Source organism: Helicoverpa armigera, chromosome 3, assembly GCF_030705265.1.
Source record: "Helicoverpa armigera isolate CAAS_96S chromosome 3, ASM3070526v1, whole genome shotgun sequence".
Taxonomy (NCBI): Eukaryota; Metazoa; Arthropoda; class Insecta; order Lepidoptera; family Noctuidae; genus Helicoverpa; species Helicoverpa armigera.
The window spans coordinates 4,359,656-4,483,709 of NC_087122.1; the positions used below are offsets into that span (position 1 = coordinate 4,359,656).

The 124,054-nt window shown below is 35.5% G+C and overlaps 3 protein-coding genes and 7 long non-coding RNA genes across 17 annotated transcripts; 8 read left to right on the forward strand and 2 right to left on the reverse strand.

Moving 5' to 3' along the window:
• The first annotated feature begins 530 nt into the window (after nucleotides 1-530).
• On the forward strand, nucleotides 531-5,253 carry LOC135119295 (uncharacterized). Of its 2 annotated transcripts, none has more exons than XR_010278135.1 (2): nucleotides 531-869; nucleotides 4,955-5,253. It is a non-coding gene; the product is annotated as an uncharacterized LOC135119295 (long non-coding RNA). The 2 variants fall into 2 exon arrangements; XR_010278134.1 differs by having other exon boundaries at nucleotides 531-856.
• Nucleotides 5,254-5,606: 353 nt separating this feature from the next.
• Nucleotides 5,607-10,740, forward strand: LOC110383787 (leucine-rich repeat-containing G-protein coupled receptor 5). Its single transcript, XM_021344685.3, is given in 4 exon segments — nucleotides 5,607-5,828; nucleotides 8,298-8,488; nucleotides 9,090-9,432; nucleotides 9,435-10,740. Coding segments are annotated over 4 exon segments (1,506 nt in total). The 5' UTR covers nucleotides 5,607-5,818; the 3' UTR covers nucleotides 10,397-10,740.
• Nucleotides 10,741-11,310: 570 nt separating this feature from the next.
• Nucleotides 11,311-15,363, forward strand: LOC110383786 (insulin-like growth factor-binding protein complex acid labile subunit). Of its 3 annotated transcripts, none has more exons than XM_021344683.3 (3): nucleotides 11,311-11,455; nucleotides 12,803-13,004; nucleotides 13,162-15,363. In XM_021344683.3, exons 2-3 carry the CDS (start codon nucleotides 12,825-12,827, stop codon nucleotides 15,241-15,243), a joined length of 2,262 nt encoding a protein of 753 aa, XP_021200358.2. In that variant the 5' UTR covers nucleotides 11,311-11,455; nucleotides 12,803-12,824; the 3' UTR covers nucleotides 15,244-15,363. The 3 variants fall into 3 exon arrangements, with proteins under 3 accessions (XP_021200358.2, XP_021200357.2, XP_021200359.2); XM_021344682.3 differs by having other exon boundaries at nucleotides 11,322-11,498; XM_021344684.3 differs by lacking the exon at nucleotides 11,311-11,455 and adding an exon at nucleotides 12,082-12,177.
• A 697-nt stretch (nucleotides 15,364-16,060) lies between these two features.
• LOC110383857 (protein windpipe) lies at nucleotides 16,061-63,130 on the reverse strand. 3 transcript variants are annotated; one of them, XM_021344797.3, is made up of 3 exons: nucleotides 62,519-63,130; nucleotides 38,007-38,056; nucleotides 16,061-19,207 (listed from the first exon to the last, which is right to left on the reverse strand). In XM_021344797.3, the coding sequence occupies exon 3, from the start codon at nucleotides 19,186-19,188 to the stop codon at nucleotides 17,077-17,079; it is 2,112 nt and encodes a 703-aa protein (XP_021200472.1). In that variant the 5' UTR covers nucleotides 19,189-19,207; nucleotides 38,007-38,056; nucleotides 62,519-63,130; the 3' UTR covers nucleotides 16,061-17,076. The 3 variants fall into 3 exon arrangements, with proteins under 3 accessions (XP_021200472.1, XP_049691918.1, XP_049691919.1); XM_049835961.2 differs by lacking the exons at nucleotides 38,007-38,056; nucleotides 62,519-63,130 and adding an exon at nucleotides 35,842-35,863; XM_049835962.2 differs by lacking the exons at nucleotides 38,007-38,056; nucleotides 62,519-63,130 and adding an exon at nucleotides 27,040-27,060.
• A 3,011-nt stretch (nucleotides 63,131-66,141) lies between these two features.
• Nucleotides 66,142-71,910, forward strand: LOC110383859 (uncharacterized). Of its 2 annotated transcripts, XR_010278137.1 has the most exons (4): nucleotides 66,142-66,158; nucleotides 66,991-67,070; nucleotides 68,667-68,792; nucleotides 71,522-71,910. It is a non-coding gene; the product is annotated as an uncharacterized LOC110383859 (long non-coding RNA). The 2 variants fall into 2 exon arrangements; XR_010278136.1 differs by lacking the exon at nucleotides 66,142-66,158 and having other exon boundaries at nucleotides 66,975-67,070.
• Nucleotides 71,911-73,523: 1,613 nt separating this feature from the next.
• On the forward strand, nucleotides 73,524-74,471 carry LOC110383807 (uncharacterized). Its single transcript, XR_010278138.1, has 3 exons — nucleotides 73,524-73,669; nucleotides 73,854-73,979; nucleotides 74,082-74,471. It is a non-coding gene; the product is annotated as an uncharacterized LOC110383807 (long non-coding RNA).
• Nucleotides 74,472-75,767: 1,296 nt separating this feature from the next.
• Nucleotides 75,768-76,932, forward strand: LOC126053567 (uncharacterized). The gene is made up of 2 exons (XR_010278140.1): nucleotides 75,768-76,109; nucleotides 76,715-76,932. It is a non-coding gene; the product is annotated as an uncharacterized LOC126053567 (long non-coding RNA).
• A 1,030-nt stretch (nucleotides 76,933-77,962) lies between these two features.
• LOC126053566 (uncharacterized) lies at nucleotides 77,963-78,891 on the forward strand. The gene is made up of 3 exons (XR_010278139.1): nucleotides 77,963-78,109; nucleotides 78,293-78,418; nucleotides 78,522-78,891. It is a non-coding gene; the product is annotated as an uncharacterized LOC126053566 (long non-coding RNA).
• Nucleotides 78,892-81,224: 2,333 nt separating this feature from the next.
• Nucleotides 81,225-83,218, forward strand: LOC110383825 (uncharacterized). Of its 2 annotated transcripts, XR_010278150.1 has the most exons (4): nucleotides 81,225-81,241; nucleotides 81,826-81,908; nucleotides 82,412-82,531; nucleotides 82,857-83,218. It is a non-coding gene; the product is annotated as an uncharacterized LOC110383825 (long non-coding RNA). The 2 variants fall into 2 exon arrangements; XR_010278149.1 differs by lacking the exon at nucleotides 81,225-81,241 and having other exon boundaries at nucleotides 81,810-81,908.
• A 10,703-nt stretch (nucleotides 83,219-93,921) lies between these two features.
• LOC126053568 (uncharacterized) lies at nucleotides 93,922-95,415 on the reverse strand. The gene is made up of 3 exons (XR_010278058.1): nucleotides 95,261-95,415; nucleotides 94,631-94,750; nucleotides 93,922-94,281 (listed from the first exon to the last, which is right to left on the reverse strand). It is a non-coding gene; the product is annotated as an uncharacterized LOC126053568 (long non-coding RNA).
• Nucleotides 95,416-124,054: the final 28,639 nt, after the last annotated feature.

Genomic DNA, 124,054 nt, shown 5'->3' on the forward strand with positions numbered 1-124,054 from the left:
TAAATCGCCCTAAAAAGTTGATAATTTAATAGTAATAGTCGTAAATATAGTGTACAAATGTTTGTGACGTTATTGCAAAAGGAAAACTCGTAAAAATCTACACAACACGGAGCCGGTCAGCTGTCAACCGCTCGGTTCAAATAAATCGGATTTTAACGGGAAGTATCTCTCTATTATAACTGTAACACGCTTTATTATACTAATTCTCGTGCAGTAGATTATGTTATTTACTATAAAAGTGAGAATAACGGAAAAAAAATAAAAAATAATATCAATTTTGTAACCTACCTTATCTTAGAAAATTAAAAATTAAAATCAAATAAAACTAAAGAAGTCCCAATACATTCTTGATTCTCATATAAGTTACATGTTCCTTTAACAGTAACTTCTGTTACATTACACATTGAAGGCAAATTATAGATATATATGTTAACAAAATCTATAGCTACACTTCAATTTTGTACTTAATTTTCTATCAATTAAATCAAACTCATTCTTTTCCATGCTATATAATCTTGAAACTACTAAATTCATATTTTAAATATTCGAACACCTAAGCCTATTACCTAAAACTATTCTTTTCTGTCTTTCTCATCTTGTTTACTCCACGCTTTCAGTAAATACCTGACACCATGTTCGTTATGACAAGGAAGGCCACTGCCAAGGACATGGAGGTGAAACTGAAGTTAGCCCTGGAAAAGCTCAAAACATCCGAAGAGCTCTGTCAACAACTGTTAAGGGAACGTGATGACAGCGAGGAAGAAATTCAGAAAATAATTAGTAAAAACTCTGAATTAAAGTCTCAACTTGCAGAATTACACATCCAATATATGGATGTGCTGGATCAGCGGGATAGGTTACAGGATTTTGTAGGTTCTTTTAGTGAATGTAGTGATGCTCATGAGAGTCGCATTAAGGTACTGGAGACAAGCTTAAATGATGCTCACAAGTCAATAATATGCTTCAAGCAAACCCAACAACAACAGGAAAGTGATGCCACTCACCGCCTTTTCAGTGAGCTTGTTACTTCAAATCCACTTCATATTAATAATTTGAGTCACAAAAGATTAAAAATACATAAGATTAAACAAATTGATACAAAAAATTAAGAAAGTGTGTCATAAACATAAATCCACACATAAATTAAATAATTTACTTAAAACTAAAGTTGACTTGAAAAATCAGTTAAATTTGTGCACTAACCAACTTTTACAAAGTAGGCTAATGTATGACCAAGACACACTAGTTCTGCAACAGGAAATGCTTGAACTGCAACGCGAATTAACAAAATTACACACAAATATGAGACAGCCCAATATCAAGTAAAGGCACATATTTTGGCTACCGATGAGCTGCTCCAGTTAGGTAGTGAAAATATGGACCGTCTTGATTCTCTTAAAAATAAATATACCAACTGTACTTGTTCACAACCAGCAGTACAAGCTGACCCAGAGTTAACTTCGCCTAGTACTATGCAGTCAGTGAACAGTGACATAATACCACCTGTTGTCAATGTTCAGTGCAATATTCCACCATCAAGCATTTCATATAATAATAATTCGGAAAATCAAAACAATATATCACAAATATTTTCTGATAGATTTGGTCTTGGTTTTGGTAAATTAATCTCTCAATATTGTAAAAGTAAAATAATAAACAATTGTTCACCCGGTGCCAGCTACAATGAGATAATAGAAACAATTAAATTGACAAACCTTAATACCACTTCAACTGCCATTATGCTATTTGGAGATAGTCTAGCAGTCAAAAAACAAAATATAATAGAAAGTGTTGAATCAATGATAAAATTAAATAATACAACAAATTGCAAGTTTATAATCTGTGCCTTACCATATTCTAAAAATTATACTATAGACCAAAATCAGTACATATTTAATTTAAACCTATTAATGTACAATATAACTAGGCAATACAATAATAGAATAATGTACTTTGATACAAATAAATTTATAAATAATTTTGTAGTGACAAATGATACAATGTATCTAAGTTTTATTATAAACAACAAATTGCTATATTGATAGCAAATAATATACAAATTGACCCGGGTTCTACTACGGTAACCTCTTCTTTTAATAATATAGTAGTTCTACTAATACAACTATTGATACACCTGATAGTTTAAACTACATGGTGCGACAAAGGGTGGGTACATCAACTGAATGTTGTACATCAAAACATTCAGGGCCTTTCCGGCAAGGATTTAGAATTAAGTTTATTCATTGAACATTATATGGTACAAGTTATGTGCATAACTGAGCACTGGCACAGAAATAGTGAAATAATATTCCTTAATAACAGTAATTATACAGTACAAAGTTCATTCGTTAGAAAGGAAGCCATCCATGGTGGCTCTCTTATAATTGTAACTAATAATTTAAAGTGTAAGGAACGTTCAGATATAGTAAAATTATCAGTCGAGCGCAATGTAGAATTATCATGTGTTGAACTGGAGCAGTTTGTTATAATTTGTGTATACAGGCCTCCTTCAGGTGATTTTAACACTTTTGAATCAGTAATGGAAAATTCTCTCTCTAAACTTAATTCCACTAGTAAATCACTTTTAGTTTGCGGTGACTTCAATGTTAATATTTTAGAATCATCTTCTTTAACTACAAGGTTGCTAAACTTATTTAAATCATTTAACTTAGTAAATTTATTTCTAGAACCAACTCGAATTACGGCAACCTCGTCAACCTGTTTAGATAATATATTTACTAATTGTAGCGCCACAGAGACTCTGATTACCAGTGGCCTTCCTTCCCGTGGTCAACTGGCACGGTTTCCTGATAAAAGAATAAAATCAAGCGGGAAATAACATGTCGGCCCTAACAACCAGTCGTTTTAATAGTTTTAAAAATAATATTAACGCGAAACTAGACAATGAAATATTAAATAAAACAATCCCCATTTAATGTACGGAGCACTATTTGATATAATAAAATACGAATTTAATTCTAGTTTTAAAACCAAAACGCTCGTACTAAAAGAAACTAACTTCAATGAGTGGGCTTCCCCGGCATTTACAAGAGTAGAGCTAAGCTGTATGAGTTATATGAAATGAAAATTATAATTTTGATGAAAATTTTATTAGATATGTTAGGAATTATTCTAAATTGTTTAAAAAAGTTTGTCATGCGGCAAAATCAATGTATTTCAGTAATAAAATTAAGAATAGTAAGAGTATAATAAAAGCGACGTGGAATATTATAAATAGCGAGACCGGGAAAATCAAACAGCGTGATAATCAGTATAAAATCATTAATGAGAATCAAGTTTACGAGAAAGATTCTGATGTAGCTCGCGAATTTAACACATTCTTCTCTAATATTCCAATCAAGACCACTAGCGGCTTAGACTCCTCTGCCACCAACGCCGAAAAACTTTTACGTAGTAGTGTTAGTCAATGTGAAGCCACATTTACCTTTAGTTATATTTCACCTTATGACATAGTAAGAACCTTCAAGTCATTAAATTCAAAAAAGACAGGTGATTTATGGGGTATCTCTGTTAAAGTCTTAAACTGTATTATTGACGATATTGCGCCCTATTTAGCTCGTATATTTAATGAGATGCATTGACTCAGGTACCTTTCCTGAACTTATGAAATACAGTAAAGTTATACCTCTCTTTAAATCCGGGAGCAAGAACGATCTAGGCAACTTTAGACCGATTTCAATTCTGCCCGAGTTGAGCAAAATTTTTGAAAAGCTAATTTTAAATCAACTCCTCCGGCATTTTAATTCATACAATATTTTACATGCGGATCAATACGGTTTTACAAAGGGTCGCTCCACAACGGATGCCGGAGTTGCTCTACTGAAACATATATTCAGTGCAGAAGTCACAGAATGCTATCGGGGTGTTCTGTGATCTTTCTAAAGCGTTCGACTGCGTCCAACATGAAACGCTTACCCAGAAGCTAAAGTACTATGGTATTAGAGACAGCGCACTTAGTGTTATTAGCTCAAGCGGTAGAATGCAATGTGTTGACGTTAATGGTGTCAAATCTTCCAATCTACCCGTTCGTTTGGGCGTGCCGCAAGGGTCGATTTTAGGTCCATTTTGTTTCTTGTATACATTAATGACTTGCCATATTATTTAAAATCATTGTGTGATGTAGTATTGTTTGCCGATGACACGTCTCTAATTTTTAAAGTTGATAGGAATAGAGTAGATTTTGATGACGTGAATTCTTGTCTTTCACTAGTAACGCAATGGTTTACAGCCAATAATTTAGTTTTGAATACGAAGAAAACAAAATGTATTAAATTTGCTTTGCCTAATGTAAAAATCTCGGTCCCGGTGTAATTTTGAACAATGAGGAACTTGAAACGGTACATGCTACGACTTTTCTAGGGATAACAGTAGACTAAAATTCAATGGGGTGAGCATATAACTGGCATCACGGGTAAATTAAGCTCTGCTGCGCTGTCAGGAAAGTAAGAGCTCTCACCGATGTAGCCACGGCGCGTCTGGTGTACTTTTTTATTTTCACTGCATCATGTCCTACGGAATTCTTATGTGGGGCAATGCTGCCGATATCGAGAATGTTTTCGTACTACAGAAGCGCTGTCCGTGCTATATACAAACTTGGTGCTAGAGTCTCCCCTTAGGGAAAGGTTTAAGGATATTGGTATTCTGACTGTGGCGTCTCAATACATTTATGCCAATATAATATACGTAAGGCAAAACCTAGATTCATATAGTAAAAACAGCGACGTACATCATTTTAATACTAGAAATAAACATAAGTTAACCGCACCTAATTATCGTCTACATAAGGTGCACGGTTCATTTTTGGGGCTTTGTGTACGCATTTATAACAGGATTCCGGTTCATCTCTTGGAATTAACGGACAGTTCTTTTAAAAACAAAATCAAAGAAATTCTTGTTAAAAAGGCATATTATAATGTTAATGATTATTTCACAGATAAACGCAGATGGCAGCTCTGAAGTGGAACAAAAGTGCTTTATTTTTTGTATTTTTCGGTGTTTTAAATTAATAATTGATAAAATAGAATTGTATAATTGTAAAATAAATTAATAATAATTAAATTGTAATAGACAGCTGTGTTGCTGGGAAGTTTGTTCTTCACCACTTCTTCTTTCCAGCCATAACACTAGGAAGTGGTGAAAGGGGGGCGTTTTGGGGGTGCTGTCATTGTAAAATTTTGACGTTAAAAAGTGCTAATCGTATTAGCCTATTTTAATAAATGATTTTGACTTTGACTTTGTTCAATGGCTTCACTCGCCGAAGCATTTTTCTCTACAATGATGCATTTAATCCCATGTTGATTGCGTCAGCTGAAAAAAATGTTATTTGTTACCTAAAAGAATAATTTAATAAATATTAAAAGATTATAAAAATATATGAAATACTTATTATATGCCTCGAGCTTTTAAAAGAAAAGGAAAGCTCTGTGTTGATAAATCGGTCAAAAATGTAGCCTTCAACGCATTACTTAACAGCTCCCTCCGATACTCTAATCACACTCTATGTAAAAATACACTTCATACAATAATTAAAAAACATCAACCTGTACATGATGGACAATCCTATGAATTCTGAAACCCACCTTGTATCGCTAACTGTACTATCTTTACCATTACAAAAGCAATACTCACGAACGTCAGTGAAGTGATACATTTTCGTGGACTGTTATTTCCATTGGACTACTTTCAGCTTCAGGATTCACGGACATGCTGTACGTTCGACGATAATATTCGTAATAATATCGAGTGCTTTAAATATGTGAAAATGTGCCGATAAACTGTGTATAAGTTCGAATATTCAATGGCATCCGGTGAGTACTACGACAATACCGGCTTATAGAAAATTCTGTTCGATTCATTCGAATTTTTTGCACTGAAATTATGTATGAATAAAATCGTGTTTCCTCAAACAATTTTCAACTCTATATTCTTACACATAGAGGTTATATTTATTTAGTGAATACGGTTTAAATTAATCTGTTGCTTATTGTACTGGGACATACGCAGCGGTGTTTTAAGATAATGTTTGACAATGCGTCCTTGTACGACATGTGTAAGCAATTTCCAAAGCGAGTTTTACTCTTTTCTTTGCCGTTTCATATTTAAATTAATAGAATTAATTTAAAACTATTGGAAAACGTAGTATTATGCGCTCTTTAGTCGTTATATTTATGAGGCTGGGGGCTGAAAAGGGTGAAAGACAGCTGACGATCTCCTTTGGCGTACCATATTCTATTCTTTAGTGGTCCACAATTAGTCAGGCTACGAGTATTAGGGAACTGGGCTAGGGAACTGGACTAGGCAAATGATATGATGCCCTATTGTTGTTATTTAATTTAGTCTTCGATCTCACTAATGTTCTTAATATCATCTATGTATATTAAGCTAATCTACATACCCTACAGTTAGTCAGTAATCTTAGGTATATGTTTTATCTACTACGGATTAACACGTGCTACCGATGATAGACAACATTAATACTTCCCTTTGCTTGTATCTACATGAAGATTTTTGAGTCAAATGCATCAACTAAATGTGGTAGCATCCAGATTTTGCATGTTTTTCACGAGAGAAATTTTCTAGCAAAGCAGAACACGAGTGTATTCATTCATATCAATATAATGAATGTCAAGTTTAAGGAAGTAGGTCGATTTCGATTATCATACGATATGTACAGAGGTATTTTGCATATTAGCAATTTGTACTCTGAGAGTACCCGCATACTGCAGACTAAACAGTTGGCCGATAGTTGACCCGATGATTGGCATTTTTTAAAGAGGTTCTTCATACATCATACATACATCATCAGCCTATAGCAGTCCACTGCTGGACATAGGCCTCTCCAGGTTAGGTTCTTGATTCCAGTAAAATTTTTCATTTGGTCTGATACCAGCTGAATACTAAATCTTTGCCATTTGCATACTACCATTGATCTTCATACTGATTTCTGAGCCCAAACATTTGACCTACTAAAAGTTTGCAGAGCACCGGTAGTCTAAAGGGATACTTTTTGGCAAATAAACCTGAAAAACGTAGGTCTGTTAGTGCATCATGGGTTCAGTCAGTAGCATTGTCTAATTCTGCTGTCAACTTAATTCGTTTATCTGCAATTTTGTTTCTTCATCGGTCAATTGAGTCACATTTTGAGCGGGAAGATAAAGTATAAACATAAAGTATATCTCTTGAGAAATAATCTACTCTTATACGAGGAAAACAGATGTACCTAGATGGCAATCCTCCAGATAAATAATTTCGAAATTCATGATCTTATCAGTTTTAGTGTTATTGTGCTAATTTACTTTAGACCATAACTCGGTCAAGAGCAATGATATCTTAGTTTGGGGAAATGACGGTAGTTTTTCTGTGTTGTCATTTCACTAGCATTGTGGAGTCCAAGGAGTTGCCTTTTTCGAATTTGATTGACGAGTCATCATTAGCTTTGGTTGGTTCAAGTAGTGGTATTGTTCAATTTTTATTTTTGTTGCCAAGTAGCGTTGCTTCTGCCTTGAAGCTATGTGCTGATCTTGTTATTACTTTCAATAGTGGTTATAGCTTGCCAGGATGTGGTTCAGCCATATTACTGTAGATAATCTTCCATTCTACGGATGTAGGTATTATTGAAACATCAGCAAGCGTTTTCAACTTAGTTATCTTGCCGGAAAGTGACCTTTTTTGGAAACTTGCTCCTTGACCTCCTTAAAACTGTTGTCTAACAGTTTCTTTCCTTATCTGCAAAAAAACAGATAAGTTTGTCCGTCCATAATGCCATTTTGGTTTCTTATTAGGTGGTCTGAAATGCTACACAATAAATACTAAATACCAAAATTAGGTAAAAATAGTATAGACGTCATAGATAATAAAACATTATTTTATCAAATATCTGATAATAATCACAGGAAAATATACATATATCTCTCAATTTAGTGATGCATGGAGGTCTTTATCCGATAGATTAGGATAATGTTAGAGTGATATTACTTTAAAAGACAAGCCTCTTATATGTTCATTAAAAAATTCAGCTTGCCCTTCTTTATAATCAAAGAAACAGTTAGTAGGTATAAATATTTTTTGTTTATCCTTCAAATTACCGTACCAACTTAACCAATTTGGGTCACTGTTTGGTCAATTTGTCCCACAAGATCTAAAATACTCTTCATCTCATAATCATAAGTACAATGACAAAAGTGATCACAGACACGTCTTTAAAAAAATATCCTAATAAATAACAGCTACTTTCTACCTTGAACCAATAACTGATACAAATACCTGTTCCGTTCCAGATGTGATACTAACAGCACTCTTGTTATGGCTGATGCCAACCCTGCTGTCTGCAGGAGTAGTGAAGCGACAGGCAGAAGATGAGCAGGACCTAGAAGACCAGCCGTGTCGAACGTATACCTTGAACGGTCTACTGCATCTAGACTGTGCTAATAGAGGACTTAAGGATTTACCTGATGACTTGGACTACAGTGTAAGTATTACTATCTCTGTGTGTTCACCTAACTAAATCACCGCGATGAAAAATATGTGACCTTCCTCAAGATTAGACTACCTGATTATCAAAATTTTTAAAAAGTTCAGTAGTTTTGACATTGAAACCAGACAGGCCGATAAGGTAGCAAAATAAGGATAACCGATAGTCTTATGTAGGCAGGAAATGCTAGGATACAAGTAATAGGATAAAATCAGAATTTTGTGTTATTGCTTCATTTCATCATAATCATAACGTTTCAAACAAATTAATTGATCTGGTTATCAAGACATCCATAAAATTTAAAATACCTGACATGCAGCGTTTGCACAGTATCTAAATTTTATCTGAATGATATGACATAATTTCAAGGACATTCATTTCTAATTATATCAATTAATATCTTTAAATAAATCAACATACTTACATAATATTGTGAAAGTAATATGTCAGTTGATTACATAAATATCAGCAAAATTAAAGTATGTGTCTGAATGAAGTCCTGCCAAAAATTCTCCTTTCTATAACATAAGTAACTCCACTCTAGCAACATGAGCTGTATCACACGATGTGATCTAAACCTATTTATTTCTTTTTTCAGGCCCAAGTGTTGCTGTTATCGAACAACAACTTCAGGACATTTCCGCCACAACTACAAAATTTTTCTCGAGTGGAAACGCTCGACTTATCAAGAAACTATCTAAGTCATACCATTCCCAACTATTTACAAGACTGGGACACTTTACAAACCCTGAATTTATCCAACAATTTATACGATACTTGGATAAGCAATGGACGAAAATATTCAATTAAAAATCTAGATTTATCGAAGAACAAAATAAACGCCATAGATGACAGATCATTTACCACAATGCCAAACTTACATTTCCTCGACTTATCGGAGAACAGAATTAACGATTTGCCGCCTGGATTCTCTGAAAGCACAACTTAGACAGTCTCATTTTATCCAGAAATTACTTTTCCGATGTGCCCGCTTTCCAATCTCCTTCTTTGCGAAGTCTACACTTGAGCAGCTGTCAAATCGCAAATTTAAACGTCGATTCTCTTATTGGAATGGGTTCGCTCGTGGAAATCGACTTGTCTATAAATCAGCTCGAAGAGATCCCTGACAACCTCGCTTCGTACACATTGCAAGAGCTAAATTTAAGTTACAATTCAATAAATTCGTTGACGGATAGCAGCTTCTCGTCGCTACCGCATCTGGCGGTACTAGATTTGAGAGGAAATGAGTTTAGAGATGTATGGTCAACCTCACACTTTTCTTCAAATCCATTTTTGAGGGAAGTCTACGTGAAGGGGAACCGTTGGAGTTGTGAGGGTTTCAGCGTCAATCTTTTGCTGACGTATGAATTTCTGACGAAGGAACCGTCTAAAATCGTTGACAGAGAGTCTTTGATTTGTTATACTCCATCGAATGTAACGCAGTTGAGTTGGCAGCAGGCGTACATTCGCACGTGGCACCCGGTGGAGGTGAGCACTCCTTCGTTCACGACCATAGCATTGATGGTAGGTGTTATTATCGGCATAGTAATAACATCTTGCGTCTGTCGCGGTCTGGTGGCTGTCACTTCGGAACCGTCGAGGCCACCCCCAGAGACTACACAATTGAATCTCAACGGTTCGGCTGGCCAGCCTAGAGTCGAGTCAGTAATATTGCGGGTACCTCTACGTGAGGATCTTCCACCGACGTACGATGAAGCGCTACTGATGCCACGCTTGAATTCATCTTTCCATTCTCTGCCAGACTTTGTAGACGAGGAAGAACCAAGAAACTACCGCAGATCTAGATCCATTGGTGATCTAACAGAACACAGACCACGATTGGGTGATAGACGATCTATGAGGCGTCCTATTGAAATACACACCAGGATAGCCATTGATGAGTAGAAGCATGTCGCAGTTTGAATACACAATCAAATCAACGCATGATGTTTCAAGAGACAATATTATCTTGGACCATCTCGCTCTGGGCCCATATAGTTGTGGCTTAGCTTGGATAGACCATTGCCTGAGTTTTTTGGACTTTCTCGTACGTCACGAAGTTAGTGGATTTTGGGGTTTGACGGTCAATTTAAAAAAAAATGATTTTGTAAGAAACTAACTATGATTTTATTTTCTAACAAAAGACTTGCCAATAGTTTTAAGTAAGTATTGATAAACGCAAAGTAGGTTTATTTTTTAAGACACCTGTACATATGTTTTATAATGTTATTAAACTAGGTTTAATTGAATTAAGCTGTTTTATTGTAATCTACGCCTGTCTCAGCTTTTTTTTCCGAAAATGATATTTGGATACCCATAGCGACATCTATCAACGGGCTGGACCTGCATCGAGTTACCTGTTTGACGTCAGCAGGTAGTAAAATTGGTGACTGCATAGTTCAGACTTGACAATACAGATAGCGCTGTGCTCAGTAAAAAAGGGCGGCAAAAATAAAGTAATAATAAATTATTTTGTGTGATGGAAATGATGAGGGAGGTTTTTTATTTGGTATAGAATATTTTAATAGCGTATCACATTCACATTGACATTCAGTAAAAACTCAAAGCAACAATAATACTCATCGGACTGTGAATAACTTTAGCAAAGATCTTAGTTAGAGGCCTGTTGCGAATTATATATTTTTTTCCTGTCATGGTTATTTTAATATACTCGTATATCTTTTATTTCTATTCTTATAATGATTTTGTACCTGTGCTAAATCGCACAATTACCCAACATTCACAGAAATCCTTAGGAGGCAGCTAAGTACAGATTACCGCGCCCCTTAGCACATACGCTTTCGCCATTCTTATCATCAATGATAACGTCATGAATTTGAGTCACACAATGTAATCGCACCGTAGGGACAACACGTCTAAAATAAAAAGAACTGTTCCATAAACCACAGATTAAGGTGTTTACATACGAACATAAAGTGAAGATAAGTGAAAAGTACAGATAATGTGAGTTATATAAATGTGTGTTCAATTAAATCGTGTGGAAAAGGTGTGTATTGTTTCTAAATTTTTGAATAGATTTGTCGGCCATAGTTGACCGCTAGTGAAGATAATCCATAAGATTCATCAGATCCATTTCTTGAATGAAAACGAGTAAATCTAATTCTAGGGCATGGTCAGACCGCCAATATTTATCTGACAAGTATAGGATAAGGCGAAATAGGTCGATGCTTGACTAGCAAGTAATTAAACACCTGCGAAATAAGGTCAACAAACACTTGAAAGTGCCCGTGGACAGGTGAAAACTATTTCATTTACTCTTGCACAATTTATTATAGGTGTACCTACAATTAATTGATTTAGTATAAAAATGTATTGCAATTAAGGGGTATACCTTAGTTCACATTCGTTTTAAATGAGCCATTTAGACCATTCAACTACGCCCGAATTCATTACAGTATTTACTTGCAATAAAATAGGTACCCTTTCCCAAAGCAAAATAGGTCTTTACCATTTATTGTCCTGAATTTGCTTCACGTTTTCGATACAGATACGCAAAGTCGACCCAAATTTAAGTATCCTACTGTTTTATCAATAGCTGATAACAAAGATAAAATTGTTGTATGTACTAATGCAGCGGTTATTCATGGTACAGTGTTTTTGATTCTTTGATTTTGTGTTCGTAAGGGTTTGGAAGTTGAGGCGTGACAAGAAATTCAATCGAGCAGGTGTTCAATGTGATTCAGTTTTCCTTCCTTGTGATGTTAAGATTCACTTAAATAAGAGTGTGGTGTTTTACTTTGAGTTTGTTCTTATTTGTCATCCTTGTGTCAAAGTTTTACAATGTGATAGATTTTTTTAAGAAGGGTAACTAGCTTTATCGACCACTGTCGATGGATTAATTTAATATAAGTCTACATACTCAATCTTCTTGTATAATCTGCGAGTTTCTTTGAACATGTTACCTGTTTGGTAAGGCATACACTTTTAGGACAAGAACACGATCATAAGGTTCTGATGTTCTGTGATGTGCTTTTGACGTAGGTACACTAAATTAATTCAACACTTTTTATCCATGACTGCTGTCGAGATCAAAATTAAGCTAGTTAGATATGAGACTCCTGACAATTTCCCTGACGACTCAAATCAGAAAAAACATTTGTATCGATTGATGACTAACGTTTAAAATATGATAGTACTTGAATCACTTCATCTTAATCAATTGTGCAGGAAACAAAGTGTTGATAAATATCAAGTGACGGGAAAAAAATACTATTTCCTTCTAAAATATGCGTCACGATAAACGTTCTCTCGGAATCGATTAAAATTAAATAAGTTGTTTATCTTTTCCAGGCAGTAATGATATCGAGACGTAATGATTCGATTACTTTGGCCACTATGTGTTCTAATGCTGATCAGCTTAGCGACTGCAGAAGTTGATTTTGATGGAGGGCTTAGTGACCTCTGCTTCTCATGTGTCTGCAGCTCAGATAGAACGATCGTTGATTGCTCCCGCAGAGGACTGACTGAGTTGCCTGATGGATTCGGCAGTCAGGTATTTTATTTTGATGGTTAATTATCCTTAAACAAATTTTAAATTTGAGTAAGCCATTCTAAGATGTTGATCTAGCGCGTCTGTGTATTTATTTGTCTCTGAGATTCCTCAAGTATTTTAAAGTACGTTGTTACATTCAGACCTTTATTTTTTTCAGGTGACGAAGCTGAACATTTCAAACAATGAAATATCCACATTTCCCAAGAACTTACACAAATTCTATAATCTGGTCACTTTAGACATAAGTGGCAATCGTCTGAACGAAGTACCTAAAGATGCGCTACAAAACTTAACTGTCCTTGAAGACCTGAATTTATCGCACAACTACTTCACATCATGGCTTAGTCTCAATCCTAATGAAGCCTTCCTACCAGCACCAAATTTGAAGAAATTGGACTTGTCCTTCAACAAATTTGGAACAATGGGTAACCTGGCAAATCAGGAGCTGATAATTAGTAATTCTCTTGAAACTTTAATACTGGAGCAGTGTGAAATAGATGCTGTATACGGAAGATCTGCATTGAGTGGTCTTGCAAACATCAAATATCTAAAATTAAACTTCAATCCCATTACGCGAATACAAGGACTCATATCGTCTACGTTAAAGAGTCTCGACGTCAGCAACTGTGCTCTCAGCATAATAAACCATAACGAATTAATGTACTTACCATCTCTGGTACATTTGAAAATGTCTCACAATTATCGCTTGGAACTATCATCTTCCGCATATAATTTATTCTCAGACTCTTTACGGTATTTAGATATATCATACTGCAATGTACTGCAACCAAACCTGCAAGGATTTCCTAATCTACGAAGAGCGGTCCTCAACCACAATATGATTAGATTTCTAAGGAGTAATGAGTTTGTAAATAACACTCTATTAGAATATTTAGATTTATCTTACAATAACATCGGCTCGCTAAAAAGTGATACATTTCGAGGACTGACTTTGATAAAACATTTAGATTTATCTTGGAATGAAATAGCGACTATACCTGAAGATACCTTACTTGCAATGCCTGTATTGACACAAATGAGACTATCTCGAAACTATCTCACGAAAGTTGGTCATCTGAAATCGAACTCAGTGACTGTTCTTGATTTGAGCTCCTGTGAAATAAGCGTTATTGGACCAGATTCTTTGGAAGGACTACAGAGTCTTGTAGACTTGGATTTGTCTAGAAATCTTCTAACACATATACCTGACAGTATATCGTCTAACACATTAAAGTACTTAAATCTGAACTATAATCGTTTGACATTCGTGAATAATTACACCTTCTTCATGTTGCCTCGACTAATAGGCTTAAGCGTCATTGGAAATAGATTTACGACAATCTGGAGACGGTCATACTTTGAATCAAATCCATATCTAGAACGACTAGATTTAAGCGATAACATGTGGAGATGTGACTGTGGTGATGGAAATATGTATGATTTTTATGAATTCATAACTCTCGAACCTAACAAAAAGGAAGAATCGTACAATCTTGTCTGTAATAGCCCATTAACGTTAATAGGGCAAACATGGTTAGAAGCCTGTTATTTTGTTTGGAATCCCACCGAAAAAGTACCAAGTCCAGATGGATTAATATGGTTTATAACCGTAATGATTGTAGGATTAACATTGTGCCTGCTGTTAGTAAATTGTATAAGGAGATCTATGCAGCGCCGTTTAGCAGTTATTCAAGCTGAGAGAGAAAGACAAGTTGAAGAAGCAAGAGATAGGTTGAGACAGTTGAGAATTCGTGCAGAACAAGAAGCTTTATGCAACACCCCAGATCCTCGCGATCTGATTGCGCCTCCATCCTACGATGAAGCTCTCTCGATGCCAAAATTGAATGCATCTTGTCATTCTCTTAACGAAACAGGTACGGGTAAGACACGAAGGAAACGTGGTCGAAGGAAAACTAAGTCAAGTGGAGATTTACTTGAAGAAACTGAGAGGAACGGAGATGTCCGTGTGTTAGATGATGTTGAACTATCTGAAACGTCAAATGATCGGCGACGTAGACCAAGGAGACAAATAAGTAGGTATGGCAGTCATGAAGTGGCTGAATTAGACCAATCGCCCGGTGCTCGTCGTCGCCGCATGTCCGAATATAATGCCGACTATGATTCGCAGACTGACGATAATGTGACCGTTGAAGTTCAGGCAGAATTAGAAAGACCCCTGCGACCTCGACCACGCAGATATTCCAATGGTGACAATAACCTGAGGGAAAGTGACTTTTGAAAGAGATTATGAGAATACCTAAGTAGCATTTAGTTGAACCCTATTATAAGTTTTGTTATTACCAACATTATAAATTAAGTTATTAGGAATTTTATTATGAAAATAAATAATGTTACATGATTTATTGTGTTGTATTTTTCATAACATTTCTTACTTATAGCCTCCACAAAACGAAGGCTAAGTAATTGACGCAAACGCCATCTATGTCTGATAACTTGAACTAACTGTAGACAAAGTTTAACACATTCCTCAAATTGTCGACAGACTCAGTGTCGTGCTTTTTCCGAATAATTCTATTTTAGGAAGAATTTATAAATTAATAATATCTTTAGTATAGAATAGACTTTCTATAAAATATGATGAGATAACTACGTTACATTAGTGGTTGCGTTAGTTTACGATAGATGTCGCTACTGACAGCCAACATTGCATTCAGATTACATTCTTAGCAAATAGTTTTTTTTTTGTATTTAACACTATTATTATTTTCATTAAAGTTCTATAAATACGTCACATATGCGTGGATAGCATACTATAATATTTTTAGTATATATGTACCTACGTACCTGCGTAGATACATGTATTAGATTATTTGTAGGGTGTAGTTACCTTTGTGACCATTATCCCAAAAGAATGATAGTACTATTCAATTCATATTGATTTATTTGATTCGCCATGAAATACATACACCGTAAAGCCATCACAGAACAGCAAGCACAACTTTTGCTCTTTTACCTTCAGACTTTACCATCGTTATACGTTCATGGAGTTTTAAGAAATTGAAGGATCAGGGCAGAGACATTAAAACAAAGAAAAACTTGATTCAACCATTTATATCGTAAAATAGTTTCGAAATAAAAATACATTAAATTTATATTTGCTTACTGAACTATTTATTGTTCGGTTTTGTTCATAAATTCCTAAAAATCTGATTTTTAATTTCTATTAAAATGTTGATACGTTTAACAGTTTACTATTCATTATCATAATTTAAATTAGGTCAGTAAAAGCATAAAGATATAGAGTAATTAATTTAAAAGCAGTTGCTTAGTTACAAAATAAAATAATTCATAAAAAAGATCTACGAAATATACACGAATTTGAATTGTTATATACATACATGGAAAATAGTTCAGATTACTTATAATAAATGGTATCACATTCTTAAAATCTAAACTCAATAAAATTACTAAGGAACTTATGCTTAGCCAGACCATGAAAGAATGAATCTCTCCATAGAAAATGAGAAAACAATAACTAAACATAGCCAGTTGGAGCTTACGTTGTTATACATTACTGTTTAGATAAATATTCTCAGGGTAGAAGTAAGTACACAACCATTGAAATTTAACAATTCAAGAATTGTACCCCATTATACTATACATATAGATAACGCAGGATAGGCGTACCGAACAGAAACACAGAACACAATGTTTGTACAACAACATGGATCGGTCGATACTCGTATCATCGTAGAAGACCTACAATATGAATTTCATGTATTACTAACAAGACAATTACAACTATCATGAACATGGCAACACTTTTTACACGTATAAAAATATTTTTATTACTTATTGCGCAATATATTTTTATAAATATATTATACCACTAACAATGTTAAAATAAAGGCACTGTCGACTACAAACACACTTTGGCAGCAAAGGTTCTAGACTTACACACGCTCCAATGAATCGATTTCAATCCTTCACACTCGAGATTTGACCTAACTACACGCACAATATAATCACAGTATTTCGCCAATAGTGAAGTGTTTGCTGTTTGACACAGATATACACAAAGTGTTATTGTCCTTGCAACTGTGGCCGGATTTCAAGTGGTAGACTTGACCGCATCTGATGGAGTTATGATGATGTCTCCAGCATTCGACCTACTTCTGGTGACTAGTACAGGTGTTTTAGGTTTAGGCATCTCCGTCATCTTTATACGTACTCGTCCCATGTCGGGCGAGTACACAGGCACGTATTCGCGAGACGGTGATAAGAAGTCAGAATCAGTGTTTTGGTCCCCATTTATGAGAGGCTGAGATATATCAGAGTCGCGAGTGCCGTTTAGTTTGGGAGTATCATCATCATTGATAGGTACAAAAATATCTTCACTTGATAACGAATTAGTATCCTTCCTAGAGTCAGGTGACGCAGGTTCAGAATCAAAAGATGTTTCATGTTGTTGTAGCTTATCATCTGCTAAATTATTGTCCCTAGAACTACTCTTATTTTGATTTGTGTCTCTTGGACTATCAGTTCTCACGCCATTGTTATTGCCATGGCTTACACCATTACCTAGATCTCCATTTTCACCTTTCTTCTGGGGTGTTTCATGTGTTGGGACTAGTTCGTATTTTCCATTAACTTTCTTATCAACAGGGGTTTCTAAACCAGCTGGCTTGCCTAGCAGAGATTTATTCATATCGACCATTTCTTTTGATGCCTTTTCTACGTCTCTCTTTTGTTGCCTTAGAAGCCTTCTGTCTCTTCGTTTTCTCATTTGCCCTTTGATTATTGCAAATCCAATTAATCCAACTAGCAATATTACAATAATGGCTATACAAACATACGTTCCTGTTTTGTGAGGAGCCTGGTTTTCGTTATCTGCAGGGAGTTGTCCATGCACCTCTGATGCATGAGTTACTCGGATTTGTTCTGATATAGTAGTATCACGCGCTGTAGACGATGTCACCATTTTTTCCGTCGTAGGCTTTGGAGTGGTTTCTTCATTCCATTTAGGATCACCTTGGTAAAGGTTTGTGATACGTGGGTACATAGGATATTCAGTACTCGATTTGTTTTCATCTTCGTTATCAATAAGGCGATGAACTGGTTCTGGGCTTAAATCTTCATAAGTGGCCGTGGTGGTTTCATCAATTATATTATGATCCGATATGATACCAAATGGCAGAAAACCTGAACCCTCTCCAGATCCTTCAATTGGATCTTCAGTAGTTGGGTCAGTTTCGGCGGCTATAACCTCATCAGTGGCTAAAAGTTCTTTATCGAGTTTTCGTTCCATTTTTGGTTCCAGGAATAGAATCTCTGTAGTATGCTCAGCATCTCCACCATCGCCCGAACCTTCAATGTGGCTATACGGAGACGGTGACGAATTATGACCCACTTTTAAAAACTGAAGTTGATCATCATCTTCTACAGCATCACTTCCTTGTATCACATTTCCGTCATCTAAATCACTTTTGGCTACTAGTGGCATAGATTTTAAAGCCGTGGTCTCTTGGCCTATTTGAACAGCATCTAAAGGCTGGTCTCCCATCATCATATCCATGAAATTGTTATCTGTTTTAGGAACTTTGCAGATATCCTTCGATTTCAGTTCTAACCAGGATTTACCTTTAAACCTCGAAGGCGAGGCACATTTGACATTATCTATATAAACGTTTGCAACGAGCAAACGGTCGCGTGCCAATAAGTTTTCACATGAACAATCAAGAGGGTTACCCTCCATTTCGAGATGTTCTAATGCTGCTAAATGTCCTAGATCAGAAGGCACATCTTTCAATAGGTTGTTAGTTAAATCTAATGAACTAACGCTTGAAGGAAGATGTACGAAGGAAAGCTTTTGTATCCTGTTATTAGCTAGATTAAGATGCACTAATTTTTTTGCATTATGGAAGAATTTGTTCAGCGTCTGGATGCCGTTCGTTGAGAGATCTAGTGTGACAACTTCTGTAAGCCGGTCGAGCTCGTGGTTAAGTTTTGTAATGTTGTTGTGCGACAGATCGAGAATGTTGATGTTGTGATGTTTCTGGCGGAGGGTGAACTTGTGCAATTCGGGGAGGCTGCTGCAGGTGGCGCGGTGGAGGCCATCTCTAGTGGTGTTGCAAACACACCCATCGGGGCACACCGCTGCTAAGATCGGTGCGAACAGCACAGACAGAGCCAAGAAGCACGCAGACACACGAAGCCACGTCATCTTGACTTGAACTCAGCACCTGGAATTAAAGAAAAAACCTCATTAAGTTTCAATCTAACAAATTCTCATTTAATAATCATTGATAATACAATAATGGGCGTTGTCTGTTGATCTTGTTAACAATTGTGACGCTTACATGACGTGCGGTGAAAAACGTCCATATGTTTTAGCGTTAATCTGTCAGCGGTCGTGTAGTATTAAATATCAGCCGCATATATTTTATCAATGCAAATAAAGTTACACGAGGTGATATTCGTTGCAGAGGCGGATTATAGGTAGGACGACCGGTCGGTCATCTGACTATTATATAAATCACAACATCCCTGCTCGCGAACTGTCAGCTAAATATAGGACAGAATAACATACGGGCAAACGGTCCCCTGCGGTCTATTACAGTCTCCACCTCTCCAATTATTGCAACTGCAGTTAGACGGCAATTTGAATCTACGCGTTTCCTTTCATAGATAACGGCTTCTGGACTACGATGGGCTATAAAGTTTTGCACAGGTTTAGAGTGTGCCAGCAATGGCCAGAGCTCACTAGTCTCAGCTACGCGTTTATTTCTCTCCACATTCTTATGTTTCTTGGAACTTCGTACATAAGAACCGTATGCCTATATAAAGATATTTAATTTTCGTCTCCATGTGCAACTTAATTTAACGATGCTAATCTTTAACTTGCAACTTTATTCATTTAAATTAGCTATTATTCCGTAATCTTTAATGTATGCTTAAACATAGAAAAGCTTGCATCAATTCAGGTTTTTAAAATGACAACCTTAAAAACCAGTTTTATGTTCAAGTTCTATTTCAATATTTACTTAATGGATCTTTGTAATTTGTGTAGACCAGTTTTACATATTAAAGCTTAGAAAGATTTAAAACTTTAGCAGTAGAAACAAATGAACATCAACAGCATGGAACTCTTCATTTCTATTAACGTTCCGTATAAAATATCTCATTACAATTCCTAAGAATATCTTCATCAATTTAAGGATAAATGCTGAATGAAAACAATCGAACTCTATTTCGTTCTCAAAGTCCACATTTCCCTGCCAAATTCACATCACAACGTTAATAACCTAATTTTAAATTTGTTCTATTTTGGTCCGAGTAATAACATCCTCGGTGCACTTGGCCGCTCGAAGAAGTGGTTCAATGTTACCCAGCTAGGAAGTGGATAGTTACCCATTTGTGCGAATGTGATGTCAAATGGTCGCGTTGAACGTGGGTGTATTGTTTGGACCCAGAGGGAGTAATATTGCGCAATAGAACACGAATATTTTCAGCTTTGGGAATTGACTTTGATGAACTCTCAAGGTTGAATATGCATTTGGATTTTGTGCATGTAGGTTGAATGTTAAATTAGGTAGATTAGTGGAAGCGGCAGATTTGGAAATTGCTGCGTTTAAGAATTTTTATTTCGTTATTTTGCGGTTTTAACGTTAAGAAAAGTAATTAATTCTTACACTTGACGCCATTGGGAAAACCCAGCATGTACGACGTACAACAGTATTATTACCGGTAAAATACCTAAGGCCTATTGTCACAAATATCATTAGGGGGTCATAAGTTAAAAGCCTTAAAGTAGTTACGTGTATTTCATCGCGGACATTAACCTCTATTAGATAAACCTTGAAATAAACGTTTTAAATTAATTTCCGTCCAAGGATTTGTAAAAAATAATTTAATTTATAGTTTCAACTGTTTATTGTAGGAAACACGTATTTGTCGAGGTACAAGGTTGAATTATTATATTTTTATCACAGTAGGTATACTTTTAACTTTAAAATTTTAATATGACCAATTATTATACAAATATAAGTAAAAATAGATGACGATAAGAGATAAACTGGATAATGTAACACGAATTAATTCTAACTAAATTCAGTTGACCTACAACACAAGATTTTTTTTAAGAATTAATAAACGCGATAACTATAAAAGGGCAATACAAACCTTTACGCATATCAGTAAAACTGAATACATAAACAAATGACTCACTCATTGATAAAACAGGGCCATGATATTAAAATTATGGCAATATCAATAAATAAGGGGTAGAACACAATGACGAAAGGTCTGACTCACGACGACAAGGTTGCAGACGCCAGACTCGCACTGGGCGACCGTGGGTCTGAAATGTCATACGTCTGTCAATGCAACAGATGCAGGGCGATTAAAAGAGATTTAAATAAAAACACCTTTAGTAAGTGAGAATATAATTATGCGCATTTATATCCGGCCTTTATACAGCGACATTTGACGAATGAATACAATATCTTTTTTGTTAAGCATAGGTACCTACAATTTGCATCCACTCAATCTCTGATAAATTAAACGTGAAATATCTGTCCGTCCATGACTTTTGAATATAGATCTTCAATAAATATTATAGTGATTTAATCCATAACAGATTGAGATGCGAATCAAATATTTATAAGGCTGTATCGAAACCCACTCAGTAGTCTTGCATGATTCACGTTCAAGACGACAGAAATTATGTAAACTGACTTAACATCTGCGTGTTTAATGCAGTATTTAAAAATGAATTCAATGCTCGGACATGGTCTCATAACAGTCGGCTTAAATGTCTGACCTTTACTGTTTTATGCAACAAGTACAACGTCAGAAAGACATGGACAGTGTGAAACGACCTAAAAGCTTCCGACGCTTCTTTTGAGTGTTGCCAATTTATTAACGCGTGTAAATTATTTCTTATTGTTTTTGCCTTGGCAAGCGCATTCGGAGATTTATCACATGCATTTTACTTAAAGTGAGAACGCCGTGGTTAAATAAACCTTGGATTAATATGGCAAGTCAATAATATCAGTTTTTGGAAGGTTTGCTTACGTTTTTAATATTTGGCTAAGAAAAATATAATCATTTGCTTTTGTCATTTTCTTTCGGTGCACTAATGAGATTTAAATACCTTTTACAGATTATTGAAACAATTAGTAAAGTTATATCAGCTGAGCATCTTCTGTACAATGCCTTGTAAAATCATACACGGAAGCCATCGGCATCGTGCAAAATTTAAATAAACACGATACCCTTACATTTCACCAACCCGTGTGATTGAACATGACGTAACAACCTCATCATGCCATCTCGAAACCCAAAACCAAAACACTAATAAAGTCACCGACATCAGAATTACACCCTAATTTGGAGAAGATGGACGGCCAACATTATCAAGAAGACTCCATCAATCAACCTCATATAGGAAGCCAAAAGGCCACCACCATATAATCGCTTTCGTAATGCGATATTCAACATTGAAGTCCTGAAAATAGTTATTGTTTACCTTCTGTTAAGCAAACATAAGGCAGATTGGCTTGATTTATGAGCCCACCTCTGAGCATGTGTGCGTGCACTCACACAGAGGTACTGCAGTCAGTCAGCCTTGCGACTGTAATGTAAGCAATATGAACTGAACGCATTGTAGTTCTGTCCTACTTGGGTACGATCTGTTGCTAAATATTGAACTTGTTTATTGAAGTAATTATTCTATATTAAATCGAATAACAATATGTTTCGAGAAACTCCTTTAATCGCGGCTTGAAATTGAATAAAATTATTATTAAAGTCAAAATGCCAAGTTTTCAGAATTCAAAGAATCAACGTCGAATTGTGGACATTTATTTTGAAGATATACAAACATTTACTTGATATACCTATTGGTAAATACTATGAAAGATGAAACGGACACCAAGATAAGAAAGATGAAAAGCTTTTGCCAAAAGAAAGCGTCGGATTCAGCTTCAGATATCCATAGGCAAACCGGGCCCGGTGATAAGTGATTGTCCGTCAAAACACCAATAAATCATGCAGATTTCTACCATTTGTTATGTGTGTTTATATCCTTATTCGTTTCCCACGGCATCTTGTGAAGCTATCCAGTATTTAGAAAGAAAACATGGGCATAGAAAAAATATTTTGCAAAACAAAGGATATTCGTAATTCCCACTGAATAAGTATTTATAATAGCGGTATTGTTTGAATGTTCGTTTAATTAAACAAATAAAATCGTTTAGGAAAGAAAAAAATAAGGACACTTAAGCAAATAAAAAATATGATCTCAATTTGGGTAGGAGATAAGTACCCAGAATTATCATTCAAAATTTCCTCTTTAACTTCACGCAGAGAGGAAACAAGCAAAAGAATCTATTAAAAACTTTTCCACAATAGGTTTTTACACAGTTCAAAACAGGTCTCATTATCAACAGTGTGACCACAAAATAAAAACAAAGCACGATCGGTTATTCCAAGTCCAAAAGTCGATCCTGTGTAATTCCCTCCGATGATAGATAGCCCATATAGAGCTAACTCGTATTAATTACAAGTACCAGTCATTTATTGGCGCCTGTATTTTAATTAGGTCTCATGTATAAGATAGCAGGCTTCCTAATAAGTTTGTGAGCAATTGTTATTTGCTATATAAGGGTAGTGTAGTTGTTGAAGCTGTTGATAGCTTTTAATAGCTCACTGTTATATGTATTTACAGGGTGTAAAATTGTCTTTCATTATTTGCATGAACCGGCTGTCATGGTATGGGCATGTGATGCGGAGGAATAAAAATCATGTTGTGAGGAAGGTGATGAGTATGAACGTGGATGGATATAGTGGAAGAGGAAGACCAAAGAAACGATAGGTGGATTGTGTGAAAGTAGATATGGTCAGAAATATGTTACTTGTGAGATGACGGCAGATAGAGAGTATGGAAGGAGAAAACATGCTGCGCCGATCCCAAATATATCCCAAGGATAGGGGCAGGAGGATGATGATATGATGATTTCCTAAAGAAAAATTGAGTTAATATTTATTTGAAATAAGAAATTTAGTAGGGAATATCCACAATGAAAAAACCTATTATGCCAAGCAAAACATCAACAGGTTGGTCGTACAAATAGCAAGCATTAGCCGGGGACTGAACCCGACACCAACTGCCCACTCAGCTGCGAACATTGGAAAACTGGATCTGAGCTATAGGTGCCTACATAGGTTTAAAACTTATGTTGAGTACACTGAGTTACATGTGCAATGATAGGCGTTAATATGATACATGTATTGGCTTGAAGACCTTAGGACAATGAAAACCCGAAAGTGTTTTGTTTTTGAATTCGAAAGTAGAACCTACTTTTTTTTAACTGTCAATAGGCTATCTCACCTCATGGTAAACGACGATGTGGTCGAAATAAAATTGCAATAATAAGGCATTCAAACCTACAACTTAAGTACTTTACAATTTTGGACCGAATTACCTACGATTATAGATTTAAGCAATCTACTGACCTACTGTCTACATACGTATATAATCAGTAAATCAAATCTTTAGAATGTAGTATTGTATAAAAGTGCAGCTGCTTTAGTTTCGACACTCGAATGTGCATGTGCCGTACTGGTTTTGAACAGGTCAGTATGAAATAAGCAGGACTATTGCATAAATTCACATCCTGCAGTTTACGACTATTAAGTGGTACGAAATAAAACAAAATAAATTAGTTAGGAAGTATTTAAAATTATCTAAAGATACAAAGTACGTATTACTTCACCTTCACCGATAAATATTTAGTTTTTATGCACTTGAATCTCGCATATATTTACGTTGGTTACAACTCTATCCATTAACCAGCGCGTGGGCCGGCAGCCAATAAATTCTGAGATAAATGTACCGACGCAAGAGTCCCGCGATTTCCCTGCCATTACTATAAGCGCTTCAGGAAATAGATTGTACATTACCGTGATTTGCACGAACCTGCTGACGTTTATTAACAGCTCATTTGACCTCCATGTTAAGAAAAACAAATGAAATTCCACGGATTCACTCGTACGTACATACTTGATACATCGATTCTGGATTGTATCTAATTAATTCATTTTAATAAACATAAAACGCAACTTATCACTATAAACCTTTTACATGGGCTTTTAATGTCGACATAAAATGTTGCAGCGCATACAACTAAAACAGGATGATTGCATACTGACTCAATCAGTTCATGAGTTCGAAGCCAATACGCCAAGTCATACATCGTGTTTTCGCAATATGAGAATGTATCACAATAAGCGTCGCAGGTACATTTTTCAGGCACGTATTGACTTTTTCATTGATCAGACAGTTTGTAAATAATTGGCGTTCGAAACAATGCTGTTTGATGAGTTCTGTGAAACGGATTAATGCAGTATTCAAGTCTGTGAAAACATGATCGGTTTTAACTCGTCGTCTACCGCGTAAGATATATGTATAGCGTCACTGTCAATAACCTTCCTTGATCTTTAAATTCATACCTTATATAAAATTCACTAGAACTTTACCTACTAATGAAGTTCATCTTCTTTAAGTTCGTTTTCGTAAACACCACTTCAAGCGAATTTCATATCGATGGACATAAGGTCATATCCAGGAATATAGACCACACAAAATTTCGATTCGTTCCTGTAACGTAACTGAGAAAACAATCACAACTATAAAGAAACATTTTGATAGTTTTGAATATGCTCTCAAGATATGTATTAAGCTTGAAAGCTCTAAGTACAAACTCGAGTGCAATAATACCCAGGGTTTCTTTGAAGCAATAAAACACCCAATCGGGCCTTTACTTTCCCGCATTAATGGCGACTGTTTTATGCGTCCGCGCATTCTGTCGTAAAACACCGAGTGTTTCCGAGTTGGCTCGGTCGATATCGGAGTATCATTATGAGAAATAGCGAATCATTTGCAATTCATAACTGGGTTTAGTTCATGGTTCGATCCTCACGAACATTACACTCTTGTTGTGGAAAAAGGACCAAATGGGAACTTAGGACCAAAAGTCCGGTTGGTATTGATGGCGCGCAGAGCTGTGTAGAAATTTGTGCCATATTACCCAAGCTACCTAGACGTCATTGGTACACAAAAGACCATGATGGTATAGAAGCTAGACCTATAAATCAGGAACTGAGAGACCAGTGAAAGTCGGTCTAAGTACTTATTCAACAGAAATAAGGTCGCTATTCAATCGATCAAGTCCCATTAGGACTCTTTCAGTAAAAGCTTTTGCTACTCTGGTATAAATACTAGCATTACTATTGACACTTTTGAGAGTAGGCGCTATTGAAAATTATTAACTCTTTTTCAAAAGTACTCTCAAAAGTATAATTTGTATCGAAGGGGGCAGCAAAATGTAAGCTTTATTTTAGATTTATTTTGTTTGAGAAAGGTAAGCAGATCTTATTACTTTTCAATGACCCCAAATCTAGACTAGACTCTGATTAAAACAATTCTGATAGCAATTAAGATATTAAAACCCAATAATAATTTGTGTGTTCGTGAGTTCGTATTGGCCAAAGATTCACGATTGCAACTCGGTAACTTGCTGTGTAAATCATAAAATGCATAATAATTAGCATAAAACTTACATGTAGGAAGTTAAATTCTAAATTATTCAAGTAAACTTGTTCTTCGTGGCCTGGTCATTACTACTCGAGTGGGTCTCGTTACACTAATTATAATTAGGTAGTTATTATTTCTCTAATTATAATACGAGCACGCTAATAGAAGCGTGGGCGCTCATTAAAATAAAGATATGCATAATAAATTAAGAATTTAATATTGCTTATTTTTAATTCACCATAGTTTACCATCACTTGCATTTGGTTCTACATCAAAAAGTAATGTGACATGTGTGCATAAATAATTTACATCCAAAAATAATCGTGGTCTGTTAATTTACCGACTTATTTATAAGGAACGTTCTCACCTCTACAAAGGTGTTACTCGTGTCCTATCTAGTCAGGTTAACATTAATGCAGTGACCGAACGCTAAGAAGAACAAACTTTCTCAGAAAATACGATATTCAATAAACATACCACAGATACGAGACTCGATACGCTTCCATGAAATGCAACACAAACTCACGATGTTACTGAAAAACACATTCACGTAGGCAGAGATGAAAAAACAAGTGACTGTAGTAAAAATCACGAAGATAAAAACGATGGAAGTCAACAGGCTGACGTAATTCGCTCACTTTACACTAGTGACAATATGGACACTTTTGTACAACACCACTTTAGAAATAAACACTAGGTTCACACTGAAGATTTCACTGCATCCGAAGAGAAAAGTCACATTTTATTTGTGGTATCCAAGGTGAGGGAGACAATATTTCTGCTGGACTGGAGCCAAGAGCGGTAAAGAAAAGTACACATTTCTAAGAGCTAATTGTTAGAGCCACGTGTACCGGCGTTGAATGATCAGACTTGGAATCTTAACCTAGTTACCCAGTTATTGGCAGACAATTAAGCGGAGGATTCGCGTCGTTACCGTTAATGGGATTAGCTTTGATGTATCAGTTTCATTATCTATTAGTGGTGCTATTAGGTCATTAACTAATTGTTGACCATTTAGAACTTTGCTAGAACAACTTGCATTTATTTCATTATCTTCAACTAACAATATAACGTTTTTATATTCATTCTCTTCAGTGTTGTCGAAGTCATTACTAACTTTAATGAACAGTTCATTTTCTATTGTTCCATTGCAATTTTTACCAACAACAACAAGTCAAAAGTGGGCCAAAGAATCTGTCTTTAATGTGGTTTTCTTGTTTATGTGTTATCTATAAATCAAATTAAGGTCGATCAAGTAATTTGTAAAGTCACGGCTATTAATAGCGCTATCAGTGAAGCTGAAGGCATTGACCCCGATTCAATTATCTCGTTATAGCCTGTATTCAATACAGATCCTGTAGATTGTTTTATTAAATAGAATGGTTTTTCTGAAATGCCTATAATAGTTTATTTTTAGGAAAAAAAGATTCCGCCTTTTTATGCTACTTCTATGAATAATTTGCATATATTTGAATTTCGATTATTTATCATTAATCACGAAAGATTTTTTTACAATTTTAATCTTAATAAATACCGCCTACTTTATTTCAAAGCGGCAGAAAAGTCTAATCAGGACTTATTCAATAATAACTCAAAAAATCGAATCTGTCTTAAAATTGCCGACCACACCCGAGTCGCATTAAGTCGTCAATGACAAGAATAAACACAGACACTATAATTATTTTCATCAACCACAGTATCACAGTATCCACAGTAATGAAAACGAACTGTGAAACGAGAGGTGTTAATCGTCATTGAATGTAATTTATTGCTTTTCTTCTATTTAGGGACTTGTCTGGGAGATATTTAAAAAGCCGTGATGTAAAGAGTGGATGATGACCCTTTAAGAGCTAAATAATATCAGAATAGTAATTTTCAAACACTGCTGTGACTTTCTGAATCTTTGTCAACAAGATGAAATCTTGAATTGTAGAAAAGTGTCAGTAGATATTATTAATGGTTCTTCATATACCACCGAACCTTTTCACTCCCATCGATGCTTAACAATAACCATCATATAGACAGTGTAATCTTTCAGCGTAATAAAGATGTCGTCATGCAATACATGGCCTACATCGTGTAACATACTCGATACTCGTTCCAGTTGTGAACGCCTGTCAATTTGCTAACAGCCCCATGTCACACTTTGATCGAGTGCCACTTCATCGGTTGACGAGAGCTGACTGACGATCGAACGTGCGAATCACGTAGTATGGAAAGATGAGCAGAGATACTATAGTACAGGTAGGTCAGGCGCCTTCTGCTAGGTCAAACTCGTACGGTGGACATGACGAAAACGTTACGTCATCAGTTATGAGTAAATTCGTACGGTGGATGGTGAACTAACGAGGCGTTCGGTTTCTTTGAGGTATCTGTCAACGATTTGTGGTATATTAAAACATGATCGGGTCCAAAAAGCTAATAAGGGCGAAAACAGTTACGTTCCTCATCCATCGCTCACCCGCATTTTTTCCTAGGCCGTTATGGCACCTCCACTAGTCATTCGGTTCTCCATGGTGCGAATTCACTTTCATCCGTCTTCATGTTTACCCGCGAATTAAGAGAGTAATTCACACGACTGATTTGATCTCCGTGTGTTTTCGTATTTCTTGGTAAATAAACAGAACTGTATATTTTCTGGATTGGGTAGAATAACATGTTGACTTCATCTACGAGAACGTTTAGTGTAAATGGAATGACATTAATTTATTCGTCAGGAATATTGCTCTTTTTGGTTTTATCGATATTGTTAAAGGACATCACTACTTCTGTCATTTTTAAAATAGTTTATTCCAATAACATAAATGTTTCTACAAATGAATAATGTAAACAAAATACCGATGGTAGGTATTGTTTTTCTTATTTCATTTTTATTTTCATTAATGTTTTTCATAAATTCATTTCTACGTCAACTCGCATACTAATGTGGAACTTAGGTATAGTTATTTAATAAAACTTATCTAAGTTTATATTAGCTAATCCGTGTATTTGGCTTAGAATAATGCCTATGCAAACATTTCAAGATAGAAAATATAGAACTAGATATTTACCTATTTTTACAAGAAATGTCAGTCTCACATGATCGTGTTCCATATATCGGATGAACACATTTTTATATATAATTCATAGTGATAAACGGTATTGGGGCACCATGGCGTCGGATGTGCGTAAACAAGGCTGTTTGCAAACCAAAACTACAATCAGAATTGCTAAACTTTTTTTCACAGTTATATGATATGGCGAAAACACGACATTGATTACATAGAGGTCAAGTATAAAGTGAAGGTAATGGATTACTCTGGAATATGGATTGTTGTGAACCATTTTAAGACTGTGTCAAAGTATAACATTATTTTTACTGCTAAGCTAACGAAAAACCGCATAGAGAACCAACTGTCATGTTCTGTAGTCTTATTTTAATTTTTGAATATTGTGTCTTAATATCTGTATATTATATTGTGTTATTGACGGTCTAGACAACACCTTTTTATTGCTTAGAAAAAGGACTGACGCAATACGCTACTAATAATATAATCATTCAAGGATTTAAATCAACAGGTACTGTATTGAACTTTGTTTCTTTAATAGCGCTTATAAACACACAACGTTGTTAATTAATAACTTAAACAAAAAATATCCATGCGTGACCTATGACATATCATAAACAAATTCATCTACCTCTAAATGTCGATACATTTTATAACGTCAGTTCACGTCACTAGTTTACAGACGCAGACGCACAATTTTAATACTTAAAACCTTGGCTTTTTGCTGTCAAATTACAGGTTATGCAGGGTTATATACTATTACATAGCAACACATCTCAAAGTTACAGACGTGATAAAAATAACCGCGACATCGTACGACTTTGCAGGCAAAAAACAATTACGAAAAGATAATGGAATGTATAATTGAAAAACCGAACTTTAAGATAAGACGTAGAGAGTAAATATGAGTAGGTAAATGGTTGTGTCAGATGTTTAATTAAATAATGCGATGTCATAATATTTATAACCCGCTTGTCTTATTGCCCTTTAAGAAAGAGCAATCCTCTTGCAAAGGAACATAATATGTTTAAGCTTGTGTACCCTATGCGAGCCATAGCGAAGACGTTCTACACGATCACAAAAAACCTTCATAACAGGCAGTCATCAATCCTTCTCCGTGTGAGAGGAGGCCTGTGCCCAACAGTGGGACGATAAAAAAAGGCTGTAACGACAATAACAACAGGCAGTCACTGTAACTACGTAGTAACTACAACATATAAAAAAAAAAACATTTCAAAATCCCCAGATTATTCTAGAACAAAAAAAAAAAAACAAATCTTAATCATTGACTGGGTCACTATCACCGGGCCAGTGATAACAGCTACGTGAATACACGGTGGGCCGATATATAACAAGTCAGTAGGATAGCTGGCAACACTCCAACACACAGCTTTATGAGACTACGAGACGCCTAGTAGACTAGGAATGCTAGGAATATAAACTCTAAAATACCTAGTCGGATAATTATTGTGTTTAAAAAATTATTTGTTTAAGTTTTGATTGGGAGTGCGTTAGTAATTTGAGTCTGGTTGAAAACTTTTTATTAAGTCTAGTTTTTTAAAAAATGACGGGGGTAAGGATTGCATTCACACATAATATTATAGAATCAAAAATATTCCTAATTTTACAAGGATATTTTTTTATATTTTTATTTTATCTTATTTTCTACTTAAAATTTTAATATTTAACTCTGGGAAATTCTAGAAGTTAAAATACGTATGTTCTTCATTTAGTAGAAATTGAAGCTTCTAATAAAGTGGTAATATCCCATATTCACTAACACTGTCATTAAAATTAGACAGATAAAATTACATTATTACTTGCAATTAACAAACCCTCGCGAAGATTTTAAAAATAATTAATAAACAAAAAAGAACCTGATTTGTAGGTACCAGTTTTTGTTAAAATGCGTCAAACTTCCTACCTGTTAAATAATAATATACAACCGATGCTGTAGAACATAAACAATAAACATAAATAATATTAATATGACGAAACTTGATAGAAAAAGTGCCGTTTCAAATACGTATTTCGTGTTGATTACGTATTTTCAATCAATTTCAAATACGTATGTAAATTGAAACTTAAAATAGAAATAGGTAAATTAACAATTTTCTGTTTGTTCACAAAGTATTTAACTGACTGATTTAAATACCAAAAAGGGTTATTTATAGCTTGAGTTATTAATAGTACACAGTTTCAATGTCGCTTGTGGTATGCAAAGTCATTATCTTAAATACTGAAATACACAATAAACGCATAATATTTTCGTTAAACTTAGAAAAAAAATACCTTATATATTTTGCCTTCATAATGGACTATCATTAGCACTTACATACTTTTCATTATCTCAGTCATATTATGCCTCCGCCGTTGGGCATACTTTTGTCTTCTTCAAATTAATTTATAAACAAAAGACTGCATATAAAGACGGTTGACTATAGAGGTATTATTCAGAAACTAACCATGACCTCTTCTGAGTATTATCTTCCGACGTAGGAATTAACCCGCATGATTTTCCTCTTAAACAAATAAATTTTTGTTTCGTAAATTCTTTCTACCCATTCCGAGAAATATAGGTACCTACCGAACATAGAATTAAAATCATATAAAAGAACTGAAATGGCAGATTTTTTAGACTGCTCTGGTAAATTCCTGCTGACCATGTATTTTGGACTATGGCATAATGTCAACTTAAATAGGATATTATTAAAGTAATTATACTAACTGAAACGTGAACATTGAGACCATTAATGATGACGTTATAAAATAACAATGACGATGACGTTTATTGGAGTTTAACCCTGCCAAGGAAGCTATCTAATCTAAGACAAAATAATCGAAAATATTTTTCGATTAAGGTTGGAAGGAACCTCTGAAATCCTGTTAGATTTCTTTTTTGTTTACATCTATCAATATCTTTTAAATTATATAATTTCGAATACCATAATTATTTTTATCAAATCATTCTAATGATTATTGGTTGGGTTCGTGCGCACAAAATGAATGCAGCTGGGTTTAAGTGGATGCGGCAGGTGAACACGCCAAAAGTTTAAGCGCCACCTGAGGAAGGAATTAATGGCCCTCCGGGTTAATCAAAGAAAATAATACTCTGATTAAGTTCCAGCTGCTATTCCTTATTTCTTACACATATTGACGATATTTTAAAATAGGTACTTTTTTTTTATCTTTGTGGCTGTTACGTGTTTCTTAAACGATTTGCGAGTTTAAAACTTCTGTTGCAATTTCCAATACTTCACGGTCAATTCATTATTAATGTTTCTGACATAACACTTCGAATAACGAGGTACCTAAAAAATAACCAGTTTTTGTTAGTATATGCAAAGCACGGAAGTCGAAATTCCTGACCACAATATGATGTAACATAGGAGAAATATTAAATGCGGGACATGCGTGGTTGGCTGCAATTAACTGATTATACGTGTCAGTAGTTTTGTGTCAGGAGGAAACCTCCTAAATAGTGACAGAACACGCTCAATGACTTGCATATTATTTTTTTGTTGCCTTATGACCTTTTGCACGTCGACTTCGCGATACAAAAGAATACAGATTCAAAGACGCTGCAAGTGCGCAAAATCTTTGCAGTGTTAATTTTTTGTGTGGTTAAAATACCTATTATGAAGTTGTCCTCGAAAATTCCCGAGATTAATCATGATTTGGAAAAATATTATTAGTCTATCATTTAACAGTTAGACTCGCAAAAAGTGTCCTGACTCCTGACTATCATCAGTACCTCAGAACGATAGAGATACGCCAACTCATAATGATGAAACAATGATCACTGTTTTAGTTATTTGAACATTAAACGTCTAGACCTAAGTAATTATACGTGAGGAGTTATTAAATAACACAAAAGTCTTGTCTTATCACTGAAGGTCGATTGTTCATATCTTAATTATTCAAGGTTATCTCACTTAGGTATAACGTACGCCACCAAATTTAAATCATAAGTAAGTAGTCATACATACGATTTTTATATCACGTATTTTTACAAAAAGATAAATTTAATAACCTATAAACATGACGGTAAGAACTGCCAACATTTTATTCAAGTCACTGTATTATAAAATTAGCACTTTTAATTAAAAAGAAGGCGTGAAATATATTCAATGTATGTCTTTTGTTTTATTTGCTGCAGCCATAGCAGCTGCTGAATAAATTTTATTTTTTATCTACCAGTATTAATATTTAATTCAGGATTAAGTAGGATCAATGTCTACATTCCATTTACAAAGATAACATTATGTTTTGGAGGTTCAGGTACATATTTAGATAGTTATAAAGAGTTCTTATAAATAAATCTGTCACGTAGTTAGTCACAAAATAATAATTATAGGTAATAATAAGTACGTATACGAAAACCTTGATTAGCAATTATATAAATTGCACTTCCTGCCGTATATAGCTTAGCTTAATATTTTTATTTTTTATACTGTATTTTCAATTTGTTGATACCTACGTTGTCAAAGCCGGTTAATATCACTTAAGTTTAAGCAAGGATATGAAAAACAAGTTTTTATGCATATGACGTGCTTCTTATGTAAGAACACATAAGTATACACGAAGTTCATTTAAGACGCGAAGTAACTAATATCTCATTGTTCTTTCTATTTATTTAAATTAATATCTTAATCGTCTGTAAATACACTGCGGCAAAAAATACACAAGTAAATAGAAAAATATGTAATTATACACATCGTTAAACGACAATAAACTTTGCATGATATTCCATTATCATCATATTCAAGCAGCGGTCAATGACATTGCTGATTACTTCAAAACTTCAAATACTGGTTCTACTAATTTATCTTCTAACATTAGTAGTCAAATACTATTTTCATAACGTAAATTCAATATAGTAAAAAATAAAAGAGGATGATATCAATCAGACAAAACTCTATGGTTGCTAAGACGCTTGTTTTTTTTTTCATATGTTATCTGTCTACATTCCATAGTGATGTATACTTAGCTCTTTAGAAACTTCGCGATTTCACGTTACCTTGTAAACGATATCACTGCGATTGAACCTCACTAACCCCGTTCCTGATAACGTATGAATAAACGGATTGTTATGAGAAATCACAGCTATTTTAATTAAACCATTAAATGAGAGATAATTTATTATCGAACGTTTTAATTTATCCAGTGATTTTTCTTATTGCATAAGTCCTACTAGAAATACCGTTTAGATCTTTTAACTTTTTTTTTGAGTATCTTGAACTTTGTCCTTGTCTTTGCTAGTTTAAGTAAAATAAGCGTAGGTATCTTTTTAATCTTTATGTTAAGATTTTACACGTGTCCACATTTTAATAGCTTAATCTAACACATCGTATGATATATCTGCACACGTTAATTTAACTGGCAAAAAGTTGTAACCGACTTTGCTTACGTGATTAAAATTATGCGTAAATTTACTATTCTTGTTTATACATATATTTATATTTATACATATCTTTATTTCAAGATAAAATTACAACCCATAAAGCTATAAGAAAAATATCGAAATAAAATTTCGGAAGATTCCAAAAAATATTGAGAACGAAAAACAAAAAAACAGAAAGAACATATCTAAATTATTTTTTTAATTAGTAATAATAAATAAAGGCAAAGACAAACAAAAACAAAAGTTAAAGAAAACTCTGCCATAAAAGCAGAAACTGCAACTGTATTGGCAAACCGTATGAAAGTGATTTGTTGATTGCCACTATACGATAAACGACCTATTCTACTTTATGCGCCAACCCACCTATTGTTTTCTTAAGAAGAAAAGTGTAAGTGAATATGGAAAACACCTTCACTACGCATTGTGTGCTAATAATGTATTAGTAAATACATTGACACTAGTGTAGTTAGGTAATCAATTATTCTAATCTAAACTACGGATTCAATGTTCTAGAAACATTTAGTAGATACGTAATAATACACTTACACGATTAATGACAGTACAAGTCCAAAAACAGTAGGTAAAGACGAAATAGACATATCAATGGCCGGTTGTAATTATTACTAAACTGTTCCCCGACACTTCTCGATGTATTATGCAGATAGTAATCTGAATCTTTAATTAATATTAATCGCACAACACCGGTAGTCAGCCACTTCCAGGAAAACATCCTCGGTAAACCGGACTTGTATTTTCTCTATTAAATGTACGCAAGATAGAATTAAATGTCCCCAATAAAATAAAAACTAAGCAAAAATAAAAAAATACCTCTTCAGCAAAGTTTTCACACAATTGAAGAAATCAGTGACGACAATCAACGCAAGCGCCACAAAAAATAACTAAAGCGGGCACATTTAGTAGAACAACTTTTTGTGCACACTCCAAACATATTATAACGAAATTCGAGAATACCAGTATACCGTTCCAATTAATTTTAGCCCCTACTTTTTTCTTCCGCGAACAATCCTGAATGGGAATTTTGGACTTTAAAAGTATACTTATCAACGTTAGATAAGATTTTTGTTAATCTGTATGACGACATTGAGTATTTAGAATATCTTACTAAGCAACGTCGCCCTACGTCCGTGTTTATCACTTCTGTAGTAGCAGAAAGGAGAATATTATCTAAATTGCGTCACATTTTTATGGAGAATATTTCAACTAATTCGACCTGACTCACTGTTGTTTACGACCGGCTATTACCACCATTGACACCGAGATGAAGGCAATAGTCAGAAAAACCCGTATCTCATTCTGCAAGCCTGTTTTGTGAATATCTTGCCAAGTCATCACGTATGTGCATTATCTTAGATGAACCCTGTGTCGCTTACATTGTTTTCTTGAAAACGATATGACGCAATGTTAAAAAATCTTTGTCAGGAGTTTTGCAAAATCATGATTCACGATGAAAAATCTGTGTTAATTTTGTTACTTACTGTTGTGATAATAAAATAGAGATAGAATTTATCTAAGACGAAGTGACCACTGTTGCTATAAACACGATAAGAATCTTGAAATAGGATGTGCAGGCGAGGTTATCTGACAGTTAATATATTGAACCCTATCGAATCCTACAATGATGTCATATTATATTGGGAATCAAGTTACAGGCTGCCTATTGCAACGTTTCGTAAGGAAACACCGGTGTGCAAGCGTTTGAATATGCGATGCGCGTACATAAATGTTGTGTGTGAAGCAACAAAATTAATACTATTGTTGAAGATATGATTCTGCATTGTGCTTTCTTTAACAATGATTTTATTTACAAAGCAGAAGCTAAAATACCTAACTTATTTGTAATAGAAATAGAAAGCAGATAAAGAACTAAATGAAATGCACAACATTTCTCAGTTAAAAATTGTAAAATTTTAACAAACAATGAAAGCCTAAACATGACCGCACTCAATTCGCTTTAATAGTGGTCAATTGAAGACCGATTACGAAAGTATATACAGTTTAATTAAAACCAATTGCCCCATCTTCCTAATTGAATCCTGATGTGACAAAAACAATGGAAAACTTGATATTATCACTATACCTTTTTTTTTTTGTCGCTGGGCTAAAAATGCTATTACGCATCCCTTCCCGTCGGGGACGGAGAGGGTATGTGGAACTCCCCGGTAAAAACGTTCCCGGTATACCCACTAAAAAGGCCCAGCGGCACTCCGACCTCGCCTGAGTGGAGGGGGTCTGGGAATCTATGGCATCCAGTCCCCCACCGGCGATTATCACTATACCTAGAAATATAAGAGTAATGTATTCATGATTGTGAGTTATATATTGAAGAAATGACGTGACAAAATAATCAAAATGTTCACCAAGTCTGATTTCCTTATTTGTATGATTCGTACTATTATTCTAATCAATTACACGTGATGCAAATAATGACTGTACTTATTAATCTACTAGTAATGACAAATTGCAACTGAACTTCAGACTCAGTTGACCTCTGTTAGTGAACTATAAACTATTGAGGTTCATATCAAACGGGCCGTCAAAGACAAGTCATGGTTATTTTTAACGACGCCTCGGGGCATGGAAATGTTTAAACAAATAATAATAACATCGGTATCGGTAACAACATTATAAAGAAGGAAATATCAATATTTTTGTTTATCCATGCAGCTTAAATGAAAGGAGAGAGTAAATTAACCAAGTACGCAATTTAAAACTGAAAGAGATTGCAATCGAAGTGGACCAGTTTATTATTTAACATCTGTTAACATTTTGAAAACTGTTATAAATAAACGCTAAAAGTAAATGCACCGCCGTTTCGCGGAACAGATAATAATCTTGAAGTTTTTATAAGACAAGCCATCCATCACGAGTATTGAAGCAATATTTATTTTGTTTTGTTTCACTTTTGTGCTACCTTCGCTACTTTCGGAACATTGACTTATATTACAACTAAATAACTATTTATATTGCCTTACCTTTACAATAAAGACGTCATCAGTGTTGAAACATCCCACGTCTTGCACTTCTGCAACAAGAAAACAAAATATAAATTGCGAGCCAACATGAAAATATTTTTTGCCGCCTACTGAAAATAGCAGTTTTATTGGCAGAAATATTTGAGTAATAATAAACACAGCTGTCTATTATGATGGGAGGAAGAAAAATATGTGTAAGAGATATATCAAAGAAGCCGAATCAAAGAGTCCATTGAATACACCCCGACACAAAGGTGAGCTCCCGAACAGCTGTCACGGTGCCTGAGGCCAACTATTATTATCGAGTTGTGCAGGTAAAATATCATCCGATCTTTACGAGTAATCTCTCCGATTCAACGAGCAACGGTCGCGTGAATGAACTTGCTATACATTCGCACGATACAGCCAATTTCTTTTCGCAATAAATAAGGTAAAAAAAAACTTTACATTTTATTACATAATTAATTTCAAGTTATAAGCACACAAGCTTTAATTAACAACGCACGTTTGATTAAAAGTAAAGCCTGTTTGGTAGGATATAACATCTGCAAAATACATTGATTAAAAAAAGTTATTCTTTAAAGAGAAATTATAATTTATAATTACTGCACTTGCTTAAGTGTTTTATTAACCCCATCATCAGTTTAATTCAATTAAGTTCCATAGTGCCAAGTTTGAAAACGTTACATGAATACAATCATAGTTCACTTCATTTAGGCTTTAATATCAGGTCATAGGTTATCTAAGATCGGGCAAACTTTACGGCTTACACACGATACGGTCACGGAGTACCACAGGGAGCAAGCCTGGGACCATAATTATTATCGTTTATCTGCCGTGGGAACAAACCACCAATTTCTATAGTATTCCTTTCTAATAAAAGTCCCACTTCCTATTCGATAAAATAGAACAATGTTCCTAATAAGATAACGAACCTTTCTGACTATCGAAGCGTAAGTTTCTGCTACATTCGTTTTAATAAGTTGTGTACGTGCCGACTTTGTGACCTTTCCACTGTTTGCTTATTAAGTCTCTTTCCGGCTTCGGACCGGATTTACAACATCATATATTTGATTTCCAAAAGTAAAGTCTTGTGGTCAATTGTCATTCTACGAAAAGCCAGTGAGTCACTGGGATTCAAAATACCAGGTTCAGACATTAGTAAATTATCAGATGATGTAGATAGCAGCAATTCCAAAAAACCCACTAACGTCTCCACAAGTTAGAAGAACCAGTTTGCATAACACGGTGACGTAAATAAGGTAAAGTCCACGTCATAATGCTGTCGTACTTAATGTGACAAGGTTACAAATATGATAAAGACTGACTTTGATTTGACTCGACGTGATACAGATAAATATTTTTTGAACCTCTTTATCCATATTTTTTATGTACACAATATATTTATTTAAAATAGTAGACACATTGAAAACACAAAAAAGAAACACGTCTGCAATTAGATCCCTAATTGTAAATACCGAATTGTAATTAGGTGCTTCAGGCTACTGTAACTATAATACCTACGTCTTGCGTTACGATAGGCAGTATTTTTTGCGAACCTATGTTTTTGTTTCATTATCATAATCTACGTCTATTACAATGACCTTACCGTGTCAACTTAGCTGAGTATTTTATCCTCAAGTAGCTATCTATTAGGAGCGCTGACTTCACCAGTCTCTAAGCAAACCTCGATGTTATTCATAGCTATAAAATTGCTTTTCGTTCAAAACACATTTAATCAGAACATAAGCCCAGGTAATCCATGATAAAAAATCCATAAATTATAAACTTAATTGGATGATGTAAATTACTTTTCTTCATAGATAGATGAGTTTGTATCGTAAAAATGAATAATAAGTTAATACACTTACAAGGCATGTACGAAAGGAAATTACCATCTACCTATGAATTATAATAACAGCTGACTTTGTTGGTAGTTAAAATAACGGTGAATACGAACCGCTGCAAATACCGTACGGGACATAAACCAAAAGAGGCTTTGAGCTGCAATGGCCTCTTATTGCCAAATTCGGACATCGTTAAGACGAATTCTACGTTTCAAAGCACACACATATTAATACTGTTTACTTACATGTGTCCTCATTGCCTAGATATGTATTGGAATTTATCTATTCAAAGGCAAACGTATCAGATTTCTGTAAACGTATCGTGTAAGGCCTTGAAACATCATGATAAGACCAAAAAGACAATTACAAAAACGACATCATCCGTTTCGTGACCACTGTTATTTCCCGTTTTACATTACCGTTATAATGCAAGTCTGTACCAAATTGGCAAACTAGACGCCGTGTAACAAGCTGAACGAAATACTAGTCGCTCCTATACCAGTTTGTTTTGAAAAATAAAGTATCCACGAAACTTCAAGGGTAACAAGTTACGCAAACAAAATGAGACGAACTAGTGACCCTTCCTCAAACTTGAAAAAATGCATTTTACGTAACAAAAATTACAATAAAAAATTAAAATGCTAATAATAACTACGAGAAGTACCAAAACCGGTTAATCTGGAGAGTTTCAAACAGCGAATGAATTAGTAACGCGCATAGTTCTCAGAAGATTTTACATGTCACAGTCGAAAGGCAAGAACAATCAGAGACAGTGTTGGTCAATGACAGAAATGTCCCCGAGGTGAAAGTAGGCAACTTTGCAAATAATAAGCGCGTGGGTGGTATTTGCAAAACAGATCATTCATACAAATGTCAGTCAGAAGCTAATGATTGTAACACTAAGGATTCATGTCTACATAGTTTCGTCTGAGCAGTTGGTTAAGAATGGCGATGATATCGTCAATGGTACAGGATATAATGTTTCGAACAATTAAGAATACAACGATTGATTTGGTTGTGTCAATATTTGAATAAGTAACGAGTTTGACAGCATATCACGTACAAATGCAAATATTAATGCATTGTACAAATCCAAATATTATGCAAATTGCAAACAAATAATAGATGATACTATTTCAAATGCAGACAATGTACATACACTTGTGACTAATAATGATGTGGTTTGATATAATCTTTATAGAATTAACCTACACATTAATAATGATAAAGTAAGAATTGCCACTCTGCTACAGGAAGATTTTCTTTTGCTTTCCTTCATACTTCACTACGAAACAATAACAGATAGAATGGCTCATTGCAATCGGTGTGATTGCAAGAAAGATTACTATTCATTAGCCTTATAATTAGAAATGAATAAACAAGATTTACTTTTATTGCCTTTTACGGAATAAAATGCTACTATAAATTACTTCGTTGAACGAGCTCAGTACGGAACATAATATCGCTACATAAAAACTATGGGCAAAGCAAGACTAGCTCGTTATTAGGTCTTCAGAATTCTCAGGGGGACGTGAGTTGTGCAAAATTAGACACATTTGCGGTTGTCTGTAGCCAGGCATTAGTGCGTAAATTGCACTAGTGTACGTGTAATCCCATCGGCTCCTCATTAGTCGGCTCACAACTAGCTGCAGGCCTTCGTGGGAATCTCAGCTAAGTAACATCATCTGTCGATGACTCGAACTATCTTCTGAAACGGTCCATTTATAAGGTCGAAGCAAAAAGAATAACTTCGTTAGTTTATTTTCTAGGGATAACAAAACTGTCACGGTTTCTGACGCTCTCAGTTTGGTTCGAGATATATTTTAAGGACCGAAACTAAATAGTTTACGTATTTGCTTTTAACCTTTACGACTTGTTCTCCCCTAATAGCTATTAATAGAGGCAGCATTCCACCTTAATCTGGTATATTGTCAACTTTTCCAATAAAATATGGATACACTTAAACTCCTCTTTGAGAGGAATTTGATAGCTTGAGATAGTTGAGATCTTTATCATGATTCAAGTTATTAAGATGCAAGAGATAAACAATTTGCATAGAATATTTATTATATAATGCCAAAGAAATGCACTCTGTTTTAAATAGATAATATCAGTATAAATAATAATATGAGCTGGCAACTAATGGATAACTGATAAAGATGTTTGTCCATACAATGTCAGTTGGGTGACCGTCCACAATGTTGATAGATTCTGTTCAAATACGTGTGAAATAAAAAGCAAAGAACAAATAATTGTTTTGATGATTGAAATGATTGAATAAGAACTCTTATCAATTGGTGGCGCCAAGAAATTAAGATTTCAGTAGAATTCGAACATTTTTTACTTATTTTATCAGGAAATAATCAGCACGTCACCTTACACGTGAGGTTGGTCTCCGATATCACTGCAGTAGTTGCTATCGCGATTCTACTCATCATTTACTGGAAAATGAGTGCAAAACATGTAGGTAAGGTAGATAAATAATATATTAAATCGCAACCCCGACTAGAGGTCATAGGTCGGGTTCTAACCCAGGCAGACATGCAGATTGCAATTTGTTTCATCATTGCGACCACAGTATAGGCGAGTGTTCACAATATGTACTAGGTTATAGGTAATTCTTAACATGACTAATCATGAGATAGATCTTGGGTTAGTAGGTTTATACCAAAAGATATTCCAAATAGTGGCATGCAAACATTTTGCCAGTCACATCGGGACACTATCGAACGTTTAGTCCAATTCGTAAACACGCGAGGTGCAAAGCGATGGTTATTTCCTGTTTAAATAAAAAAGTGAAGCTAAAAAAACCAATGACATGATCTCTGCAAACAAATAAAAAAATCTTGGCAGCTTAGGTCATTTTCACAGAAATGATTGCGTTAAATATGAGGGGCGTCGTCGTAGGTGTGTTTGCTGAATCACAACTTTTGTTTCCAATGATTGTCGCCTACAATTTACGTTAAATGAATTTACCAAAGACCCACGCTTCTTAATTTGGTAAAGTCATCATATTTTTCGTAATAAGTTTGATATCATACTTCTTAGCATAATATAGTTGTCAGGTGATACACACACGGTTGGTATAGATCATGACATCATCCATGCAAATGAGGCTGTCATGGATCACTTTCCATTATATAACGTAGGACACGTCATTGACACTGGAATACATTTCTATAACATAATATCCTGTTTTAATTATTTGTCACATGAGCAGTATTGTTTTGTTATACAGCCCATTAGCGAGGTAACTGTTATTGTAGTTAAACTGTTAACTTCCATCTTAACAGTTTCTAAGTACTGATTGTTGGGTAATTTAATGAAGATTCTGAGAAACGAAGAAACGAAAAATAAACTGAACTTTGAATTGTATGTATACGATGTTTTATAGAAAACATTCAAATAGGTAGTTATCTCGCAAACTTGAATAATTGTGGAGAAGCATGCGGACAAAAAAGGGTCGTAGGTAAGGCACATCGATGGGGATGGAGCCGGTCACAAAAGGGACCTCAGTGTCGGAGGTCTTGTAAACAGAATGTAAAGGAAACGGTTTTTTGTCGAGTCGGAATCGGGCGTCGCCGTCGGCAAGTCCGGCGCGAGCGCAGGTAGGAATTTAAGAATTTCTCTAGCTGTGCCCGCTCCTACCGATATTATCTTGGTTACTTACGAGTACAAACGTTGCTATCTCCGAGCCAACTGTTTGCACAAATATGGACGACCTTCCAGCTTGCATACGTGACTGTATTACGTGGCACATAAAACTGTATTGCCTTTTCATGGTTTTTATCTAGAAACCATCGTCTGAGCAGTTTCTGAGATTTTGTTCTTGCAAGAATCACAGCACGTTATCATGCCATTTTAAGAATGACGATGAACTCTTCTTATGGTATTATCCAGATGCTTTACACATTTTAATTAAATAGTAAGAATAATCTTGATTGTCATCCTGTCATCATTGGATTACAAAACTGCGGCTGCAGAGTTCATCTAAAATTAGATTAAAATCAAATCATATTTTATAAGAATACCACTTTTAAAACATTCAGTAGTTTCAGACCCACCAAACAGGTTTACTAGGCAGATAACATCTGTCCAACTGAATTGTGAGCAGTTGTCCTTGACTAGAGGTCAGCGGACATACAAAATTCACAGTAAGCTAGTCCCCTATACCGGGTCCCACACGGTTTAAGCGATGTACATTGTGCCAGACCTTGAATACGTTAAGGACCAGACAGGTCAAGTGAATTCATGTGTACCTCTTTAATATTAATCGCGTCGAAAACACACACTTTTTCATTTGGGTCATGTTCAAATTTTTACGTGTTGTGTTTGGCGTCACTTTTTTATGCTTTTTCTGTTGTTTTGTTTCTTTATTAATATTTATGTGTTTTTTTATATTATGTTATCTTTTTGAATAAGCTTTTTAGCAGTTTCCATGTCGCTAATGGTTCTTATTCTTATTATAATTTAATGAGCATCTTCATTATTTTCAATGATTTCATCAGCATTTAGATCTTTATTTAATGCCAATTTGAAGACCATTCTCTTAGTAATATTAAATATTATTGAATCAGGCAAACAGGCTTCTAGTAGTTTCCGATAGTAAGGCAAGATAGCATCTGAGGTATCGAATGAGTAAATATTTCAATTGCATTGCAACTTTGTGTTTACTGCCTTGGTAATTTGAAACTCTACGGGTACATAGTAAATAATTTCTATCTTCTCGATCAAAGTGCGATAGTCCATTGTATGGGAGATATTGTTCTCAATGTGCACTTTCATTTTTGTCATGTGTTAATTCATCCTTACTTGTCGTTGATATTATCGCCTGCATGTGAAGACGGGATTGATTTTAATGAGTAACGAACGGACCACATGTTTTGGTGATAGAATTTTGAACTCGAACATTTTGTTGAACCTACTTATTTAATTCTTATTAAAAATCTAAAATAACTCAGAAGTCATATGAGTCATCAATATATAATTATCATACGGCTAAGTTTATTTTAAGTTTGAATTAATTTTACTGATTATATTATTCATTTAAATTTTAACTTACAACACGTTTTCCACACATTAACTGAATGAAGGAAGCCGGACATTTGAATAGTTTAAATAAATCAATACATTAATCACCGATACGTATTCCGCGGCCTCTGCCTGCACATAACAATTAGATGAAGCCATTTATATTGGAACAATTGACTGCCTACCACCGTACAATTATGGCAATCACGCGTCGATTCGCCGATGCACTGCAATGCAAAACAATACCGGTTGCGATCGCCTCAATCTAATCAGATGTCATTTAAATTATTTTGATGTGTTAATAATGGACGGAAATACAAACATGTTTTCCAACACCTTGTTTCAACCGCCAAATGAATCACTAGAACTTTACCTTTATTGAAGTATATTATTATGACAGGACTCGTCCTACTAACATAATTTCCGTCAATGCCAATTGACGCCAGTAAAGATAAACTGCAATTTACACAATCAACAGTAAATTTATGCGCCAAGTAACTTTTTATAGTGAAATAAAGATGATAGTTGCAATATTTTCCTGTAGCGAAGTGATGCGATCCACGACAAATCGAGTTCCCGCATAAAATCAATCCTGCTTCGAGTAAACATAGTGTGGTCTGTCTAGGACACGTTTCCGCGTCGAATGGAACACGTTTAGCTAAAGTTTGGTTTAGGTCTTTGAACTGCGAAGTCTGGAACTAAATTCACATCCAAGAACTTTAATATTACGTAACAGTATAAAACATTTCTAATAATACGTTTATCTTCCGTATTTTCTGGAGAGACTGGCGAGCCCAAAGATGCTTTGTTTACAATGCGCCGACAAATTTGGACGCGGTTTGTCCCACTTTTCGCTTCGTATAGCTATCTGACATCGCTAACCTCAACGAGGAAATGTTTCTCCCGTATGCAGGTTTAAGTGATGTAGTGAATGGGGAAGTTAATAACAGTGTTATATGGTCGGTAGCCACAGCTGGTGAAGGCAAATGAGAGGCATCAAGCCGGGGTAATGGCGCGGATCAGTCTCTGTCGCGCGGCCCTTTTCCATTGCCTAATTAGTTTGAAAGGAGAACGCCTTTTATTTTTTCCGCTGACATAGTTGATATTTGAGAATGCGCACGAATTTTTGTGGTTGGTGGATTTTGACCCAAAATGGCTCATAAATCACTGCCAAGTGGGGAGTTGGCGAAATAATAAGCTTATGTTTTTATGGATGAAAATACCATCATACCATGTTTCGTACTGACTTAGATTAACGATTCAATTAAACAATTTAATCCAAACACATTTAACACATTAATTTGATACGTCTTACTAAACAGAAATGACAGTTATATGATACTTAATTTGTAGACATTAAAACGAATGAATTCGCATAATTGCCACTTAGTAATAAGCTCAGAGGTAATTTGAGTAATTATGGCGTACAAAATCGTTATTATGAAATCGTAACTTTGTAATTATGTATGTTAGAATATTTTTTGCCACACAAGTTGTTGTTAGGCGCTTCAATATATCACAGTTTATCTCAAACTTAAAATTTTGTCTTTGTACGGTTTGGTATCCGAGTTCACACTATTCAATACTTGTATTGTTCTAGCTATTTTAGGTTAGGTTACAGCCTATTTATCGTCCCACTGCTGGGCACAGGCCTCCTCTCACACGGAGAAGGATTGAGCTCTTTGTTAAAAAATAATTCGTGTAGGTACATGAACAAATCAGACTGTTACACCATTTTGAACTCGTCGGTAGAGTATTCAAAGTGCGGTGTGAATTAGGGCTATAAAATCTAAGGAAGTAGCACAAACTTTTACGTTTTTTGTTCCAAACAAAATACTCATAAAATTTTATGTTCGCTACTGAAGAAAGTAAATATAGCTGACAGGCAGTTTCGTAACAGTACAATTGTGACGTCACTATAAAAAATGTATTAAAATTACATTTTTAAAAGTAGGCAGTTAAACGGACTGTATTTCAGTCGGCCATTGAAATTACATCGTTTATGTAAGCGTTGTTGTAATACTTGTTCATGCGTATCGTTGCACTCAAATCAACCGAGTTCGTAAGTATTTTGTGTGTTTTTGTGAAGACTGCTAAAGCGGTGTAATTGATTTTTTAATTGAAAGAAGGAAACGGTTTCTTATCCAACTGCAAGGTTTACTGAAGGATTTTCAGTACGAGATAAACTATGATGAAATGTTTTTTCTACGTATCGTACTACGTAACGTTTTACATACATATGTACCTAGATTTAAGATTAAAAAAGCTAGTGAACTATTACAGCGCTTTCACACTTTTAGATTTTCTGCTCGGTTTTTCCGAGTGGATAGCCCAGGAGTGTCGCAAGTAGGTACTATACTCAATAGCAAATGACAACTACATGTTCAAATCAAAACACGTGTAACTACTCAAAACTGCGTATTAAAACTCCGTTATGCCCTAAATTGAACTTTCTGCGTGCATTTACAGGAAATATCAAACGCAATGTATCTTTCATTGCGCCAATAAAAGTCGCATATTTAGGACCTCTCGTGTACCGTAAGTAAATGTCGAGGCAAACACTAAACGTCTCGATATCTAATCGAATGACCACACTTTAATCGATTCTATGTTTATTGCAGTTTCTAATTCGATTCTCGATACTGGAAAGCGAGAATCGAGAATCGGTATGATTGGAGAGCGGTTGGCGTGGGTGTTGAGACCTGTATTGTATTGTTGTATTGTCGTACCCGAGTTCTAGGGCTTGCAAATATGTCGTATAAAGTGCAGTGACCAATCATGTAAGTAAAGTATTCCGAGAAGGACTACTCCTTGGATGATAGGTACATATCTGACAGATCAATAATTTAGCAAAACAGGCCCTTATATTCCTTACATTTATTTGCCCTTTGCAGCCAGGATTACTTTAAAACTCGACAAAATGTCAAATCACGGCTCTCAGACTGCAGTTTGAAAACCAAAGAGCTAGTTAGCATTCATATGGTTTTGCTCGTCGTGTACTTTAAGCTGGCAATCAGTGCTGCTCACCCACGTATTCCGTAGGCGTTATATCCCCTACAAGATAACTTCGCCCTACGAACATATTTAACTGTCCTGAGCTAAAGCACTTTATATTATTTACAGGACAGCGTAACATCGAAAGGGCTACCCTATTACTTACAATAAGTTAACATTTTGTATCAAAAAGTAGATTATGTCTGATCATATCTACATATGTGTATCTATACACAGATATCTGTAGATGATATTTATACAGATATTGATTAATAAGATAAGATGAGGATTTATATCTAGTATTGATTTCTGACACTTACGCGAATATATAAAACGTCAAAAATTCTGTGGAATACAGCAATTCATTCTTTTCATACGCAAGAAATAATCTGCCTTCAGTTCATTTTGGCCGACAAAGTAAAAGGGTGCATCACCGATTAAAGCACAAAGAACTTGAAATGTTTACATTTATAATGACTACAACGCCCACATATTTATCAACACGTACCGTTGACTAATTACGTTAAGGCTACTATATAAGTAGATCGTACTACATATAAACTACATATAGACACAGAGATGTGAACTCGCGCTAATTCGGGACCTAATTAATCACGGTCATTTTAACAGTCGGTGACAGGACATTCAACGAGCTGTCACCAAGTCCATCGTAAACATTTGGACGAAATACTCGGATATATTTTACTGTACTACACGGGAAATAAAGGTTACATTTACATAACATATGTAGAAACCTAGTATATGTTTTGTCAAAATAAACCTTATTAAGCAGCCCTTGAAATGTAGTTCAGCTTCCGTAAGCCAAACCAGATTGAACTATAGGTGATTTATTAGAATTGACACCTTTCCTATAATAAACAAGCAATAAAAAATAACCTGTTAACGATAGAATCTTACAAATACTTATTTAATCAAAATGACAGCTACTAAAAGCAATTTCTCGTTCGTTTCAAACCCAATTTCTCAAACACAATAATTGTGAGTAAAAACTGTCATTACATGCATGAACAACGTTAATTAGGACGCTCGAACGCTACATAATGACACTAAATAATTGCTTAATGATTTTTAAGTAGTTTACGCACAAGATGAATGGCAATGATCGAACACGATCGCCTTCAACGGGTAGCAAGATCAAGAACTACTGTATGACGTGAAGAAAATAAACAAACGAATATAGCCCGAAGTTCGCTATCACGGAGGAAGGAAGACTGGAGTTGCCATAAAGCAGGTAGGTCAGGCGCCTTCTTCTAGGTCAACTGTGTAAGTTGAGGGTAATCAAAACGATCACATTACTGGTAAATAACGAGTCTTTCAGGTTCCTTGAGATCTTTCAAAGATTGATCTTAATTGATTGGTGATACGGTTTAAAAAAAGTCACAGCCAGTTACGTTTCTCTTACTCCGAACTCCCGCATTTTGGCGACGCTACTTTCTTAGGAGATTTTACATTATGACATCTCCGCTCCTTATTTTGTTTTCCATGTTCGCTATACATATATTTCTATAAAATATGGCTATGGGCACCTATAGGGCAATTCCTTCTTTCATCGCCAAGTTTGTGCGTATTGATACATGTGCTGAAATGTTATTTAACAGAATGTAAGCAAGGTTAACGTGATTAACTAATAGGTACTTGTATCAAAGATAGGGCTGTCAACTTTATTTAAAATGCATTTTAGATATATTTTTTGTACCTACATATTTAATTAGCATTCCTTCTTTTAATTATCAAACCTATTATGATATTTCCAGTACGATAAAATATTAAAATAGCCAAGACTGTTTCTATAGAAGTACCTAAACTTTCATCTAGCGAAGGGCTTCTAAGTTTCTATTTAGGCAGCCCTGGACACGTGTTTTCCCAAGAAAACTGATTGTTTCTATAAACCACGAATATGTTTACAAGAAGGTGATCGCACGCGTAAATATGAGCGCACGCGCAGCTGTAAATATATCCTTGACAATAAACTATAATTATAGGCAGTGCAAGTCTACGCTAATTTTGGAACCGCGCGAGTGAATGAAATAAACCACTTGCTGAGAGGTGGGAGAAAACATTCATTCTTATTTGTATTGACGAAGATAATATGTTCTTTCATGACTTAATGAAAAAAATCATTACAATGTGAATTGTTGAAAATAATGTATGCACTTATTTCAATATTACTGACAATACGACCCCTCTACATATAAAGTACTTGCCATTAAGATATAAAAAATGCAACATATTCAACCCCATCTAAGAGCAATCTTCTTCACCACAAAAAACATGAATCGACCTCCCAAAACAGAGAGCATAAACATCCAATTTTATTTTACGACCGAACATTAGGCGACACAAATAAATAAATAAAAACATGGCAATAAAAATAATGTGGGACACCCTTCACAACCCTTCCCGGAATAATGTCATAAAAGGGATGCAGCGGTGACAACGAACGATATAGTTAACTAACAATTTCGAAACGATAACCGATTATACCCGCATTTCGACCACCAGTAATTGAGTCCCAATTGGGTAATCGATAAATGCCAATAACTTAGCTAAACTACAACCATTTATTAAGAACAGTTTTAAAACATCTAAAAACGAGCAATCAATCGTAATATTTCTTCCACAATCTTGATCTCAAGCAGAGTAAAATTGCAGAATACATCCCATGTTTTACGAGCGCATACATCCTAATTACATCTCCGATATTACAGTTCAACAAGAAAATATTGCACTGTATTTTACTTGACAGTGTACTCGACTGCCCACCCGTCTTAACGTAGCCAGCCATATTGAGAAAATCAACGTTCTAAGCGTGTTTGTCAACTTAAAGCGCATTCTTCTGTTATCTTCGCGAATAAATTACTACAGTAACATTTCTGACGAGCGTAACGGTTAAAAAAACACTTAAGTTTTGCATTTTCACACATTTTATGCAAACGTTTTAAAAGAATGTCCCAACACGTAGGTACGTATATGTCATTTAAGTATACAGGCTGAGCAAAGATTAAATATTTAACCCAATTTATAACTATGCGGGTAAATTGCCTAACTTATAAGCCGATATGCGATTCGTTTTAAAATCAGTCATAGTATCAGTCAGTTGCAACAAAAACACTACTAAGTAGTTTATGTTAACTAAATCGCATCATACGTTTCTTGTCAACAATAAAAAAGAAAAGTGAGGCACTTTCCTCCGACGTTTATTGACATAAACAAGAGTCAATACATTGGTATGTCTGCCTGATTAATCCTATCACAAGCACAGCAGATTCATCGTCTTCGAATGACAATATTTGTCTAACGAGACGATCAATTACTGTGCATCTTACATTCTTCACGTGTTATTAAATACAAATAGCTCATAAAAACAGTAATATAACTAGTGGTTTATCAAGACCAAGACTAGTTTAGAACTAACTACACACACTGAAATCTTAAGCTTGCCACAAACGCTGTCAGAGATAAGTTGTGGTCGTTGATAACCTTCAAAATGCGTTATCATTTTTCATGCCCGCATTTTTATTATAATTGTGCGTACGCGATATGGTATCATGTGAGTTCGAAAGGAAATACCTACATATGTACCTACAATTCGTTCAATATTGTTTGCACAGCTGTTTTATTGCTTCAGTATTAAAATTTGCATGTGCAAAGAACCGGTTAAGTTATTCAATTACATTATTGAACATGACACGTGTCCCCTTTGTGCAATAACCATAAAATGAGAGCAAATTAAAAGCCATTTTATCTTGTATCTTAAACAAAGTCTGACGTAATATGTCAGTATTCGCGTAACCTGCCATTTGTCTAAAGCTTAAAAAAACATAGATATACATCGCACCATATAACGAGATAAACAAGAATCTTCGCTGGTTTTGGTCGGCAACTAAAACTCGTCACGTCTGTGCGCCGCCTTAAACGACACGGAAGGAGTTTCTTCCCTACATGGCCACGACTGGGATATATAGCGGCTAGGAAACAGGTCCCCAGGAACGATAATAGTAGTCGTAATAGGCTAAAATAGCTGTGTGCGTGCTGGAGCCAACATTAGGGGGTCCGGCGACCACTTACGATACCGCCTGGCAGCTGTGTTCGTGCAATCATTTCGCGTACATTGCTAAATTGAGACACAAATGTGAGTAAATTTGACCGATCTTTTCTGTTATAAAATATATGAAGTTAACCTTCAGAAATCTGTCTTAATTTTAGTATTATAAATACAAAATAAATCTACTATTTTATTATTACATAAGGGTTTGGCAAATCACGCGACCTATCTAATCACGGGTTAATCAACATAATTACATTCCGTATTCAACGTAACACAATCCACATGTGCTCAGTCTGACCTGTAACCCTTCTGGTAATGGAGTGTAAACTATTCCTACAATAAATTCATATGAAACTATAAAACTTAACATTGTACTGAGATTCACAATCGATCCATTTCACATCGACACTTCAAAGGTTTTATTTTATTGGACTTCAATTACGAGGATTTAAATCAAATGAAGAACTATCACAGATGAACTCTATCTAATTCTAGATGCTATATTAGATCGCATACAATTTACACTAACACTATATAACTCTTGAATTTATTGACTTTATTTTAAAGTATGAAAATAACAATTTATAGTAAAATTGGCGCATGTAATCTCAAGTTAAATGCAAAAACAAGACCGAGTCACGTGCAGTGTCGACTTTGAGCTAATACTATCAAGAGTCACACTTGACGGATCTAATACTTACATATTAACTTTAATTACTACTATTTTCCTATCACAAACAAGCATGCCGCTAGGAAATGTAAAAGTAAATCTAGACCTTACAGTTATTTAAATAGAAGCTTTTATTAAATGCCGCTTTTTAGGCTATAAATCAACCGATGACAGAGTAAATAAATGGCGGATTTTTTAGCTACAATTTAAAGTCGAATTAAATATAAGAAATGGGGTCGATCATAATCATCATTAGCACTTATCTAAATATATAAAACTCAAAGGTGACTGACTGACTGACATAGTGATCTATCAACGCACAGCTGAAACCACTGGACGGATCGGGCTGAAATTTGGCATGCAGGTAGATGTTATGACGTAGGCATCCGCTAAGAAAGGATTTTGATCAATTCTACCCCCAAGGGGATAAAATAGGGGATGAAAGTTTGTATGAAACTTGCCCACGCAGACGAAGTTGCGGGCAACAGCTAGTTGACTATAAAATTGATGAATGATAAAGCTGGGACTTGGTTATAGTTATCGTTTGAGTTATTAGTTTCGAAAGTGGCAGCCAGAAGCGTCTGGCTGCTGAAGTGGCCTTTGTTCGAGATTTTTTGTGAACACTTGACTGTCTTCATTAAACTATCAAAGAGCTCTTTGTTGGCCACCCTGGGAAAGTTTATGAAATTCAAGATAACTCTGACCATGTTTTGATTGAATCGTACGCTATGTGTAACTCGTGGGTAGTATTTGGTGATACAAAATCAATATTTGTTCCCCAAGAGTATCGTTATCATGAGATAAGTGATGTCACAGCGCGTTGTACAAATTACAGATTACATTTTGGCGCATTCAAATCGTTCTGACTTGCATAATGTTGGCGTAGGGATTTCATTGTATCTGTTTTAGAATTTGCTATTTGTGAATGAATTTATGGTGCATTTCTGTAGATAATAAGATTGTAGATTGTGTCAAATTGTTTGATGTTTATTATTTGATCAAACTTTAGTTTTCAATGCCAAAAAATCTGCAACATTTTCAGCAAATAGAACATAATATTAGCATGACTTAGTAAAATTCCTTGTACAGAGCGCAAAACCTTAAGGTGTGGGACTCAGCAATTTACACTTCAAACCTTTACACAGTGAAGATAAGGCTTTATCAACCAACTGTCAACAACGATATCTGTTCGTGTATTTATCTTATTATTAATTAGTTTGTCGTTCTCAAGAACATAATTAGACATTAATGGAATCAATTACAAGTAGTCAAAGGTGCACAGTGGCTCCGTTTATCGCGAAACGTGATTTGCGATTATGCTTGAAGATAAAGCGAGGGATATGAGTAATTTTTACGTAACTGTGGGTGTAGCGTAACTGAAGAAAATATACTGAAAGATAACCATAATATGAAAGATGTTCATGTTAATGTAATTTACTCTCTTTACGTCTCAATTCAGTCATTTTCATTTGGTTAAAGAGTACCAAATGAGGTTCTTCATACGTCATCCAGGTCGCTACAGTTATTAGCGTCACAATACTCACTAGAGACTTGCGCGAACGCACGTTATACCTTATACAGTATGACGTAAGAACATATAATGTTATAATGTTGTTCTGTTTCACATAACTCGCGGTTTTACTACCTGACGTTAGCTGATGACGTGGTATGTGTAACGCAATGGACTTTGAAATGGCGTTTCGAACTTTTTGTAGCATCTAGAACTCTTGAACTGCCATAACTGCCTAATTTTGTCGCCAAGGGGTACTGGGTAATTGGGTCGAGGACGTCAAATAGGCAGTCGCTCCTTGAAAATGACTGGTACTCAGCTGTATCAGGTAAGACTGGAAGCCGACCGCAACATAGTTGGGAAAAGGCTCGGAAGATGAAGTTCTGCCAAAGGATTATGCACGTATTTAAGTATAAAAAGTCGATCTTGTTGTTAGTCAGGCAAGGTTTTTTCTATTGCTAAGGAAGTTTCTAGAAACGAATCAGCAGGCAATTTGTCTTTTTTAAATATTAGTTCACATGTAGATACGAAGATAAGAGCAGTTTTAAGATGACGAGTGGTAAGGCTTGATTGCCTATCTATAGTTCTCAGAATAACGGAGTTTTATCCGACCGATAGCAATGCAGATAGTTCAATAGGTATGTAGTTATCGCTACTATTATTCTTTTGCAGTCATTCGTTTCAGTTAAATTTCTAGCTATTACTAATTGATCACATTTAGATAGGAGTTACTTGGTGATATTAAGTTATAAATAATAATAATTCTACATACAATGCATAAAAAAGACTATCAACTAACCTCCCCACTCAGAGACATTTAATGGTTACTTAACCCATTCCTTAGTGAAGGATTTGTATGACATTCCGTCACTAAGGAGTGTCTTAAGTAATTATTAAATGTCTCTGAGTGGGGAGGTTAAACTCTAAACAATATTAACCAATTTAACTTAAAGTAGGTGTGTGACATACAAGCAAAAGCTAGCCTATTCATATTTATAAACGTCAGTTCTAAACAGCTCACAGTCACACAGAACTTAACAAACAATGGAGTTATTCCTTTGTTTTGCTGTCGAGATGCGCCAACGCATCACTCAGTCCATTTTATTTAAAATAATGGTAATAAAACTTATAGTCTGGCAACAATTACAATAGGTTCTACCGCCCAATAGACGCATAATAGTGTATCTATGGTACATAAGTATGACCCATTAAGGCCGGGCGCACCTTTCCTATGATGCCCCATTTACGCACCTTAGTGAATAAGCCCATACAAATTCAGTCACCCGTACAGGACCGCACTAATTTATCTGTCGTCGTTTTTCACGGCATATTGTTGCTGACATGTCAATTTTAAACTTTGAAAAGTACCAAGTAGGTAGTAATTTATTGAATTAAATCTGTTGTCAGTTGAAATTGGATAATTTGTAACTAGCTAGCGTCAAGTCTATGATAGTGACGTAAGGCTATTATTTTAAATTACGACGAAGATGTCATTTTGGGACGTTTTTGCTGGGTTCTCGATCCAAGGTCTGAAAATGAAGGCTTGTGATATTGACCTGAAGAATATCCGTCACTGACAAAATTGCAGAACTATGAACATTAATACAAGACACGGCAGTTTTCCTAAACTTTGATCTGAGCATTTAATTTGAAATGGAACACGTTTCAGGAACAATTTATTCCAATTTAATTAGGTACAATATAACTTTCAAGGTTACTAATGACTGAATTCAGAAGCCATTGTTTATTTACTATTTAGTAAAAGTCTTAAAGGATTATTTGAACCAAAATTAAGCTGATATATTCGCAAGCAAAAACTTGCATGTATTTAAGTACTAAGCTACGCATGTCATACTATATGCTATATTAAACATTTTATACACGATGACATCACAATCCAGCTAGCTGTGAAAACAATGGCTGTATGATAGACCTACTTACGTTACGCTAATCAGATTAGATACGCCTATTACTATGATTTCGAAATTATACATTGCAACGCACCTACATACACTTACAGCACTAACTAAGTATAGTATTTATCTACCTACTTACTATAGCAACGTTTTTATTAAGTGAGAGTATAAAATAAACCAAACATTTTATTCTAATTTTGGATTAGGAAAAAGATACACGTTTCACCTTGACTTTACAATCAACAGCTTCGATTACGTTTCGTAAATGTTTCCAATATTTATTTTCACTCTTGAATTTGTAGATTCCGTAGTGTCTAAATCTAATTTATTAACGCAAATACTTACTAAGTCGTTTTTTTTTCGTATTTTTACAGTATTTAGTTAATAACAAAATAAGTTTTGAGACCTGAACCATCATGAAACAGCAACAAATATCCACACTCCGATGGGATTTATTGTAAAGGAATCTATCCTAGATTACCACTTTTATCACATACACAATAGAAATATGTGTCTTATAATAACTTTAAATTAATTATAAAAAGCTAACAAAGGCAATTTCATAATAACTTTCACACGATTAGTGTTTATTAACATAAAAGACATAAAACAATATACATGAGCTGTATTTATGTACTTCTTATAAACCAGACTAACATTTTAATCATGCTAACATTTCATGTGAAAATATTAGTATGAATTCATAATGCTAATAAAAAAATAAGCATATAATAACTAATGATATAGTTAGAGAAATTGCGTTCTATAATAATTGCTCAGTGCTAGTACATTTATGTATATATCGATATAGGTTTACAGAGCAAGTCGTTGTGTCCACTGGGGACGCAAGATAACAATACCGGTACATATTAATATCTCTACGTACCTATACACAAGAGTATTCTGACCAGTGGGACACTAGATATACTAAGTGGGACACGATCCAAACGAATTTCGATCCACATTGAACATAGACTGTAGCAAAAGATTTCAATCAGTATTACCTGACATTATTCATCGCATTAAGACCTAATGACACCATTTTTTGCACTGCGCATGAGCAACTGTTGATACAAATTCGCGAACCAAATTATATCGAGCTGGGGGTGAAAGTAGTGCTTTCACTGCATTCAACGTTCAGATAAAATAATTTTTAGCTCGTGACATTCTACGAGATCATGAGATAGCCCACGTAAAAGCCCTAACCGGTGTTTAAAATTGATACATAAAACTCAGTTGTCACAAACGTACCGCCCACTGGCAATAAATTAACATTTGTAATATAATAACGGTGTTTAAACTAAGAAATGACTGCTCCACATCGAGTAATATAAATTGACAGTGACAAAATTAAACGCTTCGCATTAGTACTCGTCTGACTGCAGCGATAAAAATGATCGCAAAAAAAAGGTGATCGCAAAAATGTCTCAAACTATAGACCTATTTCCATTTTATCTAGCATAGACAAAATCATTGAAAAGTGCATAGTTAATCAATTAAGTAACTACCTACAAACAAATAATATTATTAACGAGTGTCAACACGGTTTTTTAAAAGGGAAAAGTACAAATACATTGCTTGCAAAATTCACTGACGAAATAAACAGTTACTTAGAAGACAAAAAATTTGTTATTACAATATTTTTTGATTACAAAAAAGCATTCGACACTTTGCAGTTTGATACCATCCTAAATGCAATGGAGGAGTGTGGGGTGAGAGAACCACTTAATCCATGGTTTCGTGATTACCTCACCGCGCGCTCTACTGTGTGAGGTGGAGGATACTCTTAGCGACAGAGTCGAGGTGCGGAGCGGGGTGGCGCAGGGCTCTGGATGTGGCCCAATTTGTTACCTTATGCACGTGAACAGCCTGTGCCGAGTGCTGCAGCATTGTTCTGCATATATGTTCGCAGATGACCTGTGCATACTTCGCTCTGGAGCTAACATAGACGATATCTGTCAGTTAGTTCAACAAGATATAGACGCTGTTGTTAAATGGTCGCATGACAATGGCATTATATTAAATGCCAGTAAAACTAAACTAATGTTAATTCATTCACCATATTTGCAATCTAATAGTGTGACTCCACCCTTATTTACCCATGATTATACATGTCACCATAATAACTTACTGGACTGTAAATGTAAACCTATTGAAAGAGTTAATTGTGTTACTTACCTGGGCGCGAGAATAGATGATAAATTTTCCTGGTCACAACATGTAGACTACATTTCTAATAAACTAAGAATATTATTGAGTAAAATGTACCACCTAAGCTTTAAAGTTCCTATTAATATTTTAAGATGTATTTATATGTCATTAGTTGATTCTATTATGAGCTATGCTCTTGACAGCTATGGGTTAACATTCAAAACTAACTTAGATAAATTGGAAGCCCTTCAAATCAGATTTTTAAAACTACTTGTTACTAAAAAAACTAAAAGCAGCTGTAAAGGAGACTATAGAAAATTATTTAAAATATGCAAAATTTTACCGATTACCCTGAAACATAGATATCTTTTATTAGTTAACCACCACTGTATCCAAGAGCATAACTTAACTTATGTAAAGAACAACCATAACACACGATCTATGGCTGCTGGTAGATTTAATGTACCCAGAGTCACCAACTACTTTGGTGACAGAACATTAAAAAAGAGAATACCTTATCTATTGAATAGTCTGCCGGCAGACATAAGGAGTGAAACTAATATAAAAAAATTCAAGCGTAAATTAAAATTATATTATTTAGATATTATTTAAGTTTTATATTTGTAATTGCAAGTTCTTTGTCAATATCTGTATAGTATTTAGTTATAAGTAAATTTAATTGTTCTTAAAGATACTCACTGACCCCACAGTCAAACCATTACAACGGTTTTGTGGGGCTTAGCATATAAGATGGCTACCTTTGTGATATAAGATAAATAAATAAATAAATAAATAATAAATCGATGATTGAGTACTGGTGCTGCATACATTTTATAGTATTCATTTTTATTGTTGAAATATATAACATTATGTAAATATCATGCTAAACGTTCACCAAACTATGGATAGCAACGGTCTACAGTCGTGGTATTGGTTTTAAATAAATCATTGGTCACGATCGTCTAGAAACGTCAGTAAATTCACAAGAATTCAACAACTGTTAGTGTAAATAGCTAATAAATATTGAAATGTCCTTCGTTTATGACTATTTGAGTTCTGAATTAGACCTTATGCAATAAGTCGTAAGTTGCTTTTTAAAAATATATGTTTAGCCGTGAAATTATCATTTCCGCCCAAAAAAAAAGTTAATAGCGTTGTTTCGGTGCAAATTATGTCTACTAGTAGGAGATCGAATACGTTGACATTATAAAATTGAATATAAAGTCCAATGACATAAAATTAAAACGAGACTAGTCACTTGAAAATAAAATAATACAAAAAGTTGAAGATACGAATAAATCAGAACACGAATGCAATTAAAGTCAACATTACTCGGATGAAGTAGTAGAAATCTATCAATAGGAACATTAAGAAATTGATAAAGATGAGGCACCGTCTAATCTCGGAGCGGCGACTCTCACAAATGACCCGAGTCTGGAAGCCTAATCTGAGCACATTAGCTTCGTCGCTATCGAATATTCACCGTACGAGAGGCATGTCAAGACTTATAGGTACAGCTTGCCATCCGGCTATTATCATGGCGGGATCGGAGAAAACCAATGGCACTCACCTACGACAGCCAGATACATTAACTTCGTGCGTTCCCATATACGGCTAATTCGAAATTGCTTACTCTGATACGGTTAAGTGGAAATTCATTTTGGTTGAAGATCTGCTTGGTCTAATGGTGCGTTTAGCTAAGTTTAGATGTTTGTTTTTTCTTCGAGTCCTTTAATTTTGATTGAATTTAAATTTTGAGATGCAATCGTATCCGTGTGTTTATCTAACGACCATAAAATTTTATCTCAGACGATCAACAGAGGCTCCTTCAAAAGTGATTATTTTGTTGCTTTCAAAAGTGTTCAGCTATAGTTCAACTATCTACAAACGAAGTTAAACGGAGAGTACGTTTTTTTTTTATAAATTTAGACAAAAAACAACGTATCGGCAAACATAATGATAGCCAAGAATCACTAGCAAGTCTGCAATCATGGCAATTCAAATTTTTATTACCGGTAATTTGACTTTCCGTTCCGAATTGACGCTTGTAAATATTTTTTATCGTTTGTACAAAGATTAGAATAAAGAATCTGCGTGACTGAGATCTTCAGGGGGTTATTGAAATTTTATGTTTAGGAAAAACACGATTGGTTTTATATGAAGAACAACTGGATCGCCAACCGCAAATTATATCGACGCTATGGTATGTGATCCCTCTGTGCGCGTCATAAATACTCTCTAAAGACCTTGTATGATAACATTGGTGTGATGGACCGCGTCCTCTGCGCATTGAATGCAGGCGAGATAAATCATTCACACAGCATGTGCAACAATTATTGTATTCCACAATACAACAGCTGAACTGAACACATCAGGGAGGCGTTTCTTGTGAAACTGCACAGATGTACAAAACAACGTTGTCTTATTTTCAAGTCAAACAGACATTAAGTCGACATCCATTCTCTTGCTTCCTGAGCCTATAATGGTAGCTTTATATTCGCACAATACACGTCGAAATATAATGATTAAAATTTCGTGTTACACAAATTCGGACTGACCGCTGATTCATCCGTCAACGCATGTAATGATTACGAAACTGTCAGAAGATTGAGAATTCGGACTCATCAATCACATTAAACTCATGTTTGTGTCAAGTTCCGAGTTGATAAACGTGTGGTACTGCACCAGCTAGCCTTAAAAATCAGCCATGCGTGTGATTCATTCTATGAGCAACGCATCAGTACCTTAAGATGACGTTAATGTAAACATAGAGAATCACTGCTACAGAACGGCCACTTTTTAAACAAATGGTAAACAGTAAGAACCTACTCGTTCTTGAGGAAGTAATCTGGTAACCTTGTCAATCCCACAGGGCATAGTAGTAGACAGTGTAGACACGTCATTCTGCGTTTGCACCTGGCTCAGCTGTTAAGAGTACTTCAATACCCCTATAATATGATAGTAATAAAAGGGGGTCCTAATAGAAGTGAAGACCGTTGCGAATGTCTTAATACATGTAGTTTGAGGAAATGAAGCGGTAGGGTAACTCCATGCCGGTGGTCGGGAGGTTAACCGTAAGCGTTCAATAATCATGCTACTATTACCGCGATACTAGAGGTGAGCTCGCGCTGCCTGCACTGTGGATCAACACATTATAAGTGCTAGTCATAATTTGCATTATTATTTTTTGTTGAGAAAATAGTGACGATGTGTTCTGAGATCGTTAATGTATGTAATTAAATAATGAAACAATGAAGTTATTATTATTATTTTCAAACAAATAATTTTGTTTTATGACAATAAAAACGGCGATCATGCTTCTTTGGCTCAATTATCCTATTGAGTTTGGCAAAAAATATAACAAAAAAATAACCTTCATAAAATCACATCTTCAATGGAAAACTGTAAGATGAAAAAATGTTAGTCGGTATTTTTCGTCATCTCGTATCTACTACTTGGTAAAACTGACTACACAATAGCACATATACCAAATTAGAAAATATTCAATTACCTTTTATTTTTCAGTCATTGCATACTTAGGTACATTTTATGTAAAAGCCACATTCAATTAATGTCCGCTAAATTATTCAAGAAAACGAATAATATATTTTTTCTACATTTCACTTTGACCGTGAGAATAAAAATATGAGTAATGAAAAAAGTACATTACTAAAAAAGTAATGATTTGCAATCAGTTTTACGTGTTTATTGAATTTAAGATACTGTAAAGAGGTACTTGAACTGAATGTGGGGAAATCGGAAATATAATCGTAAAACGTTGAAAGTACAGGCTACGTATAATATTTATTGCTGATTGCGATTCACGATAAGATTATCATTTAGCTGTAAAATGTAGCTATGGACATCACTATTAATCGGTAGTTATTCAAACATTTTAATTATCCTACAAAGCAATTTCCGATGTACACACGTTAAATTGATTTATCTCTAACGTCCCAATAACAAAACTCGTTTGTGTGTTTCACGCAGCAATAAAATATTGAAAAAATATAAGTTGGAAACACAATGTCGGAACCTTGGACACGTGTGAACTTTGTGTTCATCCAATGACACACAAAATTAAACTAGTATTTACGTAAGAACTAACATTAATTAAATAGAAACTTATTTAAGTTAAGTAACTTCACAGAAACATCACCCGAGCACCACCTATACAATAGAATTTTAATTGGACTACGTAGGTAGTCGTCAAACAATAATCGGCTTGCAAATTTATTTAACTAGGTATTCTAATTCACGATGAGTTCGATCAACAAGTTTTTGTTAACACATGCGAAAAAAAGAAATGTTTAAAAATACTTACCAAGGATATCGTGCAAATTACAAACTATTCGTATCGTTTACTTCGATTCGTTATCGAATGCACGTTGCAAGTCCTCGCCAATTTTTTCCCGGATCACTCAATCTCGCTCACTGTCGCACTGTCACTTTTCAAGCACGGCCGGCTTTTTTTTAAAGTTATCACGGCAAAGTGTGTGCCTCCGTGGGAACGGTGCGTGGTGTCGATTCGATGGGTCGGTGCGGACTGGCGGGTCGCCGCTTGCCGACCGCCGACTCCGAAACACGACTTGTGTTCGCTAGACACAGAATAGGGGCTTGCTGTGCATAATCGTCACACTGTGCACCGATATGATCCAACTTTTATTGTGAATCATTAAAAAACTGGTTGTAAACCTTCAATGTCTACACAAACACACTTTTATTTTTAATTTTGTGTTTTCTACAAAACTTAGATTACAATTTGCGGTTTTTAAAACTTATCTCCGTTGGGCAATTTATGATTATGATGCGCATAATTTTGACACATTTTCTAAGCAAAAACCACTGAAAGCATTGACCGCAACATCGCGTGAATATAATTGAGTCCGACTAGTTGGTAACATAAAATATAGTGTTCATCAGCCGCTGATTATTTGCACTCTGGCACATACGCCGGCGCTGGATTAACACTGTGTGTAATTGTGGGAATACGCTGCGTGCTCGGTTCAAGATCGTACGACAATCGCACCACCTCGGCTATTCGCGCGCCTTTTACTAAACACATTTTTTTTCTCTCGTTCACAGATGCATTAACTTTTTGGAATGAGACTGTTGTTGTACAAACGTGTATAAAAACGCGTTCAGTATTATCATTTTTGTCGCCGTCGCAGTTATAATAAACAACGTCAACAAGATAACATTTATTGTCAATCAACGTAAACATGAACAACCTAATTGATGTCATATTTGATAAATTAGGTTATTGTTATTTTGTATGTGTGTGTGAAAGAGAAATTTTACAACAAAAACATCTTTTTTAGTTGCAAAATACTATTATCTTATTATACAAACGAATTGTGACCAGTGTGCACTAAAAGTTATAATAGGTAATTTATTTGTCCATGTATAAATTGTCTATTATATTATAGTCCAAGTGTATGAATCACTTTCTTATCATCTAAGAGGTGGTTAAGATAGAAATAATTCCGGAAACAGTTAATCAATTATTGTACAGACTTAATTGTTATTTTACTTAGGAAATCAAACTTCCCTTGTTCTGAAAAACCATGCAAGTGATAATTTGTTGTGTGGGTATTTTTATTGTGAAATTTTCGTGAATAATTAGGTTTGTAGTCATTTAAGTATACCTACCTCTATATAATGAGTTTTGAGGAAATTCAAGAGGAAGTTATTTAACAATAAAGTAATGAAACTCGTCATAACATACCATTTTAGCTACCTATAAAACCCAATTAACCAAAAATTGACAAATAAAGTCATCAATGGGATGCCGCTGCTCCTGGTTGATCGAGTACTCATTAACTGACCATTGATACTGTGAAATCCCAAAGTCGTGGACAATGAAAGCAGGATAGTCAATACGGATACGGATAGTACGGAACATAATTAAGAACTTAATTTCTATTTATTATGTTCTGTTTATGGCAAAACAGTACCTACATGTCTGCCGCTATTAATGATTATATATAAAAAAGGCATTCTTATTTTCACTACACGTCCACAGTATACTTTATCAGAACTTCATAACAAAAAAACAGTTATAAAAATTTTGTATCTGTCACCGTAAGATTACAAACATCGTTAGATTACAATCTATCTCGAGAGATTGTAAACTGTCGAATTATTGTGAACCGTAACATCTGATTGCAATTTAACGCATTATTTTTCGCTATATTATAATCTATCGACGAAAAATTGTCAAATTGTCAACTGTCCGAAAGCTCTCCCTGATTGGTCAGTCTTTTTGTAAGATCGACCAATAATCCGTTCTGTTCCCATGGAGTTCCCGTAGAGTTAGGAATGAAATAGAGGTGTCAGTTAAATAAAATAAATGCTCTTCAAAAATTCTTCAAGTATTTATTATTTAGTACGAGTATGTAATTAATATTCCTGACATATGGAGAGAACAAATTGTAACGAAATATTTATTCTTCAAACACAAATTGAAATTGGAAACATATTGATTTCTGACACTTACGCGAATATTAGACATTTAAATAAAACTACTTTTACGGATTTTATCGCGGTTATATTATATTATTTAATCCCGACGTTTAAAACCGACCGCGATAAAATCCGTAAAAGTAGTTTTATTTAAATGAAATTGGAAAATTATAAGAAACAAAATAATTAGGTAGTTTGTCTTCAAACACAAATTCATTCCTAACTCTACGGGAACTCCATGGCAACAGAACGGCTGGTCGTGATTGGTCGATCTTATAAAAAGACTGACCAATCAGGGAGAGCTTTCGGACAGTTGACAATTTGACAATTTCTCATCGATAGATTATAATATAGCGAAAAATAATGCGTTAAATTGCAATCAGATGTTACGGTTCACAATAATTCGACAGTTTACAATCTCTCGAGATAGATTGTAATCTAACGATGTTTGTAATCTTACGGTGACATATCCATATGAAAGAATTCGGAATTGTATTCACAAACTCGAAATTTGACAACGAGGAAAATACTCGTGGTTTTAAATACCAGTGTTACCCAATGGATGTGAAGATTACTTAGCATTAGCTGTTCATGCTAGTAGCTGACCCTAACCCAGTTGGGAAAAGACGTAAGCAATACCCACAAAACATTACCTAGTACCTACGTAGGTGGACAAAATATGGCATATTCAACAGATTATTATTTGCACTTCAACTAGTTTCTGATTGGCTTAGAATCAAAATAAAGTGGCGAGACAATTACTTGATGATTCAACAAAAGTATTTCTATGTCAACCTTTCTTACCATCATAAACAGTTTGGAAAAGTGTCCATACCAAGCAATTAAATCCAACAAAAGAAGTCTTGTATTATTATCGGTAATATTTAATTAGCAATTAAGCACTTTTAATTGATAACATTCAGTCTCTGAGAGCGCAGTGTTGAGATTTCAATGTCCACTGAACGATGTCACTAAAAATTAAACAAGCAATGGGTTGTGTGAAGAAGTTTATGTAATATCGATGCGAAAATATGTTTCTATGGAACCTTGGCTTGTGGAAACTTATTCGATTTATTGTAAGCGTGCATTTATTTCTCATATTCGATTAGTAAGTATTTATGTTTTGCTACTTAAATAGGTAGTACCGAGTAACCCAACTCGTGTTTTTTTTTTCAGTATAGAATTATTATATCCACCTATATCTAGAATAAGGTTTATTGGATTGAGCTCAAAAAATATTAATACAAAACCAAACAACCTGTGTGCATACAAAATCTTCGTAGTTTCTTATTTCGATTTTTGCTTTATGAAAAATATACCCATTTTTTTATTTATTTATTCCTTTATTTCAGGCAACTAAGGCCCATTTTTTGCTAAGGTAGTCATAGTATGAAATGCAAAATAAACTGTCCTCACAAACCAACCGACTTTGGAGCTAATCAAGAAAAAAGGGAATCGGTCAATTCCAAACATGTTGATGTCCCAGAAAATACCTATAGGTACACGTGCAGAAAATCTACCCAATCATCATAAATGTGAATGTCTCATATGAACTGAACCAGCAACGTTGCCAGATCTTTTTTCCGTCCAGTCGGGATTTTGGAACTTTTTGAGTGAAAAAGGGCGACTTTTCTGCCGAATACGGCCCATAGTGCCCCTAGTGAACTACTTTACGTAGTCCACAAATTAGCACAAAAGTAGTGTAATCTGTGACAAAAGGCCGAATCAGTTACTCAAGAAGAAACAAAAATTGAAAAACTTCTCCAATAAGTCAGCTTGCAGGTTTCAAAAGTAGTTGAGGAAAATAAGGACCCAGTTGAAAGAAATAGAACGCAAATAATTTTTCAGCTATTTTACTAGTAATCTGCCTCTACGTTCAATACTTACTTACATACCTCTCTTTCTGAACACGCCACACGCACGACAGAGTTCTCCCTAAAAAGCGGGACCAAGCCTCTCCTGCACATTTATGAAATTTAGATTAAATATCGGGATTTGCCAACAGCGGGACGTCTGGCAACACTGATTGAAGACTGTCCTGTTTATACTTGTTTACTGTTTATATAGGGAAAAGTTTATCGATAAGTGGATCTTCACGGGTAATTAATTGATAACCGTGATCGTAAGACTCTGTAGGTATGAGTAACATTTGAGGATAAATCAGTAGAATAAATAGGTATAGGTATATATTGACTTAAAAGATTTATATGAAGATAGGCTATTCATATCCTGAAGCGGAAAGAAACTGCCAGTGTTCTATTACAAACATCTGATTGTCATCAGATAAATACGGATTATACTGATTAATCAATTCATTATCTTATCTTGCAGTATATTTGCACTATTTAAATTCTGTCTCAAGACGAGAACGTCTATTACGATTTTGAGAGGACATCTTGCACATCAACAATGTAAGTGATTTTATTTATTATTTTTTTATTATTTTTATCTGGTCTATGCTTGAGGTATCCAGTCCGATCGGGATGAGCCGAAATCGCTATGTGGGTTTTAGAAACCTCACAAAGCAGCCCATCGTCTGGAAGTCATGTGCCTGATCTCTCTCCTGTGGTGTCGGATTTTCCGTCCCATTGGGCTATGAGAGTGAAGGAATAGTGAGTGCACTTGTGTCTGTGCAAATGCTCCTGTACTATAATATGTCCTGAGCTGCTGGCTGATCTCCATGGCTCCGTGGCTGATCGCGTAGACTTTTCGCGTGACTAGAAGGCTGGCTTATTCTTCGGACTAAGAATTAGAATTGACATACCTAAAACGTGGCAGTTCTAGAGTGGAGACCGCGCCTCGGCAAACGTAGTGTAGGACGTCCTCAGGCACGGTGGAGTGATGACTTGCGCAAGACGGCTGGCAGGAGCTGGATGCGAGAAGCCGAAAATCGATCTCAGTGGCGTGCACTTGGAGAGGCCTATGTCCAGCAGTGGACTGCGATAGGCTGATGATGTGTGATGTGATGTGAAACGTGGCAATGCAGCCAGTCTTCTGGGCACGTTTCCAGAGAACAGAAATGCGGAGGAATACTTCGAAGTGTCATTATGTTCTTTTATACATTTTTTTTCTTAGCCCGTACTGTCCCACTGCTGGGCAAAGGCCTCCCCATTTTGCCTCCACACCTCTCGTTCTTTTGAGACCTCCCACCAATCAGGGTTGTAGGGATCCAGGTCGTCCCGCCATCTCTTTCGGGGCCTACCCCGCCTGCGATGACCATCCTGTGGTAGCCACTGGGTGACGATGTTGGCCCATCTGTCAGGATGCATCCTGCTGACGTGCCCAGCGCAGCTCCATTTTGATTGAGCTGCTTTTCGGCCCACATCGAAAATTCCGGTTTTGGAGCGTATGTCGGTATTGCGTATGAGGTCTGTCCGTCTGATACCCAGAATGCTACGCTCCATTGCTCTTTGGCAAACCTTGAGTTTGGACTTCTGACACTCCGCGAAAGACCAAGTTTGTGCACCGTAGGTTAGGATGGGCAAGATACACATGTCGACTAATTTTCACTTGAGTGAAAGCGGAAGATCCCCTTTCATGTACTTCTTCATGGACTAGTAGCTTTTCCAGGCGTTTTCGATGCGGCGATCGATTTCCCTCTCCTACCTGTTTTCGAAAGAGACTAACTGGCCCAAGTAGATGTACTCGTCAACATAGTGTAGAGCTTGCCCATCTACCTACCCTACGTTTCGTGCTGTTGGTCATTGTGTGTGTCTTGGTCATGTTCATTTGAAGTCCAACCTTCTTCTTTTATACATACACATGTTAATTTTTATTTTTGTAGAGCACTTTAACTTTTCAAAGATAAGTAATTTAATTTTGTATGTATAGCGTTATTAAATTTTCTTATTCTTTTTCCTGTTAATTTATGACCCAGTTTTAAATAATTAAAAGTTACTATATTACTTTCCTTTGTACTGTATACAGAAGACAAGTTGTAACCAGCAAAATAATCACTAGATTTTGTAAAAATAATTTCATAATTGACTATTATATTGACTTTTCAGCATGAAGAGCTTCATCCTCATCGCAGTGCTGTCAACCTTGTCAGTCTGCCTAGGCGCAGCTGTGCAGCGTTCCGATATTCCCGTAGACATAGGCGTTGCTAAACCCGGAGATTGGGTTTTGGTACAGTAAGTACTTGTTTTCATGTGCTTAGCATTTATTCGTTGTGGTCTGCTTATAGTCCAACTTGACCTGGACCTACTACATATTCTAGATTTGAGAAGGCTCTTAACTAATAGTAAAGAAAACGCAGAAGTAACCTCAGCGACGCACGTCAGTGCGTCAGTGCGTCGCTGAGGTTACTTCAGGTTCTGTCTCTAACATCCGTTAAGACTGGCTCGAAAATCTACAAAGTTTTGATCAACTGTAACTTGTAATTTTGTGTGGAACAAGACAGACGTGTGTTCAACAGTTTTGCAACAGTGCTTTATAGTTAGAGAGAGGGCCGTATTGCGCGCTTTATTACGCATATTTTCCCTTAAAGGACAATGGGCACTTTGTATGGGATTTGGTACCCGCTCCAACAGTAACGTGTGATATATCATTAAAAACTATGGGGCTTGCCTCAATTAGCTGTCCGATCCGAGTAACGATAAAAACTGAAGCGACATACAAGTATGTCATCCATATATGCAAATTCATTAAGAGGCATACTTATGTCGTCAATGTAATAATTTTTAACTCAGTTATTAGACATCTTACATTGTTTGAGATACACTTTATTATAATGTAAAGATTGTAATAGTTTGTGGAGGCTAACTACGGAAACACAATCGTCATCTGATTTGACAAAAGTCATTTTCTCAGCACCTCTTGAGGAGCAATACTGAGTCGTCCTATGTACTACATATGTTAACATCGTCTCCTGACTTTACAACCTTAATGATAAGACTGATGCTAGCTGCTAATATGGTGGATGTTAATAATACAACACACGACAAGAAAAAGAAACATATTATAACAAACATATCTAAAGAACAATATGTCTCCCTAAAACTGGTTAAGACTAGTTTACCACGGATTTTCCATCAGAAGATCATTTTATAGTTAAATATTATCGTTATCAAAAATTACGATACGATATAGACCTCGGCGAAACATTACACAGTTGTGATGATTTTCCATTGTGTTCAAAATATTTGTGACAATCTTCACTTCGAGTCCTTTATTTTGTCAATTTATTTGAACGTTCGGCAAAACATCGTTTTTACGACTTGAAGGAGTGCATACACGTTCCTGATCCATATCCGAAGCATAATGGAGACAAAAATACATAAATAAATGAAATTCCGTCTAAGACGCTCACCCACGCTTGCCCAGCGCGGTGTCTATAGGCCTTGGCCCTACTGGGCCCCTCTGGGGTTGCTGACATCTCTTTGAGGAGCGCGTGGAACAACGCGCGCCGTCGACACGGGTCTGTCGTCTAAGTAGACAGAGGAACGATGAGCCACCCGAACTCACCGCCCACAGACCCACGCCTACGGTGGCCGGGAGTCATCATGCGACACCCGGCGCCCGTGGTGTCTACCTGGTCCAGCGCGGCGGCCGGGATGAGAGGTGCGCACTCTCTAGCGTTCCGCCTCCTCCTTCTCGAGCATGACCGCTTCGCAGAAGGAGGCGACGGCATCCCATTCTCTCTCGCCCCGGACCATGGCCTGAACCAGGGCCGGACGCGAAAGGTCGCCGCCGCCTAAAGCCTCGACGAGGACCCGGCGGTGCCCTTCCCACGCAGGGCACTCCTGGACTGTGTGGTCCACCGTGTCCTCGGGGCTATCCGCACAGTGGTGACACCCGGACGCCTCCCAATAGTATTTAACTGGGCTACAGACTCCCAGTACTACTTTACCAATGTCACATATCCGAGCAGAATTTTGAGATTTTGAGGTGTTCCAGCTAATGCATTCCGTACCGGGACTATATACATTCTCAGCCTAAAATAAAAAGTCTGAAAAATACACTGAATAAAAACCGGAACAGTGGTTGTCTTGATCAGGACATGCTATTTCAGAATTGACAGTAAGTTTCTCGTAATGAATTATAGAAAGTGCATTCCTCTTTTTTCCTTCAAATAAAATCTAAACTGAGATCTTGCCTTCTATAGGAAGCTTTAATGTGGTTCAAACCAGACTATATCGTTTTATCATAAAATTATGGCCAGTGATTGTTGTCGACTGTTAAGTCGAATGATAACTAAATATTTTCTGAAAACACAACTAATCATTTTACATAGGTACTATCTTTAAACATTCTGGCTTCCAGGTACCTACACATTATATGAAATTAAAAAAAAACCTGTTATTAAAACACGATAATCATTAAACATTAATTGATTGTAAATACTGAAAGACTTTCATCAAATACATAAGCTAGTACTGCGTGAACTGCAAAGGATTGCTCAGTCTTTTTTTAAAGCAGTCGGTAGGCAAACATTCTAAGAAGGCCAAATTCCTGTTTTTTTTTTTTTGTTTTTTTACCAGTTTTTATTCAATACAGTTGGATTTAAGAACTACATCTACGTTGATGATTTATGTACATTACGCATTCTATTAGTCGATGTCACGCGAAATGGACAAGGATTTGGGACTAGTCGTCATAGTAAACATTTTTTGCCTTGCCAAGACCTACGCAATGGTACTAGAATCAACACCGTTGGACAGGGTACCAAAACGCCCATCGTCCGTTTTATGTTCTTTTTATCTTTTTATTTATGTTATGCTGATTTTGTTAAGGGCATTTATGCGTCTTATATTTTGCGCAATAAAACTTATTTTCTTTCTTTTCTTTTCTTTCTTATATTTCTGATTTTATTGTCTTGAAATTTCTACAGATTTATTTGTCTATTTTCGTTTTCTTCCAGAGCAGAAACTCGGGCCAACCCACTGGAGAATTATATAACCTCAATAACTGTGCGAACTCGATTGGATCCTAGATACCGGGTCAATATGCTGAGGCTCATCGATAGAAATCCAGCCCAAGGAGCTGTAATTTCAAACATAGGAGGGGTTGGAACGAACGAAGTCAGCTTTATAGTAACATCTCAGCCCCATGATGGATTCCATATTACTTCTCAGCTGTGGGGAGAGGACTTGACTGCAGGGACAGGCGCTGTGCGCTCCTTAGAGCCTACAGAATGTATTATGACAGTGGATAATGGAAAAACTGTTCAAACATATTACTGCAATGAAATGGTTCACTGGAGTCAATAGATTGTTCATTCATTATTGGAGTCAAATAAATTATTCATTCATTATTGAAGTATTTTATTTTAAGCCTTAAATATTTATTCTACGTAAGTTAAGAAAGTATTATTTTCCTGGTAATTATCAGGATTTCTTGTAAGTGAGTTGGCATATCCGTGTACCTAAATAAAATAAATTACTCAGACCCTGTTATCAAATAAGATAAAACTCAGTAGCTTTTCCTTCCATCACCTTTTGCGCGTAGCAATGGAAAACTTTATATTTTGTCACGTATTCGTCACTCAAAATGTTTAGTACGAATTTAGTTCAGTATGAGTCATCTACATTTTTAGGTATTTTTAAGAAATAACACTTAGGTAAATGTTTTCCCCATTTAAATTAATGTATTTTTGTATAAATCTGTTACCACCCGCACTCCGCAGATTAAACAGCAGCCTGACGGTTGGCCCGATGCGACAGTTGAGAATTAAATCATTGATTTTTGTCAGTCTGAAAGAAAGAAAGAAATATTTATTTGTCAGAATATGGATACAAATCAGTTGTTGGGTGTAGTTATCAGTTCTAACCATACTCTGTCATGATACCGGCTAAGAACCTAATCGTTGTTATGTGCGCCATTCATTTTCATAGTGGTTTGTGACCCTTTGTTTGTGTGGGTTCTCTAAGGCTGCAAATTCACCAGTAGGCATGCTGAACTTTGAGGCACTATAGTAACGCATGGTAGCAAAAGTTTCTTCTGGACAACTGAATCCAGGAGACTATAACAAATCCCGTGTGAACTTTTCTCGAATTTTCGCAAACATCTCCAAGTATTACGCGGTTATTATAGTACGTACACTCTTTATTAATTAATTTTAAAACTTTTATATACAGGAAGTACCTTTACCGGACCTCGTTACAAATCAAGCACTTAGTTTTTATCATCACCAATCTTCAATATCAAATACAAATTGAATCACATAGTAATGATTCCTCCATAATTTCTAATTCTAATCAAAGATATTTAAAATCTAAAGACATAAATAGATAAAAAATATAATAAAAAAATTGACAAGTTTATGAGTTTGCGATAATCAGTGAGCTTTTAAGGTGAATTTGCCGTAGTATATTTGGATTAAGAAAAGAGTTAAACTTTTTCCATGACGCCATACAGTGAAAGTCAAAACCAAAGTCAAAAGGTCTCTGGCTGTTAATGAGAAGCAATTTAATTGTTCATAAATTATTGAAATAAAATTGTTCGTTAATTATTGGAATGAAATAATTAGTTCATTATTTATTGAAGTCAAATAAATTGTTTATTAAATTATTGGAGTCAATAAATTGTTAACTCAGTAATGTAGTCACAGTACGGAATAAACAATTAGTTGTCTCTTATCAAGAAAAAAGTCTCTCGGTTAATTCCAAACATGTTGATGCCGCAGTAAATATAGGTATAAATACACGTGCAGAAAACCGACCCAATCATCATAAATGTAAATGTCTCCATACGAATTGAGGGTAGGTAACTTGTATATTTAGGGATGTAGGAGAAACTCTGTTTCGGTAAGTGGATCATCACTGGTGTATGCGTAACACTTGAAGGATAAAAGATAGCCTTTTCATATCCTGATGCGCGAAGAAACTAGCAGCGTCATGTGAACTATTACAAACATCTGATTGTTATTAGATAAATACGGATTATATTGATTACAATTGGTTAATCAATTATCTTATCTTGTAGACTATTTGCACTATGTATTTAAACTGTGTCTCAGAACAAAAACGTGAATAACGATTTCAAGTGGTCACTCTGGCATATTTATAATGTAAGTGATTTTATTTATTATTTTTTTCACTCATTCTTTTTCCTGTTCATTTATGACCCAGTTATAAATAATTTAAAATTACTGTGTTGCTTTCCTTTGTACTGTAAACAGGAGTCAAACCGACGACCAGAATAATAATCACTAGATTTTATAACAAATAATATCATAATTCTTGACTTTTCAGCATGAAGAACTTCATTGTCATCGCACTGTTGTCAACCTTGTCAGTCTGCCTAGGCGCAGTTGTACAGAATGCCCAATTTCCCATAAACGTAGGAGTTTTGGAACCCGGAGATTATGTTATGGTAAGGTGAGTACCTAGCTGTCACCATGCTCCACCCGTCAATATTATGGTCAGCTTCCTGTCTAACGGTGTCTAATTTAATGGTATATTTTTGTTTTTTTTTTTCAGAGGCGGGAATCGGGGCAACCCACAACCTAATTCTGTAAGCCAAGTAACTGTGCGACATCAATTACATCCTAAATACAAGGTTAATATGGTTAAGTTCCTCGATCAAGCTCCAGAAACAGGAGGCTTTATTTCATTCGTGGGAGGAATTGGAACTAATTTTGTTACCTTTGTATTTACGTCTCAGAGAGGTGGGGGATACAATTTTACTTATCAGCTGTGGGGACATGACATAACAGGGGCAGACGGTTTGCGTTCCCTAGAGCCTTCAGAATGTACTATGACAGTGGATGATGGAAAAACTGTCCAAACTTATTATTGCAATGAAATGATTCACTGAAGTCAACAGATTGTACAATAATTATTGGAGTCAAATAAATTGTTCATTAATTATTGGAGTATTTTATTTTAAAACGTAAATATTTTTTCAACTTTATTTATTAAATAAAATATTATTTTCCTGGTTTTTTACCAGGATTTACTTTTTGTGTTACTTTGCATATCTTTGAACCTAAATTAAATGAGTCACTCTGATTTGTTATATTATCGATTAAGATAAAACTTAGTACCTTTTTCTTTTATCTCCTATTGCTATTAAACTTCATACTTTGCCATGTAATCGTCACTCAACATTTTTTGTACGAATTTAGTTCAGTTGGAGTCATAAAACTGTTTAGATATTTTTAACAAATAACACTGAGGGCTAACAAAAGTCGTGGTGGCCTACTGGGTAAAGAACCAACCCAAGTAGCATTTTGTTCCATTTAAGAGTACACATTTAGTTCACAGGTGAACTTTAACTACAGTTCACTCGTGATGTATTAGCTGCATTATTGTAATTAATTACACCTGTCTAAGGGACTTATAGGAGTGTAGAGTAATACTTTTATACGACTATGGGTCTTATAATACTCTAATAACTATCCTTTAGTCAGCTTTCTGACAAAGAGCATTATAGGAGGGTAGAGATACGGCAACCGCTGTTTAACGGCCTACTTGTTCGATGTTATAGAGCATTTTAATAGAACACCTCTGGTCGTTTATAAAGCCAAAGGCTGTTATGTTTATTTGTTTTAGACTTTTATACAGCTAGTAGCTGTATTAGGACTTGTTTGTGATACTTAAAATAACCTTTTTTTACTATCTGTACAGAAGTGTTTAAATGATTCACATGTGGACTGTAGGCTGCTTAGAAGGACTATAACAGTTCACATAGGCGTATTTCGTTTCCACCATTTTGTTCTACGTTACCAAAATTACCAAATAAATCTACAAGATAAAATAAATAGAAATAGAGCTCTAGATTAATCCCAAACATGTAGATGCCTCAGAAAATATACAAGCTGTTGATTTGCATCCGTTCCAAATTTTAGGAGTTTGACATACAATACGTAAATAATCAATTGAAAGTAAAGCTGTTTTATTTAAGGGGGGTTACCCTGACAGATTTCCGTAATTAAATAAAAAACAGATTACGTACCAATTTTTTAGATAAATTATTGGGTAGAGAATTATTAGGATAATATTAGGTCCTTGAATTTGACACCGATGCAAATCAACAGCTTAAATATTTATATAGGCACACGTGCAGAAAACCGACCATAATTAATGTAAATATCTCATGCGAATTGAGACTCTCCACGTAGGTATATAAATGAAAGTAACTTTTTTTCTAAGGGATATAGAGAAAACTTTGTGTCGGTAAGTGGATCATCACTGGTGATTAATTGATAACCGTGACAGTGACAGAATGGTTATGAGTAACGTTTTAAGGTTCTGGTATCTGGTGAGATAAAACTTAATATGATAATAATAGGTTAATAATAGGTTTTTCATAGCCCGATGCGGCAAGAAACTACCAGCGTTCTATTGCAAACATCTGATTGTCATCAGATAAATACGGATTATATTGATTAATATTGGTTAATCAATTCAGTATCTTATCTTGCGGTATATTTGCACTATTTATATACTGTCTCAGCACGAGAACGACTATTACGGTTTCAAGAGGACATCTTGCACATTAACAATGTAAGTAATTTTATTGATTTAATTTTTATTATTATTAAATCAATCGTCAGCCAGCATAGAGACTATGCCTTTATGACAATACCTTAAGGATCACCACATGTCTTCGATTTTTTGCTGGCGTGGCTGCTGCTTCTGCAGAGGCCGCCAAGTGGTGCGAATATAATAAAATTGTTGGAAATACGCTCGGTCCATGGGGCCGTAGTTCACGGCTTCTATACTAGGACATAGCTAATAGACTTGTCGACAGAAGGCTGGTTTATTCTTTGGACAAAAAATTACTTAGCATTACCATATAACGTGGCAATGCAGCCAGTCATCTGGGCATGTGTCCGGCGGACAGCGACGCCTAATTAATGGTCTTTCATAAACGATTATATTTGTGTATAGTATTTTAATTATTAAAAGATAAGTTATTTCAGTTTGTATGTATTGCGTTGCGTTATTTAATTGTCTTTTTACTTTTCCTGATAATTTATGACGTAGTTATAAAAAAATACAAGCTATTGTATTACTTTCCTTTGTATTGTAAAAAGCAGTCAAGCTAAATTGAGAACTTTAAGCAACAAATTTTACAAAAAGTATTATCATAATTCGTGACTTTTCAGCATGAAGAGCTTCATTCTCATCGCACTGTTGTCAACGTTGTCAGTCTGTGCGCTCCTTAGAGCCTGCAGAATGTACTATGACAGTGGATAATGGAAAAACCGTTCAAACATATTACTGCAATGAAATGATTCACTGAAGTCAACAGATTGTTCAATAATTATTGGAGTTAACAGATTGTTTATCAATTATTGGAGTCAAATAAATTGTTCATTCATGATTTAAGTTTTTTATTTCAATTCAATTCAAACATTTTACTCATTTTAAAACTATCATATAACAGTATAGAAAGTACCTTTACTGGACCTCGTTACAAATCAAGCACTAAGTTTTAATCATCTCCACCAATCTTCAATATAAAATGCAAATTGAATCACATAGTAATGATTCCTCTATACTTACATGAACATAAATAGATAAATTCCGTTTCAAAACTAGGAAAGGACACAATCAAGTTTATGAGTTGTTGCCATACAGTGAAGGTGACAGACCATGTATCATAGCCCTGGGTCTCAAAAGGGTTCTGGCTATAATTTAGAAGCAGTTTAATTGTTCATAAATTATTGGAAACAAATAAAATTGTTCATTGTTTATTGAAGTCAAATAAATTGTTTATTAAATTATTGGAGTCAATAAATTGTTCACTCCGATCCTATTTTCAAAATATGTTTTAGTTTGTAGTCACAGCTTAGCAGTAGTATGGAATGAACAATAAATTCTCTTCACAAAAAAAACGAATTTGGTTTTTATAAAAAGGCTATCGGTTAATTCCAACGAAACATGTTGATGCCGCAGTAAATATAGGCCGCATATTCACGTGCAGAAAACCGACCCAATTTTTTTTAACTTGGTTACTTAGGCAAATAGGGAAAACTCTGTTTCGGTAAGTGGATCATCATTCATTCTCCGTGCCTTTTTCCCAATCATGTTGGGGTCGGCTTCCAGTCTAACCGGATTCAGCTGAGTACGAGTGCTTTACAAGAAGCGACTGCCTATCTGACCTCCTCAACCCAGTTACCCGGGCCACCCGACACCCCTTGGTTAGACTGGTGTCAGACTTACAGGCTTCTGACTACCCGTAATGACTGCCAAGGATGTTCAATGACAGCCGGGTCCGGTAAGTGGATCATCACTGGTGATTAATTGATAACCGTGATCGTAATAGACTATGTAGTTATGAGTAACACCTTACGGATAAAAGGTAGGCTCTCGTATCCTGATGCATTAAGGAACTACTACAAACATATGATTGTTTTTAGATTAAAACGGATTATATTGATTAAAATTGGTTAATCAGTTCATTATCTTATCTTGTAGAATATTTGCACTATTTATATTATGTCTCAGGATAAAAACGTTATTAACGATTTGAAGTGGGACTCAGGCACATTTCTAATGTAAGTGATTTTATTTATTTATTATTTAATTTACTCTTTCTTTTTCCTGGTAATTTATGACCCAGTTATAAATAATTAAAAGTGACTGTATTACTTTCCTTTGTAAACAGGAGTCAAGCCGACAACCAAAATAATAATCACTAGATTTTATAACAAATAATATCATAATTCTTGACTTTTCAGCATGAAGAACTTCATTGTCATCGCACTGTTGTCAACCTTGTCAGTCTGCCTAGGCGCAGTTGTACAGAATGCCCAATTTCCCATAAACGTAGGAGTTTTGGAACCCGGAGATTGGGTTATGATAAGGTGAGTACCTGTCATCATGCTCTAGCCTTTACCCGTCAATACTATGGTCAGCTTCCTGTCTAACGGTGTCTAATTTAATGGTATATTTTTCTTTTTTTTCCAGCGGCGAAAGTCGGGCCATCCAACATCCTAATTTAGTAATAAACCATATAACTGTGCGAACTCGATTACATCCTGATTACAAGGTTAATATGGCTAAGTTCATCGATCGAGCACCAGAAACAGGAGGCTTTATTTCATTCGTAGGAGGTATTGGAACTAATTATGTAACCTTTATAGTATCGGCTCAGAGAGGTGGAGGATTCCATTTTAGTTATCAGCTGTGGGGACATGATACAACAGGGGCTGAAATAAGGCACTCTTTAGAGTCTATAGAATGTACTATGACAGTGGACGACGGAAAAACTGTTAAAACTTATAACTGTAATGAATTTGTTCATTAAATATTGGAGTCAAATAAATTGTTCATTAAATTCGGAGTACTTAATTTTCAACCTTAAATAAAATTGTCCGTTAATTGGTAAATAATATTTGATTTTCCTTGTGAATACTAGGATTTCCTGTGGAAAGGTATTTTGCATTGTGTTAATAGAATGAATCACTCAGAAATTGTTATCAAACAAGATAAAACTTTTGCCTTCTATCTCCTATTGCGCGTAGCTACGGCAAACAGGACATTTTGTCATGTTATCGTCACTTAACATTTATTATTAGGAACTTGCTTTAGTTTGCGTCAAATATCAATACTCTTTAAGGTCACGGAGGAGCGAAAGATGATGGAGGGCAGAGATGCAGGCGCCTTCTTGTAGGTCAAGCAACGTATGCGTGATCATTTCGTAGAAGGCGTGTAATGGCGGGGCTAGTAACCACACCGCATTTTGGCGCGCTACTTGTTTAGGAGAATTTTGAGTTTTGATATCTCTGCTAGTCAATTTATCAACCATGTTTTAAATATTTTAAACTCAATCTTTTGCTGCCCGAACTTTTTCTAAATGTTCGCCAACATCCTCAACTTTTGCGAATGCTTTGTAGTACACTCACAAAAATGACAGAATATAAAGTACCTTTACTGGACTGCACTGCGGACTTTTAGTCGGCAGATAGTGTATTTGGGCTCAATGTATAAATCGGTATGAAGATAAATGGATGTGCGCAAATTACAACAATCACGTATTTGACCGGTGTGAGACGGATTAAAAACTTGATTGAAATAAAGATTTTTAAGCTTATCATTTCCTTCTATTTTCTGTGGATGGTGCAATGGTAAGTGCGCACCGCAAATTAATATGTTATCTGTTATCTACAGCATTTTTATACAAGATTTCAATTTGCGTCATCAGCGCTTAGTGTTTATTTTTCATATTTGTAGAAGTAATACTAAGTATATCAATAAAGAATTCAGCTTATATTATGTATGATGATACTATTTTTTTCGAAATAGTAAATTAAAGAACTGCCAATTTCTAAATATAGATATTTCCCTATTCGTAGGTAACTTTTAGATCCGATGTGAAGATGAAAAGAAATGTAAGTACTTACGCTATAGAAAAAACTCTTTCAGAATAATAGGGAAATATTTTTTGCGCTAGTCTTAAAAATCCTTTTGTCAACTATTTAAACTACAAATTCAACGCGAATTAATCGATTTGAAGGCGTAACCGATAATGACGTACACGCTGCTCGAACAAATTGTCTAAATACAGTATTCAGTTTGTTAATCTTGGCTGTAGGTATCGATTATACGTACTTGTAACTCGAAAAATCTATGCCCTACCTAAGTATATCAGTCAATTTTGAACTATTTTATTACATTACGTAGTATACCGATCTATCATTGATTATTTAAAATATTTAATCGCCTATTTTATAGTGGGTATTATTCTATGAGACCACAACTAATCTCTTTAAAAAGATTTTCGATTTAAATGTAAATAGGTACTTTTATAACTTTATCTTAAATCACACCTTACTTAGGTAGTTTTGACGTGCTTGACGTCAATTCAGACATATTTTTGCAAAAAGTACGTTGAATGACGTCATTATATTTAGGGTACGCATACATTACCAAGATTTAGGGACAAGATAAGATACATAGTTTGACTATCTACAAATAAGGAAAAAGTTTAACTTTACGACTTTTTATATAGTTCTAAGAATATTCATGCTCATAACAAACTAGCCCCATTAGTTAGGTATTATTTGTACATTGGAATATTTTAGTAATGCTAAACAATTTCAAGAAATTATAATTCCTAGTCCTTATATTGCTCACCTTCAAATATGTCACATGGAAAAATTTAAAAAATTCTCACTTAAGGAAAACGTACTGAAAAACATATTAGTAGGTAGATACCATAAAATGTATGACTTACGCATTAAGTAAGTTTCTTATAATAGAAATAAAAGGAAAACATGACAACATTTCGAACCGAATAAAACTAAGGGAGTTACGAATGACCTATAGTTATTGAAAGTGCAACAACAAGTCGGTTGTTCTAACGTCAAGTCATTGCACGATAACAGGCACAATTGTCGCATTTGCAAGATAATAGAACTGGCTGGAAGAGGATAATCTGCCTCAGTGCTAAAATTACGTGCAAACGAGTGGCCTAGTTCAGCCAAGTGGATGTCCTCCGACAAATACAGTGTTACCGTTCAATTATGAGTCATTTTGTGGCGATTCACGACATTTTTTTCAGTTGTATTTGTGGTTAGAGCTCAATTGTAAATGAAGCTATCATTGGACCCTATATTATGTAGTTGGAAGTAGAATTCCGAAACCACAAGCTTTAATTTCATATAAATTATTATACAGAATCTTAGGTATGTACATTTTAATGCTGCTTTATGTTCTACATAATTATATTTATTAAAAACAAAACATTTATCTTGAATGCTCTAATATCAAGGGCATATGCAACGGAAATGTTAATATTATGACCTTTTTATTAGCACCTTGTTTTTTGTATGCATTTATTATTTATTGATGCCATCAACGCATATTTTGTGACATGTACTCATTTTCCTGTTATTTTTGACCATGTTAACCAAATAACATTTTTAAGGAGCCGTCGAATATTATTCGGTATTTTACACTCGAGCCAAAATAGGAACAAATAAAACAATAAAATGATGTAGCTCATCCATGAAAGACCGGGATATCTACAAAGGATTTTTTTTTTCTTTAATTTATATTACTTACGTGGTAATATGTTCAGGTGATGTCTCAAACCGTCATGTCAAATGTTTTTAGCTACCTATATCGCTGACGGAATGCAGAGTCACAATGATGACGTAAAAGCTATTTGGTACACACACAAAAAGTCTTTATCTAAAAAATATTTTACGTAAAAACGGAAGAAACTGATTATATTGGCTAATCTATTCATTATCTTATCTTGTTTTAGTTCATATTTATGCTTTGACCAGGTACGATAACGTCAATAGCGATTATTGAGAGGATCAATTTAATACCTACGCATTGAAAAATGTAAGTGACTTATTATTTTATTTAGTTTCTTTTTATTTATAATCAAATAATAATTATTAAATGTTGTGAATAATATAATTTATGTAGTATTTCTATGCTAGTTTATTTTTATTGCAACTTTTGCCAAAGTTTAAGCTGGAAACCAACGTTCTCTTGAAGCGTCCTAACATAGCGTTTGAAACTTTTGCTTCCAATGTTGTAAGTAATTCTAGGTTATATTATATTAGTAGTATTATTGGTGTCAGTGTAACCAAAGGGTACTGGGTAGCCCGGGTAGCTGGGATGAGGACATCAGATAGGGCAGTCGCTCCTTGTAAAACACTGGTACTCAGCCGCATCGGGTTAGACCCCACATAGTTGGGAAAAGTCTTGGGAGATGAAGATGGATGGATAAGTAGTTGTTATTTTTAAGTAAAAGTTGTATTACTACTGTACCAAAAAATTCCAACAAAAATTGGGAAATCCATGAATTCATAATAAGTGAAAAATTCGTTGTTTTTCAGCATGAAAAGCTTCATTCTCATCACGCTAGCAGCATTGTCAGTCTGCCTAAGCGTAGCTGATCAGGAATCGCATACGTCATCCGTAGGTAAACAGCAACCGGGAGATTGGCTTATGTTTCGGTGAGTACCTGGCTGTGATCATCTGCCTAGCCTTAACACAACGATGCTGGCTTCCAGTCTGACTGGACCCGGTACCTACTAGTGCTTTCACAGACACAGATTTTACTTTGAATAGACTTTCTGGTTTTCGGAAACAAAAGACAGTCTAGTTTCCTAGTCCTGTTAAGATTAGTTATGTTTACAAGGTGTAATTCTTAAGTGATTGATCGACCACAACTCCTAACTTTCCTTAAACCATTCAGAGCTGTATGTTGAACAGTTACTGTTGTAGGAGTACTAAACACCCTTACCCTGGTTATGAAAAGAATTAATGTTTTTGTTTCAGTTTTGAAAATACAGCCTACCCAATACCGGATTCGCGAAGACGGCACACTGTTCAGGTTCAATTACCGTCAAGTGCTCAGGTTAACTACGTAACGTTCGAGGATAAAGACCCCTCGTCAGGAGGCTTCGTTTCATACATAGGAGGATTTGCAAACAACCACATTACCGTTATGATACAATCGCAGTGGGGTGGTGGATTTGATTTTGTGACTGATATATGGGGACAGGATCCAGAGTCATCACAACCGGTGAAGTTAATGAGCTCCGCGGTGCAAACAAATTGTACTATGACAGTGGACGATGGAAAAACTATCCAAACTTTTGACTGCAATATGAATTTGCATTAAAACACTGTTGTTTATTTTTTATTGTTTTATTTTTATCTCTCAACTAGATTTTGCCCGCGGCTTCGCTCCCGTGAACTGACTTGTCTACTTTACCCTATTTTTTTTTTCATAAGAACCTTCTCCTGACAATAACAAACACAACAAAAAAAGAATTGCGCTTACCAACACATTTTGCGATTCATTTTTATATTATAGATAAATTCTTTCCTGTTTGTAAGTTCGATAGTTTTATATACTATGAATGTCATCATCTGGGTTACAGCAAGAAACAATATAAAATTTTATGCCAAAAATTGCCCAAAACTACGTGTCAAAAGCCAACATAAGTCACTATTTTCGCTGGCCAGCTTAATCTGAGTCATCATACTATCAACACGTTACTGCTATTGCACACCTAGTATTAGCACAACGACCATTGAACCGCCCGCATACAACAGACACTCTTGACCTGAACTAGGTCACCAATCTATTCTGCCGCACCTCTTGAACTCACTGGCAGATCACCGATCATATACATTATACGTCAAACTTTTTACAGTCCCACTGTAGGGCTCAGGCCTCTTCTCATACAGAGAAGTTTAATCGTTTGTACATATGAGCCTTGATCACCACGCTCGCTGAAGGCGGATTGGCTATATCAGGCTTTACAGTCCAGGTATCCATAAAATGTTTTCCTTCAGTGGTTGTTGTCTGAGATGTAATTAGAAATTATGTAAAACTACTTACAACTAAGCGTCTATCTATTCTACTATGTATATCAGTAATTTTCATACGTTACACAATTTTACATTAACTTCAACAATAGCCAAATGTACATTTAATAAAATAAGTAAATTCAGCAACAACATTGTTGATTGAAAAGCGGTGAGTAATGAAATTTATTCAAGACATGTTGTAATACTTTGAATATGTATTAAGCGTATGTAATTGTGTTCGCAAAACACGAGTATTCATTAAGTATGAATCTATAACGTGTTTACTTTGAACTATAAAATGAAGTCATGTGAGATATTATTCCATTTCTGAGTAATGTGCAGTTTTGCATCCAAGTCTCTTGATGACACAATAGGGATTTTGATCATATAATACCTAGGGAAAATAAGTATTAAGGTGCTCATTATTATCATTGGTATGACTGTCAAGTTCAAAGCCAAGTACCTAATAACAAAACGGTACCTATTCCGTTTTGCAATTCGGAAAGTCCCCAATTAGATATGGACTGCAAATTGGGATGCCTTTTATAACCACCACAAATGACGTTACAATGTTGTAACCCGAACATTTGACGTACTGACATCTTCCAAATTCGATGTACACTTGACGTCTCAGATTCATACAATTGTGAATATTTTGCCTAATATAGACCTGCTACATTGAACAGATGTCCAGACCTTAGTCAGAGTTCCCGCACACACATTTCACGTGGCTTCATATTTACTGCTGTCGATAACCACATGACATTTGGCACCCGACGCGACAGTACATACGTTTGCGTATAAACGGTTTAACCATTCCGGCTGCATAGATACCGCTGGCGTTTTGTTCGCGAACAATTGCTGGATAGATTGGCAGCTTACATAATTGTGTATTATTGGGAACTATGTCATTGTTCGCTGTGTCGATGCTTGAATACTACATTGTACGCGTATTCTAAATTATGTGACTATAAATTAAGTTGCCGACTAAATAGATCGACAATGCGCAATAAGATCACCAACAGAGAATCACGTCGACCTACTTATAAAAATGCATATGTTTATGGAACTCGAAACACCATTAAAATATTTAAAAATAATTTTGTAGACTGTAGTGATAACTACTGTATAATATAGGTAGTACTCGTAAGTTGATGCATATGACGAAGATATGAGAACTAATAGCCTGTCTTATCTTACAAGTGCACAACCTCCTTCGCGTTTCATTAAAAACACCGTGTAACAACATTTCAAGTGCGTCAAAAGCAAGACCACACGTTAAAAAGTCGGACATGCAGATATACGAGTATTTCAAGCTACGTAATGATAAAATGCCGACACAAACGAGGCCAGTGCATTCGAACGAAAACCGCAGACAGAGCGACGCGTAGAATGCACTTCTATTAATGCCTCGACACACAATAGGTATCCGGCCGCGCGATTTTCTATGAGAGAAGTCACACTGTCATAACTATCTAGCCGCGCCTAGCATTTGTGGCCCGAAGTTAGTGCATTGCAAACAAGCTTATTTGAATAGGACGATATCGTATGTAATAGTTCGATTCAAACGTACATGTCATGGGAAAATCAAATGCATTATTTGAGTGGTTGTATTCGCTAAATCATTATCATTCGCCGAACATATGAATGTAGACCTCATAAAATCTTGAGGAATACTAATGTCACCATTTCACCAACCATAGGCAAACTGCAACCAAAACCAAAATCGTAGCAATTAATCACAGTCTGGAGAGCCTTTTACAATCGCGACTGCAGTACGCTATACATCGCGTCGTGTGGTAATGATAATTGCAAAATTTCATTCGTGACAAAATAACAGACAGCTAATTGGGCTTAAAATTTAAACGTTAATTGTACCAGAGTCTGACATTTCCATTTAGTAAGAGATTATTCTTGAGAATGAGGTGAATGCGGCAGGATATTACGACGTTCTGGTTACTTGCCAACCATGTTTACCTATTGCTTAATTACTTGAAGTGATTAACAGAGCTTAGCCTTTTAACCGTACTAAGTAGTAACATCGTTTGCGAGCCTTGTGTGACTCGCACTTGTACTGATTCTGGGTTGAGTGAATGTGCCGTGAATAAAAGAACAAAATTATAATAATATAACAAAATTATAATACTTAATTATAATAATATTGTTAAAATCTTCGAACTCCTTATCCACAGGGCAAAGTTTGGATTTCGGGCTACCTCAGATCATTTCGATACGAGAAACCTGTAACTTACATTATTTTTTGGGCAAATTGAAGGACTAGGACACTGGAGGCAGTAACTTTTTAAGGGATTGTTTTCAAGATACGAGGGCTGCCTTTTAAGTTTTGTCGTTTGAAATAAGTATAGATAATCCAATAGGTTATTACCGTTTATTATTTTTTTAAGAATATTCAGCGATGATTAATGCACTTTAGCATGCGTTCAAACCAGATTTTAAATATTTATTCCATTCCAAAGTGGGGGTAGTCAAAACGGCCGATTTGTATACGTCAACAGCTTCTTCAGGTGTGCTGAAAGGTAGTCCACGAAGAATTTTCTTAATTTTAGGGATTGTAATAAAATCATCAGTGCTTAAGTTAGAGCTGTAAGGTGGATGATCCAATATTTCAACATTTTGGGAACTCAAAAACAGCTTTGATTGGCGGGCGGTGCGCGAACTTGCATTGTCTTGGTGCAGTATCATTCGACGTCTTGGATTATTTTTTCTAAATTCGGTGATGACTTTTGACAAACAAACAGTGGTATACGAGTCAGCGGTAACTGTCTCGCGATATTTAGTACAACATTGGCGACATGATCACAATTTGCCAAAACGAGGCAACCATTTTTAAGTGCTTTGCGAGCGTACGACTTTGGTCGGTTTTGGCTCGTCTTGGAAGACCCAGACAGCTGACTGCTGCTTAGAATCCGCATCGTAAGCGTATATCCAGGACTCGTTACCACTAACTATATCATAGCCCTGCTCTGACTGTCCTCGGTTGAATCACTGCAGAGTTTGATGTCACCAACTTACTCGGGCTGTATTTTGGTCGTCGCTAAGAAAATGTGGTATCAAGGAGAGATCATCTATCTTACGCGAAGTTCTTCGTGTAGGATATTTTGACTGTGGTCCCTGAAATGCCCACGGATGCCTCTATTTCACTGTATGTTACATGTCCGTCTGCGAGGATTAGCTGCCGCACAGCCTCGATATAAACTTGCGTCATGGCGGTTTTTGGACGACCCTCACGTGGCCTGTTACCGAAGCTAGAATGCTTACGTTGAAATTCTAAATATCAGCGTTCTACAATCTTAAAGCATGGTGCTATATCACTAAACACAGAACTAATCTCCTCAAAGCGTTGAAGTGGCGAGAATCCCCTTTTAAAGTTGTAGAAAATTATCACACGTAAATTTTCCTTAGACATTTCCATTTTGACAACTGACTTGTCACCTTTGAATAGACAATACAATAAAACTATTCGACCAATTTAGAAAAAATCTTTGGTTTTAGAATTATAAATTCAAAAAGATGAAAATGGCATCTAAATATATAAAACTCAAAGGTGACTGACTGACATAGTGATCTATCAACGCACAGCTGAAACCACTGGACGGATCGGGCTGAAATTTGGCATGCAGGTAGATGTTATGACGTAGGCATCCGCTAAGAAAGGATTTTGATCAATTCTACCCCCAAGGGGATAAAATAGGGGATGAGAGTTTGTATGAAACTTTGTCAATTTTAAACCGATCGGACTGAGACTTTGCATGCATAAAGCTACTATGGCGTAGGCAACCCTTAAGAAAGGATTTTTATAAATTCCATCCCTAAGGGGATAACATAGGGGATGAAACATCTTCTTAGATTTGTACACGCTAATCTTCCGAACTACTGAACGGATTTCAATGATTTTTTCTTTGTTGTATCAGTATTAAGCCTGGTCAACATATAGGCTATAATTTATCTTCGAAACTTGAAGACCTGATGCAGAACTCCAACAGACCAACAAAACTATAAGAGATACAAAAATGGTGCCATGGCAAAAATTGTTTCATGTGATGAGCATTTTCAGCTGAGATAATAAATTTTAAGATCTGGAACACCTAATGTGGAACCCCAAGAGCCCAGCTTCTCTATACCATATACAGGTATGACGTTTTAGCAAAAGTTGTTCAATTTGATAAGCACTTTCTATTGACTTACACAAATTGAAGATCTAAAACACCTGATGTGGAACTCCAGGGGCCCAGCTAGACTATAGCAAGGCTCTTGAGATAATAACGACAATAATAATGAGATATAGGTACCGCAGGACATCTGAGGCTGGGAGACGGGGAGTAGCGACCCCACGGGGCTATATATACTGAGTTCTAAAGGGAGAGTATACTGTCCCCCATCTCCGGCCAGTCGGAGTGAACCATGACGATGGTAGGTCTCACGCCTCTGGCTTGGCTTGGCCGTCCAGAGTGGAGTCGCTAGAGCAGGATTAGTAGCCCTGCTCGGAGGGTAGGTGCCTCATGGTAAGCACAGGGAGCGCGTAATCTGCGTTTAAAGTCCACCGAGGTATCCTCACCCTTCAGCTCATACTTGAGAGATTGGTTCTCTACCCACTAAACCACCACGACTTCCACTAAGTCACCACGACTTTGTCATCTATTTAATGTTTTTTTACGTAATAATACTTGTGTAATATTTTTGCCGCACACAAATGCGGACTAATTAGAATCACTACTTTTATCCCTATGGTCACGTCTATTGCGGTTCAGTCCTCAGTGTTTTGTTTAGTCTGCTGTGCTTTTGCTGTTAAAGTACAAAAATTAAGTATATAGAACGTTTCTCTTCGGTCCCTTAAAATTCAATATCAGACTATTCAGATCTTTGATTTTGCTGACTCCGTAGTCGCTGGCATAAGGGACAGGATCCGCGTACGAAGTCGCGGGCAGAAGCTAGTATATATATATTTTTAATAATCGCGATAGGTTAGCAAACGACAGAACTTAAAAGGCAGCCTTACGTATTTAATGTTTATATAAGGTTTCCACATTCATACAAATATTGCATCTACTAAATATGAATACAGAAGCCAGTTCTTAATAACTTCGTTACACAATACAATTGTACAGAAACTGTACGTTAACATAGTGGCCAATTGATGTAACCGAACTGAATGAACAATTATGAATGGATTCACAGAAGTACTATACCCGTGAGGATGGCCGGATGTTTGGTAGCTATAAACAAACGAACATAATACAACTATTACAAGCACTACATAATTATTTCGCAATTTGAAATGGAAAGTAAGTAATTTATGTAGGTATGTAATATTTTTATATTGAAAAATTATCTAGATGGTTTCATTGATTTCACTTTATTGGACCAGTGTCGAAATGCTGCAAGGAACGTTGATTTACCTAAATAGAGGGCCAAAAAAGTGACTAGTAGTAATAAACAAAATACAGTCGGTGAAAACTATATCATAACTCCTGAGACCTGATACAAATACCTACTCTAACTATAATCTTAATTGTCGCTTTAGGAGACCATAAGTCATAGAAAATGATAACACAATTTACAAAGCCCAAGAACACTTTCATCGCACTAATGGTGACAAATGTTTTATGCATAACAAGTACACGAAAGGAAATAACACTAATAAACACGTCGAAATGCTGATAAAATCTAATATCCTAACGGGATAGCTGATTATCATGCAACACCATAATATGGACGCCACATTAACGCTAGGAGGACACAATAGTCCCCCATATACCTCGAGACATTAGTTCCCCTCCAACAAATAAGTTTCCCTAAAACAATTAACAAATTACAGAAATTGTGGTTGTCACGTGCAATAAATCACTCTCCCCCAAGAAGTCAGTGAAACGTGAAAATGTCAAATGTATTAAAGTTTGGAGAGAAAATATTTGATGTCGTTACACTTCAACGCTCTTGTCTCATTTCTTTCCAAAACTACGATTTCGTTTATTTTAACTAAAGTCTCATTCAAAATCAGGTACTGTGTCTCATGGATCCTTCATTGGGAATCACTAAAATAATACGTACCATAAAAAACCTGAATTTTCATCTAACACGTTCATATTGCTAAAATACAGTAAGCTTAATTTAATTGGAAATTGAAACCTCAATAACCTACGTTTCACAGTTTATTTTCCAATTAGTTTTATACTCTAACTAGCTCTCATACCCTCGTACACGGGTCGGGACAAGTGAATTAAATGACCCTGCGTGAGCGACGCTCTCTGAATCCAAATGACCTTGACATTGGATCTCCCGCGCCTCTCAGCGAGGAGTGTCCTTTTTATAGAACAGCTTTCAAACATCGCCTCTAATCTCCTATCTGTAGGACATAAAATTGTCTTCAATTATACTGTAGTGGATACATAACTTTTTATTGATTTTATCAGGGCACACTTTCACACATAATTACACAAGCTAGGCATTTCGAATTATTCCTAAGATTTTACACAGATATATTTTACATCTATGTATGTAATGCCGATTCTTAACATAAACATACATACCAAATAATTCAAAGCAAACAGTGAAAGTATGACCTATTAATTTCACGGCGGTACTTCACCGTCAACGGATTTTCTTATAGGATTAAGCATAAGCAATCAAACCTGGGACCGACCAGTGAAAGCCACTTAAACTAACAATCTCGGTAATTGTACTTACAGTACATTTATGAGTTAACTTTAAGTTTATAGCGATAAGAATAAGTACCTATTATATCTTAAAATATGGGTAATTTTATGGGCTTATGATCTATCATCGTCCAATATTATGTCCAGTCATTAGTTCAACAGCAATTTGAAATAAGAGAGAGAGATAATTAGAACTTAGCTGAATTTCATTACAGGAATTGATTAATCATTTAAAATTTAGTTAGAACAGTAATCGATTCGAAGCAGTTACGTATGAATTTGCAATAAAACAGGTCGATGAACTTACATTTTTACCATAAAATACTTACAATTACTTCAATCTAACTTGTAACTACTCGTAGAAGATGTCTTCTTAATTAATAAATATATATTCAGCCAACTTTCTACGATACAGGGAAACTTTAACAAGGCATAAACCGCGTACAACTTACCAAACGTGGATAAATAAATGACCTGACTTCCAGCCGTTGGGAAACCAATCCACGTTCAAATGGTCCGCTTGATTCAGTGCTACGATAGCTGCGGCTAATTAACTATTTACTTCAACAACTGAATATAGATACTAACTATCCAGTATAAATAGACCTTCACTTATGAAGAACGTATGTATTACGGTAGCTCTCTTTAAAATGGTAGTTTACCTCAGCTTTGCCGATTTAGACCGGGTTGACGAGTTTTGGATCTTGCTTTGACTAATTATTTTAAGGATTTCCTGCTATTAGCATATTTGCAAATAGTCTGACTCAATATTAAAATTTGCTCCATTTTGTATTTTTTTATCCACCGAGATATCATTAAACACATCCCAAAGTGGAGCTGATACGTTTTTTTCTAAGTATATGTTTATCTATTTCCTGTCACAAATGGCAAAAAAGTCACAAGCCAAAATGATAACTTAAACAAACAAAACTAGTCTCCATCAATTAATCTGAGAGTTCCACTTTCATAGTCTCCTAAATTCCCAAACGACGCCAAGCAGTCATTGTCATTATGTTCCTTTGTCTTCAAAAGTACGGTTAGTTTCGTACTTACATTAAAAAGCCGAAACGCAATCTTATCTCGAAAGACAAACGAAACAGCTGCACAAGAATTACTTCAAACCTCTTATCTTTGACACGGAACGGAAAAGAGCTACTATGGAACTGGTATTAAACAATTTTGAGAACCTGTTTTTACCAAAAAAGGTAATGGATTTTTGCTAAATATTTTTATTAGTGGTCTTAAAGACGTCATCGTAGATTTACGTCCTTTTTTGTAAGGAATATCACCTCATCACATATCCGTATAGATGCTAGCAAGAGTACCTACCAGAATCAGTCAAATTTTACCAATCGAACATTAACCTTTCAATATTGTGATAAGGTTGAACATCTATTGAAGAAATTTAGCAGATTGAGGTAGGTTCACGTGATATCGTGTCTGTGTATGAGCGTGTATGTGTCCAAACTTACATCACGTATCTAATCTACAAATTTTCTATAGATACTAAATTAATCCAAATAGATTCAACCAGCACGAAGAAGTACAAGCATAACAAAATTATAATACGATTGGCAAACTTCAATAACATTGTCTTCATTAGCAAAATGACACTTGATTCGCCTACCTAAAATCTGAATAAAGACCGTGACACGACAATTAAAGATGCAGCAGTAAACGCCTTTGGCAAAGGAAACGCGCTGGGATGCTATTGTGACGACATCGTAAACCAGCGGATGTCGGCGACTACAAATGCAATGTGATCAACTAAACTGGAGACTTGCAGCCGTGGGCGGGAACCTTGGCGCAACGAACTTGAGGTCTACTAAAGTACGAATTTTGGGCAACAATGGAGTACTAGTACTAGAAACGGAGGACGTACTTGCAGATATTTTGAGGATCCGGTAGACTAATGTTTGGAAAATTAAGCGCCATTAGTAACTGACTGAATTAAGAATTTTATGTAGATTAACATAAATAAGGTAATATAGTCAAGGTTTGGACACTATCAGTTTAAAGTTGACAAGCCCATAAGTATTAAAAATCATGTCTAATAACATCAAGTCGGAAGCTAAATCAATTACCACGTTTGCCAGACTGTAATGGTCTAAACCGTACAGATTATTCGAGAAAGGTCCATTTGAAACCAAGGGCATTTGACACCGATACAATCAGGCAGACTTGTGTAAATGGACACAGACACAATTCACTAGCTTCAAATCCCCGTTATTATGGTAAGTCATAAGTACTAAACAATATTTCATTGCTGCGAACGCTAGATCAGATAGTAGGCCTCAAAACAGCAATCCTTTCGGATTCTATAACGCTGTCTGCTTGTAAATCGCAATCGAACCCGTTGCTGTGGGAGTAAATCATGGAGTAAGATAGTTTCAAACAGTAAGATTTTGCATTAATTTTTATATTATTCCGTGTTTCTCCAAAATTTTAAGGGGACTGTATCAGAAATATGCAGATTCATAGAGTTTTGTTCCTGTTTCGACACAAACGTAAAATGCACGGAAGTAACGAAACAAAATTGTAGGTAATATTTGTAAACGACTCATATAATTTAAATTAAAAAGTATAACAGTGCAGATGCAATCTCCCATATAGATATCTAACTAGACCGTAGATTATATTAATCATAATTTTGGTTAATATAAAAGTTGGTATTTCTGCCCATCCATGACTTACTACTCCGTGGTGCAATAACACGTAGGATTCTGAATCAATTTGTCCTACACAATGAACTCGCAGTTATTCAATTCTGTTGAATGCCCTTCACAGTTACTTATCGCCGTGTCCTTGGATAAGCGAAGATCCGTTAGCCGCATGGGTGGTATATTCTCTCTAGATAATACAATATTCCTTCAAAATATTGTAATTAGATATGATCAATTGTATAGCGAAAACCCTGATTGAGATGATAAGGTAGTAATAATAACTGCTGAAATGAACTACACACCTAAATACTTTGTCACATCAATAGGTCAACCCACTGGTTGTTTAAGTAAACCGCAGGTTTCCTGCCCGTTCTGATATGTACGTAATTTGTGACCTACCTAAACCACAAACATATGTTTATAAAATTGAAAAATATTATTTATTAATGCCGATAGGATATCTACTTTCCGGTAAATCAGTACCTACCTATATCGAATGATTTATTAGAAGGAAAAGATTAGTAGGTGGTAAGTTTTAATCTAATTGGCATACATAACTTGAGTGGCTAATGACTACTTAAATAGAGATATGTAAAAACTCTAATCACAGTTTGTCCTGGTAGGGTAAAACTATCGAACTTACAAACTGGAAAGGTTTTATTGAGACTTGAAAAATAAAACAATAAAGAATAAACAACTCTTTTTTAATGCAAATCCAAATCGCAGTCAAAAATTTGGGTAGTTTTTCCATCCTCCACTGTCAAAGTACAATTTGTTTGCACCGCGGAGCTCATGTTCGCCGGTTCTGTTGACGCTGAATCCTGTCCATACAAATCGGTAATAAAATGAAATCCTCCGTTCCACTGAGATTGTAGCATAACAGTAAGATGGTTGTTTGCAAATCCTCCCATGTAGGAAACAAAGCCTCCTGACGAGGGATCTTTATCCTCAAACGTTACATAATTAACCTTAATAGTATTAGATAACTGAACTTGAGCCATGATTCGTTGTCGTACATCCGGGATACCCACGGCTACATTTACAAATCTGAAACAAAAATATTAATTATTTTTATATCCAGGGTAAGGGTGTTTAGTACTCCTACAACAGTAATAACATACAGCTCCTGTCCTGTTCAACAAACAGCTCTCAAAAGATTCAGGAAGGTTAGGAGTTGTGGTCGATCAATCACCTTAGAATTACATTTTGTAAACATGATCTTAACAGGACTTGGAAACTAAACTAACTTTTGTTGCAAATCGAAAACCAGATAGTCTATTCAAAGTAAAGTCTGCGTCTGTGAAAGCTCTTGTAGGTACTAGGTCCGGTGAGATTGCAAGCCTGCCACAGCATCGGTGTGTTAAGGCTAGTCAGATGATTACAGCCAGGTACTCACCTCCACAGAAGTCGATCTCCCGGTTTCTGATTACCAACGGATGAAATATGCGATTCCTGATCAGCTACGCTAAGGCAGACTGCCAAAGCTGCTAGCACAATGAGAATCGAGCTTTTCATGCTGAAAAACAACGAATTTTTCACTTCTTATGAATTCAAAGATTTCCTACCGTACGGGTCTTGTTGGAACTTTACAGTAAAATAGCTTATACTTAAGAATAAAACCTCTTATCCATCCATTTCAATTTCCCGAGCCTTTTCCCAACTATGTTGGGGTCGGCTTCCAGTCCAACGGGATGCGACTGAGTACCAGTGTTTTACAAGGAGTGACTGCCTATCTGACCCCCTCAACCCTGGCGACCCAGTACCCCTTGGTTAGACTGACTACAATAACATCACTTATAGAACCTAGAATTACTTATAACACTGGAAGCTTAAGTTTTAAACGTTATGTTAGGACGCTTCAAGAGAACGTTGGTTCTCGTTTTTTTTGTAAACCTTTGGCAAAAGTTGCAAAAAAATGTAGTAGTACTATACTATTATATTACTCCTACTTAATTATATTACTCAAAACATTTAATAATAATTACTTTATTATAAATAAAAATAAATTAAATTAAATAATACTCACATTTTTCAATGCGTATTAAATTAATCCGCTCAAAAATCGCTACTGACTATCGTACCGGGTTAGAGTATAAATATGTAGTATTAAATAAAACAAGATAAGATAATTAATAGATTAACCAATATGAATCAGTGTCTTCCGTTTTCAAATAAAATCATTATTAGATAAAGACTTTTTTGTTTGTGTACCAAATAGCTTTTTACTGCATCATTGTGAATATCTACATACCGTCAGCTGATGTAGAAAAACAAAAGACATGACAGTGACGGTTTTAATCATTACCTCCAAACAAGAATACTCTTTTAATATTCTAATCGTTTTTAGTATTTTAGTATTCTATTCTGTTCAAACAAAGTACAAGTACAAAGTACAATGGGTAAGTATTAAGATAAGCGATAAATAAATCGTTTACTATAATACCTCGAAATGAATTTTCCTTCCTTATATAGATAAAAAAAAATTACAATGTAATTCAAATACGACTGTTACCGTTGACAGTTAATTCACCTGACATCTAGTCTTCTCGTACAATTTATAACACTTTGCGGAAAACCTGAAAGGAAGAACATAAAGTTATCAAACCCTAGATGCACATGATACTAACTTAGATATACCTACAATCCTACATGTACCTACTCCAGTTAATTATTAGCTCTACTTTCACTCAAAAGGAGCATCGACATTAATACCTACTTATAAAATCATCATGCCTATAAATTGCCTGATTAATATTCAAACCAGCTCTGAACTATCATAAAACAGAATTTAACGAAAACTTATAGACTCCTTACATTTATGACCAATAAATCAGAGGTCATGCTAGAGGTTGGTATAATGTTAAAAATAACGAGTGTCGATGCTACCGAAAGGAAAGTAATCAACCACTATAAAACTGTCTGCCTCAAAATGTTATTTCCTTGCGAATTGTCGGCAAAATAAGGACGTCCTGAGACGCTCAGTGCAACGTCACGTCACCGTTTGTTGTGTAGACAAAATAATCCCAGGGTGGGCGCAATCAATCTTCATACGTAGCCAAATTAAACTGGGACTCCGTCTCACTGGGTACCGATAGCCAACAAACAGCAAATTGTCAAACAAAAAAAAATATCATAACCTCACATAAATGTTATAGTTATCGGCACGGATAATGAGCTCTCGGCGGAAGAGTGGGGATCACTTTGCGCACTGTACACTTAAGGCAATAAACCAATAAATTACTTCTGCGCAGGTGAAGGTCAAGGATCCTTACCGATGATTTTACCTATGACATTGATAGTCAAAGGTAGGTACTCATCAATTTGAACAAAACTACAATACATACTTGTTATTATTATCCAAAAAACTTTTACCTAATAAAAGGGCTCGTCGTATCCCACAAGGGCTATAAAATGACGTCATTAGCACATTACTACACCTTTCCCTTCAGGGATCGCAGGTGCGATGATGTTTATGTCAAGTATCGCTTCGAGCTTACGTGCATAATAGTTCTAACCATGGAGGACAAAATGACGAGCGGAGATGTCATAGCGGAAAATCTCCTAAGGAAGTACAAAAATGCGGAAGGCCGGGGGAACGTTACTCTTTACAGGAAAGTTACTGGCTCCAACTCCTTTGGGACCCGCCCATTTTATTTTTAAACCAAATCACCAATCAATCAAGACCAACCTCCAATCTCAAGGAAGCCGAACGCAACGCCTAGTCCGTAGTTAACCTAGAAGAGGGCGCCAGACCTGCCTTATGTCATCTCCGTTCACTTTTCCTTCCTCCGTGATACCAACACTATGTGGGGTCGCTTTCGTTCACGACCCAAGATCACTGAAACAACACATTTCTCTGTTATTACTGTAAGTGGTAAGTAAATGCTGTAGTTTAGCTGTCGAACGTGTCTGCGAGCTTTTTACTGGTTCAACACCGCTTCATTCACGTAACTTAGGTACTTAAGTGTGACTATTACACAAATTGAAAAGCCATATTTCACACTCACGGTACCTAGCATTAATCATTTTGTAAAGTGTGTAATGAATATACTTACTGCCTCATCATTTACACTCATACATTCCGTCTGTGTTATTTCACATTTTTTCCTGTTACTTACACTGAAATATAAAGCAAAAAAAAATGTTTCAATTTTTCCTCTGTCCCTACACTACTCACCCGCATTTCAACAGCAATCTTCGTATTGATACAGTTAGCGGTGGCCGTCGTGACCTTGCGTCCAGGACACAATTAGCGGAGTTCCGCCACTCGCAGGAGCTCGCACGTGCCACCTGACACATCCTTGGCTGCATCCTTATCAACCGCCAACTGGCTGTGACACGAACGAGGAACTTTCGCGACATTATCATACTACTTAAACGTAGAAATGTGAGGATGGTGTGTTCCAAAAACGACCTTGTTGATACCAGTTTAAGGTATAATTTCAAAATGAGGTTGATTGCCTTCCGATATTTAAAGCTGGTTTGTCGTATGATTTTGTATGACTCATGCAATATGCATGTTTAATCAAGCATAGTGTAAAAGTAAATATTGAACTGAAGTATATTATGTTCCTATTAATCGGAGCTTTGTAGTTTTTGCAGACTGCTATCACCAAAAACGAGAGTTGTATCTAAAGAGATAGAGACCGTGCCAAAAACCTAGTTGAACGTCAATAAAAATAAATTCTGATCACGCGATTCAAAATCATCAATATCTCAATTTAACGTGCTGTTAAGTGTTTATCGTAAAAACAATTTCTCGTTGGCGGCCGAACACAACTAAAGTAATAGATGAGAAGTGCTTAAAATCATGTTCTTCAAGTTCTGCGCGGTCATAAAACGCCCCTAAGAGCCTCAAGCGTAAAAAGGAAATTGCGTTTCTATCGTAAATGATAATTACTGTTATGAAGTAAATGCCAAGTAACCCGATTTCTAAAGCGTATCCTGCGTACATTAACATTTAACTGTAGTAAATTAGTAGCTGACCTGATGGCCGCACAATCGGCGGAGTCATTGCACTCGGAAGTACTATTGTATTGCTATCGCATGACTCGATATCAATTAACGCACTCGATAAGTGTTTTTGAGCTCCACTTCCAGAATTGGAACGCGAAGATTTTGACGTATCATCGATACAAAAAGTGCTTACATAAATTGTAGCGAGGCTCAAAACATGTTTCTGCCGACTCCTATAAAGCAATTTAACTGCCTAATCAGCTAGTTAACTAGGTAATAAGTTTGCTCGTCAATAGCGTACTAAACATTGATGTTCTCGATTGTACTTGAGTAGCAGCGTCTGCAAATTGCTGGGTGTATTTTATCGCCAATTAGATTATAGTTCATTCAGGCCATGAAAACAATGATTACACTATAAAACTGATAGTTTTTTTCTAGTGGCTTCATTTGTGAAGCATTTTACTTCGCCTCACTGGAAATAAATATTTAATTAAATTTTATAAAATGTGTTTTTTTTTTCGAGAGGACTAGCCTGCTAGGCGGCCAACAACATAAGTACAGTCAACTTCAGGTCAGTGGTAACAGTTTTATAGGAAAATCGTACTTATTACTATTGAGTTAAGGTGCATGACAGTTACCACTGACGTGCGGTCTACCGTACCAATGAAAATCCCTAATAGGTAACTTTGACGATGATGGCCAGGATAGATCGACCCATTATTTTCCTAATTACATATCTGTGAACGGGCTCAGATAAAATTGGACGGAGAAATTTTGTGAGTATGATATTGCTACAATATTGGTTTGGTATTTAGCTTTTAATTTCCTCTTAAAGCCAGTATCTGATGCTAAGGTTGTTTATGTTTTTTAGTTACATTACTTTCATTCTATCTAACAACTAGAGCACGCTAGACAGTGTCCTCTCCGTTTGTTGTCGAAATATTACTTACCTGTATGGTATGACTCATGCAGCGCTTTAACTTTTTATAGCACCTACTGACCGTGACCCGTTGTACATATAAACAATTTTACATTACATTTATAAACAACACAGTTTATTATTTACATTTACTTTATGGAATACCAGCTTCTGCCAGCGGTTTTACCCGCTTCCTTAGGTAACTTTTCCTGCACCCGGGTAAGGGTGGTCTGAATGTAATTTTGATTCTAGTTACGTCACCGCCAAGTTAAATCCGTTCGTAATTTTCTGGGTGGAAGAGGGATAAATATCCATACATACAAACTTTTTAATTTTTAACATTTTTGAGATGGTTTATAAATAAAACATTCATTCACTTGCTTCCTAAGGTAATTTCTTCTCGCACTCGGATAAATAGTATATGTTAATCTTTTATATAAGTCATATTACTGTCAAGCTTCATCAAAATGCATTCGTTACTTTTTGCATGAAATGGAAATACACATCCATATTATACTTAATAGGATGGTTTTAAATATAACATGGTTTATATTATGCCAGTTATCAGCACTTAATACAAACGAGGTCAACCACCTGTGAGGTGTTATCAAAATCAGGTTACTTAGTTACAAATGAGCGGAAAACGGCTTTACATGTACCTGCATAATTATAATGAGACTGTTCGCGATTACTTTCTATTTTTACATAAGGAAGAATGATGTTCAGTTGTTGTTACTTTTGACCCAACTAGCTCTTACTTATATAGAACTTTGTGGCTATAAAATATGTACATTATTCAGACATTGGAAATACCTCATTATTTCTCTTAATTTTCCTCAACATAAAGTCGATTTATAGAACAGTCGTCCTCAATTATAGAAAATAATATTCTTTTGTAATTAAAGACATTTATCACTGGCATTCTTTATTGCTGTTTCGATTGCTACTTTGAAATAATTTTCTACCTATGTTTAATGGTTGTTATATTAAATTAAAAATGAACATTTCTCGCTGAAGAAGTTGCTGTAAAACCCCGTTGAAACCCCGCGAACCTCTGTGACAAAAAAAAAACAAAAATAGCCATTCAGAGCCACAAAATATTAATACTCAGGTATTGTAGGTCATGAAACAATACGTTAATAATCCACAGATAACAACAACAGTGAAAGGTTTATCTGAACCAGTTGATTTACAACGCACGTGTGTAACGAGCTTTACATAACCCCATTGTGTATTTCAGTAAATAAAATACTATATGTATATCGTACACAAATAATGACAAAAATAACTGAACTTTAAAAAAAGTTTAAACTTAGTACCTACTCGCCTAAAATGATCCGTAATTCTGACTGAAGACTGAATAACGTATGTTTAGCAAACTTAAACGAGACCTCAAGATTGACTTTTAACTAATTTACCATCTTTTTCACAAGCTTGTTACTGTAGGTTAAGTTTATAAAGTAGGTATATTAATCAATATTCTATATTAACATATTAATTTTATTACAAGATGGACTTACCGATTGCTCTTTTAGTGACCACACGTGCTAATCTAGGGCATTTCTTCTAAATATAATTAACCTACAGTCAAATTGAGGTGGCCAATAATTGTGGTGTCCGTTCCAAGTAATAACAATCCCATTGTCCAGTTACAGTAACGGCCAAAAGATTATATGACGCGAATCGTCTGAGAAAGTAGGCCTGTCATTGACTTACAGCGACTAGACCGATGGTAGACGGTGACGGGAGAACAAAAACGTGCGATTGGAACCGACCTTATTTCTTATGACTTGCGTAATACGTACATTGCCGTTTAACTTTGGAACTTGATGAACATTTTAACAGCTTAGTCGGTAATGTATGCTAACCAAAGAGTTATAGTATAATGACTGCGCATTACCTTTAGTCATGATAAGCGCAGTTTTTGTCCTGCTACAAAAAGTCATATCGCTCGATCTTATAAGGTAAGCGTTACAATAGATTATAATAATTGTAATTTTGTCTATGTTGAAAGATAAGTCATCGTGTTTTATCAAGTTTTACTTAGATGAACAAGATTAATAATGTTACGAGTTCTTAATACTTTTAATTCATTTGGCGGTCGGTTTCAGGTGACCTACTTGATATTAATTAAAATGAGTCTTTGTTATTTGGATGATTCTAGACCGGTGGTTTACGGTACATTTTAACAGCTATATCTTAAATTGTAACAATGCCGGCGCCAGCGCACAAGGTAACTCACGAGTTGTCTGTGGCGAATTGCATCTCACGTTCCGTACTATTGTTTTCAGTGATATTGTTTCAGTTTATTTGACATTTGCGTATCTATTAAATGGCAGATCACTTTGACAGTTTACACTTTTCTAAGGTCAGGTTAAAAAAAAAAACAATACTGTGATGTCATCTGAAAGTGTATTAACACTTGTCTCGCGAATTATTATTACTTTTTGAATTCACAACTAGACAGCAGATTAATCGGAGATCTACATCAGTAGCATTTATTGTCCCGTGCCGGAACAGGGGAATGTCTGTTTCCCCTAAAATCCCATAAAAAACCTAATGCTATCTTGGCAAAATATACTTGAATATAATGTAAATACTAAAGCTGATAGGAATATTGAAAGCGATAAGCTTTTGACGGTCGTGCGCGCACTGCATTTATCACGTTAGCGGCGCTCATGTGAAATGGGGCAGCCATTGCTTACTCAACTAAAGACTGTATCCTAGATAAGAAAGCTTGGCTATAAATATTGTATGATATAAATAAAGCCTCAATTTTCTAACTATGTTTAACGAAAACTTACTTAACAGAAAACTAGGTAATTGAAATTACCCAAAAATACTATATGGTTGTAGTTAACGTTCTTTGTGAGAAGAATACGGTTAAAACCAAAACATAAGTTCTTAGCCATTTTAATCAATCGATGTATCGATTTATAGATCAATTAATCAGATCAATTAACATTGGGCACAAGGACTTGCTAATTGATCAAACATTGTTTTAGTAAGAAGGTCATCAGAAAAAGTATGAAACATTACTTGCTTAGATTTAATTGACTGATAAAAATTACTTCCTCCAGTCTGAAACTTACAAAAACATTAAAACATCCTTAGCCTAAGGTAACTTTGAAATATGTACTTAAGTCTAGCTGTCGTATACGTTACGCCCTTTTATCGTCCCACTCAGGCCTCCTCTCTTAACGGAGAATCGTATGGAGCTGTCGTTTACATTAGGGAAATTATCATTAGATACCCTATGTACGTACAAGTTACAAGACAGTACTACAAATACTCTTTAACAAAAGATACCCCTCCCCCCCCCCTGATTCTGAACCATATTCCACTTCCATAGCTTCGCATAGCAAATCTGTCGCTTCCAGTGTAACACAAGTTCACAAGGCAAATATCAGAGCTGTTGCATCACATAGGAAAAGTGAATGCTCTCAAGCAACCACCCGCTGAGCCGATAACTGATTTTATAAATATAACAGCCGATTCACTTCACACGTAATGTTCCTTTAATGACGATAATTAAAATTAATTACACGCAGATTAGAAGCAGAATGGAGATCGAAATAATGAAATATTTTTTCTTAGGTTAGATTACTTCCTATTTTTTTTATTTATACCGACTTATTTTATTCTCTCTTATATTATCTTAGCATTCTAAATATGTTTGAGTTAAAAAAGTTTACATCAGATATTTATAATCTTTTTATAAGCATAGGTTCTGAAGTGGAAATTATTCATGATCAATGTGGTTAAAGATAATCTTTTGAAATCAAGAAAATACTAATTAAGCAGGTCTATAGAAATCTTTTAACGTTCGTCGCGCCTCTTCTATTCTGTGAGTATAATGAAGGAAATCGCTAATGACTTTTGCCTTCATCGGCCAACAGGGAAAGTAAAATGATTCATAATTTATCTCTTACAATCGTAAATAAATAGGCAACAGGTGTACTAAAGATACAACAACATCATAATATCTATCTTATCCGATTAAAATCTTAGGTTTTATTAGTTTTCTAGGTAAGGTAAACGCGGGTGAAGTCGTCATGCCCCAATAGTCGTCAATTAATCTTAAAACTTTTATTATTATTTTCTACTGAACTTAAAATAGGCCGGTTTATATATCAACATATTCTTGATAATATACTGCACAATTGAAATAACAATACGGGGTTTTAACAGTCAAGGCTTCTAAGATATGTTATTTGAAACGTGTGTGCCCTAACAAAATCGTTTTTTCGTGAAGTTCACCTGTCAAAAGTGAAACTCACCACGTGGTTTTGTGTTTTGATTTACATAACTCCAGTGGGGTCTGTGGTATGTTTCTTTGTTTAATTAGATAGTTAAGTATATTTGCTAGCGATGTAATATGCAATTTGGAATACTTTTAACATAGAAGATATATGTTTTTAATGTGACATCTATTAGTACTTCAAAACTCCCATTTGACCCAAAACCCGTCAATTTTACAATTATTATGACGACTACTGGGACATGCTCAAAAGTTGCACCTAAACTCATCATGATGAGGATATTTTGTGTTTTACAGTACAAAATGCGAATAAATAGCTAATATCGGGACTTTTACAAAATTGATAACTGTCTAGAACAAATATATTTTAGGTTTAGACTACATTTGTTCATAAAACTGCGTTTCTTTTAAGCTTTTTCTTAGAGGTAAATTTTACTCTGCTGGTTCTAGATGCATGTACACAGTCATGTTATTCGATTCAATTCATATGTTTCTTAATGGTTAAATCCCCTTTTTAGGGTTCCGTAGCCAAAATGGCAAAAACGGAACCCTTATAGTTTCGTCATGTCCGTCTGTCCGTCTGTCCGTCTGTCACAGCCGATTTACTCGGAAACTATAAGTACTACAGTGATGAAATTTGATGGGAATATGTGTTGTATGAACCGCTACAAAAATATGACACTAAATAGTAAAAAAATTGGGGTGGGGCCCCCATACATGTAACTGAGGGATGAAATTTTTTTTTTGTACCACCCGTGTGGGTATCAATGGAAAGGTCTTTAAAATGATATAAAGTTTTCTAAAAACATTTTTCTTAAAGTGAACGGTTTTGAGATATCAGCTCTCAAAGTCGTAAAAGTATGTCCCCCTCTATTTTATAACTACGGGGTATAAAATTCTAAAAAAATAGAGGTGATGCATGCTAATTAACTCTTTCAACGATTTTTGGTTTGATCAAAGTATCTCTTATAGTTTTTGAGATAGGTTGATTTAACTGTAATTTACGGAACCCTTCGTGCACGAGTCCGACTCGCACTTGGCCGGTTTTTTCTATAAGTATGCACTTTCTACGAGTGTTTTTTCAGGTATATATTGGCCGCTGTAGGCCTCCGCCATTCGATTAAGATCTACCGCTTTGGGTACAAGTGGGTCTAGCACTAGCCTTTGTTTCTACTACGTTTGGATTACAAAAATTGACTGTTGAACAAAAAGCATAGTGTAAGACTATGCTTTTTGTTCGAAATAACTGCATTTCATCACGCGTATTGTACCGCGACTTCCTAACGTGCCTTAATAGCGCCTGTATAAAAATTATGTCATACAACTAGTTTTGACGCAAATAATATTAAAATCAGTTTTAAAACTAAGATGACATAGCTTCCATCGCTGTCACTTCTTTGCTTGTCGTATTCGATATTGATGGGTAAAGAGTTTTTTTTTAGTGATTGCATGATCGTAATTTTAATAGCAGATCATGACTGAAAGAAACTACAAGCAAGAGGGCCTTTTAAAAGTCTTAAAAGCTGTAAATCAAGAGCCCACAAAAAACATCAGATGCAGCAAAAAATTTAAAACGCCCTTTTGAGACAACTTTAATGAAATGGTGACACAACGATTATCGATTATCACTATAGAAATGAACCCAAGGACAATCTCCGGTTCTGCGGTATTGCGAACTATGGAACTAAACTAGGGCGGTAGTTGATGAGGATATAGGAAACTATAGGAACTATGGCACCTGGAAAAAAGTCGTTGTGGCCTGGTGGGCCAGAATCAACCTCTCAAGTATGAGGGCGCGGGTTCGATTCAAGGTCAGGCAAGTACCAACGCAACTTTTCTAAGTTTGTATGTACTTTCCAGGCAATGACACCAATGACTGTGTTTCGCACGTTAAACTGTAGGTCCCGGCTATCCTTGGCAGTCGTTACGGGTAGTCAAAAGCCAGTAAATCTCACAGTCTAACCAAGGGGTTGGGTTGCCTGGGTAACTGGGTTGAGGAGGTCAGATAGGCAGTCGCTTCTTGTAAATTACTGGTACTCAGCTGAATCCGGTTAGACTGGAAGCCGACCCCAACATAGTTGGGAAAAAGGCTCGAGGATGATGATGAGAGGCTGGCACCTACCGATGACAATGTATAAAATACATATTAAAATGGCAGGTGGGGACTCGCCACCCTCTGGGCCACCGGGAATCAGTCGCTAAATCAACAAGAGGGCAACAGGACAGCTGGAGGAGGTGAGGATACCAGGCGGACTTTAAAGCACAGATCACGCGCTCCTGTGAGAGTCCATCACCGGCCCACTCGCCACTTACCACGAGGCATCTACCCTCCGAGCAGGGCTGCTAACCCTGCTCTAGCGACGTCACTCTGGTCGGCCAATGAAGGCAAGCCAAGAGGCGGGAGACCTTCACTCCAGCAGGCCGGAGATGGGGGACAGTATACTGTCCCCGGAGCACTCGGATATATAGCCCCGCGGGGTCGCTACTCCCCGTCATCCGCCTCAGATGTGGGGCTTATTAGATATTATTATTATTGGGAACGGTACCTAATCATATTTTTTTAATTTTTGATACCTTTAAGACAGTAGACAGTTTAAACTGTCTATAGAGATTTTTGCAAATGGTACTTAGCATGCGCTAAGCAGTTCAGAAGTTTTGATGAATGACAACCTTACCTACATATTATCTATGAATGTTAGTAATTATTTCGCGGAAAGCTATATACCTCTAAATGAATGTGGCTTTTATTTTTTATTGAATACTAACAGATTATGACCTGCTATTCTAAATAGGAATTTGGTTTTTTATCTATCTACCTACCTTTTTTTTTCCGACGTCAAAAATCATCAAATGACCCTCCCGCTGTGGGTTAGCAGCGGTGAGGGAGTCAGACTACTGAAAAACCGTCGTGTTGCCCGCTGGGCCTGCCCCGTTGACATCTCTTTGAGGAGCGTGTGGAACAACGCGCGCCGTCGACACGGGTCTGTCGTCTAAGTAGACAGAGGGACGATGAGCCACCCGAACTCACCGCCCACAGACCCACGCCTACGGTGGCCGGGAGTCATCTCGCGACACCCGGCGCCCATGGTGTCTACCTGGTCCAGCGCGGCGGCCGGGATGAGAGGTGCGAACTCTCTCCGTTCCGCCTCCTCCTCGCTCGCATGACCGCTTCGCAGAGGCGACGGCATCCCATTCCCTCGCCCCGGACCATGGCCTGAACCAGGGCCGGACGCGAGGTCGCCCCGCCCCTCGACGAGGACCCGGCGGTGCCCTTCCCATGCGGGGCACACCTGGACTGTGTGGTCCACCGTGTCCTCGGGGCTGTCCGCACAATGGTGACACCCGGGATCTATCTACCTACCTAATGTTTCAAAAGCACAAGTATGCTTAACAAATTCATTCAAGCACAAAAAAATGTACATAACTTGAACCTTATGTTCAAGAGCAGAGAGTTTACATTAGCATTAAAAATTGACGAGTACTGGGAATATTTGACGAGTATCCGTACAAATCAGACGACTACTGGTACAAATCGCCCTTTTTTTACTTTTGCCTTAATAAGTATATAAACCCATCAAAATGATTAAAAAAACATTAGTTACTTAGAATAATGAATAAATACTCTATCACGTCATGCAAAAATTTTCATTTTCTATTGAATATTTAAGACACAGTAGCGCTTCAAAGTCAGTGATTTCCGAAATCCGACGACTATTGGTACGTTTACCTTACCTACATTTCTTGCTCATTAATGCTAATATAAATTAGCCAGACATTTCAAGTATCTAGCTTATCATCAATATTATTATAAACTTTCAAAATACAAAACCAACATGGCGTCTATTAATTACCCATTAGGATTAGCACACATGTTTCTTACAGCTTAATACTTAGACTACAACTTCGGACTTTCTCGCGAAATGATTCATCATAATCTATGTTAATAAATGCCGTACTTATCAATCATGTTACGCATTCAAATACCCATTGATAAATGTAAGCAATTAATTAATATCGTATAAACATTGTTAGTCGAATAATTGATGGAGTTTTGATTAAAAACGCGACGGCCATATGAAATTGATTTAAATTACTTTCACGGTAAATTGTCCGAATGGATGAATGGGTTCGGTTCGTTATTTCGTTTCCTGGTCATATTTTATAGTGGAACATTACTGAGTCGGTAAGGGTTGATTTATAATCTGTTCTACGGAACTTTAGTGCCGATTTAAGTTCTCGCTGAAATAGAATACCTACTTATACTAGGATTTGTGTACGTCACGTGCCCATTAACGGCTTTTCGACCTGAAATCCCATTTGCTTGATTTAGAGTCCAATATATGTGATACATATTTGGTTCATAAGTATTTATTGTATTACTACGAGATTGAATGATTCATTCAATATCTAATTTGGTGTAGACAAATGTGGTGTCAATGGAATCAAATTTCCTGAGTTCAATTCGATCTTCCCAATTCTATTTAATAGAAGTTTGTTATGATCTCTATACCAATTACATGTGCTTTTGATAAACTTTTTGTTTACGAAAAATAGTTCCAATTGCCTTCGTAATAAGGGTGTGGTTATAATTTTTGTGTGATTTAAAGTTTGTATTGTTTTTCCAGTGACAAATGACCAGTCGTCCACCGTACGGGTGGTCCATCATCGATGCTACCATTTATCATATAAATTTCACTTTATATAGAAACTCCATACAGGCTGCATCTTTTCTAAATCGTGACTACAACTGTACGTACATAGATACATAACGCTGAAATAATCTAGACATATTAACCTTTCTCTCGGGATTTCCACAAGTTTTGAAATGTCATGTGCTCGAACATGTTTTAATCGTTTTTGCAGTCACGAACTGATGCAGATAAGAGATGGTAGAAATAATTTGGAATAATAACTTTTTGCTGAAATGTCGCGGTTTTTTGTTTGGCACACATAAAATATGTAGTCTAGTTTGTGAGGCTTACCTCGAGTACCCTACTTGTGCAATCAATCGTACAAGAGCAGTGCCGTATTTAAATCTACCAGAGTCCTATGCGAAATTTCTCCTCTTATGTACTCTCAAATTCAATCTCCTATGGACTCTCTTACTTAATCTCCTATGTACTCTCCTATGTACTCTCTTATCTACTCTCTTATGTACTCTCTTATATACTCTCTTATTTAAGTACTCTTCTTATGTACTCCTCGTATGTACTCTTTCGTGTACTCCACTTATGTACTCTCCTATGTAACCACTACTGTACAAGAGTATTCGCAATGTGACTTAGCTTATACATCTTATTACACTATCTTTATCAGGTACCTATACTACTAATATAACGTATAATACTAAATACTACTATAAGGTACTTTAGAAATACCTTGCCCTCTGAACCGTCTACCCTTGAAAACCTTTATTGCCCTACGCATGTTGACATTAACAAACAGGAAATCATAACAACGACTTTAAGGAACACAGCAATGAAATAAAATATTTAAAAAGGACAGTTCCATTCTTATAAAGCAAAAAACCTTCCATCAGCAGTTTTACCCACTTCCTTTAGGTCCTACTCCGTGCACTTGGATAAAAAGCAGCCTACAGCCTTTCTCGGTAAACAGGCTATCTAACACTGAAGAATTTTTCAAATTAATGCTCTGGTTTCCGAATGAACGCTTTCTTGGACTATATCTTCTCAAATGCTATAAATGTATAAGTGGTGTGTTAAGGGGAAATGTTGCGCTTAAAAAGACCTATTGATTGATATGTAGACCATTAACAAACTGTTCAGCTTTGTAATATTTGTAAGGATTTAAACAGAAAGTCGTAAAGGCTTACTTTATACGTCTTACATTTACTTTCAAAGTTACGGAGCCATTAAAGCTGAGTCTCTAAAACTGAATATCCAAGCAAACCGATAAAGTGTGGGAATCTAGTTCATTCGTGGAAATAATAAAGGATCAAGTTATCTGTAACATTTCAATCCAGTTGCGGTAAAGCAGTGAAGTAACTAATTTAGTGGTTGCGGGAGAAATAATACGTATTTCGATTGCATTGGTAGAACATATGGGCTCTGGTGAAACACGAAGTATAAATAACTATCTCAATAGGTTCTGTACCGAAAACAATAACAATAGCCTTAATTTTCGGTTTGGAAAATAAAATAGAAAAACACGAAATTAAAAACAATAGATTCCGCTTTAATATGGACCAGTGTTTTCCTTATATTGAGACGAAATGACGCGAAATTCTTGTGAGAACAAATCATATCATCTTTTGAGGTTTTGTTACGTCGTTTTATGTCATAAAACTTTCTGCCTTCTGATTGTACAACGTTCAAAATAGACGTTGTCTCAACATATAAAACAACAAAAAATCACAAATTCGAAATTCAAAGCTTTAATTCACTTTTGCCGTAAAAAGCTATCCCAAACACAAACTCAGTGCCAGATCAAAAAATTGTACCACAATCTCGTCTATATTTCTTTTTATCTTACGCTAGTTCAATTCTAGTACTCAAATTTGTAACCGAGGCATTCATCGTCAGCTATTGACCACACTTCAGATATCTAGGCAAAATACTTCTGGCGAGACGCCAACACGATCTCGCAATTTACAGCATTATCTCCACCTATGGAACTATAAGCCTTAATTGTAATGCTATAGGGGTGGAATTCCCTTGCCTGTTTGCTGTTGAGGTGTTGAAGTATAGTGGTTGGGTGTAACCTGATGACGCGCGATCAGCCGTATCGAGTGTCGTTCCGGGCCGGCGCGCGCCTTCGTCTCGACCCGGCTACTCGATGTGAACGGAACCTATGTCCTGGTTACGCACTAGGTGATGAAGATGCTGCTGTTATCATTGTTCCGAGAGTTTGGAAATGTTTTAAAAAATGGAAAATGATATTAATAGACAAAGTAACAAGACAAAATTATGGTAAAAATGGTAGGTATAAGGAAAATGCATAAAAAATCTGCATTAAAGAATTTGAGTCTTACCAAGGGGTAGCGGGTAACTGGGTTGAAGAGGTGAGATAGGCAGTCACGTCGTGTAAAAACATTGGCACTCAGCTGCATCCAGTCAGACTGGTAGCCGCCCACAACATAGTTAGAAAAAGGCAGGGCAAATGATGACTATGAAGAATTTTGTATACCTATTTGTAATGTCAATTGCTATTTTTTTTCATCTCAATAATAAATAATGACTAAGAAGCAGCGTTTACACTGGCTAGTAAGAACTCTTGTCAGAAGTTTTCCAAGGTTTTTATATTGGACAGTATTGCCGTATGCGCAGGCGCAGTGGCGTTTATTATTATCTGACACGTAACCCATTGCATCACAGGTGATATCACTGCCAAGGACAGTGCCTATTTTAGCATAAAGTGTGGATTCTATAATTAAACCTATCTGATACGTAACTATATCTTACCTACTTTTTTTTTTCGCTTGTAAAATTACATTATTTTCTGCTGATTATTTTTGCAGAGGTCTTAAATATTACAAAAATGTTTAAAAATGTGCAGATACAAAAATGTTAATAGCTTATTCCTAAATAATTCCAAGTAGTAAACAAAAACATAATTTGGCTTACCAATAAATATAAATGTACTACCTAACATCGATAACTACAGAGAATAATATTTTCCTCAAATTGTGTAACCATTGAAGGCAACAACACAGTTAACAGTTATTATAAAAAGTTTTACACACGACTGAATCCGGTAGCAAAATAAATAACCAAGTATTTGGGCATCATCTCAAAAGGTTGCTAATTTATCTACACCCACTGAAAGTTTCACTTTCACGTTCACAAACGATATAAAAATAATATATATTCTTAGATATGCAAATATTTTTCGGTAATCAGCCTCCAAATAATTTTCGCAAATCTATACATCTATCTATACATATAATAAAATGATAGAAAAGTTAAAACTGTACATTGAATATTTTTTTAAAAGAATACTTGGGGGGTGATCCATAATCGATTCTGAACCCAAATATGTATTTTTTAGAATTTTTGTCTGTATGTCTGTTTGTCTGTATGTTTGTCCCGGATAAACTCAAAAAGTACTGCATGAATTTAAATCAAATTTTGCATGACTATTACCTGGGGGCCGGTTCAACACATAGGCTATATATTATCACGCTATCACCTACGGGGGATGAGCAATGAACGATTAAATGAACGAAATTGGAAAAACAGCTAGTCTACCAATACATAAATAGGGTTAAGGGGTTAATGGGTTAAGTGGAATAAACTATAATATACGATACTAGCCGTTTTCCCGCGGTTTCACCCGCGTCCCGTGGGAGCTACTGCCAGCACCGGGATAAAATATAGAGTCTATGTTACTCGCAGATAATATAGCTTTCTAATGGTGAAAGAAAATTTTAAATCGGTCCAGTAGTTTTTGAGTTTATCCATTACAACCAAACATAGTTTTCCTCTTTATAATATTAGTATAGATCAAAACCGTAGTTGAGATAACATCAGAACTTCTCCACTAAAAACAAAGTAACAACTGACCAGTATAATTTCTTCTCTTACATAAAAATAAAAAATAAATAACAATTAAAGGCGGATAATTGCGTTGTTATTTCAAGGAATGGTTTTATCAATGGCCAGTTATTTATAGTGGGTCAGTAGAATCAGCAGGGTCAATTATAATGAAAAGAGATTGCGGAGGGCGTAAACTGAGTGATACCGGTCAATTGCTGATATTACCCGCCAGCAGTATTTTTTGCAAGACTTTTTACTCTCAATAATATTAGGTCCACCGTGAGTATTTTTTCTCTCCATAGTAACTAGGCAGGCCATTTAGCATAATACTATGTAAGGAGAAAAAAAAACCTACACCCACATACTTAACAAATATATTAAGTTTATTAAGGTTGAGGCAATAATGTTAGTGCATAATTGTTGTATTACTTCCATGCAGCCACCAAATGCATTTGCTCACTTGTTCCAGAAGAATACGAATGTTAATTAAAAAATAGTCATTAATAAGAGCGCAAAGCTGCTTTTTAACCGCGGGCTCAATTTTGACGACCGAGCAAGCGACAGCGAGGGAATCAAAAGAGCACAAGGTGAAAAATCTTTGCACTCGAGTGCAACACGTAACTTTTCATCCCACCTCATCGAGGACATTTCTAAACTCAAAAAATAAAATTAAAAAGTTGTACCTATTAAAATTTTTTTATGCAAAAACTCAGTTTAAAAATGTAATGAGGTTTAAAATGGACCTCAAAACAATAAAATATAATAATTTCATCCCACTTTATCGAAAAAATTACTAAATGCAAAAAACAAAATGGTGCGCACATTCGAGTTCCTATTAAAGTTCATTTATTTGAAAACTCAGTTTTAAAATGAAACGAGGTTAAAAATCTATGTAAAAACAATAATAAAAATTACTTAATTATTTTAAGCAGTATTTTACTTGTATAATATGTATTTGTTTGAAAAGTCATATCAAGATTGTCACAAATTTAGTATTGATTATATAATCTGTGGTATTGCACACGATGTTCCAAATTCAAATCACTTTGCCGCTCTAGAGGATAAAAACGGCTTTTGCGCTCAGATATCAAAGGGTAAAACTAATCTTCCCGAGATGGTGGGATGAAAAATACATTACTTCTTACTGCACGGTTACAAAATAATTAACTTAAGCAAAGGATACACTGACAATATGCATCAAATGAAACAAAAGACTGACCCAAGCAAACAATTGAACGCTCTCGCGCCGGTCGACAACGCATATGTTTCTTATTGACACACGTGCAACGCACATTGAACACTGCCAGTGGTACATGCAAAAACATCGATAAAAAACAATCAGGTATTTGTTTAAAATGAGTTTTAGATATTTTAAATAAACCAAAAATTCTCAAAAACTATTCGAAAAAAGATAGCTTATTCAAATACTCGTTGCAATATAAACAAGAGAGATCGCTGGTTAATTCTACATTAAATACAGAACGGTTTTCCACATTCATAGCCCCAGTACTTGACACCAACAAGTTTCACAAACCCTCATAAGGCTAAGTCGTAAACAATAAATTACAGCATCGTAAAACAAACACTAAAGTTCTGTAAACTCTCGCACATTATAATTTAATAACAAAATCACTTTCATCGCCTTTCTCTGGTGTCAGAGCTGATGCTCAGACTAACGGGTACCTCGCATCAATCAATAGCTATGAAAAAGCAGTCAGCTAGTTAAATGGACAACTTTCGCGTTCACTATACTACAATCGTTTGTGGCTAATCATCTAGGGTTTAGAGCCCTGGGCCGCTTTCTGTGCAGTGACCCTAGCACCAAACTCCAAAATCCAGACAACATAATATCGACGTTTAGCTGCAAAATCAATGGCACATCCTTAAGTTTCGTCTGCACATGTGATTAATGTGTGAACTAACGCCATTCAGCACCATAAATGAAAGTTATAGTACAGCAATTTGGACGTATGCTATGGATATAAATATTAGACCAATATGGGATGCGGGCATACGGTCGATCGGTTTTGTTGGCGGCCTTATCGCCGGGCAGAAACTGTAGCCTTATGCCTTAGCGAAGCTTGAAACGAGCTTTGTATTACCGATTGCTGAAAGCAAAAGCAATCAATCACCTTTTTCATATAATATTGCCATTGAAGTTTTTGTATGAATCCAGCTTTAATTGTTTAACTGAAACCAGTAAAGCGACTCGGTCGTTCATTCACATAACTTGATGTTGCTCTCTTTATTCGTCTCACGTAACATGAAAGGGACGAAATAAATTCAGTAAGCGTCAATTACGATGTTGTTTTCACGAACTAAAACCACTAGTTATAGAGCTTATAAGTTTTAGAGGTGGCAATTTAAGTACAAGCAAAAAAACTGGTGAAAAAACATAACCGAACCAGAAATAATATCTTAGACTTTCATCTTCATTTTGTGAAACTAAAGTTCTTTGTATATAAAAACTGTGAATACAAAAAAGTCTCAAATTATAGTCGAATTGCTAATCTTATGTATAAAGGAAGAGAATTTCTACTCCAATTTGCTTTTCGTTACGTTTTTCCCCTCTTTAGGAGTTACAACACCAAAAAAGTGATTTATGTCATACTTAACTTTAAGAGACAGGCGTCAAAGTTTCATGCTGTTACTGTCACTTTCACATCTGTAAGCGACAGAAAACTTACAAGTAACCACTTAACAGGGAGTACCTAATATTTGGGCAAGTATCTATACTTATATTATCAAACAGAAAAATCAGTTTATTTGTTAATTGGTTTAAAGCCCTGATCTTAGAAAACAGTGGTCCAATTTGGAAGACTTCTTTTAGTGTTAGATAGCCTACTTAGTTCCTACGTGACGTTGGTAAAACCGATGACAGAAGTTAGTTAATTGGTATTATGAAAGAAAGAAATCTTTAAGTATGTTCTCGTGAAGTTCTACTAGTAATCCTACGCGTATATCGATCACATTAATAGTAATACATGCTTCCTAAAGAATTCTCATCACAGATCCAGGATTCAAACTTGTTCAGCTCGTTTTACTCACTCGTAAAACACCCTGCCCTGATGGAGTGTAGGCCACGGAGCAATTATAAAATGGAGTAATCATGTATCTTTTAAGTGGTCTTTTCTTTTATACCATAATATTCTAGAAGATGTTACCTATACCGGCAGTTTCAATCATAATAATATAAAGTAAAGAAATTGAAAAATGTACCCTTTTTTTATACCTACATATACTGATGATGCTCGATTATTCTCGCTCACCAACACCCATGCCTAGAGCGATGTATGTAGACTAATTCCCCCAGCTAGCAAAGCTTGGAGAAGACATTCGTCCTGTAGTCGACGTTAATCGGCCGTGACGACGACGACTGTAAAAATAAACCACTATACATACATATAACGAGTGTTTACTATTTCAGGTGCACCCGCAGTGTTAAATTACCTATTTACTAGTTTGAAATACAGAACTTGCAATTCCTTACTCCATTTACTACCTACTCCTTCACATGTTCGACAGTCATGCTCACAAGTGATCGGGGTAGGAGCCTGTTTGTAACAATCATCAGCGTCCTGTCGATACACCTGCGTTGTATATGTACCTACCTACTTACAAGTACATGCTAAGCTGTGAGGGATCTTTGACCCTGGTTCACGTACTGAAGGTGTCTGCCTGTAACGAGGCGTCCTAATGAGATGTGTTTAGTTCCCACAGGTAAATTTATTGCGATTTGTTTTTGTTTTTTTTACGCGTCGGGTGTGGGGTGGGTTTCAATAAACTATCTGTGGATTTTCTTGTAAATAGATTTTTGACGTTCTTTTGTCTAATGTCTAGTTAGTTTTTGACATATCAAATGCTCATTTAACTAATAACTGATGACAAAGTTAGTTGAAGTTGAGAGTTTCAGTTCTGTTACAAAAAAGATGCTTTAGCCAAAACATTATTTTTATATACTTACATATTTTGCAGTCTACTAAAATGCAAAATTATAACAAGCGTAAACTTGACAGTCAACCAAATACATAAATTTTACGCCAACGATGTAACAAATTGTGTGAAGTTTACAACCGCATAGTTGATCAATAAAAATTCTAGAGCGAACCAAATTAATGTCACATAACTTTGTAATTAATATACAGCATATTACATTTAATAAATTAAGCTATAAATGTTTGTCATAATAAAGCGATTTAGTCATAAAAATCACTATTAAAAGTTAATAAAACAAACTTATTTATTTTTAATTTTGTCAAATCGTGTTACTATTTAGTGGTCATATTTATATTTTTTATGTTATAAAGCGCAACGAGGTAATGCTGCCAGCATCTTGGGTTTTTGACGCTTTTTAGTTTTCTTTTTTTTTGTTTTACTGGGATTGTTTTTATATGTATTGTAAATATATAAATAGCTATGTAAATATAAGTAGTGAATTTAGGAGTAAAAAGTATTTAAGTTACAAATCAATGTATGTGGTAAGGCAATAAAACTAGTTGATCCGTATTTTGTTGTAAAGTTGTTCTTAGAAAGTTATCGTTAATTAAGAGCTTATATTTAGCAGTCATTAAGAAATCGTGATCTTGTAATCAATGCTAATTATTTTCGTAGAATTGAGAATCTTTAAGAACTAGTTTCTTTTTTTATTATAACGCTTGGTTCGTTTTGATTACGATTATTCATGTTTACAATAATTAGGTATATCTGGTTTACTTCCAGTTTAGAAAGTGAAATGCCAAAAATATTTTATGATAATGTTACATGCCATAAAACGCATCTTTTTTTTCCATGTGTCAATTAATGAGATGTAAGTAGTAAAAGTAAAAGAACATATATTTTTTAAAAGTATCAATTAAACTTGACCCCTACTGTGATCAAAACAAATTGTATGAAGCTTACGACTTGATCTTAAATAATTAGTAAATGTTCACTGGACCTTTTTATTTTATGACCCTTTAAATAACAGCAACTAAATGTTTATTTTGGTATCTTTTTAAACAATTAAATTAGTGGTGTATTTTCGCCCATCTGAAATCTGACTCCAATTTATCACTATTCATTCACCAGTCTGTTTAAATTAAATAATTTATAACTCAATTGATCAGAATAGTGACAACATTTCATATACAATTTTGGTCACCTCAACAAATCAATCAAAGATTATTTGATAGTTTTTTTTTTCTTTTTGTACATCTAACTAGGATATCCTCTTCTTACTTAACGCTTCTTGGATAAAGCATCAATTAAGTTTTTATTCGTAAAACACCTCTCTTAAAATTCGAACGTCTAATCCTATAAGATGACAGATAGCTGCATCCTCTTACCTATGGAATGTTAATGGTACATTTATCAAAGTTTTAATATGTACTATGTCCAATATATCTTGACCTACGGACGAATTCGGAACTAAATTAGAGCGTTCTAATTTTGAATATTTTTGACAACTAGCGCTACTGTCATGTGTCAAGTTTTAAATGTCATATTGTACCATCACAGATCACGGTCTTCTAGAATTAATTTCAATTTATGAGTTTATTTGGGAACATTAATATTTTTGTAAATCACTCGTAGTAACAATTTTGTACTTAACCTGGAGATTTATTGTGGTGTGGGGGCAATTGATGGCACTTTACATTTTAAGGCGTCGTAACCAGTTGATACATGATGTCGTATTACTCTTACAACTATTAGGTACATTTATGGTTTGCGTTCCCGGAACAAAGGTAAAACGTTAATGGTTCAGTGTCTGATCTCTGTATCATCATCAAATAATGTATTCTCATTTACTATATCGCGTTTATCGAGTCACAGGATTGGAACGGTATTTGTCTAGTTGGTTGGTACTTAAAATCATTACCTGGTTTGATGTCTCTGTTTTAAAACCCCAATTTTTATCCGACTGCTAAGGAGAGCCATATCATAGCATATCATATCATAGCAACAAAATTTGTACCCAAAGTATAAGTAACATTCGCGTAGTAATAGAGAATAATTACTAATTCTACGTAGAACCTCACACCAAACATCAAAAACATGATGAACAAAAACACTCACCAAGGAAGCCAATTCCAGTTCTGTCTACAAGCTACAGTTAGAATCAATTTCCTCCTTCATTTTATTTTGAAAAGCTGTCGACCTATCGAGGAGGGATTTATTGCTGACCTCAGCACTTACTCAATCTTTAAACGGAACAGCCGCCTCACAAGTTATCCACCGAGAGACACATTAATCATAAAACCCCGTATACACTATTCCTCAATAAATTTAATAATCCTTATAAAAGGTGCTACAAATATACCGTTATAAAATATCTTTGTGAATACTGCATTATGACTTTTTTATATTTCTGCAAATGTTAAGTATTCATCCAGTGTCTAACCATTCAACGGACGAATTAAAATCTTTATTAGTTAGTCTTCAAATATTGTAAAAATACTGCCTTTTTTGTAACAGCCTCTATAAAGCCGTATTCACGCCTTTTCTTAAAAGAAAATGTAATGAGATTCCCGACTGTAACTCGGTAACAGTTATGACTTAATGACTGTGTTGTGACTAAAGTCTGCAAGTGACGATCAAAGGGTCATTAATGGGGACTCAGACTGCGCATACGACCATTTGATATCGATGAGGCCACGTGTATCTGTAACTGCAAACCATACAAGATTTTAGGACCTTGAACATATATCAACTTACACCATACAATTTTTCAGAACATATATTATGCCTGCAGAACATTAAAATATTTCTTTCGAGTAGGATGTACGATAGATCTTTTGTAACAATAGTGAAAAAGTATGTGTCCAATGTAAAATTTTAATTAATTTTAAAGCAAACAGTATTCTACGATTGACACGTAAATAAGTAATTTCTAATCTCCTAAGCCAGTGAGTCGTTAAAAGCTCATGACATTAGAGTAACAATTTCTCTAAGTAATCTTATAATCTGATATGACTCGCGCCAGTCTACGTGGGAGTCTGGGTCGCTCGTCATAATACTTTAGCAATAATTAGTTACTGTCATTGTTGAAGAAATCACCCCTTATTATAGTTGGAGCGGTGTGCATTGGCAAGAGTGTCTGGACTTCTAGATTAGTCTTCACTTTGTATTAAACTTCGTATTCTATATTAAGCATTCCATTATATCGTCTCATTTAGATTAGAAAGGAGTTCAATTTTCAGAGAGACTACCCACCCCTTTCATGCAACTTTTATTCCTTCCATAATATGTTTTTCTTGACAGCCACTTTGTCAAAATAATATAAAATATTACTTAGTGACAGCGGCCAATGCACTCTACGACGACAATACCCACATAGAAACTCGGTTGCAACCAGAGAAGCGATAATGGTCAGCATTGAGCGAGGTGATACGTGAAATATGACCGACAATATGCAATGCAGTGTTATGTCATTCACTCACACAGAGACATCCAATATAGGTACCTATGGGTACTGGGAAGTAGCTTTTGACACGTGTCGTCAAGGACATTAGTGCAAAGTACTTTTAGTTTGCGAGTTGCTGCGCAGAAAGCTTTTATAAATACCTACGTACTTATTACGTATCACTTATTTAGTGCGAGGTATGAAACATGCATTTAAGCACCTGTACTCCGAAGCTAGGTGCAAGAAACCACTAAGTTTGGGTAGAACTATACCTACTTAGGTACGTTCGCGCGGCAATTTTCTGGTATACCACCAATGTACATAACAGCCTCTGTGTATTTTAATTTACCACATCAAAACTACTACAAAATTTTAATAGCGCAAACAGTATGTACACTAAAAGTGCCAAGAAACTTTACATAATGGTAGTGTATTGTTTATTTACTGACAGTAAATACCTCTATAAGTTTGCTCATGTTCACATGCTTTTTCACTTACGAGTTTTCTATTGAAATTCTACGACAAACAATTTGTCAACGCGACGATAATAGAGAAACAGAAAGGCATAAAATTGTGTTGTGTATCTTCACAAGCACTTTTGTGATTGTGCAAGGTAACATAAATTGAATATCTATGAGTTAAAGATTGTTTATTTTGCTTTATTCATAGGCACACTTATGATGAAATTAACGTTTTTCTAACAAAGACTAAAGCTTTACAAATTGTTTTATTATATATATTAAATTCAATTAACTAAATAGTCACATATAATTCTCAGCCCGTAATTTACAACTGAAAATAATCCCACGGCAACCACACAACATGATTATAATTCACTATTATTACACCGCAAACCACATCAATATCCTTCCTCAACTAACCCAGTGTCTAACATACTAGACATTACTTGTAAAAGTTTTCCCGTCGAAGAAAATGTAGCTCCGGCGCACAGGTCAATGACCCGTTGACGTAACGCAATGACAGACTGCTTGGCGTCTCAAGCGCTAGACCGTAGAAGTCTTTCAACTCTTACACGACAATGGGCTTATGTAAGCAGCTAATGATAGATTGGCACGAGATATATTTTGTTGCTTTTACTGTGAGTGACGTGAAGACAATGTATATTTTGTCGTTGCATGACGCTTGTGACGATCTCGTTGGGCACTTGATTTGATTACTTTGTGATAGTCGTAGGAGAACTAGGAGACCTAAAAGAGCGAATAATTTAGCGGCGTGAGATTAATGCTGAAAAGTCCGTTTAGATTGCAAAAGAACATTATGAAAAGGAACAAATCATTGCTCTTATGTGCAGTCATCTTCAAATCACGGCTTGCATAATACGTAGCTTTTTTATCTCAGCTCATGAATAAGACCGCCCAGGCACTCAATACACGGCCATAGCTAGTAATCTATAAAACACATAATAGGTACCAACGTAATCATTTCGCAGCAACAAAAAAGGTTGTATAATGCTGATCGGAATATAGTCAGCTATTTAAGTTTCGAAATAGATTTCTAGTTAAGTTTCAATAGTGCATCGTAGTCATATTTTATCTAGCCGCGTGTAGGGCTGCCATCTCGAATTTCGCCAAACCCGGACAAACATTAAAAAAACCCGGACATTTGGCGTAAATCGCATTTTTCCCCCGAACCTAATTTGTAATCCCTTTACGATTAACATATACTTAAATTCAATGAGGTGCTTACTTACATGAAAAGTGTCCGGGTTTTCCCCGGACACTTCTTGAAACCCCGCCCGGACGGCCTCCGGACGGCCTCCAAACGAGGACAAATCCGGGGAAACCCGGATGGCAGCCCTAGCCGCGTGGATGCCGCCCATATGGTTTGCAAAGTTGCCACCTTCGACTTTTAAATTATTTTTATAGCTCCTGAAATTGCAGAATAAGTAGGTGTTTACGATTCATTGTCAGAACATAAACTATCTGAGTTATGTGTTGAAGGAAATAGGGTTAAGGTATTATGTTATTTTACGAGATACACATTAACAGTTCAATGATATCAGGACCAGTTATGTCAAGTTAATTTACCTATACGAATGTAGGTACTACACATGGGTACAGCAGGCCCTTTGAGGCAAAAGGCATGAAGCTATGGTGCGTCAAAAGCCCTTAAAACACTCGATTGCGTGTTTCATTTCCTCCAACAGTTGTCAAGGATTCTGAAGTACACACGATACCACAAAGATGTATTTAATACTCATAATGACAGGAAGAGAAGAACCTTACTTCTACGTAGTAATCTCTCTCAATAATAACGCTCACCTTCCAAGAAGGCTAATTGTCTTCAAGTCTTTAAAAGCTATAACTTCTCATATACAATCTACATTTAAATGGCTTAAAACAACTGAATATTACGTGTGAAATAATATTCTTAAGCGATGAATATTCATACTGCAAAGTTGAAAAAAAAAGCAAGATAGCGCAAAAATACTGTTATTGCAAAATATAAATGCATTAAATAGTATAACACAGTCATTAGCGTAGATATAGTAGCGTTTTGTGCATGTGTGCATCAAGAGCGGGGTCATTGGCCTCGGACATTGTCAACGGGGCAGTAGACTATAGACATAATGATCACGCGGTCAGCCGATAAATTAATAGTGGTTATAAAGATTACTATGTAATGGTATAGATCCGAGGAGGTTTTAATGGATTGATTGCGTGGTAAATCACTCCGGCTTTAGTTTAAATGGATAGATCTATTAACAAGGTAGTGACCGTAACGTTTATCTATGAGAAAGAAAGTGGCATTTTCCTTCAGCTGATACATGTGAAGGGATGCGTTATTCTAACCGTCAAAAGCCCGGTCGGTTTTCTTTTCAAAATTGGAAATAGATATCAGATTATGTATGACTAATTTTTAATATTTTGTTCTACGAATTGTTACAGAAAAGCATTATCTTGTCATTGCTCTTAATCTTGCATCAAAAAAGGCGATGCGAGATAATTACGTGCGAATATTACGTGTTCACAAAATGCTATGCTGTAAACAAAATTTACAAACTTATTACAGTGGTTACGGTTCAACTGATTTAATAGATATTGTCTTATAACGTATCCAAACCGAGGAAAACAGTTTGTAAGCAGTACCATTTTCCTAAACTAGCAATTTTCTGAAATATCAACTATATTGTTTTTTTTAATTAAAAAAAAAGACCTAAAACATTGCAATATCAGTGGTAATGAGTCATAATGCACAATATAATCAGACTTCCGTACCACACGGCGGATACTAGGTCAACTACCCGATGACCTTTGTACACAATTATGTCACTGTTCCGAGAGGTTAAACTTTATTGTTTTTTATAAGAATAAACTATAATAATTTATTCGTGACTTTCATTTGAACTTGGAACTGCGCATAGATAAACAAATGTATGTCAAAGTTTGCTGTAAATTATAACATCATCATGAGACAGTAATATTATTTAAGCTTCAGAAGTTTGACAGCTATTTTCTTTATTTTCTCAAGCAAATCTTTAAATTTTAAAGTTTTTTCATGTTATTCCTAATTCTCATTCGAAGTGCGAGTTTTAGTAATAACTAACCAACTCGTTTTTCGTTAATTGAGGATGTCAAACGAAAAATTATTTAGGTATGTACCTAATTAAAGTTGAAAAAACATGTTTATGCATCTGCCTGCAACTACGTGACCACAGGTATGTAGGTTCTTTATTAACTTACAACTGAAATAAAGTACCTACGGTAGGATAACAGTACGTTTGTGGTAGAAATAAAAACAATTATGGATAAAATACTCCGCAATAAGGACAAAGTATGGTGAGCTCATTAATTCTGTGAACTGTTTTAATATTAAAAACAAAATATTTTACGTTTCCTTGTTCAGATAAATCATTGTTTTTAAATTACATACATGTTTATGCACAAAGTTTTGGTAGGTATTAAAGACATTCTTGCAAATTCTTAAATATTTCGAATGTTACTAATCTATTGATTTTCCTCACAAAAAAGGTTAAAATGGCTTGTTATGATTAAGATTCCTAGTAGTATCGTAGTATTTACTATTGTCTGCCAATAAATTATAGCTTTGGCTTAGAAAAATCTCTAGGCGTATAAAGCTTTAAGTTTTTATCTTAACATTAACTTGTTATGTTTACATAGATTTTCGTACCTACCTAAAAAAAATGGAAATATTAAGGTTCGAAAATGTTTAAGGGAAAACATTATTTAGTACCTAGTACAATAAATTCATCCGAGCTTATCTGTTTTTGTTTCTATTTCAAAACTATCTTTAGCCAAAAAAACCTGTCTAGAAAAGTCCAAAACTACACTAAAGCTGTAAAGCTGTAGTGCAACGAACTGCATGCGCGTACGCACCGGACATTACTCACGCGATAATGCTATCCTCTTCCTAATGATAGTGCACTTTCACGGATTACACAACTTTTATTACATCACCATGCCAACTGAAATATTAATAATAGATTTAATACTGTTCTATGAATCCCTACTAATATAATAAATGCGAAAGTATAGTTATCGGCACGGATATTGAGCTCTCGGCGGAAGAGTGGGGATCGCTTTGCGCACTGTACACATTAGGCAATAAATCGCTTCTGCGCAGGTGAAGGTCAGGGCTCAATATCCCTGCCGATGATTATAACTCTGTCTGTCTGTCTGTTACGCTTTCACGTCTAAACCACTGAACTGATTTTAATAAAATTTGGTACAGAGATAGAGTTGACCTTGAGAAAGAACATAAGATAGTTTTTATCCCGGACTTTTGAATAATCCTGTTGGAAACGCGATATGACCGAACTCCACACT

Excerpts from the sequence above, each read along its gene's own strand:
- LOC110383786 (XM_021344683.3), top strand. The coding sequence starts at position 12,825 with ATGATTCGATTACTTTGGCCACTATGTGTTCTAATGCTGATCAGCTTA. Across the intron at positions 13,005-13,161 it reads CTGATGGATTCGGCAGTCAG|GTGACGAAGCTGAACATTTC; the intron begins GTATTTTATTTT and ends TATTTTTTTCAG.
- LOC110383857 (XM_021344797.3), bottom strand. The coding sequence starts at position 19,188 with ATGACGTGGCTTCGTGTGTCTGCGTGCTTCTTGGCTCTGTCTGTGCTG.